The following is a 110996-nucleotide window of genomic DNA, read 5'->3' as shown; positions in this document are numbered from 1 at the left end:
GATACTGACCTATACGCGCTAATGGACACCATGCATCCAGCATTGAAAAAATAAGAAAAAAACACAACACCGGAAAATGTTTGTCTTCCTTGCATGAACAAATTTAGACATCAGTATTAAAGAATTTAGGAATCTGAAACAGTAACACCTCTAACAGACTAAAAGAACAAGACAAGAAACAAGACACGTACCCTTCAGTGTATGTAATATTCAGCACTTCCTGTTTGTTATATATATTATAAGACATTATAATATAACATATAACATTCTAATATCTTTAAAATATAATTAACACTGAACATATAATTCAGATTATGTTATTTATTACAATCAACTAATTAAAAAATCCAACACACATGCAAGCAGGCAAGGTGGGATTCAAAATGAAAAACGATTATTTGTATAAAAACTACATTTACATATCATTTTACTATGCAAATATCTGTGGCGATCCTATGATGTTGTGTGTCAGTGAGGATGTCGTTTGTTCCCCACTCGTGTAATTGTGTGCACACGGGGTGAGCTCATATGGGAGCAATGAAAGGTGAAAGGTCATATGACCCCGGAAAATATCACAAGAGCCCAAAGGACGGATGTCAGGATAATAGAGGAGGGAATGGTTATTGAACAACTCATCATTTTTATTGCTGCCGGAAGTCTTTGGCCACATCAGGTGGGGTTCACACTAGGGATGTCTTCTCGGGAAGATTTTCATATAGTCCATTTTGCTCATAGTCATTTCATTATAAAATATTGTTGTTGTTTTTTTTTTTGTTTTGTTTTTTTTTACAGTACAGCTAATACAACAACAGTACCTTTATTTACTTAGTGACACCGAAAGTAAGATGAACCAAACCAAGAAACGGTCAGAAAAGTACATATTAAACAGGAACAACGTGGCTAGTTATTGCATGAACATCTGTCGGAGTCGGTGTGAATGGCACTTTGCGGCAAAACAGATTGGATCAGGACCGCAGCCGTGACAGATGCAGCGTGAGGCCGGGGGTTACCCATTTGAATTGATACGCCATGTTGGTTGTTGTTGCTGACAAAAGTTGACAAAATACTTAGACACTAATGATTTCTTCAGTAGCCATTATGAGACTGACTCCGTGCTCGTGCTCACCTTAGTGCAGGGGTCTCAAACACACGGCCAAATGTGGCCCGCAGCACTCTAGTTTGAGGCCCCCGCCTTGATATGAAAGTTGAATGTTAGTGCGGCCCGCGCAAGTTTGATATGGATGCTGTATGGTATCATGTACCCAGAAAAAATTATTACGTTTGATTAATGTTCATGTTAAAGGTTAAATAACTGTTAATAGTTATCCTCCCTATCCGTGTGGAAGTGGTAAGTTTTTGGCTATTTAAGTTTAAAGGAAATAACTTGAAGGCTACCGTTTAGGGGGCTAGCTCTCTAGTTTGCGAGTTAGCATGTGTCTCAAGACCCTGCAGTTGCGCAATATGTTGTAAATAAAAAAAGTATAAATGTGACTATAGTCGTGTTTTGTCATGTCTACAGGGCTCTAATAATGCTTTGTTCATTTTAATCTGAAAAAAAAAATGTTCTACCCACCAACTATATGTGTTTTTTTAAGTTTTTATTATTTGCCATTTTATTATTATTATTATATTTATTTATTACTGATTGATTGATTTTCTTTATTCTTGATTTGTTTATTTATTTTTCATCTTATTTTGTGCAGAAAAATAAAAATTAAGATATTTGAGAACAGTGGAATGTTTTATCAGAGCTTTTATTGTAGAAAATCGGAACCAAAGCATTGAAAAAGTTTGTATATTTTTCTGTTTTTAATAAATGCGTTTGTTTTGTTTTTTGGGGGGGGAAACCTGATGCGGCCCAGCCTTGCCCAGACCCTAGCTCCAGTGGCCCCCAGGTAAATTGAGTTTGAGACCCCTGCCTTAGTGCCTTTGAATTGTGCAAATGCGGCAGATTATTTCATTAATGCATATAGTAAGTGTAGGTTTTCTGTTTAATGTTAAACATGTGGCATTGTAAATTCAAAATATCAAAATAGGCAATATATAACAATTGTATTTTCTTATAATTTGACTGCAAGATTGATAGTAAAATCCGACTCATCTGAATTGATTCGAATCTTCTAAGACCCCCTTCACACACATTGGCAGGAAGCCAGGTGGTGTCACGTGATAATGCAATTGTGGACGTTTCCTGTCATACAGTAAATCATGGATAGACTGTAGATTAGATACCAGTAAATTCATCTTGAAAGTATAGACAATTGCTGTGCTATGAGATCATATATTTGATAACATGCTAAATGAATGGGAAAGTAGCCCGGTTGCTTCCTCCTTCCTCCTGCAGCCTATCCTCCATTACCTCATTTTCCTCTCATTTCTCGTCCTGCCTCTCACCTTCTCGTGTCCTTGTCTCCCATGTGCCATGATCCACCCCCTCATTGGCCGCTGTGCCTCCCTTTACCTGCTTTGCTCAGGGAGCCCTGCCCCCACCTATTGTCTTCTCCAGCATGCAGTCCCTCACATTAATGTAGAGATATTGACAAGTGACTGGCCTAGGAGGCATTGATCATCAGTATAGGCAGAGAGGAGAAGACATGCTGCGGGTGCAAGGCATTACACACCGTTAGTCCGCAATTGGAATGACTGTAATCATTCAGGGAAAGTCGTCCCTCCTTCATCAGTTGATTTAGCACCTTTGGATTGTCCTCCATGATTGAGAGAGCAGCAGAGATGAGAGTAAAACAGCGAGGAAAATGACAAACACACATTTAGCAAAAAGTATCACACGAGGCAGTCTCTGTGCCATACTCCATCCAATGTAAAGGATTTAAGGTGATGCTAACAATGTGCAAAGGGCCAGTTGGTCAATACGCCAATTACATAGATGAGGGTATAGAAAGGGCAAATGATAGCCAATCAGTGAAGTGCTTTTACTGTCTTCTAGCAAGCCCTGACCCCCTGACCCTATTTCATGACCCTCAGGCCAAGGGTCAGCGAGGCAGGGGTCAGAGGGCATTGCCATGTGCTGTGCGGGATATGGGGTTGCCATGGTTACAGCACTGGCCGAAAAAACCCATCAAGGTGTATACATCCGTAGAAGAGAGGTCACTGATGCTGCACTACTGAAGTCAACCACTGTTCATTCACAAATCCTTATGGCCATAATAGATTATTTAGATTATATTTTCACTTTTATTTGAATGATTACTAATCATTGATTAGACTAAATGGGATGATAACCTACAATACAGTCCAATTTTTTTTATATCAAGTTTAAGTAATTCCAGTCAATAATTTGTCACATTTATAGTTTAAAGCATTGGCCAAAGCCACTTGACAACAAGAGTTTATTGTTAAAGAGTAGAATAAAGTTCAACTTAACTTACTGTTTTTGCTTTTTTGTTTTATTTTTAGCATATGCCTTATAATACGGTGCCTTACAGTATGTATGGATTATGAAATATTCATTAATTTATTAATTTTCTACCGTTTATTCTCACCATGGTCGCGGGGGTGCTGGAGCCTATCCCAGCTGTCTTTGGGCGAGAGGCGGGGTCCACCCTGGACTGGTGGCCAGCCACTCACAGGGCACATATAGACAAACAACCATTCACACTCACATTCATACCTATGGACAATTTGGAGTCGTCAATTAACCTAGCATGTTTTTGGAATGTGGGAGAAAACCCACGCACGCACGGGGAGAACATGCAAACTCCACACAGAGATGCAACTAGAAAATCGAAAAATAGCTGTGTTGCCACTCATCCGCCATGCAGCCTGGTTATAAAATATAGAAGATAAAATTTTGACCCAGTTTGCATCAGTTGATTTTTGTATGTGCTTCACCATTATTATTTTTTCCCATTTTTTAATTTAATAAGACTTACATTTTTTGCCATACCAAAATATAATTATTATGACATTTTCCCTCATTATTCAATCCTTCACCAAAGCTTTTTTTAATATTCCTTTTCACAGTTTACATTTTGTCTTTGTTTGTCTGAATGACATCACATACTGTAATTGTCTTTATGTGAATTTGCACCACCTTGTGGGGGTTATGCCCATTTTCAATGTCTTTGTGGTTGAAATTAACTATTGAGATGTTCTGTGGGCGGAAAAATGAAAGGAAAATATTAATTCATTCACTTATTTTATTCATATTTCATGGATGAGAAATATGAACAAAAAAATCAGCTGATAATGTCACAATGTAATCAAACTTTTTCAAATCTAATTAGCATAAAAACCGAAACTGATTGAGAAAAAAAAATCATTTTTTTGATACAGCGGTTCAAAATGGTCCTAAATCAATTGAAAAAATTGAGACAACTAGCATAAAAACAGTGTTAATATTTTAATATTTAAATTTAATAATTTTACTAACAAATTTACGTTGAGGGCCGCACGGTGGAAGAGTGGTCACACAGTAAGGCGATCAGGAATACCTGGGGTCGAATCTGCACTTGGACATCTCTGTGTGGAGTTTGCATGCTAGGTTAATTGGCGACTCCAAATTGTCCATAGGTATGAATGCGAGTGTGAATGGTTGTTTGTCTATATGTGCCCTGTGATTGGCTGGCGACATAGCGGCATAGAAAATGGATGGATGGGAATTTACATTGAAATCAGAAGTCAATGTAACAAGCAGAAATTTTAGTCCAAATTGACAGAAGCTTTTTGAGGTGTATTATTTCAAGGCTTTTGCAGATAAAACGGTTTGACAACTGTGATGTAAAGGAATACACTTCCTTCCCATTACTTCCTGTAGCGGAAAACCGATTCCGTACCATGACCATTCCAAACCATCTACCAGCAGAGAGCACTGAAGCACAGATCATATAGAATTTTTGAACATCCTTGTGAGACCTTTGACCTCTTCTTATCGTGGAAGACTTTGATTTTATATTGTCTTGAGAGTTTCAATCATTTACATTTGTGGTATTATGTTCCCTTTAGGTAGTGCACTGTAGTACACTTAATGTCAGTGTGTGAGGCACATATGCAGTGTAAAAATGAGTCTGTAAGCAGACTTTTTTTTGAAGATAATTCTTTTATTTCACAAATTCATCATTTTTGCATCTAAAATGTCAAATGAAAAATGCAGAGATTTCGACGAAATCACTTCTTTTCTGGGTGACTATGGATGCTTTCAAATTCTAATCATTGTTTTGCTGAGTTTAAGTACAATACCGTGTGGTTACATGGCATTCTTGGCTGTATACATCACGTACACCCCGGCACACCACTGCAAGGCGTGGGTCAACTCCACGCCTTACGACTTAAATGGAGTGACGTCTTTCCCAGAGCGGAGCACCGAGGCCGGAACAACTGGCAGCTGTTCTCGGTACCAAGTGCAGGATGCAAACTGGACCGATACGATCAAATTGGGCAATGGCACGGATCCATGTTTGGATGGATGGGTCTTCAGCACTGAGAGATACACCATTGTGTCTGAGGTAAAACCGAATAGATGTATGGGACATCTATACCAACAAAACAATAGTCAAAATGTTTGTCTTCTTTGAGTCATGTCAAACTGCCACGCTACAAATAATCATAACAATGTAAATGTAAGAAAATGGTAATTACTTTTCTTAGACCCAATCATAGAAAGACAATTTCATGGCATCGATGGAAGAGCATAGCACTTACGAGACATTCAATGCAAATGTCATTGCTATGCTGCTCACAGCCTCTAGGGCAGCAGTCTCAAACTCAATTTACTTGGGGGCCACTGGAGCTAGGGTCTGGGCAAGGCTGGGCCTCATCAGGTTTTCCAAAAAAAAAATGCATTTATTAAAAACAGAAAAATATACAAACTTTTTCAGTGCTTTGGTTCTGATTTTCTACAATAAAAGCTCTGATAAAACATTCCACTGTTCTCAAATATCTTAATTTTTATTTTTCTGCACAAAATAAGATGAAAAATAAACAAATCAAGAATAAAAAAAAATCAATCAATCAGTAATAAATAAATATAATAATAATAATAAAACAGCAAATAATAAAAACTTGAGAAACCACATATAGTTGGTGGGTAGACAAATTATTTTTTTCAGATTAAAATTAACAAAGCATTATTAGAGCCCTGTAGACATGACAAAACACGACTATAGTCACGTTTATACTCTTTTTATTTACAACATATTGCGCAACTGCAGGGTCTTGAGACACATGCTAACTCGCAAACTAGAGAGCTAGCAACCTAAACGGTAGCCTTCAAGTTATTTTCTTTAAACATAAAAAAGCCAAAAACTTACCACTTCCACACGGATAGGGAGGATAACTATTAACAGTTATTTAACCTTTAACATGAACATTAATCAAACGTAATAATTTTTTCTGGGTACATGATACCATACAGCATCCATATCAAACTTGCGCGGGCCGCACTAACATTAAACTTTCATATCAAGGCGGGGGCCTCAAACTAGTGTCCTGCGGGCCACATTTGGCCCGCGGGCCGCTTGTTTGAGACACCTGCTCTATAGGGGGAAAATAGGATTCATCTTAAGAGGTGTCTTTTGCCAGTTCTTGAGTTCTCACCTTGTGTGTTACAGTGGGAACTGGTGTGTGAGAATGCATGGAAGATTCCTTTTTCCACTTCCGTGTTCTATGTCGGCGTCCTGTTTGGAACCTTCATCAGTGGTCAGCTCTCAGACAGGCAAGTTTTGTTGTCTTGTCTGGTAACATCTTGTCTGAAACATAACTTAAAGTGACACTAATTGTTCTTTATCTCATGCTCATTCAACGTCCATTGTTAAAAATAAAGCGACGCCACCACTGACTTGCATATAGTGGTTTCAAAGAGCAGATTGTGCTAAAAAAATATTTTCACAATAGCAAATTAAATTGCATGAAAACTGTCGATGTTCATGGCTGTCAGTCAAACAATCTCGGAGAAGCAACCATCAATTTGAAGTTATTCTGCTGTTACAACCGACTTCAGTCGTAGAGGTAGAGGTAGTCGTGGTAGAACCGCCCTTTATTGATCTTGTCACTTATATAGAAGTACAAGAGAAATTGTGCAATCATCCATACAACACACTATGCAGTGAGACTAGGGGTGGACAGGACAGGATGATTGGACGATGAAGGGGGGGGGGGGGGGGGGGGGAACGAGACGAGGAGAACCTTGGGCATACATATGCACAAGTAAACACATTTTTACACAATATGAACACAACTTTATTGATTGGCTATAAATATTGAAATGATTGTAAGAAGTGGGGCGGCATGGTGGTTGAGTGGTTAGCGCGCAGGCCTCACAGCTAGGAGACCATGGTTCGATTCCACCCTCGGCCATCTCTGTGTGGAGTTTGCATGTTCTCCCCGTGCATGCGTGGGTTTTCTCCGGGTACTCCGGTTTCCTCCCACATTCCAAAAACATGCTAGGTTAATTGGCCACTCCAAATTGTCCATAGGTATGAATGAGAGTGTGAATGGTTGTTTGTCTATATGTACCCTGTGATTGGCTGGCCACCAGTCCAGGGTGTACCCCGCCTCACACTTGAAGACAGCTGGGATAGGCTCCAGCACTGAATGAATGCAAGAAGTGGTGTTGCAGATATTGTATTTGCATTTTGTTATTTGTTATATTGTAACGAGTCATATGCATAATCATATGGATTATTTTGTGAAAACACCAAAAGGAACTGGGTCACATCGAGGTTAATCTAGATCAGTGGTGTCCGAAGCGCGGCTCAGGGGTCATATGTGGCCCGTGGCTTATTTTTCTTTAGCCCGTGGCATATTTAAAAAAATAAAATTACACAACAACAAAAAAATATGAAAATGGGAGCAATTCATAGCTAACCAGGCAAATAATATAACTTGATAACATGTTATAAACACCTTCATATGTATTTAAAAGTGAAACGGGATAGACAGTGTTGTATTACTCTTGTATTGTATTACAGAATTCTCAAATATCATCTTTTCATGTTCCCACGCGCTGTCGTGTTCATGTTTGTCCCCACTGTGATTGACACACAGGTTCGGCAGAAAGCTCGTGCTGTATGCCACCGTGGCGTTACACTCCATCACTGCCTTGATCCAGGCCACGTCTGTCAACTGGCTCATGTTCTGTGTTCTAAACTGTGTGAGAGGAACAGGCCAAGTGTCCAGTTACCTTGCATCACTTGTTCTGGGTGAGACGCCGCATCATCCCCCATCCTCATCCCCATTCGGCGACAGTGTGTCGAGTGTCATATATAAATATGTCTATTAGGGTGCATCAAATTTCAAATTCATAATATCAATTTGGTTGGCATTCATTTTTTTTCTAATGAACATAAAATGTCTTTTGCAAAGTTTTGAGGAAATTGAGATTTAGGGGTGCCACCTCAAACATAAACTTTTGTAAAATTTCGGAAAATGTGCAATTTCTAGTCTAATTGCCAAAAAGTTGACCTGGAAATGTTGAGTACAATGAACTTGTATACAGCATCATTTTCTATAGGGTTATCAAAGGGGGCCCAGACCAAAGACCAAGCTGCGACTGCTAGTCTGAAAGGAAAAAGTTGTTGAGGGCAGCGTCTTAGGAGAGCTGGTGGGTTGTGCTGCACAGTGCCTAAAATAATAAATGGACAATAAATACAATAAACAAGTGTATATCAGATTATGTAGGACTACAGTACCACTCTCAATAAATATGAGGCATCAGCAATACTGTCTACTCTATATTACTGTTGTTGATGTTATGCTTGCTCAGCTATTAGCTGTCATTAGCGAACTGTAGTTAGCTAATGTTAGCTACAGTAGAAGCAATGAGCACTAAATACTTATAAATATGACTACAAATCATTCAAATTACAAAGACAAAACCACAAATTTGCTAGTAATATGTAATTACCATGTATAAATACCAACAAAAACATAAAGATCACCTCAGAGTTCTTGAGCTACAGTCTTTGCTGACCTCAAATCTCCATGGCGACCATTGAAAAATATTTTCTATGTGTTGTTTCTACATATATTGGAACACTTTTAGTACCCAGTCATATCAAAATTCAATAATTGTGTTTTTTGATGCACCCTAATGCAGGGGTCTCAAACTCACGGCCCGCGGGCCAAATGCGGCCCGCGAGACGCTAGTTTGAGGCCCCCACCTTGATACCAAAGTTTAATGTTGAAATGACAGCTTAAAGCTGTGTGCACACCGGACACAATTAACATGATTTTGCCCCGCCCATACTGTTACCCTACCCTGTTACCCCACCCTGTTTTGCTTTGGATTAGCAATGAAGCTAAAGGCTTATGACGCTGGGTACAAATAAATGCAGGAAATGATTTGGAATAAAAGGGAAAATACACGTCAAGATAAAGCATCTCATCAAACATGTTGTTAAAGTTACCACGCTGCTCCCAGATGGAACTGAGTACGATGCTAACTTGCTAATTGGGTCAAATTATTAAGTTTCATTAATGTTCATGTTAAAGGTTAAATAACTGTTAATACTGTACATTTGAATCTGAAAAAAATAATTTCTCTACCAACTGTATGTGGTTTCTTACGTTTTTCTTATTTGCTGTTTTATTATTATTTTACTTATTTATTACTGATTGATTGTTTTATTATCTTTATTCTTAATTTGTTTTTTTTATCTTATTTTGTGTATAGAAAAATAAAAATTAAGATATTTGAGAACAGTGGAATGTTTTATCAGATATTTTGGTGTGGAAAACCGGAACCAAAGTACTGAAAAAGTGTAGGGTATAGCAGAAGCAAAAGCATTGAACATAGTTTTTTTTATTGATTTTTTTTCCAGTTTTTAATAAATGCGTTGTGGGTTTTTTTTTTTTGAAAACCTGATGTGGCCCGGCTTCACCCAGAACCTAGCTCCGGTGGCCCCCAGGTAAATTGAGTTTGAGACCCCTGCCCTAATGTCTATGGTTATGTTCAAACTGCAGGTAAATTACCATTTTATTTTAGTCATATATGTGACCTGTATCTGATTTTTTCATGTCAGTGTGAACAACACAATTCTAATTTTCATCCACTCAAGGGTGTAGTCCATCTTTCATCCAAAGCTGGGATAGGCTCCAGCTCCTCGTTACCCTGCACAGGATAAGTAGTAGAAAATGGATGGATGACATGTAAGAGCGATACTATTGCTTTGATACTACTTTTTTTTCAGCTTCACGTGTTGTATATGGTGTGCAGAAAAGTACTACATTGTGTTAAAAGAGCCATTTAATTGATCCTGATAGGCTGAAAGGGGCAATTAATTAAACATCGCCATCAGGGGTTTGCTTCTAGTGTTTAGTTGAGAAAATGTCAAAGGATAAAGATTGTCTGTAATGATTTTTTTTCTTGGTCAGGATCTGAGATGCTCTGTCCGTCAGTCAGGGTGAGCTACACCCTCCTGGGTCACAGTCTCGGTTTTGGCATTGGGTATGCGTTGTTGCCGCTCTTTGCCTACTTCTTACGAGGCTGGAGGTGGCTGCTGGTTGCTAGTGCCATCCCGGGTCTCCTCTGGCTTCTTACTTGGAGGTAAGCATGATTGGTTATTGAAAGGGAAAATAACTGCTTAAGTCACAAGTCACAAACAAGACTTTGGACTTGACTTGGGCTTTGGCATCAATGACTTGGGACTTCACTTTGACTTAAGTCTGTCAACGTGCTAACGAGGAGAATGTTATTTGCATTCGTAAATTACGAGGTAATGGTATTTTATTTGGTAAGGACTCAAGTCTATGACTTCGGACTTGACTTGTCTTGTCTTGACTTGAGACTTGACCTGAACACTGCCTTTAATATCTCTCCCATCTCTGCTCCTTTAGTTAGTGGTCACTCTGGTAGTAAGTTATGACCAGTGTGTCCCAGTTAGATTTTAACAAAAATGATGTGTTCAATGACCTCCAGGGTGATTCCTGAGTCTCCTCGCTGGCTTTTGTTGAGAGGCCAGGTGAAGGAGGCTGAAATGGTTCTAAGACAAGCTGCCAAACTAAACAAAATCCATGCACCTGAGGTTTTATTCCTGCCTGCTGAGGTCTCAGAACTAATGGTGGGTGTATTTTTATTCTCATGCTTTGTGTTTCCCGATTGAAATAAGCAACAAATATTGTCAGAGATACTGCAATGTTGTATATGCAAAGTAACTGTCTTGTTTGATCCAGAAAAAAACAGGTGAAAAAGAGCAGACTTATTCATGCATGGACTTGATGAACACCGCTAACCTGAGGAACATTACAGCCATTGGTCTTTTCATATGGTAATATAAAGCTCCAATTCTTTTTGAATTTATTGGATTTAAACACAGTTTTCTAACATTACCTTGTTGGATAAAACAATATATATTTTTGTAACTAATGCAGAATACACAATCTAATGACATCCTACACAAGAGCTTCAAATAGTTTTATTACCAGCCACAATAACAAAATGCAATAACAAAATATTGTTTAGTTAATTATAACCACAATGCAGGCCATTGTAATGTTTTCCATGCATATTACTTACATTTCCATCCTCTTATATGCTCACTCTGTCTTGCATTTGTGTTTCTGCAGGATTGCAGTTGCCATGGTGTTTAATGGTCTCTCTCTCAATACCAGCAACCTGAATGGAAATATATACCTCACTTGCTTAATGTCAGCAGCCACTGACATCGTGGCCTATGTTTTCTCATGGCTTTTGTTTAACAGAGTTCCACGGCCCACTCTCCTCTTCGTCACACTGATGTTCTGTGGAACAATGTTGCTTGTCATAAAGCTGATTCCTCAGGGTTTGCATTTCTGTACAGTACTATATTACAAATGTGTAATCCTTTTGAGGACTAACGGCATTTTGTTCTTTGTTTTGTAGACATGCACGTCACGTTCCAAGTGTTGGTCCTTTTAGGGAAAATGGGGGTAGCGATTGCCTACTGCTTTACCTATCTGGTTTTTGCCGAATTATTCCCCACTGTGGTGAGGAACACAGGTATGGGTTTTTTGTCCTCATCTGCACGGATCGGCGCCATCATTTGTCCATATGTCATCCACATAGGCAAGTGCGCTTTTGTTAACTTGTACATTATCACACAAAGCTTGTGTATTTACATTTTGCATGATCACTGTGCTTTGCATGTTATTTTTTATTTTAGTCAGTCCAAAAATATATATTTTGCAGGAATTTACAGCAAGATTCTTCCTTATATTATTTTTGGTGCATTCAGCATCGTGGCTGCTCTTTTAAGCTTGTTGCTTCCAGACACAAGAAACAACAAACTTCCTGACCTTATCAGCGAGGCCAAATCCATTCGAAGGTATGTCATATTCTCTCTATGATGATAATAATCTGAATAATGATTAACAGAGATACATACATGTTGCCCCTGGCCTTCACTTGAACTAAGACAATGAAACCTTATAACTGAAAGGGACTTGGCAAAGTCAGACAACTGAATCTAATAACTCTCCTTTTCGTTTCATATTAAAGCTGTTGCACTCCCAAGAAAACACTGGCTGCAGCCCAAAAAGCGACACACAGCCAAGCATGATACAACAGCTCCCTCTGCTGGAAAACAGCATGTGTTTCAAAGTTGTGATCTACCGCCATTGTTTTTAATAAGTCAACACCTCAATAGTTTAAATCAATTGTTTAACTGTTTTTATTACATTTATATTATTTCTATTGACGATTGTTGTTATTTTGTTATATGCTGATCTTTCTTTTATAATAGAATTTAAAGGACTCCCCGAATCTGCCGTTTTACTGTATTTTACGTTATGCTGTGCTGTTGTAATAACAGTGTACATACTCTAGGGGGCAGCATTTAGCTGTTGCATCTCAAGAAGAAGCCTGACCTGCCAGTTGCATGGTCAGTGATGTAAACCTACAAAGACCTAATCGCTATTTGCAATTTTCCTAATATATTTATATATATTCTGTTGTAATTGTTTTTAAATACAATATAGTAATGATGTACTTAAAATGTATCTCTGACACCTGCAGCAATCCAGAAGTTGTCTCACCAATTAATATGAGTAGTCGCTATAGGTGAGCTTTACATTATGAGACATTCATTTCAAACAATCACTCTTGCTGAAATGAATCACAACAATTGAGAAGTGAAGCAGCACGGCCTTAATTGAACACATTCATTATTGTGGAGTCTGAAAGTATAGCATATGGATGAGGACGCACAGGGAGAACATGCAAGCGGAGAGCGTTATCCAAGCAGAGAATTGAACCCAAGTCTTCATGATGTCATGACTGTGTGTCCGACATGCTAACCACTCAGACACTGTGCGGCCCCTTTACCAAGACAAATCTTTTTAAATTAAAAAATACATGTAAAAAACAGATACATTGATGTGACAGCGTTTACCTCTTGCCTGATGTTGCATTTACTGTCAATATTAGTCGATGACAACACAACTGAACACAAAATGTAGTTTTAAAATGCAACTTTTTACTTTTGAGGGAGAAAAAATATCTAAACCTGGCCCTGTGTTAAAAAGTATTATCTGGTTGGACCACCCTTGGCAACAACTGCAATTACGCGTTTGTGCTAGTGAGTCTCTTACAACGCTGTGGAGGAATTTTGGCCCACTCATCTTTGCAGAATTGTTATCATTCAGCCACATTGCAGGGTTTTCCAGCATGAAGTGCCTTTTTAAGGTCATGCCACAGCATCTCGATAGGATTCAGGTCAGGACTTTGACTAGACCACTCCAAAGTCTTCATTTGTTTTTTCTTCATCCATTCAGAGGTGGACTTGCTTGTGCGTTTTTGGATCATTGTCCTGCTGCAGAACCCAAGTTGGTTTCAGCTTGAGGTCAAAAACAAATGGCCGGATGTTCTCCTTCAGGATTTTTTAGTAGACAGCAGAATTTGTGGTTCCATCACAAAAGTCTTCCAGGTCCTAAAGCAGCAAAACAGCCACAGACCATCACACTACCACCACCATATTTTACTGTTTACTGAAAATGTTGCTACGAAAACTCAACAAGTTGCTCGTTTGCTGTCGGCGTTTTTTCCTGAGAACTGGCGCACACAACCGGATATTATAAGTGTCGTTGCTGTACCTATGCTACTATTATTGACAGAAGTAGCGTAAGCTCCTCAGCTGTTGTGTGAAATCAATGTGCAGAGGAAAGAAATTATTAATTATGTATTATAATTAATACAAGTTATCATCACAGTACATGTTCATGCATGATCACAGCATGTATATCAAACGGTAAAACGCTGTTAGAGGGTTTTTTTGAGGGCCTCGTAGTCAAAATAGGTGTCACCCAATGTCGTGCATATTTAGCTAGCTCATATTAACTTGTTTTCTGTCATTATAATGCACAGAAAGGCAAAATAAATATGCGTTCATGTTTCACATAAGGATTGTGAATGATTGGCAAAATTCCCCCAAAAATGCAGCCACCCTTTAAGTAGCATGGGTGTGCAAGTATCTCGCCCGTAGAAGGAGCCCATCTGCTACACACACAGTATCCTGAATTGATGAAGAAATGAGTGTTGAACATTAATAAATTGATTTTTTTTCACCTTGGCGCCCCCCAGAGAATGCTGCCCCGTTCAATTGCCCATACAACCCATTGCTACAACCGCCACTGATTACATATAACAAAGCAACGTAGCATAGCGACGTGAGTACGAATTCTCAACAGTTCCTGTAGAAGTATATAATTCATAATCAACAGAACAATAATAATCAAAAAGAAGGTCCTGCACTGCAACAAAGACACATAATGTTGCCGTGTGCGTGTGGTGGCTATCTGAGCAATGTTGATGGGCAGGGAGAGGAGCGTGGAGGGGTGGGGGGGGGGGCTACTGCAGCAGAAAAACAGCTAAGTCTGCAGTCATTATTATGCAAATATGCAAATGGAAGGGTAATTAAGATTGGGCGTTCGCCAGTGGCTCTTTGATTGTTAATGAATTCCAAACTAGAAGGAGCAGGGGGATGATGAGCTTAAGAACAATATATAACACAAAGAACAGGAGGATGTTGTGCCTTTTTTTTTTCTCCGCTGAACAAACACAACAACAAAATGAGTGGACTTGTGCCTAAAACATTGACTGTAGACCACATATTCAAGTAAATGAAAGACAACTGGGGGTTTGTGCCAAGACAATTAAGCGTGTACACATTGACAATAAAAAGCTGGAAGCGCCGCAGGAAGGTGGAGTTGCTCATTAGGAGCGATGTAGCTGACCCCCGTGGAGAGGGATGCTCAGGTATCATGGCGGGAGGTGTGTAACATTCACAATGACTTCTTTTTATGTTCTTCACACAAACAGAGTACCTAAAGTTCACATGAGCAAGTGAAATATGAGGACGCCTGTATGAAATATAAATATATGAAGGTTGTAATTACCAGCTAGCTGCTTCTGGCACAAGTCTTAAAATATTGACTTGTGCGTGTGAGAAGACGGGGCTGTAGTTTACTTTTTTTTTTTGTTGTTCACAAGAAACAGGAAGCCAGAAGTCATAACAGGATGCCCTAGGTTTTTATACTGTACCTGATGCGTGGGTGGCTGCATGGGGGTAACCCATTTACAAAGTTATAGTGCTTGTGTAAGACGAGGCCATGAAAGCGTGGGTGGGGTTGTGGTGTTAGGAAAATGGAGTTCCACTCTAAATATAGATTTTTGTGTGTGTCTCCCATACCGCACTACAACATGTAATTTGTCCTACTTTCTGAAAGGCAGCAAACCAAGTGTCGTTTGATGTTTCATGTAGAACAGAGATATGATCACCTCCGTGGCAAAGACACGCTCCGTGTTTTTTCCCCAGGTGTACTGCAAGGAGCTGCACGGTGAATGACATGAGATGAGTTTTGTCATATTGAGGTTGATCCACTCACACAAACTGTCTATGGTGAGTATGTTGCTTTCGTTGTCTTTACGCATGAAAATTAAAGGGCGAATACAAAATTCTTTTGTACATGAATTTAGTTCTTAAGAATAACCAGATGACCTCTTTTTAGTACCACAGTTAATGTCATACAGGTGTACATATGCGCAGCGTATGCTGGGTATTTGTGTGTGTGTGTGTGTGTGTGTGCGTGAATGTCTTGAGTTTTCTCGTAAAGGCCAGCGCAGATGTTGAGGTTATTTCGCCGCAAACCAATTGAGGTTTTCTCAAGTCTCAAAACAAATGGTGACATTAACTGCAGCTTTGTTTACCTATCCCCCAAAGGTTCAGCTCATGAAAAGCAGACAGCAAGACATTTTCTGTGGTTCGGATGCTCTCACATAGCTGCCTTTTTGTTTCAAATGCCCTATACTTTTAACCATTTTCACAATAGAGATCTCACAATAGTGTATTGAAAACCTGAAATGTCTGCACTATATAAATACATTTAACATTGAACACATATCATTTTGAGAAAACGCTTTACTTAAGTGACCCCACCAACTAGCCGGAACTGCTGACCACAACTCAGCTCACAGGACAAAGTGGGCAGAAACTATCCCTTTAAGTTTTATTATAAAGAAGTTAACTTCTTTTTACGCTTTTACAGCTGTTATGTTACTTCGTGATGGCAACAGATTGAGCCTGGAACAGATCAATTCAGTTTCTATTCATTTCTGTAGTAAAAGTGATTCCAAACCTGACTCGAGACTTTGTGATCATCCACAGAAGAAACTAACAAAATTTAATTTAAAGCAGGGGTCTCAAACTCAATTTACCTGGGGGCCACTGGAGCTAGGGTCTGGGCAAGGCTGGGCCGCATCAGGTTTTCCAAAACAAAAACAAAAAAAACGTAAAAACAACTTTTTCAGTGCTTTGTTTCCGATTTTCTACAATAAAAGCTCTGATAAAACATTTCACTGTTCTCAAATATCTTCATTTTTATTTTTCTGCACAAAATAAGATGAAAAAAAAAATAAACAAATCAAGAATAAAGAAAATCAATCAGTAATAAATAAATATAATAATAATAATAAAACGGCAAATAATAAAAACTTAAGAAACCACATATAGTTGGTGGGTAGACAAATTATTTTTTTCATATTAAAATTAACAAAGCATTATTAGAGCCCTGTAGACATGACAAAACACGACTATAGTCACATTTATACTTTTTTTATTTACAACATATTGCGCAACTGCAGGGTCTTGAGACACATGCTAACTCGCAAACGAGAGAGCTAGCGACCTAAACGGTAAGCCTTGAAGTTATTTCCTTTAAACTTAAATAGCCAAAAACTTACCACTTCCACACGGATAAGGAGGATAACTATTAACAGTTATTTAACCTTTAACATGAACATTAATCAAACGTAATAATTTTTTCTGGGTACATGATACCATACAGCATCCATATCAAACTTGAGCGGACCGCACTAGCATTAAACTTTCATATCAAGGCGAGGGCCTCAAACTAGTGTCCTGCGGGCCACATTTGGCCCATGGGCCGCGTGTTTGAGACCCCTGATTTAAAGGGACAGTTGGGATTTTTTTTTATTGCCAATGAGGCTGCTATATACACAACATTATTGCAGAGTGATTGTGACGTCTTACTTTTTCGGGGAAAACAGTTTTGTGATACAAACTACTTTTACTCTTTTGAACGCATATTGTTTTGAGAAGCAATAGCGACCCCTGCCAACTAGCCAGAACTACTTACTTCAACACCAAAAACTGAATTGAGTACCCTTGAAAAAATCATATTCATCCTTGTGGTGGTTAATTTAGTTACTATATTGTTCTTTTCCTTGTAAAAGAAAAGATACAATGACTCACTATTTCATTTCATTCCAGATTCCCACAACACTAGACTAAAAATGAAATATTGTTTATGGCAATATGGCATTGCTACTAATATCAATATAGTGTAATAATAAACTGTATAGTGTAAAGCTGGATCCAAAGCAAGGTGAAAACACTGTCTTCTACGGTTGTGTAGTTGCGGTGTATATTACAATGTTTGGAGCTCAGTTACTGCTTGAGCGCTAAATGATAGTGCAGTCAACCTGCAGGCGAAACAACGCTGCTCCGAGGTTGATGTTAAAACATATTTGGACGGTTCAGCTGTCAATCAAATTTGGTCGTATCCAATTGGTCCTCCTCTCTGATATTATCATTCCATTTTATACGCTGGCACACTATGTGAGCTCGTTGCCTCATCCGCCCCTCGACATAGATCCTCGCGAATTGTCTGTCCCAACCTCCCCGTTCGGTGACTCCAGACCAAATCAGACATAACCGGAATTTGTGACTATTTTTTCACTGGTATGCCTCAATCGGAAGAGGTTTTATATCGTCTATCGTTTTTTGTTGAAATTGGACACCGCTGATGTTTCTGGATGCGTCCATGTCCTCCCGTGGGCCGTGACGCGGAGGGATACATTTCTGGAAGCGACAATGTGGAGGCTGTTAAAATGTCTACTTGGAAAATGAAGTCGCTTCAATTTCAGCAATATTAAGAGAAACGGCGCAATGCTTTAGTTATGGTGCGTGTCCTATAGGTCTTTTTAGTTTCGCGAAGAAGACAGCACCGAGGCGGCGGAGTGTTTCAATCTTGGCTTTCCTCATCTTCTTCAAGCCCACAGTCCGGAGGAGCACGGAGGCTGGAAAGGGATCCTGTCCATAACTTTGTTTTTCTCTCACATCGGGTCGTTTATTTCTCATTTTTGGATGCTACAGAGCTAAGCCAAGGTAAATAGTTCTTCTAAGACATACTCCCTACACGTAGTTACCTCTTAAACACCACTTACCTGTCATTGTGTTGTCGAGAGGAATAGTCAAGTTTTAAGTGCATTTTTCAAGTTACATTTTCCGCCGAGGAAAAATGTCCGGTTTTGCTTATTTCGTGCTCCATTAACTTATAGTATTTGTGTTGCCACTGTGTTAAAAGTTGAAAAAGTGGTCTTTGTTTCACTTCAGTGGGCTCTTTGAATGTTTCAGCGTATTAGCATAGTGCCAAAGTGAGTTAGCCCCCCTCCACATAATGATGTCTGTGCTAGTATGTCGCTTTACACCAGTAAAATAGTCCCCGAAAACTCTCAAATGTTGCACCCGTATCTGTTGTAGAATTGTGTTAACGGACGATAGTGTAGTTATATAAATGAATATTTTTTAATATATACATGTTTATCCTGTAATCGCTGTATTTCGACCACGTCGTTGAAACTTTGCTAGCCGGCTCTTTGTGTGCAGTCTCCTCGCTAGTGACTGAGTGGCAGTGGGGCTACAGGCAACAGGTTTGGACTTTTTTTCAAACATGTCGTCGGATGTTCCATGTAAACACACTGGTGTTGCTGGTGTGTCAGTGCAAGGCTTAGAGTTGTGTTTCTTTCACACTTCTTTATGGCTAATCTGTGGAGGTGCTCAAACATAAGAAACTTCCATTTGTTAGGAGGGACTAACTCCCCCATTTTAACCACAGCCCATTATAACAGAAATGTTTGGAATATTTAATGATAACATTTTAACTTTGAGTAATTGCACGATACTTTTACCTCTTTTACCACAGTTTTTATAGTTTTATGTTCAGGATGACTTAATAATGACTTAACCATATGACTTAACAATGTGTAATATGCAGCATATAACACTTTGATATTGATAATAGAATTGAATTGCCCTGTATGCAATCAATAGTGTCCACGAACTATATAGTGAAATACACTTGTCTCAAATTGTAAAGCACATTTTTTCATTGACAACAATGTGGCTAACTTCTGTAACACACACAAGCGTGCAAAACTAAGCTAACCACTGCTAGCTTCCATTTGCGTTCTGTAAGAGGAGATTCAGCCAACCTTCGCCAGCATTTAGCACCATTTCAACTTGTTTATGTCAGGAGGGGATTGTTCGGTGTTTACTGATTTTGTCCCACGACTGAGCAGTCTGCAGAGTAAACACTTCCCTCACAAACGTTCCTTCTCCTCACAATTGCAGCATTTGATTAATCTTATCCGCTGTTGTGCACAGTCTTAAAACATGTATCATTTATTCTGGATGGAATAAGTCCTTTTCTTATCAATGGAAGAATGTATACCAGTATAGAAAAAATATCGCCCAACCCTTCTTTCTAAACATAATTTTTATCCTAACTAGAGCCCAGTAGACATAAAATAGCACCCCGGTAATCACCTTTACACTCCCATTATTCTTCGTTTACACCGCTAAATTTTAATATGCAGGCTATGGGATCACTGCAGGGACACAGGAGGCAGCCATGGCTTTAACCATTAGCAAGCTAACTAGTTAGCCTCCAATTAATTACTGTATTCTAAACTTAAGAAAGGGTTTAATACGGAGTGGGGAAGAAGGACACAGAAGCCAAAATCTTACCACTTCCACCCGGGTATGGGAGAAGTTCTTTTCACCATCAAGTCGGGCATGTCATGGCTGATGGTTTGTCTTGTCTCTATAATGGGGCATGGCTGACGCCTAGTTAGTGGCCACATTCCTACATATACATTTGTCTTTTGCAATATGGTGCGGGATGGCTATAAAGTGTTCAGTGTGTGTATACCATATATGTGGAAATGTTTACTCTTTCAAATTGTCAAACTTGACAAATTCCAAATAAGGATTAAATGGCATAGAAAATGAATTAATCAATTCTCCCAATAGTACAAAATACTTATTTCTAGACTTCTACATTGTTTTATGCCGACATTCATGTGTCACAGTTGTCCCTGTTATGATACTAATATGTTAAATAGTCATGTTTAAACAAGCTACTGGCAGATGTTTTCTTGGCCAGTACTCTAATTACTTGACTTTATTTCCTGGTTTTGTTAAAACACAAGACTCTTGGCAGTGTTGTATACTATTAATTATACCTTTTGACAATCTTTTGTCCACTGTGGTGATAAGCAAGTGCATGTATGCCTGTGAATATTCTCATTCATCCAGGTCGCTGTATTCACATAAAACATAATGTATTCTGTGGGACATCAAGTCAGATTTGATATGACGATCGAGTGACTAGAGCTGTCACATTTTTTTGTCCTGGCTAGTCTGACTGGTGTGGTCTTTGAGCATGAACTGATGAAGCCTGCTCGGATGAGAGGTGAAACATCTTCTAAGACAACCCGAACAGTCCAGTTGCGATTGATTCAATACACTGAGAAGTTCAGCCTGTAGTTTTCATTGTTTTGGAGTCATTATCCACGTTTACATGAGGAGTTTTTCTCTTTCCGAATGACCTTTCCGAAAGCAATGGTATACATGGAAAGGAATATTCCAATCGCGCGTCTACATGCGCCGCTATAATCAACCAGAATAGTCAATGGGGCATGTGCAGTAAAGCGGAAACACCAACATCACGTGATACCGACTTCCTTGAGTTTTTCTTTCACTTGTTGGGATAACTTTGTATTTCCAGTTTTTCATTCGTCCAGTCTTGAAATTTAGTTTGAATCAAAAACAAACTTTCTGCAACAGTCTCGCCTCCATTTCTTTTTTAATCGAAGAACGTCTCGAGCTGCGTGTTACGTCATATCTATTCGCTGAAAGAACGCACCCGGGAACAGGAAAAGATGAAGTTCAATCTTGCTAATATTTTATAATTAACCTTGGCACATGTTTTATATAAATAAGTATGTTCTTTTTTTATAAAACTGGACTTGTGAATGGTGTATAGAAGGGTTTAGATTCTGTTCCACGGATGGCGGTAATGCACATTAAAGCTGCTTGCCAACCGGCAATAAACAACAGAAGAAGAAAAACACCACGAAGAAGAACACAGCCTGACAACTTTCCGATTGAGCGAGTACAAGTTACCTCAATCGGATTGGGGAAAGGAATATTCCTCCCCTGTGAATACGATTTTATTTTCATTCGGATTGGCACTTTTCTTTCAGAATGAGGTGTATACAAAGGTTACATTCTTTCCGTTTGAGCAAATAACCCGAATGGAATTGGAATATTTGGCTCCATGTAAACGTGGCTATTCTTTCATTTTGGTGATTGATGCAGTGCAGTGCAGATGCTCATTAACATACCCACCAGTGTGAAAGTGTCAGCTCCCTTCACAGACACAATTATTGACACAATATCATATTTTACCTTAAAAGTTCATAATTGAGTTTGGTGAGAACACAATGATGGCATGGTTATTTCCCAAACTGATAGAAGAAACTCAATTTGTTGATTTTATAACACACAGAATGCATTTACAAAGTTATTATTTATTTTGCCTAGCTTGTTTTGTGACATACACTAGAATGTATGTGGTGCAGCTACATTCTGGTTAGATGTTTCCCTACTAGATCAATAATCTGATGGTGGGAGGCAAGAATGTGCTCCTTGAATAATAATGATCTCTGATGAGATATTGAACTGTACCATGATTGGAAGGAAGAGCTGTGCCCCCGTAAAGATCAATGAAAAGAAAAATGAGTCACTTGTAGACTGCTTGGATATATTAGAATTATTTTGACATACTTGCAGATATTGTCTTTATTGTAGTATGTCCGCTTTATGCAACATCATTTTGTTGTTGAATGAGACATTTTTACCATGGAAATATTCCTTAAACCGACATGGATGAAGACCGTTGCAACCAGAGGAGCCCTCTGTAAATTTACTGTTTATGTGTCAGTCTCCTGATTAACAATTATTTTGGAACCGATTTGCGCATTAAAATTAAGTATCACTTTAATATATATTGCTATATTATCTATATCACTCACTATAATTGCTTTACACTTACCTTAAATTGTCACAAACATACTCACAAATGGTGACATATCTTGTCCTGCCAATTCTAGTTGCAAATCACTGTCGTCTTTGCATCATGCCTCTTGAAGTGGTGGCACCCTGTCTGGTACTCTTTTCAGAAGACTGACCCATATGTGTTATCATGAAAATGTACAGTAATACAGAGAGACCACTAGAATGGCTAAACTGCAATCTTACATTAAAGATAGGCATTCTGTGTCATTAACATCCAGCTTTAAGTCTTGTTGGGTACACTGGAGAGAATATATTTATGACAGACCTGTACCCCAAATGTTGTTGTGGGAACATTTGGGTGACGATTACTCATGTTTTTCTTGACTGTAGTGGTTTGCTGAGACTGAAAGGGCCAAAGTGAACAGCAGCAGAGAATGACTGCAGTGGGCACAGACAAGGAGCTCAGCGACTTGCTGGATTTTAGCGCGGTAAGAATTCTTAATACAGTATACACATGAGGCCCTGAATAAAATTCTAGGATAGTGACCAATTGTCAGCACCTTCAGGGATTGGTCAATTAAACAGGATTTGAAGGATTGTTCAGTTTACTTGGAATGGCCAGAATAATTGTGTTAAATCGATTTATTAATGACAATTTTATCGTCAAGCAATTGATGCAAAATGAAGCACACTTCCTGGCTGCAACCTAAAGAGGCACTTTTGGTTCCGTCTCAACTAGTTTGCGGTTTAAAAAAGAAAAATATAACTTCAGCTATGGAAAGTGGCACTACATCCACTCTATTGAACAGATATTCAGTGCAACATCATTCTGCCCTATAGAAATAATAAAATCTGTGAATTAATAAATTGTATTAATTGATCAAGGAATCCTAGTCATGCTCATCCTAAATACAATTTGGGTTTTTTGTGGTTAACGGTTGTGGATAAGAGTTGGATTTTTTTTTATTAACACAGGTTATGTTTCATTATTATTTTTGAGTGGTTTACACATTTGAATTCCTCTCATTTCAGATGTTTGAGCTTCCAGTTTCAAGTGGCAAGAATCGGCCAACTACACTTGCCAGCAGTCAGTTTGGTGGTTCAGGTAAGTCCAAAACAAACTTTGTGTTTTTTTTTTAATTTTCTGCCGCCCCTTGGGCTTGAGTGACAATAATTCCTTTACACTTCTGACTGGAATCTCCTTTAACATTTGCAATAAATTGTTTGCTTGATTCTCATTTTAAAACACAAATGCCCACAGTAAATGGCTGTACAGCAGTTCTTATTGGCTTGCAACGTAGTAAAATATCTGTGCTCCCACCCCTTTCCCTAGTTTCCACAGCATGTGAATGGCTTTCAAAATTGCATATTATTTAATAGAACTCCAATGAAAATGACACATAATTTGACATTTATGTAGATCAAGTGTCATCTCCTCTGCCGTTGTTCATCCAAAACTTGCAGGTGTCCCTTCCATCACCTTGTCAGCTGTTGCTATTCAATCACCAAAGACAGAGGCAGTGGGGGTGGATGGGAACAGCCCAATTAATCGTCTCTGCTGACTCTGGGAAAAACATATTACCCCATTCTGCTGTTTTGCAGCTTACTTTTAGGGATTGTTGATGTGAAATTGTCATTGTAGCCATTTGTTTACACAACAAGAGCGTTTTGGAAGTTAAAAACACAAAGATTTATAACTGGTTTTCAAAATGAGTTGCTTTTAAAAATATATCTTTTTCATTGAAATGCTGAAAACGGTTGTCAGTACAACATTTTAGTGTAGGTCACGTGCAAGCATTTAACATCCTAAATCACTGTGCACCGCAGGGCTATGGTTGTATTTGTGTTACTTCATAGTGAATTTGGTAATACTTCTCCAGCAATGTGTAAAAGTAATTTTAAAAACAATTTGAAGAATGGATGGCAAACTGTTGATCCACATTAGCATAGTGTTGCATGGACTCGATATTACAGCATGACTTTTTAAAAAAACACAAAGGGAAATGTACCCCTAGTAACGCCAGTGTCCTTTACTCTTTCTTACATACGGTTGCCATATGTAGAGGTTTAGGGTGTGCGGAGGGTTAGCTTGTGTGGTTGTCTTCAATTTGAATCTCAACTTTAAACTCTTTCTTGTAACCTCTTCGTTCAGTCATTTACAGTACACTTTCATTTTTTGGTCTCTGGAAACTGAGAACGGTGGAAATATTTTTAAACAGATTATGAGACTGAAATGCAGAAGTGTGAAGTATTCTATGATTGCCCCCACCCCCACCCTACTACTTGCCACCCAACCCCCCTGTAGCTCACAGCACATACATCAATTATAATGTCTAAATTCACTTTACAAAGCATATATGAGATGCAGTGCACATTTTGGGAGTTGCGGCATGCCGGGCATTGTGTCCCTGGTGAGTCACAGGTTAAAACAACCAAGTATGTGTTATTGAACATTGTTCAGTATTTCATTAACAGCCATGACTCTCTTGAGGTTTTATATGACTTCATGCTTTGTGTCTGTGTGACTCACCGTACAGCAGGAAGGAAGAAGGTGTGTAGACAGGCTCAATTATATGTGCCGGTGGCAATGTCCTTGTTAAGACTTAAAACATGTCTGCAAGTCTGGTCAATGTATGTGGCAGAGTTGTACTCCATAAGCCAATGACTCAGGCTGGCTGGCTGGTTCCAGTATCTCTTCCTGGGTAATTATAGACTAGCCATGCCTGAAGGGGTGTTGGGTGGAGCCGTGCATTGAGGTACAAAAATTGTCTGATGTTACTCATCATTTTGTCCAATTTTCTTTGCTGTCCTTTTGGTAGTCTGCCGCTCTCTCATAGCACTCTTAATGAATCTTAATGAAATGTCCCTCGTTCCATACAGTATGCCAAACTACATGTATTTGATATGTGACACTGGATGAGTGATTGAAGAACATTTTACACTTTGTATTGAATGTACAAAATTCATATAATTATACTAGGTTAATGATGTTTGCAAACAAATGGGTTCCTATTCACTTGCTGTTTCCAGCAGCTAATTGACAAATACTCCAAATGATCCATCCATCCATTTTCTTTCGAGGTTATCCCTTTCATGGTGAGAGGGGATCTCAACACATAGGAACCCAACGCTCTCTATTGATGAGGATAGAAATGACAAACATGCATGCTAACATTGGCTTACCTTAATGTGCCTGATGTGTGGACTGCATTATAATGCTCAGTCTTAAGTTTTCTGTTGTGGTCTATATTTTTGCTGCCCTCGGTCTCCTTATGAATACAATTAAGGGGTTCTCCTGAGCTACTATTGTCATGTTAAGATTAAATGTGTTGTATAGGCTGGACTACATGCTGACACTTCAACATCCCATGATAGAATATATAGAAAAAATGGGATGATTTGTGGCAAATATGGAAAAATAATTTTCATTATTTTTTAATTTTCATTATATATTTTTTTATAATTTTGCACCCCTCTTCCAGCCGACTTGGATATCACCTCAGCAGTTTGTTGTGATCCTGTTGGCGACAGATGAAAAACAAAGTGACATGGACAACCTTTACATTACATTTAGTTTGCATAAGGCATGTCTTAATACTTGACAACAGTGCATGTATATAGACTTTTATGTAGATTTCTTTTTCTGGACCATTTTTTATGTCAAAACGCCATCTTGTTTTTCACAACAGTGAATTAGTGCCTATCTCTTGTTGACTTACCACAGAAGCGAACGTTCTTATTTTAATGGTGATGACTCACACGTTGACTGACAGTCAGCCATAGAGAGGGGAAAAGACGACATTTCCTTCATTTATTCTGCTGGTGTTGTGTGTGTGTATAGATCACTGTTGTCACGGCAATCTAGCAGCCCTCAGCACTGTGGACCCATCATTCTGTTATACTGCTGATCCTGTCATGAGACTAGCCCGCCTCCACACCCCCCATCATCTTCTCGCTCCGCTTTTTAATTAGACAACAAAACAAAAAATATGAATATTCATAAGCATAAGCTTCATTAATATGCACAATTATGCAAATCAGTCTGCAATTAAGCTTCAGCTTTCCCCCTAGAGATTCTGTGTTGCAGTTTGAGAAGGGATTGAAGGAAATAGGATGGGCAGGAACCAACCCTTAAAAATCAGTCGTTTCAGCCATTCATCTCCCTGACTGTCAGTGTGTTCTGGTCAGGCATAACATGTCACTTTTATAAGATTTAGACCTTATTTCTGTGCTTGAATGAAGGCTGGAGAATAGGTGGACTATAAATGACTTGTGCTGTGAAAACGTAAAGGCGTGGGGTGGGAGAGTGAAGAATGTAGGCAATCATTCTGGGACTCTCATATTGGGTGTTAATTATTCAAACTTCCTACAGCTCTCATCCACGCTATGTGACAACACACCATGCTGTCTGTGGTTCTGTGTGGGCTCTGACATGTGTGCTTCAGTAATCTGTTTTAAAGCAGTTCACTGTCCTGTAAATATGGATTTATTTCTGCAAAGACAGGGTGATTTCAATGTTGTTGTGTTTTTCATAAAATGGTTCATTTCTCACCTATATGTCTGTATTCCAGGGGTTGATGAGAGGAATGGGTCCGGTTCTTGGGGGCCTGGAGAGCAGAACAGCCCATCTTTCAGTCAGGGCAGGGTACGACCAAACGTTTACTACCACTATTTATTCCTGTATTGTAATTTACAGCACAGGTGATGTTATCTTTGGTGATGAGATTGTAGTAGATTACACACTCCTATGAATCATGAATCATTTAACCACAAGGACACCAGCTGGGAAGTTGGGAACTACTTATTATATTCAGTAAGATTGCCATAATGAATAATCATTTATAGTAGTACTGCTTTTCATCCACCTGGATATTGTAATTTCATATATATGAAATGGGGTACATTGTCCGCATCTGCAGCCATTAATTTGTATTCATGAAGTTTGTGCTGTCTTCCCTTCCAGTGTTTTGGTGAAGAGGGCATTTACAGCGCACAAGATGGCATTCCGCCTGGCACGGTGTTTGGCACAGGGGTTGCCGGTAAGTGAGTTTCAAATAAATGTAAGGGCTGAAAAAAACATACATTGCAGCTGTCTTTACATACAAAATTGATATTTAAATTTTATGTTTTTCCACATCCCACTTAAAGGGGGTAACTGCCATTGCAGCAGACATTTTTTAATAAATCAATGCCATGTTTACTTCAGGGCAAACTATATTCATGCTCAGGTGGTGATGGATGGCAGCAGGATAATGAGACAGGATGTGGACGAGCTGTGTGCTCCATTCTGTATGTTCACTGTGAAGGTGGGCGTGTATGAGGGGTCGGATGGGGTGTTGGAGCTATAAAGGGCGCCCATGCACAAACAAGGCTCTCCCTTGGGATTACATTGGCCTACAGCTCTCCCCTGTTTAACTGTCAGGGGAGGGGAGAGGAGATGGGCACAATTGCCCCTGAACCATTTATAATGGGTCCATTTGTTGTTGTTTTGCTGTCCACAGCCATAAATACGGCACGTCATACACAATCACTCAGCAGATGCGAGGCGTTGAGATGGAGACAGGGGAATGGCCAGATTGGGATTTAATATTGACGTTAATGCCTAATTTTCACAATCATGGCCTAATTTCATTGTCTGTTCTACCAACAGGGAAGGCTGAGAGAGGACCATACTCGTCGTTTGCAACGCAGGTACATCAGTTAGACAGACAAAAGCTAGGTTGCTGTAGGAGTAAACACGCCTTCATGAAGCTCTACTTTAACTATCTAGAATTGTTGTGTTCATTTTTTTCCCCCAATTTACATGGTGTGCAGCCGGGCTTTCTGCCCAGTGAGATAGCCATGCCCAGTCCTGATGCCCTTTCACCCTCTGGTTTGAAGCCTGCATCCCAGTTTTATTCCTCCTATGAGGGCAACAATTCTCGCAGACGACCCGCACAAGACCCCATTGGTAAGATTTAAAGGATTGTTTCAACTACAGTGCTTCACATTTCAGTAGCAATGTTTTTTCAGTCCAATTTATCAATGTCAATTTCTCATCACTTTCTCAATTAAAGTGTATGTTTATCATCACTTCTCCATGTTTTTCAAGTATCAGTGACTTTTCACGCCGAGAAAGCAAAAACTCTGCAGGTGTCTTTATATGAATAACCCCATCAGATAAGAATTAGGTAGTTACTAGTAATGTTGTAATGTAGAATGATTTGCATACATAAGGGGCCTGCATTAATAAAGCCATCTATATTTAATTATATTGTGACTGTTTCCTATAGTTCATATATATGCAAGCATGAGCTGTTTGACCCTATATGTGCTTTCTCTTTTTCCCATCAGACTCACAGCCCAAAAAGATCCGGAAGGTGCCCCCTGGCCTGCCTTCCTCTGTAAGTGTTAACATCCAGAACTGCATCTCAGTGAGTTTGTGGGAGCCCACATGGTCAGATCATGTCCCTGTTCATGTTCCATTTGGCATCTCTGGCCTCTCTGTGGCTTGCAAAACTGCCCAATTGCAGCAATGCCGTATATTCAGCTTGCACAGATGTGTATCTGCACCAGTCATTTCAAGAAGGAAAAGTGGAGAAAAGCCACTCATTGAGCCAGTCGCTCATTTGTAGTGTATTTATAGTGTGTCGTACTTGTGGGCTCTTCTATTTTGTGGCCACATTTCCTTCCCTCTGCCAGGCGTATTTGTGTAGCTTGTGGAGGGAAACTCGTACTGGGGTTAGATGCTTCTTACTTACCTCATTCTTTCCCCTCCCAGTCTCGCTCTCTGATCACCAGATTTCCTCCCCTTCTCCGTTTCTTCCTCACCCCCCTCCCCCGCCCCCACTCACCCCCCAACTCCACAGCCCCTCCCACTCACCACTATGAACAACAGCTCTCTCCTTTCTCTCTCCCTCCCCCACCCCTCCATCCCAGCTGCCAGTAGAGCTGGCCGCCATCCAGGATTCGACAGATGGTTCAGTAATTAGGAGTGCATCTCTCCTTCCCTCTTCTCCTCTACCCTCCTTTTTCCTCTCCCTTTCCTTTCTGTTTAATCAAATTACAGAAGAAAACTGCAAGTCCGTTTGGATTTGAGTTTTTTTTCCCCAGACACAGTGTGATTTTCATCTACAATAATTGTAATTAAGAAAGCTATTTGTGACTTGGAAGCCTGGTTCAATCAGTATAACTTGTTCAACTCCATTTCCGGGGTCTCCAAGTTTTGTGTTGAGTATCCAAAACATCCTCAGACTGTTTCTTTTGGACAAGATGATACCTAAGGCCTTTCAGCAATGGCAGTCAAAGCCTGTTAACGTCCCTGATACTACACACTGGCTACATAAACACATGCCTTACTTGGAGTAGTTAAATCAATCATTCAATGTAGGTAATTAATTTTTGGTTTAAGTAATTACTTGAGGCCGTTAATGTGTTTTAGAAGAAATTCATGACTTTCCTCACCTATTGGTAAAATAAATAATTAAACTTAGGGTGCTAGTTGATGTTTTCCACTTATTGAGATTTTTTTGGTCTGTTTGTTTTCTTATGTAGGTCTGTACCTCTTCCTCAAACGATGAATTTAACAGGGACAATGTAGGCTACTCTGCTTCCAAAGCAGGAAGCATTTACCCACCACCCTTCTACATGCAAGGTGAGTTTAGTCAAGATGTGGTGCAACACCATCCACTTGTTTTTTTGTGTGTTTTAACAAAGTATGACGAGTATGACGAAGATACTCACTTTCAATAAAAAACAAATAAATGAAGCTCTGCTTATCCCAACTCCTTTTCAGACATTTTGAATTGTTGAACTGTAAATATGACGTACTCCAATGTAACCTTGTTTGAAATAAACAAAAGTAAAACTCCAGCTAAATATTTAGTGTGTTGACAGCATAGCTTGCTGTAACAACTTTAATGGGGTGACTCAATGTGCTTTGCCATGTGTATGGTGTATCACAGTTGGATGAAGTCATCACACTAATGGGACATGTCTCATATGTGTCTTTTATTGTCTTTTCATCTCCTGTGACTGGTTACCCCCACCCCCTGTCGTTGGATGCCCCCTGACAGAAGGCCTCCACCCACCCTCCGATTCATGGGGTTCTGCTGGGTCGATGGTTCAGCCTGGATACCCTTCCATGCTGGGTAACCCCCCCCATCTGAGCCAGCATGGTCCTTTCACCGCCATCAACCCTCAAGACAGACTGGTAAGCCTTCACCGTCTATTTGGACATTTTGTTTTATGTTTTTGACTCTTTTGTGCTTTGGAGGCATTTGTCTGCATATCCATTGAAATAATGTGGTTTCTTTGCGGCCCAGAAACGTCAGCCACTGCCCCTCTCACCCCAAAACTACCCCCTACATGGCAGTGAAGTGAACGGGGCCCACCCGGCCGGCTTCCACTCTGGCTCCAACAGCTACGGAGTTCCCAGCCACACGCCTCCTATTGCTGGTACAGACAGTATTATGAGTAATAACTTTTATGTTTTAGTGATAACATCATATCACAGCCCCTTTTTTAATCATAAAGTTTTTTCCTTTCCTGTCAAGCCAATCGGGGAGCAGTACCTGGAAGTTCTGGTGATGAGATTGGGAAAGCGCTGGCATCTGTAAGTTGTGCAAAAATGAAGAAAGTAATGTAGTTCATGTTACCTTACACTTTATAATTTATTAATAACCATAATAGTATGATCTAACATCATTACATTTCATCAGACTCAAAGCAGAATTGTTTATGTGCAGATCTATCCTTCAGACCCAAACAGCAATGGATACTGTTCATCCCCATCCACCCCCTCCGGTTCTCCTCAAGCCACATCAGGTCAGTCAGATGCTTCACACTGTGGCATTTTGTCTGCAGTCGTCATCAGAACTGCAGCCTTATCATGACAGCTTTATAACATGTAACTAGGTGTATTATTCAGATAATAGCACCGGAGCGTTCTCTACAAATGTGGCATTAGAGCCCAGACTTTTAAATGCTCTTTCAGCCGTGCTCAGCCTCCAAGTATAACTTATGAGAGGAAGGAAAAGTACAGTAAAAATAAAAAGAGGGAGGGGTCACTTCCCTATTTGTCTTTACAATTGGTCCAGGAGTGACGTCATCACACACATCAAATTACATGGCATGAGATGACAGAGAGATTTAAAAAAAAAAAGAAAAAGAAACGTGACTAGTTTTACTTAATTAAAAGAGCTTTTTTTTAATAAACAATTTGTATTTCTCTTTAGGTTCTGCTTCCCAGTGGACAAGGTCATCTGGACAAGCTACACCTTCACCTAACTTTCATGGAGGACTTCAGACAATGGTGAGGCTTTCAACTTTGTTTTGTTTTGTTCTGTGATACTGTACAGTGATTATGTCATCATACTTGTGGCATCGCCTCCTCTCATTATTTTCCTTCCCCCGTCTTAAGCCTAATAAACTGGAGGACCGCCTGGATGAAGCCATTAATGTTCTTCAGCGCCATGCCGGTGGGCAAGGAGGACTAGCTGAGATGCAGAATCTGCTGGCATCTGGTTTGGGATTACCTCCAGCTTTTAGCAGTGCAGCGCTTGGCCTTGCCAGTCGCCTGCCTGGACTGGTGAGATTTTTCAATAGTGTTGAACGTTTGCGGTGAAACACTGTTAATATTGTTGTGTCTTTTAGCTCTCAGGTCACCATGAAGACTCTGCTGGCCTGCCCTCTAGTGGAGGGCTTGTGCATGGTCACCACGGTTCCACATCTGGCCTGCCAGGCTCTCAGACTGATGGTTTCACCAGTGAGTCTTTGTCTCTTTTTCGACTTGCTGAAAGATTGTGTGACTTACACCTTGGAGCCAATGTTTTGTTAATTGCAGGTGTGGCGAGCAGCCTAAATCGTTCCACTGGTGCTGACATCAAACGAGAGAACAAGCAGGATGATGAAAACTGCTCTGTTACCGACAAGTCAGAGGATGAGAACAAAGAGCTGAAGACCCATCTTCGAACGAGGTGCGTTTTTTTGAGTCTTTGTCTCATTTATCAACGCAGATTTCATAGAAAGTAATATATAACAATTTGCAAGAACTATTTAAAGGGTCCCAGACATAATTTGTAAACATTGCTTAAATATATTATATATTGTTTGTAATTATGTTTTACATTGTTTGGTTTGGTGAAATTCGCTAAACATTAACTTGTGGTTGTTTGCGCCAGCGTTGATCAACTAGTTGTCGCAGCTCAGCCTTATTTCCTGATGTGACGTCATCAGACTAACTGACAAACTAACAGCTACACAAACATTGCGGTGTATGAGACAGAGGATGTTTACAGTGATTATAGTGAAGATTTGAGCGATGTGCCAATAGTTTGCGGAGGAAGAAACATTCGGAGATGAAATGGAGAACTTGCAAAACACGGACTTAAGCATTAAGACACTGGGGTTGCTTATCCTACATGTCATCAATTACTGTTTTAAATCGGCTTCTTAAGGTGCGTAAAGGGTTTTTTTTAATGTTTTAATCTACAAAAGATGTTTATGTAACATGTAGAATGCTTTGACAGGACTTACTCCCTTCTGTGACAACTACTTTCTTGTGTACTTGCAGAAGAGCATCCTTTTTTCTTATTATTTTTCAAAATGTGTTTATACCGTACTTCTAAGCCAAATGCTTTTTATAGTGGTGTTCCTTCAAAGCAGTCATCAGCGAAAACATCACCGCAAAGGACAGAATTTGAGGCAGGCGTCCATTTCTCTCTCATTCCCTGCACTTGCTTCATCCATTGTTGTCTTAAACCTAGTCTTTTGGGAAAAAAAAGAAACATATAGTGTTACTCGGATAATGTCAACATCCAGCAGCAACACATTTTTGGCATGATTACTATTTTGATGAAAAATATACTGAACTGAGTCAATTATCTACCCAAGAAGCGTTTGTTTACGCTGCTTTAGATGAGTGGTATCACCCTCATTATGTCTCATCTGGAAATAAGACTGAGCAACTAGTAGTTCGTCATGGCTGACGCCATGAACTACAGATGTAATTTTTGCAAATGTTTTTTTTGCTTTCAACAAAACAATGTAGAACATAATTACAAACAATATACAATGCATTTAGGCTGCACGGCGGACGAATGGTTGAATGAATGAATATAATGTATTTAAGCAACGGTGATGAATCATGTCAAGGACCCTTTAAAATCGTAAGTCTTTTATTCATGGCGATTTCATTCTCATTCGTTTTTCAATGGCTGATATAGTTTACAAGACAGAATGCACAACATTGACAGTAAATTCTTAGACAAGGCTGATAATTTACAATACAAAAGAACAGGTTCTGTGAGTACAGTAAAACCTCAGTTAGTGTATGATCCCATATTTTTGGTTTATGTTGAAATGTATGCCAATATTTTGCCTTGGTTCACATACATTTTCAGGTGTACATTATGGCACACTTCCTGTCTTGTTATTAATACGTTAGTAAGTCCATCTGTGTTCTTAAAAGGTTTTGGGTTTTTTAATTACAAAAACGTCTTTGTTATTAGCCTTATTAACCTAAATCGCCCCTCATCAGAGGTTGACTGTGTAGTTTGCTAACTAAAATAGTTACAAAAATAGTTAATAGCACGGCAAGACGTGCACCAAAAATAATCAAAAAACACACTAACCGGGGTGTACGCTAACTGAGGTTTCACCATATTTATCTGCATTTTGAATTGTCTTCTCCATGTAATTGTATTATATTATGTTATTATCTTACTATAGAGTTTAACATTTTGGGCAGTCTGGAACTGATTAATTGGATTTATATCATATGTTATGGGAAAGTGTGATTTGGTTAGAGAATGCTTCTAATCAGTTAGGAGTTCTTAGTATAGCGATCCATATGTATATGACCCACTTTTTATAGAAACTTTTTTGTATTGTTAGAAAGCTACATTTAACATTAAATACTGTAACTCACTCAGTCTTCTACATTTTAGAAAAGTATATATTAATGTCAACTGTGCCCACAATGTTGTTTTCTTCCCTCCTCATCTGCTATTGGCTAGTCTGAATGAGGATGACGATGAAGAAGATCTACCAGTGGAGATTAAAGCTGGGCGGGAGAAAGTGCGGAGGATGGCTAACAATGCCCGTGAGCGACTCCGTGTGCGGGACATCAACGAGGCCTTTAAGGAGCTGGGCCGCATGTGTCAGCTCCATCTGAACTATGAGAAACCGCAGACCAAATTGAACGTACTCCAACAGGCGGTTAACGTTATACTCAACCTGGAGCAGCAAGTCAGAGGTCAGTGGGTGTCCAGGGAGGAAGGAGGAGGAGAGGGGAAGGTCCTCTTGACAAACTAAACTCTCATATGACTTCATGCTTGTGCAATCAATAATTTGGCAAATTTTATTTGCTGCACAAATGACATCCGTGAATGAAAGCATTTAAGTAATCTCCAAAGTGAGGACGGATGAGTAAGGAGATGAAGTTGTGTGACTGTTTTTAAAGCACCCCCATTCTCTGGCTCTGATTCTCCTGTGGTAGCACATAGTGGGTGTCTGTCTATTGTGATGCAGTATGTGTCTCTTTGTCTTACATTGCCCCTCGTTTATTATCTCCTCAAGATGCTTCAATGTCTCACTGCCACTATCACCTTCCCAATGAATTAACACATCTATTTGTGCAGACATTTGTTTTTGTTCCTGCTGTTGCGTCATTACGCTTGGTCCTTTTTTGGCTTTAGAAAGACAACTCGCACGCTGACAGCTGATGCACTATTAAGTGTAACAAGCAGCTGGACACGACTTTTGTTGTCATGTCTATTAACCTGCCTTCACCTTGCAGTGTTGCATGCCCTTGCAATATAACCATGCTCATTATTATCACTTTCTCATCCATGCACCGGTCTACCATCATGCTCTTTTTTTTTTTACAGATGGCAACAGTGACCTGTTCTTTCCTGCTTTCTAATAAATACATCAGTTTGTGATGTATTTAAGAGGAAGCCTTCACTCACTGGTTCTCTTTCATGTGCTGTAGTTGGCAGAGAGCATTGCTTCCTCTCTCCTTTTACTCCTTGTGCCCTCCTCATATCTTCTGTCTTCTGGACAGTCATCAGTTACCCTCAACTTCCATCCTGGACCTCAGTGACCCTACAACTCAAAATGGGATATATTTATTGACTGTAGTGTCGCTTATGATATGGTTCTTTATGGCCTCTTAAAACTTACATAAGGTGGAAGAAAAGACACATCCGCCTGTTGCTCTCTGGCCTGGCCCACTCCACTGGGATGTTTCTTCATCTCATTTGCTGGAAGGAGATTTGAGCTGGAACGCTACGTGACATTTAGATCAAAGATATGCTAAATTTCCAGTCAAAGTAATATTCCAATTTTTCTCTAGCAATTACATGTCAGTGTGCATCTTTAATGATGACAGTAGAGCTAGGTACGGCGAAGGTTGTGATCTGGGTTTGTTAACCAGCCCCACCGACCGCTCTCCTCCCGGCTGCAGTGTTGTCACAGTGACCGATGAGAACCTCACTGCCGAGGAGAAGGAGCAGAGGGAGCGCGAGCGACGCCTAGCTAACAATGCAAGGGAGCGGGTGCGTGTGCGAGACATAAACGAAGCCTTCAGAGAGCTGGGCAGGATGTGTCAGGTTCACCTGCAGAGCGACAAGGCCCAGACCAAGCTTGTCATCTTGCAGCAGGCTGTCCAGGTCATACTGGGCCTGGAGAAGCAGGTGCGAGGTAGGTCAGCCAGTCCAGTCTGATATGACAGTCACTGACAGCCAAGCATCTTACTAGAGCTGGGAAAATATCTCCTCTTAAAGGTCATGTTGACCCTCTGTAACACCCACTGTCACTTTTCTTGTCTCTATTAACTGGACCAGTAAAAGGAGAGAATATATGAGGAAGGATCTCTGCTTTTCTGCCCCCAATTCTCATCATCCTTTTTTTTCCTTTTCACCATTCCTTTCCTCTGCTTCCCTTCTTGTTTATAGGCAGAACATTTTGTTTTTGTTCAAGTTGCCCTTACATATATCTGTGTGCCTTTTGCAAAGAGCGGAATCTGAACCCAAAGGCTGCCTGCCTCAAGAGAAGAGAGGAAGAGAAAGGGTCGGGTGTGGACCCCCAGATGCAGCTCGGCGGTGGTCACACGGGTCTCTGACTTGATGGACCCAACCCAAAAAAGCCATATGTATTTCCAAGGTTAGTTCTCACGGTGACCCAACATGTTGATTATTATTTGCACTGTGTTTGAGCGTATTAACCTAATGTTTTTAACCTCCTTTCTCTTGCAGCCCAATTTACAGCCGTTTGAACACGTGGCCTTAATCTATCATTGTCATGCACCTCAGTGTGTTCTTTGGATGGCACACGCCTCAGCAGAGACTACAAAAGGGGCCACAATGACAAACAAAAGAGTAACAAGCACACTTGTATAGAAAGAGACAGAGAAATGTGTATTCGTCTTTACATGTTTGAGTCAAGGACATAAATGTGGAGACATACCTATGATCATGTTTTTGTAAGACGTTCTAAAAAAAAAAAAAAAAAAAAAGAAATAATGCATTATGTGTTGGGAGCAAACCTGTTTGGATCAAAAAGACCTTAATTACAACTTTCAGCAAAACCAGAATTTGTATTCTCTGGTAAATATGTGGCATTCCCAGCTGCAATGGAGGTCCTACATTCTATATAAACAAAGGACACACAGGCTTAGTGGCTGAATGTTTAATGTTCGATAATATCAGCCACCATTGCAGAATGACCTCTAGCCATCTTGGAAGCCTCTTATAGAAAGGGATGAGACTTCTGTCTTGTTTTGTGGTCTTTTTATTCACTCTGGCTGATGAGGTAATACTGGCTTGTGTGGTGTTTTTCTTCTTGTAAACCTTGGATCCTACGGGTCACTGCCATGCAAATGGAATAGAAAGACTGCCGGAGGGAGCGCCACCACTGAGGAAAGACTCATCTCCAACAATAAGTTAGTCCCCATATGTGGGGTTTCCGTAGAAATTCAGCTTCTAGATGTGATTACTCTGTGCACACAGATATGTGTTCATATCGTCACTTGTTAACATCATCCTGGACAGTCCAGTCACAATGGAACTTTTTTTTTCTTCTTCTTGTTTTAGAAACATGCAACTTGTTTCTTTTGATAACCTTTGTCAGACCAGAATCAGATGTTATGTAATACTAATGCACACAAAATACATTTAGTTTTCCCCAAAAAATGTAGTGCAGATGCCATTCTCCAATTGTCCTCTGTAACTGGACCAATCACAAATATTTTCGGGCCTGAGAACCTCCAAATGACAACCTCATTACTCAAAAGATGTATGTGGGAAAAACAAGCGAGTGTGTGGAAAGGGATCATGCATTTTAATCCTATCTTCTGGACTATTAACTCAGTTGCCGTTGATTGACTTGGTTGCTCTGTGGTGACCATTTCTTCTTTTCTCTTCCATTTTGAACAACCACAAAGCCTCTTTGTAATGATTTTCCTTTTGTAGAATTAGTTAACCATTTTTTATATTTTTCTTTTCCCACTTTGTAAGATAGTTGTTAAGAGTTGGGTTTATACATTTGGAATGCTCTTTCTGTTTGTTTACATTGTTCAGATTGAAGACAACCTTTTTTTTTTTAAGACTATGGGAACAAAGTGAGTTGTTTTTGTTGTGCCAGATGCTTGCAAATGTTAGAAATGACAAATTCTGGCGGTAATGTCACATGTTGTGATAACTTTCTTCCCTTTTTGTTCACCAAGAATACACCTTTCTGTGCGAACTTGATATTTGTATTTGAATTTCGTAGTTTGCGGCAGGTATTATTATGAAATGTTTGTTTTGTCTCAATGTCCAGCTCTATATTGACTACATTCATTTGAGGTGGTGGCACAATTCATCTTAATTATAATACAAATGATCATCAATGTGTCAGGGTGGCCTTAGTCATTTTCCTGACCTTAGGAGTTTTGATAATGGTTACTCACCAGTGCCTGAATAATTCAGTTACACGTTGCATATAACAACACACATTGACACATGACTAGTTCACAGACAATACACCAACATCTGAATGAGTGAATTGATGCTGACCAACAACATGGTCTTCAACTGGTCAAAATACTTGTTGGTTTATATTTGAACTAGACATTGCCATGTACATTCATATGTATGTACAGCTATGTGATATATCATTTGAAATCTTGTAAGCTGAAATTTAACCTTTTATCAGGTTACGTCTTCATCTCATTTGCAAAGTATGCCATATGGAATAGCCCCTAACTTTATTTCCATCTGAAAGCAAGTTTCTCCTGTCATAGTGCAAATGACCACAAAGGAGTTGTTTTGTTTATGTAAATGATTTTTTTTAAGTTTGCAAGTATAAAAACACAATTTTCTTTATTAGAGTTTTTGTCATCTACAGCAAATGACTCACAGCTCTTTCTGTCTTCAGAAATATTTGAGGGCAATATCTATGTAGGCTATGTCCTCAAAGTGCCTCCAGTTTCCTATTTTTATATATAAAGTAGATATTGAGAACTGTTGTGTATATAACAGTAATGTAGCAATAAATGTGCCATTTTTAATATCAAAGTGTGTTCATTGTCTTGTGACCTAATACAGTATTTGGGGAGGGGACCTTACAAAGCTTTAAAAAAAAACTTGGATTTTAAATTTTAGCCATTGCTTTGTTGACACACGTCACACCAACTTCCTGATAATTATATATTTAGGAGTTAAAGGAATAACCTCACTTTTCAGAATACCCAACGGTAGGACTACATGTAGTGCCATAGCGCAGTGAATCCACTCGGGGGCAGAAGCGACCTTTTGGTGCGCATCGTTTGCCTCGGTTAGCGCCTGCGCATGAGAGGATCCTGCTGTAACCCTTAAACGGAAGTTACTGCTAGCTACGCGTTGTGAAGGACCTATAAGTTACCCGACGATGTTGAGTAAAGTGATCGGTCAGAAATATGTGGCAATTGCCAAGTCGTGGTAAGGCATATCTTTTATTTTAATTATAAAACAAAAACGATTTGAGAACCTTGTATTCAGCGGACGGAATTTCTTGCTGGTGTCCTCAGCTAGCATTCGCAGTTAGCCAACCTGAGGTCACATTTGTTTTACATGCGAGGGTCACTTGAGTTAAAAAAAATCAACATTGTAACAAATTGTTCATAGTTCCACCGAACGCCCAAATGTTGTAAAACATCCCAAGTTTTCCAGTTATTTAGTCCAATTTAAATCACTCAAGTCCAGTGAGTAACTTGAAATGGTACAAACTTAAGTGGTGAACTGCCACGGGTGAAAAAAACGTAAGGTTACCCACAACTGAAAAATAATGTATATTTCAGAATTGTACAGAAAGGCCTTTTCAGGGATCACAAAATAGGTCAACAATTTAAAGCTGTCCTTCGAAAACTGAGGTAGCTCAAGCAATGTTAAGTTATATTAATTTGAAGTGTTGGGTATATGCTTTTTGCACGCGTTTCATGCTGTTTCTTGCTGTTTAAATGCATTCTTTTTTCCTTAGGGTCCCAACACTTGCTGTCTGGGGAACAGTCGGCGGTGTAGCCATGGTTCACTTTACAGACTGGCGATTGTTTTTGGACTATGTGCCCTACATAAGTGGAAAGTTCAAGAAGGATGAATAGTGGCGATCAGGTTAGTATTTAAAATAGTTATGTCATGAATATTGAATTAAAAGTCGATGAAACAGTAGCAGTATGTCGTTACATTTGACCTGCTGAGATTCATTGTCTATTCCAGGAGGTCCTCTGTTTAGGAACAGGTTCTTCTTCTACAATTTTTAGTGCAGGTCTGAACTTCTACCTTAATTAACACTCAAGTCACTCATGTTGTACACAGAACACATGAAGGACAAATGAAATATAGTAATAAAAATATTAAAGAGATTTTCCCCCTGTGGGTTGGCTTGGAAGGGAGGGAGACATCGGCTTATTGGGAGGATGAAGTAGGAGAGTGATTAGCATGTTGGCCCCCTACATGGTCTCCCCATGCGTGGGTTTTCTCCGGGTACCACATTCCGAAAACATGCATGTTAGGTTAATTGGCGACTCTAAGTTTGGAAAGCAGGAAGTGAACAAATGTAACAGTTACTGATTGTAAAAGTACCAGATGGAGGGGTAGGATTTAATAACCTTTGCTTCTTCCTACTCCTTTTGGACATGTGGAACTGTGAACTGATTAGGTGATGCACTCAATTGTAATCTGATGCATGTTCAAATGAAATAAAATCATTACCATTCCCATAAATTGTAGGTGTGAATGGTTGATTGTCTATATTTCTCCTGCGATTGGCTTCATTTATAAAGTCTGAGCAAAGTTGTCTCTTGCATGGAAACACTGCAATTACTGCAATTACAATTATTTAAAATGGTGTTGAGTGGTTGTTTTCACTGATTTATCAATCCATTTTGTTTTCACGGCAGTTGGAGATTATGAACAAGGACTGCTGCAGCTGCTGTTTTGCACCGCACTCCAGACCAACTGTCATTTTCATCCTGCTGAGGCAACAGCACTGAGATGTTCATTACCACCACCACCATCAATACATTTGGGATTCAGTGTTCCTCAAACTGTGAAATCATGAGCGGAAAGAATATGAAAATACAGACAATGCATGGATTTTTTCATTTTCTTTCCCCATACAGTTTGAGGTTCTTATTTTAATTATTTCACATTTGACGTCAACCAGGTCTGATTGACAAATGTATTTCAAGCCTCAACTGTTTTGGAAGAGTAAAAAGTATGTGTGATATCTTGCGTTGTGTGCCATTATTCCTGTTAGTCTTATACATTTAAATTGTAACAATAAAATACAAGTGTTGGTGTACATCCCTCTTCATGTTCAAGCTGTTTATTGTATACCACTTTATGCTCAATTTGAATAATTATCATTTTATATTTATATGTAAAGTGTGGAACTTTGTTAATATGGAATGTATGGGGTAGTCTTAGCCATATTTTGTTTCTTTATCCTGATGTAAGATAATTTTCTGTCATCACTTCCGCACTAGTTGAAGTGAGTTTAGCGGATGGATTACAATAGAGGGAGGTGACGTGGTGGGCGGAGTGATCTTCAATTGTAAAGGTCTGGACTAAGGAATGGTGATCGATAACAAATCTGACTGGAAATTCGTGACAGCGAAAAGAGCCTGCTGGTTAATGTTTGTTACTTTTTAAGAGCTGGGTTTTGCGCCACGCTTTAACAAGGACATTCGGACCATGGAAAGGAAGAGGTAGGAGTCAGGACTGTTAAGAGTCGCAGCATTTTTTTTTAGCATGAAAGTTTTTTTTCAGCAGGAAATGCTCGCCCGAGAACATGCGCTTTCTAGCTGAAATTGCAACCAATGTGTATGCTTACATTTCGGATTGGATATCACCAAACGCTACATAGAAATAGTTTATAGTTAATTGTATTAATATGTCAAATAACATTACTCAGTGTAACGTCTTAGTTGCGCTCTGCGGCGTGCCATAGCTGCTAGCTTGATTAGCTAGCTAAGTTTCATTGTTTACACACGCTTGACTTGGGCAACATGGGCTCCCTGGAGAACTCGCAAACTCTCATAACATTTTTTAAAGATAGACTAGAATATATAGTTGTATATATCCCTCACGATGTTTGCATGGTTTTCTTATCTCATTGAGTTGCGTGTATCTGTATCTCTGTATTTCTGTGTCCGTCATCCACTTGATTTGCACGTGCCGAGAAAGAAACACTACTTCCACATACACATATATTTTACATATATACGGTGCGTATTTAAAATTGTGTTTTTTGGGCGTTCTTTCATCGTAAGTTCACTCCCGTCAAGATGCTCACATGCACATTAGCACACATTGCGATGCTTTCACTTGATGAACACTGTGTGGGCGGCTACATGTTTGATTGACATCTCAGTTGTCCTGTCATTTTCGTATAGTTATAAGGCGGGACAACCTACACCTACCGATGCAACCGTCGAGCTACTGTAAATACACGTTTTTCTACTTTTACCCCGGCAGAATCCAATATTATACAATACAAAATATATATTAAATACGAATAATTGTATTGATTTGGGTTGGGGAAATATTACTCGGTACAATATCACAATTGATCTATGTTTATCTTGCATCACATTGAGACGTGTTTCTAATATATTGTACACAAATTGTGCCCACTGCACACTGTAAACACAATAGCATAACGTATTATTAAACTAAATTATTAAACGTATTATTAAATCCCTCTTTGACAGTGTCACTAGAAAGTGAGCATCAACTCACACAATGTCTGAACATATGAACATTGTGTCATTCTTGTTTACAGTGTATATATATATATGTAAAATATATGTATCATATGTGTGTGTTTCCTCTCCAGTGTACATGTCAGGCGTGTCCTCAATAAACCACAGACGGTGCGTGGTCCAGCCAACAACTTTCACACAGAAGAGGCCAGCCAGTCTCGATCTGCACATTTACTTCTTAGTAAAGTTCAACGGAATGGGCACAAGCACGCCCATAACAATGTCAGCCATCAAATACGGGTGAGACTAAACTGCCTACATATAGCCCTCTGGGTGCTATTTTCTTCTTTGTAACAATGCTTTTATGATCATTGTAATTTTTATGATTCCCATTGTTTTTTTGCAGGGAATCAGGTTTAAATTAATTATGGATATAAACATACAGGTAGACAACAGTTAATGGCAAATGCATTCACATTTTATTTGAAGAAAGTGCAACCAACACATCAGGTTGAATTAACAATCAATTAATTAACATTCTAACTTTTTAATTTGATACCTCATTCACTACGCTACCCCTTTTTGTTTCCTACGGCTTTTTCCTGATTACTGAATCACCACAGCGGATCTTTTTTGATCCGCATAGTGATTTGAATTCATGATGATGAATATATCCATGGATAATTTTATATCCCAAAGTGGTTATATTTCAGTGTTTGTCACACTGTTCTTTGCTTTCAAAAGGCCAAGCCAGACTTGAACACGACGCTGCCAGTTAGACAGACCGCATCCATCTTCAAGCAGCCAGTGACCAAAGTAACAAATCACCCGAGCAACAAAGTGAAGACAGACCCACAGAGGGCCGTGGACCAACCAAAACAGGTCAGTAACAGAGCTGGTTGCATTTCAGTCACTGATGCTGTAGTGCGACAGTATTTCCCTTGAATTGATTTATTTGTACCACAAACAAATTACAACCACGGCATATACATTTGGTGTTACTTTTTTATTTTTTATTGTCTGCATAGCTTTTAGCTTCAACTTTGTAGAGTAGATGGCATTGCAAGTCTGCTTATTAACACACTTCATACCTGGGGCCTCACTTAGAAAACTGTGTGAATTCCATTCCAAAACATTACGCACTCCCAAACGTCAGAATGCTCTATAGGCAAAACACATTCAAAGCTAAAAGACCGTGCAACGCACATACGCAGTCTTCCCATATAAATCTCACCTGCAGCCAACTGTGTAGAAAAGAGCTCTACCCAAACTAAGGATTAAAGTGCCTCTCAAATGCCTCAGTGCTTCTCAAATAGTGGCGCGGGCCATCTTGGAGGTGTCCAGGGGCCCTGATACTGTATACCACTGTATGTACTATATTGATACTCTGGCATTTACACTCTAACAAGTAAATATACTGTACAATATAGCTACAATTATTCATTCATTCATTTTCTATCGCTTTTTCCTCACGAGGGTCACAGGGGGGCTGGAGCCTATCCCAGCTGTCTTTTGGCGGGAGGCGGGGTACACCCTGGACTGGTCGCCAGCCAATCACAGGGCACATATAGACAAACAACCATTCACACTCACATTCATACCTATGGACAATTTGGAGTGGCCAATTAACCTAGCATGTTTTTGGAATGTGGGAGGAAACCGGAGTATCCGGAGAAAACCCACGCATTCACGGGGGGTGGAATTGAACCCTGGTCTCCTAGCTGTGAGGTCTGTGCGCTAACCACTGGGCTGCCGTGCCGCCCCAGCTACAATTAGAGGAAGCCTAAAATATTTTAACATATATACGTTGCGATGTATATTACAGTTCATTTGTGTTTTTTTTCATGTGAGTCTGACACAATGACTGGAAATAAGCCACAAAGTCAGGAATGTTGCATTAATGCAGTGTTGTATGAAGTACACAAAGATGATGATGATGATGATGAGTGCCACAGTCTACATAATGAATACACTCTCATATACTGTATGTAACTAGTTGAATACAATTGCTTTAAAATGTGTTTTATGTAGATCACAGATGAATCTTTATTTCATTTAAAAACCATTTCTTTGCTATCAATTGTGACATAAATGTAACAACTTTGTGGTTTTATGGGTCCAATTATTTAGTTATTCTGGGAGAGGAAGCTGAGCGGCTTAAGTGCTTTTGACATTGCTGACGAGCTGGTGAAAACCATGGATCTTCCCAAAGGCCTACAAGGTTAAGACAACTAAAGAAACACGCCAATGTGTTTTCAATCTGAGCTTCAACTCATCTTGTCGCTTTGTCCTGCTCAGGTGTAGGGCCTGCCAGTTCTGACAAAACACTGCTGTCGGCCATTGCCAGCGCGCTGCACACCAGCCCCGCTCCTGTCACGGGGCAGCTCACGGCGGCCGTGGAGAAAAATCCGGGAGTGTGGCTCAACACAGCGCAGCCACTCTGCAAGGCCTTTATGGTGACAGATGAAGATATCAGGTGAGTACACACATACACAGTCAGGGAAGATACCTGTTTTGTTAAATACTGACATTTCATGTTTTTATTGTACTGTTTGGGCACTTATATTTTATAAACAACCACAGTTGGGTTGCACGGCGCAACCAAGTTGATAATTTGCATTAAATTAAGGTCCAAATCCAATTTCTAACCAATCATGGGGAAATTAGGACTGATTGTGTGTTGCTAGTCCACCTCTCAAACACAACCATTTATAAGGTATACTTACCTGGTTTTATGGGATGTAGTGCATGCATCTAGGTAACAGAGTATAAATAGAATTTAGTGTATGAGTGAATATAAACCATCTGTAATAAAAAATTACTGTTATAAATACATGTTTTATCAGCCCCACACAGGGAAAATCAAGTGTTATAGCAGAGAAAAGCACCATATGAAAAGGGACATTTGACCAAAGTCCAAATTCAGCCTAGGGGGGCACTTGTGGCCTGTGACACATCATAGAAATACAATTAAACATATTTCTTGGAAGAGCTACTTTTACAAGATGAAAATGGCCATGAGCGTGCTGATTGACCAGCCGAACTGGGGCAGTGCTGAGACTGATGTTCACCCACCACGACCCCTCCTTTTTTTGTCTTTTGTACAAAAGTGGAAGCAACACTACTTTCGATAGTAGACTAACCTTGCACTACAGTGCAATTTCTAATAAAGGTATCAACCACTAATGACTTTATTAAAAGTTAGTTCATTCATCATTTTGCGTGTCTTTCTATGTCTTTCAGAAAACAGGAGGACCTGGTGCAGAGTGTGAGGAGGCGGCTGGAGGAAGCCCTCATGGCAGATATGTTGGCTCATGTCGAAGACACCGCTGCGGATACACCAGCCCGCTTGCAAGAGGAGGAGAACGAAGATGAGGTGGAGGAGGGGCAGAGCGGGTGGAAAAGGAGGAGTCATAGCCAAGGTACACAACGTCGCTGTGATGATTCCAACAGTGCTGACTGATTCTTCTTTCATCGTTTACCACAACTTCAACTCAAGTCATCAATAATCGGGGGGATTTTTCTTTCTGACTCACTTTGTCAAAAAAAAATTTTTTTTTTTAGTTTTTAACTTTTGAGGTATTTGCTAAACAATTATTTCTCTACAACAGAAAACGGTGCTTTAAGTTTGTTTTAGCTTTTACCTCCATCATTGTTTAGCTAATGTGTATGGTGCTATTAATACAGCTGCTAAACATGCTAAAAAAACAAACCTGGCATCACGTGTGTGAACGGTAAATTATGTTTGTATGTGTGTGTGGCTTTGTGTAAAAAAACACTTGTTTTCAATCTATTATATGCTATTATTATCCTATTATATCCTCACTGTCACTGTAAGTGATGTTTTATGCTAAGAAGCATAAAAAAGGTTGCAGAATGTATGCATGGATGCTCTACTTTCTCTTTCAGAAAGACTAGATAGTTGGGGGGTTGGTTTACAAGTATTCCTTTTTTGTTTTTCAATAACTTCTGTTTGAGATCATATTTTGTATTGACAAAAGACTCAACGATACTTAACTACTGTAAATGTTCTAATATTGTTAAATAAATGCATCATTTTGATGTGAATGTCTTATTTTGTTAACTATATATTTATCGCAAGTTTGTATATTTTAGCCATACAATAGTAATGGGAATGATTTTACTTTCCAAAATGCTTATCAAAGTCACATTAACAAATGTCACATGTTAACAGCTGCACATTTCAACAAGCCCAAAAAGGATTAGGAAGAATCAGATCTTATTTAATCCTACGCCTTCACTTTCTTTGTTTAATGTACCAGGTGACCATTTTCTAATAGAAATCATTTGTAGCAGTCAAGTTAAGAGATAGCATTAATGTTATTATAGTACTCAGTAATGACCAGAATAAATAGAGGCATGAAACTGACAATGTATACTGAATACAGAGTATATTAAGAACACATTATAGTGTACAAACTGATGAACAGTAATGAATGCCCAATATTTAACGTGTTATCATGAATGTGCCTGTGACTTCATGGTCACAGAATGTTCAAAAAACAGAGTGATCTTTGTGGAATATGTGTCTCATTACGTGCATTAATTACATTAATTAGCTACCTCCTTTTGGATGTTTTTTATATCGTTACAACACAGAAAAGAGAAAGACGTGTGTTCATGTCTCAGTTTTCTTCTCTCACAGATGCTATCTGATGGTTAACGACCTTCATTTGGGCTGAGGATTGTCCTGTGTCTTGATTGACAGCCCGTTGGATCCTCCAGCTCGGGGCTGGTGAAATTGTTTTGAATCAACCACTTGGCTTTTTTGTTCCATAACCCTCAGGATTTTTAAAGAAGTTTCAAATGTCTTACTGCAATTGCATTAAGATATGCCTTTATTCGTCCCTCAGTGGGGAAATGTGTAATGCATTCGGAGACCTTTTAGTTTGCATGTTCCATCCATGCCCACTGACAGTAATAATAAAAAAAAACAAATTATGCAAGGAACATAAAAACGATAATACATAAAAAATCATATTAGCGTTGATTTATGGTATTACTTTCAATTAAAACAAACAAACAGAGTCCAGTACCGCCTTTCCATGAAACAATAAGGCTGACTTGGTTCAATGGCAGAACCCAATAAGACAACCCACTCAAGGATGGAGGACAAACACGTAAATAAAATAGCGTTTGAGCGTGTGGACTGACACAATGGCAATGGCAGCAACCGTGGCTTTGCGTGGACGCGCTCTCCGTCGCCGCATGTGGCCTTTGAACCCATTGTTGTGTCGCGGGTGACGTCACCGCCGTGTGCTGGAGACGGAGCAGCGTGCGCCTGGCGAGACAAAGGCGGTGGAGCGAGTGGGGTCAGGCAGCAGCAGCAGCAAGGAGCCAAGCAGTATCCCACTTTGTTGGGAGAGTTCATAACAGCTAACCGCCACTCTCGGATTCGAGCCAGCCTTTCCAGGCGACACTCACCACCAAGACCCGCTCAGGAATATGAGACAAGACGGCGTTCTCTTTAACGTTTTTTGAAACGTTTCTCTTTTACGCCCCCCTAGTTTTAGCCTCCTAAGCGGCTAACGCTGTAGCGCTAAAAAGGCTGCTGCTCCTCCTCTTCTTCTTCTTCCCGGTTACTTCTCATCTTTCCCGCAACAACTTGGCGACAAGCGGAGGGAGTCGACAAAGTAAGGATAAAGTAAGTTGACGTAAACGTTGTCTTAAAAAGAAACCCTTTGTGTTTTTAAACGAGTTTCCACCCAGTAAGAGTGGAGCTAAAGCGGCTAGCTTAGCTGCGGTGCTCCCAAACAAAGGGGTCGACAACGTGACTGAGTGCCGACTATATGGAGCTAGCCTGCTAACTTGCTAGCTCAAGCTAACAACAGCACTTGGCTCACTTTTCGTTGCGTTTTTGTTCCGATATAAAAGTGACCGGACGTTGCTGACACGTATAGTCTTGACGTTTGCGTGGGGGGACACTGTTCTTTTGGCGTTTCAAGGCAGCATTCTTTTATCCCGACGAAGCTAAGCCAAGTCTTGATGGGTTTGGAGTTGTCAGACAGCAAGACAAAGCAAAGGCGCCCAAAGCAACATATCATCCATTGTTTTATTTGTGCTTCTTATTCAATTTGATTTAATTTGTTATTATTTCAGAAGTGTGTGAGCTCACTCAACAAGCAGGCATCCGTGATCTGATGTGAGATCCACGGAGAGACTATGCCTAGCCCTTTATTCCACCCCGAGATTATGGACCACGACGTGGTGATCAGCAGCCAGCACAACGGGGTTGGCCTGCCCCGAGAAACAGACCAAGAATCCCGTGATGAGGATCACCAGGAGGTGCTCCGCTTTGCCCTGGACCAACTGTCACTCATGGCCCTGGAGAAGGTGGACTGCGGGGGCGGAGGAGGCGGCGGACTGGTGGACACCATGGACGGGACCCAGGCTCCCAGCTCCGAGGGTTGCAACGGCGGCGGTGGTGGTTATGTGGATCTACAGATGCTCGACCACCCCAGCGGGTCTCGGGACTCGCCGACGTCTTGCTCCCCATCCCCGGAGTACTACGGCTCGGGCGGCTACCACATGTCCGGCTCCCACTCCATGCTCCACGGAGAGCAAAGCTCCGTCCTCTGCAGCAGGAAGAGAAGCGTCAACATGACCGAGTGTGTGCCTGTGCCGAGCTCCGAACATGTGGCTGAGATCGTGGGGAGACAAGGTGAGTTGTTTTTGTTTTGGAGGGCTGCATGGTGCTTCTTTGTTTGGGTGCAACTTTTCCACACGGGGCTTGGACCGCTGTTTTTTAAAAATCCACCGGTCTTGTTTTAAAAAAAAAATTATATTTGCAATATTAATGTGTGCTTTTAACACTATTTAACACATTTCAGACAATAGCTTGACAGACAGAGGTTGAGGAGCAGCACGAAGGGAGGGGGAGGGGTGGGACAGGGTCAGACAAAGCGGCAGATTGTCGGCAGTCTGGACATGTCTTGTAGCCTGCACCAAACAAAGGGAATGGCGCTAAATATGCTTTTTATGCACCATAAACCCAGAAAGTGGGCTTGAATGAAAACCGAGTGTCCGCCATGAGTTGCGTATATGCTTACAACAGCGTGTTATTGTGTGTGAATGTGCTGTAGAAGCTGAAGTGGAGCATCCAGGATGACAAACACAGGGACTGGGCGGTGTTACGCCCTGCACCCAAAGCCCCGTCCGCGGATGCCGACGCTCGCTTCGCCGCTCTTCCTCTTTCAGACTTTATTCTCGTGTCCTTTGTTCCCAGCACACGTTTTTTAAAGCGATTTCTTGCTTTTTTTGCGTCCAGGTGGTATGTCGCGGCCGCGGCGGCGTTTTCCAGTATTGTTCCCTTTGTTTGAAAAAGACATGCTTTCTGCTTCCCAGAATGACATCACACTCCGCGCCTCTCATTGGTCGCCTGAATGACGCGTCATCATTTAAAGGCACAGTGCAAGAACAGCGACGCTACATTTTGTTGTTCAGATTAATTTTCATATCTATATAGATAATAGTCACGTGGCACGTTGCAAAAGTCGTACACATGAGGTTTTATCTGATATCCAATATGGTAACAGAATGATAAACCTTAGTATGGTGACCTGTACACTTATACAACCACAGTGTCAATCAAAACAGCATTATTGTGTTTGGAAATGCACAATTTCTGATACAGCGACTGGAGTGACTGGATTAGATTTAATAATTTTGTCAGTGTTTGCTGATTGAGATGCATATTGTCATGTCATTAGCCTGTTAGCTTTAATTTTTTATGTTTTTAGCATGTGCCTACAGTGATGTGTTGCTTTAAACGGTTTAAATCTAATATCTATGTCGCCATCTTTCTCACCCAGGTTGTAAGATCAAGGCGTTGCGTGCCAAGACAAACACCTACATCAAGACCCCGGTCAGAGGTGAAGATCCAGTGTTCATTGTGACAGGGCGCAGGGAGGATGTGGAGATGGCCAAGCGTGAGATCGTTTCTGCGGCCGAGCATTTCTCCATGATCCGAGCGTCCCGATGCAAAGCTGGGGGACCCGGAGGGGGAGGTGGTTCACTCCCCGGACCGCCACACCTCCCAGGACAAACAACCATTCAGGTACTGGAAGCAGGACTTGTGGTCATTTGTCATGCTTGTGATGCTCAGTCTGACTTATAGACTCGGTTTCTCTTGGTCCAGGTGAGGGTGCCGTACAGAGTGGTGGGCTTAGTTGTGGGACCAAAAGGAGCCACCATCAAGCGCATACAGCAGCAGACGCACACTTACATCGTGACGCCAAGTCGAGAGAAGGACCCCGTGTTTGAGGTGACCGGCATGCCCGAGAATGTGGACCGTGCCCGGGAGGAGATTGAGACCCACATCACGCTGCGAACAGGAACCTTTGTGGACCTCCAGGGGGACAACGACTTCCACACCAACGGCACAGACGTCAGCCTCGAGGGCCTGGGCTCGCTCAGCGCCGGTCTGGGGGCGTCCCTGTGGTCCCGGGCCTCCAACCACCATTCTGCGCCGCCACCCCCTCCGCCCTCTTCACCGCCCACCCTCCCCATGTCCATGAACCACTCCTCCGGCCGCAAGATGTCCTCCTCTGTGGCCTATCACACACACAATGGCGGGATTAGCTCAGACAACTTCAGTGGTGGACGCAAAGCCAATGAGGGCGGAAGCCCCACCAGTCCTTTCAGCACAGGCTCCAGCAGTGCCGGAGGCGGCTTCACCTTTGGGGGAGACTCCACCCCAGGGCTCCCCACTTCCGAAGAACTTGGCTTTGAATTCAGTGCTTCCAACATCTGGGCACCTTTCGTCAATGGTGGCGGCGGGGGTGGCAACAAGTCGGGCGGATCATCGCAGCAGCAACAGCCTCTACGTCGTAACAGCAGCGGCCTTAGTGGCGGTGCCATGACTCCACGATTGTCCCCAACGCTGCCTCAGGACACGGGCCCCCTGGACCACCCATTAGCACGCCGTGCCCAAAGCGACCCCTTGAGCACGCTCTCCTGGCTCCAGTCCGGCAGCACCGCGGGTGGCTCCTTCTCTGGGGGCTCAAGCTCCAGCTCCGGCGGGTCCTCCACCGGCTACTCCTCCTGCTCGGCGTCCTCACTGCCTGGCGGCTCGCCCACTGACTCCGAGGGTGGCGGCAGCGGCGTAGGCCTCAGCTCCGGGATGCTGAGTCGGCTGAAAGGCGGCTCTGGCCCTGGGGTGGCGGGGCTAGTCGGTGTCAACAGGGACTGTTTTGTGTGCTTTGAGAGCGAGGTGACCGCCGCCTTAGTGCCCTGCGGCCATAACCTCTTCTGCATGGAGTGTGCCGGCCAGATCTGCCAGTCTGCTGAGCCTGAGTGCCCCGTGTGCCACACCCCCACCACACAGTGCATCCGCATCTTCTCTTAATGGCGGCAAGAGTGTTGGGAGGGTGAAGCGTTGCTGATGAAGATTGGTCACACTAATAACCTTGAAACACCCAATGGACCATAATAATAATAATAATAATGCATTACTAAAGACAATGATGCCGATGAATAATAATAATGATGCTAAGGATTTCTTTAGAGAGTGGTCTTCAAACTTGTGTCTTATCTCTCTTCAGGCCTTCATTTTGGACCCTCTCATGTCTTCATTCAGGCTTCTTCTCTCTCAGCCTTTTTTTGGGACACTTTTTGTACTTAGCAGATATTTTTCGACAAAGCTGTCAAACGAGGCCTGCACTTTTCTACTTGTCTCTTCATGTGCTGTGCAAACTCCCAATAACCCCCCCCCCCAAACCCCCACCCATGGCGCTGTTCTTTACGACACAAATCTGATTGTTTTGGTTGCGACCACTCTGACTGATGTGACCACGCCCTTTTTAGACGTTCACAGTGAGCACATTGTCTGCTGCATGGAAGCCCGGCTTGCGTTCATTCATCTTCATTCACTGAGGAGAAACACCTCTGAGGTGCGGACACTCGGGCTGATGACAATCCCTTCACATCCCTGTGTGTGTGTGTGTGTGTGCGTGCGTGCATGTGTGTGCGCGCTTGCCGTGCTCTTGCGCACACCATTGTGTGTTCTTACTGCCTGCTCTCCTTCACCTCCCCCACGGCGCTCTTAAAGGAAGGCGGCGGCCTATCCACACGCCCCTCCCTCCTTCCCCAGTGCGCCCACATCCTGTCTGTTACACTCCCATGGGCTCCTTCAGTATTTTCTGACTGCGGCGGCATGTGGCCCCCGGTCGCAAGGTTCAAACACGCTAATGTTTGCTCCAACAAGGTGATCTTGTTCTAAGAACTTCCATACAATAATTGGGGGCAGGGTCAATTGAACTGTTTTTCATACACTGTAGCCCCCATCCCCCCGCCCCCGACCCCCGCCGCCTACCTGAACATGACAAAAAGCAACAACTCTTGTTTTTATTTTGGTCTTCCACCCTGTCACAGCAAAGCTGTGCGGCGTGCCGTGCATCCATGAAGCGCCGCGCCCCCTCGCCATATGTAGTGCACTAATACGGACGCTTGTTTCGTCCTCTTGTTTTCCCTTTGAAACCCAGCGTGAGTTTGCAGTAACTGCCTCCTTTTTTATAGTGTTAATGTCTTTGTATGTGGGTGACGTGGGGCCGCGGGAGCGTGCTGGGAATGTTGCTCATAGAATGAGACAAGCCATGACAAACTCAATTAGAATGACATCCGATTCTTTAAGGGCTTTCTCTCAGTGCACAGATGTTTTTTTTTTTAAATGTCCAAGCTCACACCGTAGGAAGAATTCTCCTTTATGGCAGCTAGTGGCGAGGTCATCCAGGGCTTCCACACACAAACACACACACTTTGTGTTCCAATCCCAGCAAGCTTTGGAATGTTTTGCCTGTTGTTCGTCTTGGAATGAGTTGTCACCTGATGTTGCTCAGGGTGTCACCCGCGACTCACGAAGGCAGAAACCATAGCAAAGCCACACTGATGAAGGCGCCGTCTAGCTGGCGGCGGCTCGCCGTGTGTGTGGAGGAAGTGGACGTCTGTGTGCTTAGGCCACCTTAAAGCCCCTCTTAAATGGAAGTTTGGAACAGTTGTTGTTGTTGTCCAGATGGTCCCGCGTGGACTCTGGCGTGATTTGTGGCCAATGAGAATGTCGGGCTTCATGTACAGTGGTTTCATTCAACAAAAAGGTACAGGCTTTTTTCAGATTGACTGCTGATTTTTATTTTTTTAGCCAAATGTATCCCCATCCCCCATTTCCTTCCTAAAGGTTTGAAAACAGGGTTTCCTGAGGCATGCTAGCCAGTGACCTCTGACCTTTTTCTTTTTTTGTGATTTAGAGGGGGGGTGCAAAGAACCTCGCCAATGATGGGGGGGGAGAGGCAGACTCCACTCAAGCCTCTGCTCCCCCGTTTTTGTTTTTGCTTTAATTCTCTTTGTACGCTGAACCAAAATGTAAACGTCAGCAAAGCAGGTGTGAGGCCTGAGCGCGTGTAAATATCCTCAACAAACAATCATTGGCATCTTGTTTTCACAAGCAAAAGGACTTCATTGAAAATAAGTGTAGTTTGTCATTATTTGTAAGTTAACCATCTGCATGTCTTCAAGCCGCCTGGCGTTAGCTAATTTTTAAGATTTAAAGAGGAGAAAAGAAAAAAAAAACAAAAAACTTTTTACACATTTTTATTTTTTACAATTTATTTGCTTACCTAAATATCCCAGACAATAATGTGACCCTTTTTATTACTTCAAATTTATTTTTTATTTTCCATTTTTTAATTTTCATTATTTCCTGTGTACTACATATAGGCAATTTATAACAAAATGAGAAAATTATTGAAGAAAATTTTAAAATTGAAATATATTTTATTTGAAAGTTTTATGGACCTTTTAACCGGACACCGGGAAAAATTGTATTATATAATTTGAACTGGTTTGACGGTTATGAGAAATGTATCAAGAGTTTTATTTTTTATGCTTTTTTAATAAAGTCTTTGGTTTGGTTTCATTTTTTACTGTAAAATGATAAACATGTTTCTTGTCTTTATTTCTTGACGGCGCAGGTTGTGTATTTGCCTGTTGGTCACGTGGTGGCAGAATTGATAAAGCCTTCATTCAGCAGGGATACAAAGCAATCGATGTACGTGCGATTTCTCTGACTCGGTACCATCGAAACATTTGTAAAATGTTATATATTGAATAAAAGAAATAGTGATTACGTTTTACCTTAGTTGGTTTTAAATTTCTGTAATAAGTTCGAAAGTGGCGTTATGTTCGTTTGGTCACGGATGCAATAGACAATGTCGTCCAGCAGAGGGCGCCAAAGTCAGTACGGCTAAGCTTGACTAAAAATCTCGAGTCACGAGGTCTTACCAGTGTTTTTACCAATGTTGACCACATGATGGCAGTATTGACAAATTCAACAATGTTACTAATAACTCTATTTTTTCCCATTAACAGGTAATCGTATCAGGTAGTCGTCAGGAAGGGCATCCGGAATATAAAGTGCTCAAGCCAAAATCAGTATGCGGATCAAAAGAAAAAAGATCCGCTGTGGCGACTCCGTCATCAGGAAAAAGCTGAAAGAAAAAGAACAGGTAATCCACTAAATCACTGTTTCAGGCGTTGCAACGCTGTGAAACGTAGCCTTTATTATTCAGTTATATGTCAACTATCTGGATGTGCATAGTTGCCATTGCTCACTACTGTTACACGGGAAGCTACAGAGCTCGTCAACAAGAGTTGTGGTTGCTCACGCTCAGGAGAACACTGCCTCCTAGCGTTTTGCTACATAATTGCAAGTCTCGAGCTCAATCTAGCTCGAATCTAAAAAATGTTCAAAATAATTGTACATATTTTAAGGTTTTCAACAAGGTTACGGGTTTACTTTTCTCGTTAACTTAATTTAAAGCGATTAGCAATTAATTATTTCTTAAAGGAATTCCTGCAAATAAGTTGACTTTTTTCGTTTCAATTGTTGATGCAGTTACGGTCGCCCTCCGACAGATGGTGCCATTTGCGCTGTTAGGCAGGAAGCTCACATAAGAACACAGAGTTGACAAAATTGAGTCAGTCGAATATATATTTCTATATTTATTAAAAATAATTATTACACTTTCATTTCAAATGGGGTGGCATGGCGGTCGAGTGGTTAGCGCGCAGACCTCACAGCTCGGAGACCAGGGTTCAATTCCACCCTCGGCCATCTCTGTGTGGAGTTTGCATGTTCTCCCCGTGCATGCGTGGGTTTTCTCCGGGTACTCCGGTTTCCTCCCACATTCCAAAAACATGCTAGGTTAATTGACCACTCCAAATTGTCCATAGGTATGAATGTGAGTGTGAATGGTTGTTTGTCTATATGTGCACTGTGATTGGCTGGCGACCAGTCCAGGGTGTACCCCGCCTCTCGCCCAAAGACAGCTGGGATAGGCTCCAGCTCCCCAACTTAATCCACTTTTGTCCCACCTAAATGTTTTCTAGTCGATCACAAGAAATTCCAAAGCAGTCAAAATGTGACACAAATGTCCTTTTAATAGGAAGCAGATCAGGCAGGCTGCATTCCAGGTCCACTTCCTCTTCTTTTAAAGAACAATCCTTTATGATAGGAAAGAAATTAGAAACATCCTCAGTAGAAAATAATCCTCTCATGCGAATTCTGTGTTCACACTACATTCATATTGGATACAGGTGACAAATACACAAGCCTATCTGGAAAACACAAAACGGGTGATTTAGCGTTGAATAACAATACAGCAACTAAGAATCATTAAAAAAAAATGGACGCAGAAAAAGAGACGCTCGCTGGCACATGAAATCTCCCATCATGCAGCTGTGATTTCTATTCACAAAGGTGGGCGGCGTTCGATGCATTCAATGATGTCTGCGTGCACGCATGCATGTGTGTCATCTGACATGGTGGCCCTTTGTGCTTGAGCGTAGATTGCTGTGTTTGTCCCGTGTTTACATGACATGAAGCAGGTGTGAGTCCCCTGCTGGCAACATTATAGATGACCACACGAGACGACTATGTCACTGCGCGGTGGACGAGTGTGCTCCTCTGGACACTTGCACAAATATAACATTCAGCGTTATAGTATTTGGTAGAACCGAACAGTATCGAGTACATGTACATGTACATACAGTACACGTGACAGTCAATGACATCATTATTCGGACCACAAGATAAGCCGGATGATGTCGGTTTTTGCGGTGAGCATCAAATATGACGTCATAAATGCTTGGCGGTGACTCCGATGGCTTCTCTTTTTTGAAATAAAAAACTCTAATAAGCGCTTATGCTTCGTGCAAATTTGGTCCTTCTCAAGGCAAACGGTCACTTAAGGACATGAAAACCACATGACTTCTTAAAATGACGAACGGGTGCAGACGCAACACAAAACAGCAATTATTAGGAATTGATATCGTTTGATTGACAGCGCGTACGTATTGCTCGCAATCTCTGAACTCTCGCCTTCATCCAAGATGGCCGTGTTTGTATGGCAGAGGGGGAGAGGGGAGATGGGGGCGGGGCGGAGCGGGGGGGTCTTGTAGCCCTTTAAATAGTAAATGTGCACTGGAGTGTCGCATATGTGCTCCACGCTGCGTGTATTGCTCCTCGAGGAAACGCAACACCACAGATCCCAAACAGAGGACGCATCATGCTCACGCCGGGGCAAGGATGGGGAAGAGGTGGGCGGTTGCTATGGTTACAGCAAGTCAATCACAGTGTTGGTAGGAAGGTTTATAACATGCGGGACGTTAATCAGAGCACGGCGATGTGGACCCGTGTCTAAGCGATTGCGTATGAAGCTGATCTCAGGCCTGTGGACAGGAGACGCAGGCGTGGAAGAACGACACACACACACACACACACACACACACACACACTCACAGACAGACAAAATGACATAGAGATGCTCTCCTGGTCACGCAGGGAGGTCAAAGTGCAAAGTGGTCATCCTCCAAGTATTCACAGGGGTCTTGTGGCGTGGAAGCGTGGGCGGTAGAAAAAGGTGCGGCTAGGATGAGTGGCTAAAACCTGAAGCAAAGGTTGTTTTGTTTTTTTTTGTCCAAATGAATGGATAGAAAGATATCCCCCTCTTTTACGTACGCGGGTCTATTTACAACAGAGCAGCTGTGTGCTTTTCGCGTTACCGCCCCTCAGCTCCGCCCCTCCTCGGCCGAGCGCTGGTCCGACTTGAGCTTGACAAACTCTTTGGCCACGTCGTCGTTGTTGCGCTGCGAGAGGATGCGCAGCACCGTCAGCCCCGTCTCGTCCATGTGCACGCGGCGCCCCAGCGGCAGCCAGCACGTGACGCTGCCCTTGTTGGCGATGTCCTTCACCTGCAGCACGGCCACGCCCACCGTGCGGTCCTCCCTGGCGAAGCAGTAGTCCTTCACGCACACCTGCAGCTCGTAACTCTCCGGACCCACCTCCGTGCCCAGTGAGCTGAAAGCACATGGGGGGAGGGGTCAGTTTCAAGAACATTGAAAGATGTCTTCCTGGATGTAGCACGAGATGTACTCCTCTAGTTGGACTTTAACCATCAACACTGAAGCAGTCATCAAACAACAGCTGAAATACACAATAGTTGCTATTTCAGTCATCCAGGAGGATATTAAAATATACTAATACCCTGCTTTTATTCTATTTTTATTTTATTATCATTATTTTACATCTTTAAAAAAATATTAACAATGACTTATTGTATTTTCTCTTTATTTTTAAAATAAGATTCAAATGTAAAAAAAAAAGTCACACATTGTAACATTTTTATTTTGAAAAATAAAAGACCAAATAAAATAAGATTAAATGGAACAAAAGTGAGGAATTATTTTAAATAATCATAAAGATTTAAACATGCATTTCTTTTATTTACTTATTTCATATTCAAAATTTTTATTTCAAATTGAACATCCACATTTAATAATTAATTTAAAGTAATACACTTCTATCTTATTAAAAAAAATTAAATAAAATATTATATCACTTAAAAAAATGTTAGCCCTATTTTTAAGTAAAATAGTTCAAGTAAAGATTAAATTTTAACCCTTAGTTGAGCATTTTTATTCAAATAAAAATGAAAACAATTAATAATAATACATTTTTAACTTCATTATTTTTTTAATAAAACTAAAATAATATAATAGTATCACTTGTTCATAAATTTTCTGCGTATTTTTAAATAAAAACGTTCAAGATAAAAAAATGTTAAACTTTATTTTAACATTTATTCAAATAAAAAATCAATTTAATAAAAGTAATCACATCTTTAATAATGCATCTTTTTTTATAAACAAAAATGTTTTAGAAAAATAAAATAACATTAACATTTAATAAAAGTAGTAGATAGGATGAATACAACACATTTATTTTTTAAAATTAAAATATTAAAGATAAAATAAGATTAAAATGAAAAGTAATCAATGAGCTAATCTTTATGTTAACAGTTTTGTTTCTTCCTTTTTCTTTGGACTGTGTGAAAAAGTGTAAGCAAATGGAAGGTGGGTAAGACAAGAGGATTCCTATACTTCTACTCGGACATGCTGAGTTTTCCAAATGTAATCATGTTCCTTCACGTAACTTTTCCGTTTATAAAGATGTGAAAGAAATAAACAAGCCCATCCCTTATATTGGGGTCAACCACAGCTGACAGATGTTCATCCGTTCCATTCATCTGATATGAGCAGATACTCACTACTGGTAGCTCTCATTGAATTTGGGTGACCAGCTGTTATTCTTGGACTTGGTGGCAAACTTCCTTTTCTTGTCGCTAAGGTGAGGCCCGATGATGTAGACCTCCACGAAGGGCCGGAATCCTTGCGCCCTCCATTTGAGGTCATTAGCAGCCACCACTACAGAAACAACACGACTTAAAGCGGGACCACAACAGAGGAAAGAAACAGGGCCAGATGTTTGCGGGATGTCGCCGCTTACCTTTAATGCTGATCTTGTGCTCGCCGTTAGGTTGAGGTAGAATGTCAACGTGCATGACCACCTCGCCAACGGCGTCGACCCCGGAGGCTGCAAAAAAGACGTCAATTTCAGTGCACTGTGTTTTGAATGATGCAGCTATCGTTCCAAAGTGCTTTCACGTCACTTTTCTTCTTCTTGAAGTGATAATGATGAAATGTACTTGCCTTAATTTGACAAGTAACATGTTTTCTGAATACTGCAGTAGTATTAGCATTAGTAGCATAACAGCTAAGGATGGCATTTAACTACATTTGCTGCATTTCTTCTTTAAGATATTGGCTGCGCTACTAAAATCAGTTTGCTCCTTACTGCTATTACAACATTGGTTCTGTTGTTCTGAGACTGAATCAACAGCAACTCCACTATTGTAGCCACGTAGCCTGCCCGGTGTTGCTTCACCCAACCCACCCATCCACCCACCCATTCACACATCCACCCATCCATCCTCTAGGATGTGATTAATGTGATTAATTGCTCATCCAAAAACGTGCAAGGTTCCCACATACGTTTTTCTGGTGGTGTGTCTTCATTTGGTGTGCAGCGGATTCCTTTGCCTCCGTGGACTGAGGGGACAAAGTGGGAATGGGAGAATGAAAACCATGATGACAAACGTACGTGTTTCTAATAAAAGGCGCCATTTATTAAATATATGATCTTGCCTGAAATGAAATGGATTTAATTGTGGAATGGCTTCACCAAGTAATATTGTGAAAGCAGCAGTGCTTAAAGCAGCGGTCTCAAACACGCGGCCCGCGGGCCAAATGTGGCCCACAGGACACTAGTTTGAGGCCCCCGCCTTGATATGAAAGTTTAATGTTAGTGCACAAGTTTGATATGGATGCTGTATGGTATCATGTACCCAGAAAAAATTATTACATTTGATTAATGTTCATGTTAAAGGTTAAATAACTGTTAATAGTTATCCTCCCTATCCGTGTGGAAGTGGTACGTTTTTGGCTATTTAAGTTTAAAGGAAATAATTTGAAGGATACCGTTTAGGTCGCTAGCTCTCTAGTTTGCGAGTTAGCATGTGTCTCAAGACCCTGCAGTTGCGCAATATGTTGTAAATAAAAAGAGTATAAATGTGACTATAGTCGTGTTTTGTCATGTCTACAGGGCTCTAATAATGCTTTGTTCATTTTAATCTGAAAAAAATAATTTGTCTACCCACCAACTATATGTGGTTTCTTAAGTTTTTATTATTTGCTGTTTTATTATTATTATTATATTTATTTATTACTGATTGATTGATTTTCTTTATTCTTGATTTGTTTATTTATTTTTCATCTTATTTTGTGCAGAAAAATAAAAATTAAGATATTTGAGAACAGTGGAATGTTTTATCAGAGCTTTTCTTGTAGAAAACTGGAACCAAAGCACTGAAAAAGTTTGTATATTTTTCAGTTTTTAATAAATGTGTTTTTTTTTTTGTGTGTTTTTTGGGAAAACCTGATGCGGCCCAGTCTCACCCAGACCCGAGCTCCAGTGGCCCCCAAGTAAATTGAGTTTGAGACCCCTGGCTTAAAGCAATAAAAGAAACATTTCCCTCCGCCACTGCAGGAAAGCACGTCTTTTTAATCCCATAATCCTAATGAATGACATGAACTAACAGCAATGTACCTGTGTGACATATAGATTGTGTAGAGTGTTGTACCCTGAGCGTTCTGTGAGAGGACAAACTTCCTGATGAGTTTGTCGGTGGCCTGCGTGTACAGAGACAAGGCGTATCGCAGAGATGCAAGGTCTGGACTCTTCTCCAAGAAGGTTTTTTTCAGGCCCACGCCGCCGGCATGGAAGTATTGCTATAAAATAACACCACATTATTGAGAGGCCACATTTGCACACTTAATGCATTGGAGTTGTTAGCCGTCCAAAACCCAATACCTTAATGGTGTCTAGTGCTAGCTCTATGACTGCACACTGTTTGGGCGTCAGCGCTTTGGCCTCCTCTCGGCCCATGTGCTCCTGCAAGAGGACAAGTATGAGCGCACCGTTTCCAGCACCTCGATGTTCTGGATGTAACCTTATTACCTTGAGCTTTGACAGTTGGCCTAATTCCTTAGCAGCATTAAAGATCATCTGAGTGCCCTGAGAGACAGACGAGAGACACACACTTGAAAATACAGAGCGTGTTAAGTGTCAGGATGGTGAACATAGCATAGCATAGCATTGGTTTCTGTGACATACTGGGAACAAAGTGCAGCTTGAGTGAAAGTTGAGGTCTATTGACTTGCTCAAGGGTAATACAGAGGGGATTCTGTGTGAAGGAAAAGGTCTGTAATTTGGAAGGAAAGTGTTGGGAATAGGGATCGACCGATATGGTTTTCTTGGGGCCGATGCCGATACCAATTTTTTTCCCATCACCCTTAGCCGATGGCCGATTTTGCTTGGGCCGATATTTGTGGCCGATACTGCTTTTGATCCCTTAATTTACATGAAAAAATGACCATGATAACAAATATTACAGGTCTCATGTTTAAACAAATATTTATTGAAATGTAAACACACATTTAAACGGCATTATCAACTTTAAAAGGAATAAATATTCAACCATGTGCAAAACATTTCTGTCATAGTTTAAATTTATCTAGCATCGATGTGATGACTGCTCCTCCGCAGTGAGACGCACCCCCCCCCCCCCCGCCTCCACACACACAAACACATCACACTGACACAATTTAGTACGATATATTAAACATTTCTCTCATCATTGTGTGTGTGTGTGTGTGCGACACACATTTAAAGTTGCATAGTTGTTCATTCTTGTTCTGCTCAACTAGTGAGAGTGCTTTTATTCGTGTGTTGCGTTGGTATGTGATGTTTTTGGGCTTTCTTGTTGTCACACCATGACTTAAACTGTTATGCCTAGCGATCACCCAATGAAATGTGATGGGCTTAGTAAAGTGTTAAAAGCAAGCTAACTCTATTACTTGTGAAAATGCGCCCTTGTTGTGATTCAACAGTGGGGGCGGGGTACCGCGACTACGTGTGTTGCGGGGTCCGGTGGATGCCTGACTGTAAATCATGCGATGGAAAAATACATCGCGAGCCCACGCGCATATCGGCCGATACCGATACAAGGAAAAAACGCAAATATCGGCCCGATATATCAGCCGGCCAATGTATCGGTCGATCCTTAGTTGGGAATCATTTGAAAATAAGTGCATGATCAGGATTCTAACTGTGTAGTGTGCGGTGCTAAGACGGTCTGTAGAAGTTAGTGATGTTTGTCCATGCGTAGAGACAGATGGTTTACTTACAATAACCTAAGGGAAGAATGATGGTAAGATGGTCAATAAAGAAGGGATTCAATTAAATGTATCAAGTTACTTTGTGGAGAAACTTGGAAAAGAACTAGAGAGAAAGAAAAGAGAGTTAATAGGATCACACACCGTCTGGTCCGTGAGCGTTGGAAGCACAATGGTTTTCTCCATGGTGTTCATCACCAGTTTCCACAGCTCCTTCAGCACTCTCTTCAAAACGGTCTTCTCACAGATTTTTGCAAACAGCGACAGGCTGAAAGAAAGGCACAAAAGAAGTGCCTGTTAGCATTGTGACGCCATGAAAACACACTGTGGCGGCACCTTCTATTTTTAACACCCAGTCCCACTCACTTGCTGTCCAGGAAATCCATGATGGGTTGCAGAACATTGTCTGCTTCCTGAACTACGGTGCCATTGGCCGGCACGGTCTGACCTTTGACCTGTGCAAGGATATCCCCCATCTGTCTGACGTTGTCCTCGATTTGGGGCTGGAAACTGCGGCACCGCAGACAGAAGGATCCTTGTTATTGAACTTTTGCTTCTCAAATAGCGAAGCTCTGGGCAATCGGCCAGATGACCAACCTGACAGCAAAGATACGGCTGAGGTCGTCCATGACGCTGTTGAGTTTGTTCTGGAGCTCTTTCAAGAAGTCACTCGCCTCCACATTGAGCTGGTGAAATATTCATAGGATGAATACAAAGACCATATCATATCATTTCTTACTGAAATTGTCCACGGATGGTACTCACATCTTTGCCTCCCATCGCCTCAAACATTTTCTCCAGCTGAACTCGGAGCTGCTGGATGTTATTGATGATGATGCATGGCTGCAGGGTAAAAGAGGAGAGAAATCATTTCACAGCCTCTTCTTTTCATCCGTGTGTTCCCAGTATTCGGTTGTAAGGGTCCACATTAGTCCTCTTTGCTTCTTTGGCAAAAACAAATGGCGAGGCAAAGCTGGAGTGTTCACTCATTAAATCCTCCTCTGAGGCGCTCTCTGGGAGTGCTGCCCGCACCCCCCCCCCATCCCTAACGTCCACAACATTCAGATAATTACACAGATTTAATTCACTTTGAAACACCGCAACCAGCCATGCCAATGACACTTAAGAAAGGATCATTTGTGCTGAAATGAAGAAGCCCAGCTTACGCCCACAAACTTAACAGTCGCAACATTAGGTACACTTGCATGTGTAAATGTATTGCAATACAAGAGCTGTATGTTCTAATAGTTTGCCCCTCGTATGTAGATGTGTGATGCCAGTAATTAATACAGTCAAACCGTGATATTCCACAGGTGTACCTAATGTTGTGGCAATGCGACTTACCACTTTCTCCTTCTTCACATGATTTGGAAATTCCTTGGCTATGATGTCAGCGTAAGACAACAAGACATTGCCAATGGTCTAAGGAACAGAGAGAATAATACCATGAGCACCGGATCAGGGAGATAAATGATCATGAACTGTTCTGCTGAGAGCGATGAAGGTCACCTTAGCAAATCTCTTCATGTAGTTGCCAACAATGTGAGGGTCGGGACACTCCAGTTTGCGGATGATTTCAAAGCTCTGATTGAGCTGAGAGAACACGTCCACCACAGAGCAGGAGAACAAAGCGTGCTCTGAGGTGACCTGGAACTGCAGAACAAGAAGAAAGAACAAGAGCACTTAATATGAGGAGGTCCAATCCCCAATTAAAGAGACTCTTGAGCTGGCTTGTCTCTTTCTTTCATCCTTCATTCTCCTCATTGTGGCCTCTATCTCAGAGATGATCAGAGGGTCCTGATGGAGGGCAGGGCCCTCATTTAACAATCCAGCTGTTGCCTCAGAAGTGCAGTGTTACAGTATGTGACGGGGTTTGCTGTTTTCGCTGACACGATACAGCAGAAGCTGCCTTAGGCGACAGTAATTGGACCCACAGGGCTCCTGACACATGAGATGGGACGATGTTCAGCTGCTTCACATTGACCTTTTTGTGGTGTGATATGTAGAGCCAACTGGGCCAAGTCGGCATGTGATGAATGTGTGTGTGTTGTATCAAACGTTTGTGTGCGCACATTGATGTGTGTCTCTCTGCAGCAATGTTTTCGTTTTGCATTTGCCTCTGGTAACTGACTCATTATTGATTGCTTTGGGGTCTTCAGCCTGAGCCTCCCAGCCTACAATGTGCTGAATCAGGGGGTCTGTGAACTACCTGAATTTCCATGAGACATGCATGAATACATTAGTGGGGGAGGAGGGGTGATCTGAATAGCTTTCACATTTTATTGCTGACTCAGGGAGTTTAGCAGCGCTTAGTCTTCTGTGAGTGCAAACTTTTCAAACAGTTTGGTTTGGGCTATTTGTAATACAGTTTAAAGTCGGAACTGCTGATGATGATTGAATGGGATTGATTATTATATTATATTATATATATATTATTTCATGTTCTACAAGTTTTTCCATGATTTGCTGGGTGCTGCCTTGACTCCTGACCTATACATTAAACTTCATCCATGCTGATTTGTAAGTTTAACAAGCAATGGAGAAACTTTTTTGTGGTTATTTCATAATTTGAGGCTTCATTGATAAGGTAAAAACAGCTCAGGAAGGGCTTTAATCAACAGAGCGGCTACTTCCTGGAAATTCAACCTGCTACAGGTACGGTATATGTGCACTACATTTGGAGATTATTGGGTAAAAATTGCTTGCCTTTTGGTAAGATCATCAATTTAGATCATGCTATATTATTCTATCTCATCTCTAATATCAGGTGTTTTGTGTCTAGCAATGTTAGGCCATGTGTGGAGATGAGCGCAACAGAAGGATGCTTACCCCATCTTTTTTGTCCCTCTCCAGAGCTCCATGTAGGAAATCCCTTGATACTTCCTCGTTTTCATCGAGCCACATGATGACAAATGGCTCGAACCATCTGCAGTGTAAAGAATAATGGGAGGGAAGCATGAGTCTTTGTGTTTTGCTGCTAAAAGTAGGAGGATTCTATATATAAAAGCACTTACGCTGGATATTCAGGTACATGTTTCTGGAAAGTGGGCAGTTCCTTGCAGTACTCGTTATAAAGCCACTTCACCTTGAAGTGCAAGTTCATATAATCTGCGCTTTTACAAAGGCGGTGCTTCTCATGCTCTAAATACCAAAGGAAAAAAAAAGGACATTTTCCATTTTTAAAACAAGTTTCTCAAGGCACACAAAAAATGTCCCCTCCCAGCCTACTGAAATGTCACTGAAGCGGGGCTGACCTTCCATGGCGTATTTCATGTCTTGAGCAAACATATTCCACATGACCTCAGCACTGATCTTTCCCACATTTAGTTCCTGTGGAAACCTACACAAGGAAACATGTTGCTCAGATACACATGGAGATGCATGGAGGCTTTTTTTGGGACCTCGACTAGTTTGTTAGGTGCGAGACATAGTTTAAGCAAAATTTTTGTAAAAAAACGTGGTGTCCAAAAATATCTGTATCTGTATCTGTATCACGATAACGCCATTCAGTTTTCTTCAAGAGAAACTTACTGGTTAAGGCAGGGAGTGTATGAGTTTTTATCCTCCTCTATAATGGACACAATGAGTGTGATGAGTTTGGACCAGAAGTCCAGGTTCTTGACACTAGGACCCTGCTCATCTGGAGGGACCGCCTTTGACTAGGGACAAGGAGGTCACACGTTCACATTAGCAAACACAAGAACATTACCATCGTTCCCAAATATTAGCTGCTCAACATGCTTGAAGGTGCTGCCTTAATAAAGCTTGTTAAACATGTCCGACTTACAGGATCTGTCTGATATTCTCTATTGTAGAGGTCGTGACAGTTGTTGAAAATGTACTCATAGGTGGAATTGAGACAGGCTTTCACGCAGTCCTTCACAACCTGGCTCGCCCTGGGGGGACTTTGCAGTTCTTGGACCTATACAAACCCAAACAATATAACAGCATATATGTAACTCAAGCCTGTAAGAGAGCCCTGACTGGTCAGTTTATCTGATATGATCAGAATCAGCATGTCTGTGATATTCACCATATTCATCACTTTAGAGGTTTTAGTTTAGGTGTGTTTATTCAGTCTTTTCCTCAATACATGTGATTACTTCAAGAAATGTGACAAGGCAAATTTGACTAACAGTGTGTGTTCCTTTAAAATAAAATAAAAAAAACCAACAACAGACACACAGTTTGTTTTTGTCACTAATAGTTTCCGTTTGGATAGGCTAATGCTAGGTTCCTTCTCAGCAAGGCCTTCAGGCTATTTCACAGAAAGTGCTGGAAAGGAGCATACAATGTCGTGCTGAGTTTTAGCACTAAAATAAAAATAAAAAAAAACTCTTGCCTTCATCCTGAAGAATGTGATGCTAGTCAGCAGGTCCACAGTAGACTTGAGGTCTTGGAGTCTTTCAGGACTGCTCGCAGGAAAATTATTCTGAAAGTAAATTCACAAACAAACAGTGACTATGCTGAAAATGGACAAAGTTGTTATATGTTACATGTATACCTCTATTACGACAGAGATATTGCTATACAAAATTATTAGGAATGGTATTGCCCAACATGAAGTGAACAGAATTCAGTACCCGGTACATGGAGAGGTCAATCCTCAGGGAGTTGTGTAGCTGATCCAGCAACTTGACAAACCTCTCCTTCTAAAAAAACCAAACCAAAAATGACCACAGCTCTAAGAAACACAGCACAGCTGATACATCAGTTGACACCATTTAACTCGTCTACGCCCGATCACATAGAGCTCAGGTGAGTCAATGTTTGCAGAAATGGGCGGGACCACATTTTTTTTTTGTCTTTGAACTCACCTAGATGAAGATTTTATGTGTATTACATGATCAAGCTAACGACATGGGTATTATAGTAGGAACTTAAATAATATATGTTTGAATGAATTTGTACGAATTTTACACATTGTGTCAGGGACTCACGCCAAAGTTTGAAGCAGCAAATCTGTCGGAGGCAGAAACATTGTTGGACGACTGGGTGGTGTGAGCATAGTAAGCGTTGATGTTGGCAAGTAAGGTGCTCATCACAGCAGGCACCCCGGGGCACATGTATTTAGATGACAAGCAGGCAAAGTGGCTGTGGATATGAAGAGGGAAACGACAACATTGAGCATGTAATGTATCTCACGACCGTTGAGCTTAACTTCGATCTATTAGCAGCACTGACGTCATAGCCTGGTATATGGACTCGACTCCGTAGCGCATGGCAAACTCATCCACAATCTCCTGAGCTGTTTCCTCAAAGTACACCTTCCAGGCATCGTCTCCTTTGGCATCAGGGATCTTCACCACACCACCGTTTTGCTCCTCAGTAGTGTATTGGAACAGATGCTAAACAGATAAAAAAATACAGAGATATGCACATATTAATCTTTGGTAACCGTTACAGGCCAGATTTTTGCTGGGTCAACATAAAATGTTCCTTTTAAACTGTGTTACTGCTTACAGACAGACCTGAGGTGCTTTTCAGAACATCCATTTGTAATTCTGTTTTCAATACGGCATAATAATGTCATTAATGTACTTCTTACATATAAAATACACTTCTGGCCACTTATTAACAATGTTTATAAATACAACCTCTTTTAAGGGAAACAATTAATAAGAATTTAAACAAATATAGTATGGATCTCTGGAATAAACCAACTCACGCTTGGTAAATATTTAGTATTTACATCTTCTAAAGTTAAAATGCTAATCTAACATTTCCACCATAATGAGCCTGACCTCATGAAGACAAGTGTACTGGACATGATAAGGAGCCACAGTCTCCTCTCCTTTAATCTCCACGCTGATATGCATGCGGATGGCTCCAGACACAGCAGACTTATCTGTCCTCTTGTCTGTCAGATGCAAGTAAGATACACAACACATGCTTTGTTAGTTGGCTCTTGCATTTAAAAAGAGTTCTGCTATCTCCGTTATAAAGTATACATATCTCCTTTCACTGCCGTTTCATCTACTTTGGAACTCACCCAGGTTGTACCAAACGTCCATCTCCCCGCTCAGCGTACGGACTTCAATGATGGTTTGACCAAGAAAGTCATCGCTCTCGCGTTTGAACCTCTGTTTCACACGAGATTTTATATCGTCGTCCTCATCCCACACTCGTACCTTGATGCGGTCAGATGAGTTATGGCATTCGCTGCATGCGCCAGAGACACAGTTAGAAAACACAAATGTTAACATAACAAATCCTACAATTTTGTAAATTTGTTTTGCACTAACTGAGTACCACTAATGTGCCTTAATTACATCACTTCTGCAAATTCCTCCACAGCACTGTAAGAGACTCACTGCAAGTTATTGCAACTGCTTGATTGCAGTTGTTGCTGCTAATGGTGGCCCAATCAGTTTTTCACACAGTACCATGTAAGTTTGGATTTTTGTCTCCCTTAATAATACAAAGTCAACTAATTAAAACAAACTGTAATAATTTTACTCACAAGTGAAAGTTCTCTTCCCAAACTGGGTTGAGGTTGCCATATATTGTTTTTGTTCTTTTCTTGGTCTTTCCCACCTGGACTGTGACATATGGATCACTCGAACCAGTTTTGTCTTTAGCCTGAAGTCCTTGGGCACACACCACTAAGGAAAATAGCAATACATGTTTACACTACGTGATGAGATATGCTACATTGAAAACCAATCTTATTGCATTTAATCTCACCAGTGATGCTTATTTTTGCAGACCATTTGGAGGTCCCATCAAGCACGCTCTGCTTAATCTGTTTCATGTGGGTTGCATGTGTTGATTTGTCAAGGCCAAACACCTCCTGGATTTGCTCAAAGATTTCAGGTTTGTTCCTTTCTCTGATCTTCATGCGGTCCTTTAGGACCATGATGATGTTTTGGGTTCGGTCCTCTGCTCCATGCTTGGAACTTTTCTCCGCAGCTCCTAATGAGACAGATGGGAGACGGGAGAGGGGGAGGAGTGCATCAATTAAATTACATTAGCGTGGCAATGAGCGCCATCGCCACAATATGTTTCATTGGGCAGAAGAATATAGTATGAGCTAAAATACGAAACATAGGTTCTTGATAGCTTGTGTGTGTATATATATATACATATATATATATATATATATATAGTTGCGTGAACGTGGATTTTGCATTATGAGCAACCAGATGTGAAAGCATCTGTCTTACTCTGTAGACAGTCGGCATTTAGAAGATCCTGGCACTTTTCGTGACATTTGACGCCACACTCTGAGCAGCGCATGCCTTGTCGAGCGATACCCCACAGCAAGCCTTCACATTCATAACAGTAGGTGGGGGTGGTGGCTGTCCACACTTCAAAATTGTGCGGCGTAGTGGAGGAGATGGGGTAGATTAGAGCCTGCAGGGTTTTCTTATAAACATGACTCTTCTGCAAACAACACAGAGAGGAATTTTAAGGAGGGACACAAGTGCTGAACAGATGTAAGAGAAATGAGAGACAAAGAAACCCACCAATTCTTCATTTCCAAGAGTGGTTGAGGCCATGGCGGAGGTAATTCCAGCTTTCCGAGAGTTTTGTACGAGAGACTGATGGAGAAAAAGAGGCTTTATCACAGGTAGACAACGAGAGTGTGGTATTCAAATGTACATTTCATAGACGCAAGTGATAGGGGACTTACCATTGCCTGGTGTTACAAAGCAGTGATCAGATCAAGAGTGAAGGCAAAGAAAGCAAAAATAGTTTAATCATTCCTGACAGTGAGCGCATGTATTTATTTATTTTTATTAATAATTCTGTGATTTTCAATTTATATTATTATATTGTCACCACAGATCCTGTGACGCATCTCAAAAATAAAGGTCTCAAGTAAGTGGTGCACAATTTGTATGACCAGATTTACTATTTTTTACAAACACAATAATAAATGTAACAATTGAAAGAATTAGATGGGCTCATTAACATAATACATGGGGAAAGAAAGAGCATCCTAAGTTTAGTTGTCCTGGAAGGACCTCTGAAGGACCTCTGATTGAGAGCTCAATTCATCTACAAATTAACCCAAGTGTAGACATCTTATTCAGCAAATGACATTCATCCATGCGCGTGTGTGAGAATATCTTACCAAATCCCTGACAAGAGGAATGGCTTTCCTCTTACGGAGGTCTGGCATGCTGTCAATACTGTAAAGTGCACCTCCCATCCTGAATACAAAAGGGGAGACCCATCATCATATTTTCCACAAGTGCAATCAGAAAGTAGAGATATCCCGCAAGGTCATTTACAAAAAAAATAAAAAAATAAAAAAATAAAACCGAACACACATTTTTATGGATTATTGCGCTACTCTTTCATTTGGTTTAATGCAACCAGGTGTTTTTTGTTTTTGCTTTTAGAAAAGCTGCTGACTAATGTCAGGTCTGCCTCATTTACTAATGACTTGTCAGCTAAGTCCCATCAGTCCACTCCAACTTATTAGCTTTTTCGAAAAATACCACAAAACTGATGGAGGTAATAAAAAAAAACCAGAGACTTAATGTACTTCACATACACAAAAGTATATTTTAAAGCTGTCACGCCCGATTTATTTGATGGTGTGTAATTATTCAAGTGGATCCCAATCCCAACAATGGAATCACACAAACACAATGATTGTTTTCTTTTAGGAATACTCACCCTCCTTTACCGAACCAGAGCGAGCTGGAGGTTTCTCCTCGCGCCTGAGGAAGAGAGATGATTCCCATTAATTTGCAATTAGATCAGGCAAAAAAACCACTATGCTATTTTTCTGTTATTCTATCTATATAATTATGTTTACCCGACTAAAACATTAAGCCTTAATTACTAATTGCTAATAATAATGTGAAACAACTATCAAAAGACAAACGATGTGGAATTTAATAATAATAAATATTTGTTTGAACAAAACAGAATTGACTTTCAGTGTCTCTGGACCAGCAGCTTGCACCTACCTGTCAACATGCTCCAATGATGGCCGAGAAAAGTGCATGCGAGCGCCACTATGGTAATGACATGAAACTGGAACGAAAACAAAGTGGGCAGGCACAAAAACAAAGTGTAGAAAGAAACGTGACATACAACATAAACATTGAAGCAAGTGATTAATCCTCTGCACAACTGAATTAAAAAAAAAAAACAATGAACAGCAACAAATATGTGGATAATGCAGGTGCAAAACAATAAAGCAAACTCAATGTGTACAGTTAAATAAAGCAGCTACATCAGGCAGTCAAACATCATTGCTACAAGTTTACTGTCTGTCAAGTCACCAATTGTCATTTTACTAAAATGATGAAAATAGTTGATTTACTGATGAAACACTTTCCACATGCTTTGTGATTTCAAACTACAAACAGCATCCCAATAGAAGCTCATAACTTTCGGTACCGTGTTTTTTAACATAAATAAGTAATGCACTTCACATACATATTTCAAAGACTTGGGAGACAGCTTTAGAGTCTCTGAAACTTATATATTTTTCATTGAACTTGTGGCTCTGTAGATGGGGACGCAGGGGGCTTCAGCACCGGTACTGGGCCAAGCAACCCCCCTGGATAGTTGTACACTTACCTCCCGAAGCTGATCTAAGACTTTGTTGTAGAGTCTTAGCCAGTTCTCTTTGGCTCGAACTGCAGGATCCACTGGCTCTTTGGGCTCCTCCATAATTGGAGGACTGAAAGAGAGCATATTTTTGGATGTGACTCGTGTCTGTGTGTGCTGGTGATTAATATACACTATAGTGCTCTTCTACCTCTCAGGTGTCATCTCTTTTTCCTCTGGGGTTTGTGGTCTGCTTGTTTCAATGTAATCCTTCTCATCCATGCTAAGATTCTCCTCTGGGGGGTCAGGAGACACCCTAGTCTCCTCCTGTATAGTTTCCTCCTCCAACCAAGGCATCTCTTCCATTTGGAGACCCTGGTCCACTGGTGCAGGTGACTGTGCTGTGGCTGAACCATTAGACAGAGACGTTGGCTGAGCAGAATCTGTCGACTGTTGAGAAGAAGGACCCATGACAGCAGAGGGAGGTTGAGTTGCAGCTATAGTGGCAGGGTGAGATGGTGGTAGAGTGTTAGCTGCTGCAGACTGGTGTTGTTCAGAAGCGGCTGAAGCTGGGGGATGAGACTGGGTAGGCTGGGCGGTGGGAACAGAGGACAGGAACGTGGAGGCCAAACCTGTGACTGCAGCAGTTAGAGGTTTGGCCATTGAGAAAAAGGAAGTGGCAGATGGAGCTTGCTGTGCCTGTGTTTGGGGCTGTTTGGGCGTTTGAGAGGTTTGCTGACCAGAAGGAGGTTGTGCTGATGGGCCAACACCTACAGCACTCTGGCTGGACATTTGATTTGAGGGTTGTGCAGGGGGTTGCTGTTGGTGTAACGATGGTTGTTTCTCCAGTGGAGGTCTGGAGTTTTGTACCTCAAGAGCTGGCACGGCAGTTGATGTTGGGGTGGGCGTGAATGGAGGTTCCATATCTTCACTAAGATTTCCATCCAAATTGTATAAATCTTCATCATCATACATCAAGTCTTCATCCTCATAAAGACCCTCCTCTTCTACCTCGTACAATCCTCCATCTTCTTCTTCATACAGAGCTGCTTCCTCACCTCCATCTTTGCTGTAGCCACCTTCATCACTGTATGCCCCCTGGGTCTCATCAGGGTCCCAGTCTGGGGATCCTTTGCTGTAGCTGACTGAGGAGTGGCAGGAGTGGTAGGAGTCATTCTCGTCATACGGGTCCCTTTCTCCATACTCGCCGCCATAGTCTTCCTCGCTCAGCTGACTGCTGCATCGACTCAACTCTGCAGATGATGCATAGCTCCCAGTGGGGCTGGAAAAAAGAAATAGAGGTGAGAATTCACTAGGTATGAAATAGACTGGAACAGAAGTTGGCAGAGGAAAAAGAACATGTATCATGAAACACAGCAAAATAGGGAAAAATGAATTTGCACTAGAAAGAATGGGGCTATTAAAAGGTGAATAAGGGAGGCTGGATGTGGCGAGAAAGAGAGAGAATGATGAGAGGAAAGGATGAGTGAACACTGAGGCAAAGTAGCAGAGAGGAGGAATGAAGAATGTGCCAGGGTGTGCGGAGGTAGCCCCGTCCAATACATTCACACAAGCTGCTAATCTTTCGTGCCGTATTGACCATTAGATTGCATTTTGAATTATTCATAAAGACAGAGGTAGAGGGCTGCACAGTTTCACTCCCAGTCCGTGCAAGATATGTCAATAAGTGGTGAGAAATCTAACAGTGGAGTAAACAACAATGAAAGACAAATCACATTTAGTCTGCTCGGCCCATTGAGGGCTCACAAAGGCACATGTTGTATGGCAGAAATTCATTGACTATTTTCAGCAAAATACTAACAAGAACTCTGGCTGTAATTTCCCAATTGAACTTCTTTATTTGTTGTGTCCATCACTCTTATTTTTAGTGCAGCAGAAATGTATTGACCAATGGTAATAGTTGATAAACAGTGGATGTAATGATAAGGAATCAACAAAGAGGCTGGTTGACCAGTGGCCGATAAAGAAGATAAAACGTAACTAAACTATAAAGTACCACTTGTAAATTAGGCCCATTAATGATATCAATGACAGGTTACCAAACAAAGACAGGCACATACCTAACAGTCCTCTGATGGTTGTAGTCAAGGTCATGATTGTTGGTCGAGCGTGGGTATGAAAGGTTCCTGGAGTTCCTGTGCTGGTGGCTGATGGGATACTGGTGGACGGAAGCATTGGGCTGGGATGTACTGTAGTATGGAGGGGGGATGCTGTTACTGGTTTCACTGCGATAGTCGCTGTCTCGGTCATCCACAGCACTGTCTGGGTCATCATCTATACCAACACATAACACACAATTCAATGATGCAACTGGACTTGTGGCACTTTAACACATACAGTCAATTGACCTTAGGTGAAAATCCTCATTTTCATTTTCCATTTGCCTGAGCATAATCTATTGCTGCTTGGAATGGACCATTAGGGTAGTGATGAGAATCTTTAATAGTGCTGATGTGGTTAGAATTGGGACTACTATCAATTAATCATCTACCCTTATTAATCATTGTCTCGCAAACGTCGAAGAAGGCAGCAGATGCAGCCCTTTCACCATCTTCTTCTGCTGTGACTGAAGAAGCATTTTGGATTAAAGGTGAAACCAACAAGTCCAGTTGCAACCTTTAGCGAATAACCATTTATTTATTTATTTACAATACCCCCAACATAATACATTTATAGACATTTTCAAGTTTGAGCTCAAACTATTGTGTAAAGATGAATTTAGGCACATTCTACCCAATATTACAATAAAAACGTGTGTGCTCCAAATTCTCAATGTCCACTCACTCTGTTGGTCTCCCCATAAACTCCAATTACCTGCAATGAAATAGAATTGTGTAAGAATGATCCATGAATCACAATGATATTCATACATAAGCAGGCATTCTGGCTTTCTCTGAATGAGCGCAAGAGTGGAAAAGTGAGGCGTGAGTGCCAACACTCTCTTCCCACCACCCGCAGACAGTTGGCTCAGCAAACTCAGCAGACTGAGACGACGGTTAAAGCACAGCAGCATCCTGCAGGAGCTTGCCTGTGGACACCTGATCCAGCTATTGATCCGATATAGTGTGGCGACGCTGACTGTTGGCACTTCAACCACACAATAACCCATGTGTGGTTATGCACATAATGTTCACTGAAGCAATCTGTCCACAACCAAATCCATAATCTCTTGTTCAGCACTAACAAATGACAAACAATGAATGGTCACTTACAGCACTGAGTACCTGGAACCCGAAGTGGACGTTCCTGCTCCTCTTGGTATGAGTACTGCAGACAAATTAGATGTAAAACAATTAGAGCACCAATTAATCACGTTGGTTTGTTCTTCAAATGCAAGGACCTGTGAAAATGTTGGGACGGTAAACGCAGTAAAAGCTTACATCTTGGTCCCTCATTGCGTTAAGTTGCTCCAGTTTTTTGGCCCAATACCTCGCCTCATCCTCTGGGATGTCTGAAAAGCAAAGGCGCACTCAGGTGAGACATTTTTGACAGAAAATCACCTACATCATTTATCATATTTTCATATCGGAGTTTTAGTCAATCGTAGAACCTCAGAAGTCAAAAGCGGCCAATTTGGAGAACAACCAAAATTCTCTCTTAAATTGATTTTACTTAATTTAATATGGGAAAATTGTTGAGAATTATCACAACCTTGGAGTCAACAAGCGTCACAAACTGTGACAAATGAATTGTGTTTGATGTTTTGAGGTTCCACTGTATGTTATATTAGCTCATGTGATCGAGACAAAAATAGGCAATTTCCTTGAGCAGAATGAAAGGACATTGCAAGCAGGCCCTTTTTAAGTTGAGGCTCTAGAGCCATGCAACTATAAATAGGGCAGCTCTGCAAATGAAGGAGTCGGGTGTTCAGTATTGCCTGGAGTAAGGGGAAACAGGAGGAAAATAACACCTAATCAATGTTAAAAGGAACACAGGGTGATCGATGAGGTGGAAAGAACACAAACCATCACTGACACACATCCAGCATGCAACACTGCATGAAAAGTAGGTCAGTCAAAGCTTATAGAGCGTATAGACCCTAAAAATCAGACAAAATACTAAATAAGGAGAAAGGGAGGTTGGAGAAGGGACATACAGTGAAGTGAAAAAATATTGGACAATGCTTCACTGTTACCTATGATGACCAACCCTACCCACGAATCACCTTGGATGTTAAAAATGATATAGGAGTGATATTGAAATGCTTGACAGGCCAGATGTGGCCCCGGGGATGTAGTTTGCCCACCCTTGATATAGATATATCGCAAACTACAGAACCAATGCGCTCACCAAGAGGTAGCTCAAACCGTGTGTCGAGCAACACGACGTGGAGCGTGGGATCTTTGGTGCCGCAAATCTCATTATCAGCCATGATGACTTGGGAGTCCAGTGTGAGCCATTGGCCTGGTCCTTCCTGTGTGTACAGTGAAAATGGGTAGAGAGTCACCAAAACATGGGTCATCAACAATATTTTTCCGGTGAGGTGAGTTCGTGGCCCACCTCATTTGACTGCCTGATGCTGTGGAGGGGAATCCACACAGTGCCGACCATGGTATCCCAGATTAAGCCTTTGTTCCACACTTCAACTGTTAGACCCAGGTCTAAGCGGTTGATTTCACTACAATGAAAAAGGGGGGAATAATTGGGAAAGCATGTAACAAATGAACACACAAATACTCACAGGGTTGACATACATGTGTGCAAACCAAAGCAAATTGTGATATAAGGTATTTTATAGGGGCCAGGAGAGAAGAGGATGAGGGTGATGAATGAAGGCAGGACAAACTATGGTGTAGCCAGTGGAGGAGGCGATGCTATCACACGCTTGGAAGGAGGTGGTAGGAACTTTAATTAAGAAATAGGGCTGGTGCCTGTCGAGGGGAGAGTGATTTTAAGTCATTTTGAAGGACAGCGGAGCCTCTCTCTACTACCCAAACATTACATAAGAGACAACACACACTGCAGTACATGACTAAGAGCTTCAGTGATGCAACCCCAGAACAAGGCTCCACGCCTCCGAGCATCATACTAATGCACAGGACTCTGCAGTCAGCCTGCTTGCTGCAGCCTACGTGTTAAATTCTCACCATCTATCACCCATATGCTGCTGCCATGTCGATACCACACTAAATCCTGTGTTGTGTAATGCTTTAGTGATTTCAATTATTCCAATAGTTATTGAGGTACAAGCGAAACAAACTCGTGTAAAAGGATGGTAACAATGCATGGAAGTAGAAAGAGCATATGAAGATCAAAAAGTTGTATTTACAAGAAGCACCCAAGCAAAGAATTATCAGGCCGAGAGCCAAGGCTTAGAAGGAGAATGTGGCATAGAACAATGAGGCAGTTATTGCAGGCAGATGTTGCAGATGTGGAAACCAAAAACCTTGTGCAACAACTCAGGGATGTATGACACTTGGGGTGGCGGAATTAAAAAGGAAGATAAGAAGAAAGATGGCGGTAAGAGGTGGGAAAAAAATAAAATCTGATGTGCTCAAGCAGCTGAAGTGGAGAGTAACATGAGCGAAAGAAAGGAAAAGTATCAGTTGTAGTAAAGCGAGCGTCACAGAGAGGACAGTGAAAGACTCACAACATGAAGTCTTGCTCCCAGCTGGGCAGGTTGCCCCTGACAGCAATGGTTGTGCTCTTCACATTTTGTACCTTAAGAGTCACATAAGTGTTGAACTTTTCTGTCAAAAACAAAAGAGAGAGTAAAAAAATTATTTAATCTGGGGACATGACAAGGCAACAACCACAAAGACTTTTGTATTTTTTAATTGTATTGACTTAGATTGACGCCCTATTCTATCACTGCCATATTGTTTAGCAGCCAATCTATTCATGCATGTGATGTACAGTCATGACTTACCTTGGGGTCCATCCAGCTTGGCTTTCTTCACTGTGGAACCATACAGAGGGACAAAATCACAAACGGGAAGACAATCTGTTTTCATTTCCTCCAAAACATGCAATTCAGGTACGTTACTTCTTGTCACGCATGTTGCCGTTGAGTGGTAAACATAGGCAGCTATCCCCTTACACCTTATCAAAGTGACATCTACTGTAATTACAGGAAAATAAAAGACAAATACTTTATGTACAGTGTTCACAATGGGTTTGTATGACAGTAGAGTGCTGTTGAAATGCTGTGCAAAATGTGCTGAGCCTCTGGCATAAATCAAATGTTTTGATTCAAGTTTTGTTCCCTCTTCATCAAACATAACACATCAGTGGGCTTTTTAGTCTGTAGTGAATGCCCTCACTGCAGCAGCACGGTTTTACCAGCTTCGACGAAGCGCAGGCATACATTTTTAATGTCCCACTAACTGCTGCTTTCCGCCACACACTTGCACTACAAGATCTCAACGACACTCTGCAAGAGTGCACACATCATGCACACAAACATACAAATGGCATCCAAAGTGCCCGTATTATGTAACCGAGCTTTTACTTTTATCACCCACAAGACATGTACTGTAATACCAATATTACCTTCACTCATAGTGGCCGGACAAACCACTACATCACCATAGTAACCAGCACAAAATGAAGCATAAATACAAAATTACTCCTAGTCAGCAAAACACTTTTGTGTTTTGCAAGCTACATCAACAAGCACTTATGTACACACACACACACCTGCAGTTCACTCACCTGTACCTGTAGCACTGATGATAAACAAAATACCATTCCTTTAAACACATTAATATGTTGATGTTTATGTGTGTGGGTACAGGTGAATATATGAACATACTGTATGATACAAATATAAGATGTTACATTCAAATCTAAATCTTTATTAGATTAGATTTAATGTAATTTAACACACACATACACACTATCCCAACATCCTTCTAAGATCACTGTATTTAGTACTACAATCAAAAGAGAACTAAAAATATATCAGCACATGAGAAGAATCAATATGAACCGGAATTGGATTTTCAACTGTGAAAAGCTGAAGCTTAATTATGGTTCAAGATCATAAATCTCTATGACAGGGTGAGTTACCACAGGAAATGTCTATGAGCCTCCATGAACAATACTGTATTTCGCCACACGTACCCAAGCAGAGAGCACAACGGCCAACACACACTGCACTGCACTACATGAACTTGAACCCATAAACATGTGCCTGTGAGGGGCCATAAGGGCCATATGGATAAATTTCTTGGAAGCAGGTCACGGGTGAGTAGGCTAGATCCAGTATTTCACTCTCTTATTTAAAAAAAAAAAGCATAGTGAAAAGAGGCTCACACATTTGTATGCACGAAACCCTGTTTTTACTTGCAGGGCTTTCATTCATGGAATACCTGACACAGCAAACCGGGCTCAACATCAAGCGAGCTCCATGTACTGTTGAAGAATGTAAAACAGGGAGCGGGCATTTGCGATAAGATAAAGCCAACAATAAAACAAAGGCTGACATGAGTCATAGAGAAACAGACTAAAAATATAAACAGATCACAACCAGAAAAAAAATGACTTTACTGAAGAATTGTGTTGATTAGTGTCTGATTTACTGGCTGAAGGAAATCAGCCTCTGCATGTTAATCCAGCACAGATGCACAGTTGAAAATGACACATTTTCTTTAACGCCAACACAGCTTTTGTGAATTAATGTTTTATTACAGATTAGTGAATACACTCATATGAAATCTATTTAAAATTCCATGTTTATAATCCCAAACAATAGCTTGATGAAGATTGATGACCGATGTAAAACATTAAATCAAAGCCTTAATAAGTGGTGCTTCACTAGCTTTGAAGGGGATGACAGACAACACAGAGCTAGGAATTATATTTGGTAATGGTAATGGTTTTATTTCAATTGAACATGCATCAGATTACAATTGAGTGCATCCCATAATCAGTTCACAGTTCCACATGTCCAAAAGGAGTAGGAAGAAGCAAAGCTTATTAAATCCTACCCCTCCATCTGGTACTTTTACAATCAGTAACTGTTACATTTGTTCACTTCCTGCTTTCCTAATATAGTTTAAGTTTAGTTTTTAATTTAGTTTTTTTTTAGTTTAAGTTTCAAGTATAGTTTTTGTTATTTTATTTTATTTTTTAATTTGTTTTATTTTTGTCATGTACCGAAGTACAAGGTGATATGACCATACAGTGACATAATGGGTACCATAGTAAGTGTCAATATAATGATATATATGATATATATAGCACATCATGACTGGTTCAAGACTCTTCATCCTTGTATTTAGCAAACAGCAACTGCTTGTATTGTTTCTTGAATTGGCTCATCGTTGTGCATTGTTTGAGCTCCTTACTCCATCCATTCCATAGTTTGATTCCACATGCTGAAATGCTATGGCTTTTTAACGTAGCCCTAGCATATAAGTGTTTCAAATGTACTTCTTCCCTGAGATCATATTTCTCCTCTCTTGTAGAGAAGTATTGGATGACATTTTTAGGTAATTGGTTATTTTTAGCCTTATGCATCATTTTACCTGTTTGAGGATTAACTATATCAGCAAGTTTAAGTATTTGTGATTTCAGAAATAAGGAGTAAGTATTTAATACTGAATGTTGTCTGAAAAACAAGCCATGTTTTCAAGTAAAATCTTTCTGCTTTGTTGACAGATACTGTGAAGAAACACAACCTCTTCAAAAAGCCCAAGTACTGTGGATGCCAAAAATAGCTCCAGTCAGGTAAGCATGAATGATGTAACAGGAACAGAAGCAAGGCACTCTGCCAAGTCTCGTAGTCTACATCTCTGACAGCCGCCGCAGCGCGCCTTTATGAATGGATAACTCCAAGGGTTTAATGACACCTGGGTCTGACTCTGTGCAGGGACAGTCAATGGGTGGACCATGGCGGGATGAGATGAGGTAGGGTGGCATCTATAATGACGCATATGAGGTGACTTTGAAACCCCTTTTACAGCTCCTTGCCTCCCTACGTTTCCACCATTACACCTACAATAAAGACCAGGAGCTCTGACACACCACAGCTATCATTCACATTTAGAGCCAGGAGACCTGTAGGTGGACAATGAATTTGCTGGATTTGCAGCGAAAGACAGGTGATCCATGTGGCTTTATTTCCATTGCAAGTTACATCAGGACACTTTTTTATTCAAAGCATGTCCAGGACCACATTCTTGATGTATTTATTGTAGGCAAATGGAGATTAGGGATGTAACAGTACATGAAACCGTCTCCTGTTCGGTCCGCCTTGCACAGGACAATCTACCTTATGGACTGGTGGGGTTTTCAATCCATTTTGCAGTGTGCCTGTCCAATCTGGGGAAAAGACTTCTTCGAGACTTAATGTCCCATTTCCTACACTGTACATATTTTAGGTCAACGAAAAGTCAAGGCATTCAGCGATAGCATATAGGACAGAGAGTATTGGCAGCCCCGCCCATTATTCATCCAGGCATCAATTTTATATGCCGATTGTCCTCACTGGATTTGCGGGGGTACGCTGCAGTACGCTCCCAGCTGACTTTGGGCAAAAGGCGGGGTACATTCTGGACTGGCCGCCAGCCAACAACACAACCATTCACACCTATGGATAATTTAAAGTCTCCAGTTATATCCAGTTACATGCATACTTTGGGAATGTGGGAGGAAGTGGGAGTACCCAAAGAAAACGCACACACACAAACACAATGAGCATCAATCAGCCAACTTTTGTCCAATTACTGATTATTCTCCAATGGCTATAATCGGCCGATTAAATCAGACCCTTGTATATACTGCATATATATGCACACACAAAAGGACATCAAATGGGCATGCATACTATATGTAACTAGGAAGAGATGTGCAAATGCATGAACCGCACACACAGTTAAAGCTCCAATGCCTTGTTCAAGGGCACACTGGCAAGGCCTTGGAAACAAACTGGAATTTGTCCAGCAACCGGTCCAGTGCATCTGACCCAAACCCTTCAGGACTGTCATGCCGAGATTCATCAATAGTGTGGTTCCTGTACTTTTTCAAAGCATGCATGCATTTAGAGCTTTAAGCTCCTGACCAGCACAATTTTCTATTTTTGGATCTGCTGCAGCTTTTTTTAAGAAGAGTAATTTATTTCAGTACCAAACAACTTTTGCAAACATGTGTCTGACTAGCGTCAAAGAAGACGGAGGAGGGGGTCACCTGACTTCTTTGTTAATTGTGTGAGAGGAAATATCAGCATCAGGTGTTTTTTTATTTTTTGGTTTATGTTTTTTGGGAAGGGAGGGGAGGGAGGTGGGCCGGGAAGTTGGGTGGGAAGAGATGACGCATCGCTTCAAGGGAGGGGGCGTTGAGAAGTGACGCGCACCTCCAGCAGGCTACGAGTATTCCCTCACGACTACAGCCGGAGTGGCGGAAGGAGGCGGAAACTGCAGCGGCAACGCGGTAGAGGCAGGGGCTTTTCCACGTCTTGTTCGTGTCGGTCAACCCACGCATCAATTAACATAGTGGAAGACACACACGCGCACACACACACACAAGGGAAACAACCGGATGACTAACGTTAGTAGACTGAGCAGGATACGGCAGTCTAAGTATACGTTCGTTCATAACTCGGCAGCTTGTGGTACTTTGACGATACTGAACGGAGTTAACCTATCTCTGTCGCTCTCTGTCCCCCTCGCTCTCATACACACACACACATCTACTTCCGTGGATGAATTACAACAGTGAGACGTAAAAGAATGTGTCACAGGTGTGATTGTCGTTTGTAAATAGACGTGACAGGCTTTGCCAACAATCCATAAGATCACGGAGAAACAAGACTTTTCTTTCAAGCTGATACCCCGTCAGACGGATTGGTGCAGTGCTTAAAAAACACGACCAAGTGTTACACCAAGCAAGCTGACATTCTGCGTCTTACCTCCCACACATAGCAGGGACATCTCTGTAAGTGCCGTGAGGGTTCCCGGTTGTCCTCCGGTGAGCAGCTTGCCTGGCTACTCCGTGATTTGTTGGCTCGCTCCGTCTGACTATTAGCCAGATTTGTAGAAAAGATGGACAAGTCTTGTCACAAAAAAAGCTGCCGGGTCGCTCCGTGAAGGTGTTGCCTTCTTGGCGGTTAATGGCCTCACGGGGATAATACCCTCTCTTCACTTTTCTAGTTGCCCTCAGCTCGCCGCTCCTGTCGCCCGCACAGCCATCTTGTTTGAGCAGCAGCAGCAGCAGCAGCACTGTGCGCGAGGACAGCTCCCCTCGCCGCTGTGACGTCACTGGGGAGAGGAGCAGGAAGAGAGGAGGTTAACAGAGGACGGCATGGCAAACGTGCCCTGACTGTAATACAAATCGGGAGTAATGCAAACCATTCAAACTATACTGTAGGTAGATATTGGCAAAAGTCAACGACATTATGCAGTCGTGTGTGTAGCCTAACAAAATACATGTTTAACTTGAATGCAGAAGTTGGAAAATTTTAAGGTTTCAGTGTTATTAATGTGATGAATGGTGATGACCTAAAGAGACATACACGACAGCGCATCTCATCCGTCTGTAACTGTATTGTCCAACATTGTCCAAAGCCGATTTAGACAAATGTAAACAAGCTAAAACCAATCCAGTTAAATATAAAGTTTTATTTGCTGATAAGACGGACACGTTTTTTGTAGCCTAGCCAGTCCGTGTAGTGGAAAGTAACCTGTCCACAATGAAAGATGCTAGCATAGTATATGTACATGTTGTGCCTATAGCTCACCTCGTTAACTTGTTAACTGGAGTAATTTACGGGGAAATAACTGTTACTTCTCAAACCTCACATGAGGATTCACTGGTTTAACTTTTTAATAGGTAAACAGAGACTATGTCAGAGCTGTAATGTTCCCGAGACAGTTAGCATATCACATCCGGAGGGTGGCGGTATTGCGCTGACATAGTTAGCATCCGCTGTTAAACGACAAAGAAGAAGAAGTGTGTCGTTTACGCCTAAGCTACATGTAAAATGGCTGCTGGAGAAAATACTGGTAGGCCTCCTTGCCTAAACTTTGCCGGCCCGGGTCCACTGGGAAACAGCCAGCCCAGCAACAGCGTCTTCTCAATGCCGACATCCAATGGCGGTGCGGTTGGTTCGGCTGGAGGGTCGCAAGGAGCTACTCGGCGCCCCAACCCGCAACTGGGGCCTGGCGGCGTAGACGGCAACGGCGTTTCGACCAACGGAGCTCCACCGACTGCGCAGGGCTCTATGCAGCCGCCCGCAGCGGCAGGCGCTGCAGGGACAGGAGGCATGGCCACACCGGCGTCCAACATGGCAACTATTGCGGCGTCGAACGCGACCCCGGCGGCAGCACCAACCGCAACACCGGCGGCTGCGTCCGTGTTGGTGTACCGAGAGCCGGTGTACAACTGGCAGGCAACGAAGAGCACAGTGAAGGAGAGATTTGCGTTTCTGTTCAACAACGAAGTGCTCAGCGACGTGCACTTCTTGGTGGGCAAAGGAATGGGGGTTCAGAGGATACCCGCACACAGGTAAGATGGAGATTTACGGCTCCAACAGACACAATAATAACTTGTTCCCAGGCTGATAGATGCTCGTATTTCTAGGTTCGTTCTGGCGGTGGGAAGTGCTGTGTTTGATGCCATGTTCAACGGGGGAATGGCGACGACGTCAACTGAAATAGAGCTTCCTGACGTGGAACCAGCTGCTTTTTTGGCTTTGCTAAAGTAAGAAACTGTGCATGATGTCCTTAGTGTCACAATCAAGTGTTTCTGCTTCCCAGTCAGCTAATTACTGTTGTCACAATTAGAGGTAATATTAGCATTACGACATTATCTGCATTTACTGTCTGAGGCATTATTCTTTATTCCCACCCCCAATTGCCTTCAACACTTTTTATGATTTGACACTATATAAAGTGCAAGTTAAACTTTAGCGTCAATCAAAGTAAACGCACAATGTATTTTTCAACCTCTGCAGGTTTCTGTACTCTGATGAAGTTCAGATCGGGCCAGAGACCGTCATGACTACGTTGTATACTGCCAAAAAGTACGCCGTCCCTGCCCTGGAGGCCCACTGTGTGGAGTTCCTCAAGAAGAACCTGAGAGCAGACAATGCGTTCATGCTCCTCACACAGGTAAACATTTTACACTAGCTCAATATGTTTTGTTCAAGCAGAAAATAATCGTAATGAAGGTGGAGTAACTATGAAAAATACTAACCGTGATCATGGGAGGCATAGCGAACATAACATAACCAACAGACAAGCACACAAATACAAAATACTCCATTATGACAATGTGAAAAAAGGTTTTTTGACATGTTTTGAATTTATTAAAAATAGAAAACAAAAAAATCACATTTACATAAGTATTCACAGCCTTTGCTTAATACTTTGTTGATCCACCTTTGGCAGCAATTACAGCCTCAAGTCTTTTTGAATATGATCCCACAAGTTTAGCACACCTATCTTTAGGCAGTTTTGCCCATTCTTCTTTGCAATAAGTCTCAAGCTCCATCAGGTTGGATGGGAGACGTCTGTGCACAGCCATTTTCAGATCTCTCCAGAGATGTTCGATCAGATTCAAGTCTGGACTCTGGCTGGGCCACTCCAGGACATTCACGGAGTGGTTCTGAAGCCAATCTTTTGAGATCTTGGCTGTGTGCTTCGGGTCGTTGTCCTGCTGAAAAATGAACCTTCGCCCCAGCCTGAGGTCAAGAGCGCTGTGGAGCAGGTTTTCATCCAGGATATCTCTATATATTGCTGCATTCATTTTTCCTTCTATCCTGACTAGTCTGCCAGTTCCTGCTGCTGAAAAACATCCCCACAGCATGATGCTGCCACCACCATGCTTCACTGTAGGGATGGTATTGGCCTGGTGATGAGCAGTGCCTGGTTTCCTCCAAACATGGCGCCTGGCATTCACACCAAAGAGTTCAATCTTTGTCTCATCAGACCAGAGAATTTTGTTTCTCATGGTCTGAGAGTCATTCAGGTGCTTTTTGGCAAATTCCAGACGGGCTGCCATGTTCCTTTTACTAAGGAGTGGCTTTCGTCTGGCCACTCTACCATACAGGCCTGATTGGTGGATTGCTGCAGAGATGGTTGTCCTTCTGGAAGGCTCTCCTCTCTCCACAGAGGAACGCTGGAGCTCTGACAGAGTGACCATCGGGGCCTTGGTCACCTCCCTGACTAAGGCCCTTCTTCCCCGATCGCTCAGTTTAGAAGGCCGGCCAGCTCTAGGAAGAGTCCTGGTGGTTCCAAACGTCTTCCATTTACGAATAATGGAGGCCACTGTGCTCATTGGGACCTTCAAAGCAGCAGAAATGTTTCTGTATCCTTCCCCAGATTTGTGCCTCAAGACAATCCTGTCTCGCAGGTCTACAGACAGTTCTTTTGACTTCATGCTTGGTGTTTGTGCTCTGACATGCACAGTCAACTGTGGGACCTTATATAGACAGGTGTGTGCCTTTCCAAATCATTTCCAATCAACTGAATTTACTGCAGGTGGACTCCAATTAAGCTGTAGAAAGATCTCAAGGATGATCAGTGGAAAAAGGATGCACCAGAGCTCAATTTTGAGCTTCATGGCAAAGGCTGTGAATACTTATGTAAATGTGATTTCTTAGTTTTCTATTTTTAATAAATTCAAAAAAAGTAAAAAAAAAACTTTTTCACATTGTCATAATTGAGTATTTTGTGTAGAATTTTGAGGTAAGAGATTAAATTAATACAGTTTGGAATGAGGCTGTAACATGACAAAATGTGGAAAAAGTGAAGCGCTGTGAATACTTTCCGGATGCACTGTACATAACATTAAACATGTCATATTTACAAAGCAGTCAAGCAAAGCATGCTGGGATCAGGAAGTGCTCCCATCAATGCTAGGTAGTCCCCAACTTAGCAGGTTAGCTGTCCTCAACAACCACAGTTGCTCACCTGGAACAAGCGCCTTCTTCTGCTGTCTACAAGCATGCGGTGAAGTCCTCGATCTCTACATCTGAATGAGTTTCTAATAGTGTGGTTAGCCTCTTTAGCTAAAAGAGTGCATATCTACCCCACAACAATGGCACTATTCCTGGTACTATCATTATTATTTATTGTTCCAGCTGTAGTATTTTATATCATTGGATTGTGTACGTGTAATTTAATGTGTCATCTGTATTCTGTTTCAGGCACGTTTGTTTGATGAGCCTCAACTTGCCAGCCTCTGCCTTGAAAATATTGACAAGAACACAGGAGACGCTCTCGCCGCCGAAGGCTTCACAGACATCGACCTCGGTATTGTTGCCTCACATGACCTTGATGCTGTGACGATGCATTACGGTTGACTGATACTTACCTCTATTTACCCTTTTTAAGATACGCTGGTGGCCGTGTTGGAGAGGGACACCCTAGGCGTGCGGGAGGTGCGTTTGTTTGGCGCTGCTGTGCGTTGGGCTGAGGCGGAGGCTCACAGGCAGCAGCTGCAGCCTACTCCAGAGAACAAGCGCAAAGTGCTGGGCAAGGCCCTAACACTCATCCGCTTCCCTCTCATGACCATTGAAGAGTTTGCTGCAGGTGAAAAAAAAAACTCACATCTGCCTTGCACTTTCCCAAAGAGCACAGACTCATTTAATGTATGGCGTTTATCTTCCATCAGTTCCAGCCCAGTCCAGTATTTTGACTGATCGAGAGGTGGTGAGCCTCTTCCTCCACTTCACAGTGAACCCTAAACCACGAGTAGACTTCATTGATCGGCCTCGTTGCTGCCTTCGTGGGAAGGAGTGCAGCATCACGCGCTTTGGACAAGTGGAGAGTCGCTGGGGCTACAGTGGGACAAGCGACCGTATTCGGTGAAATATTTGACATTTGTACCTTAGCGAATATACCATACATCTCGTGTTAAGCTAATGTACATGTTTTAGGTTCTCAGTAAACAGGAGGATATTTGTGGTTGGGTTCGGGTTGTATGGCTCTATACACGGACCAACAGACTACCAAGTCAACATACAGGTACAATCCAGATCTGGTAGGCCGTGGTGTTTCTTTCTTTGCACACGTATTCTGTAACGTTGCCTCTCGTCACGCAGATTATCCACACAGACAGTAACACCGTACTGGGTCAGAACGAAACAGGCTTCAGCTGTGACGGATCCGCCAACACCTTCAGAGTCATGTTTAAAGAACCAGTGGAGATACTACCCAATGTTAACTACACTGCCTGTGCGACGCTCAAGGTTTGTACACGTTATTTTGTTTCAGGCTGCATGACATGGGAATGTTTTGGAGGGTTTAATGTAGCTAATGGTATAGCTATTTAATGCATAGTTTGGCACCGACTCACCTTTAGCCAATGTTCAAGTGCTTTTCTTTTATACACTGGAGAAACGCTAAGTATTTTAAGACATTTGATTGACATGAACTCTTGCAAAAAGTCAATATTTACAATGGTCAACTTTTTTTTTTTTTTTTTTTTACATATAGCCCCAGAGATTAGATGAGATTAGAGTTTTTATCCTGCAGAACCTTGTGAGGAGAATGGTCTTGTTTTAGCTATGGAGTTATTCCAGCTAATATGGTAGTTAATATTTACACACAGACAGCATGACATGGCTCAGCCAATCAAATCTTACCTTGTTGGTGGTGGGTGAAGTCGGGTTTAAATCTGCCTTTACATTGTGGATAAAGCTATACCCCAGATGTTTAAAGACGTTAAAGGCGTACCATTACTGATTATTGTTGTCTGTATGAGTAATATCACTTAATTAACATTCCATTTGTCATTCCACAATTAAGTAATTAATAAAAATCAGGATTCGCGAATAGTCAAGGCTGCAATATCGGTATAGGATTCAGAAGTTTAAAAAGTTGTATCAGGACACGACCATAATCACTACGATAATTGCTAAATCTGGTTAGTTGCTCATGCTAATTCAGACTGCGACTATAGCCGTCCAATTAACAGACTCCACCCCATCACTATACAGGAGAGTTTGGCCTTGCCGTAATTATTCATCCCTTACTGTCTTGCAGGGCCCAGACTCTCATTACGGCACCAAGGGAATGCGCAAGGTAACGCACGAGTCGTCAACTACGGGCACCAAGACCTGTTTCACGTTCTGCTACGCGGCGGGCAACAACAATGGCACTTCAGTAGAGGACGGACAGATTCCTGAGGTCATCTTCTACACATAGTCACATCTTCTTAGACTTTTGCAGCAATGTTCCATCAAATGTGACTGCCTAGAAACCAGGTCCTGGAGCTGGGTGGGGGAGGGTTTACATCTCGGGGGCTCATTGGTCATAATACTGTCCCCTCCATACGGTGCACTACTGCTAGCCACATTGGAAGACAAATAGCCATGAGGCGATGTAGGTAACATTATTTGTGATTTTAAAAAAAAATGGAACTATACAAAGTGGGGAATCTGCTTAAATTATTCAGAGCATTAATATCTGTTTCCAACAAAATGCTTGACACTGAATGTTGCCCAAGATAATCAGACCAGCATTTCACAACTACAACTCCAATCAGTAGTAACCTGTTACTTCCATTCACCTGCAAATGTAAAAGGCTGGATGGATTCTTGGCATATTTGAACCTTCCGATTAACCCTTAGGATCCTGTATGTTACTACATTACAAACTGTTTTATCTTGTGTCTTTACTTGCTGTCCGCAGTGGAGTTAAAAAAAAAAGGGGGAGAAGGATGTGCTTAAATTATTCACAGCATTAATAACTGCTGTGTGTTGCCAACAAAAACTTGACACTGAATGTTCCCAAGATGATCAGACATCAGCATTTCACAACTACACATCGGCAGTTACCCGTGGCTTTCATCCACCTGCAGATTTAAAAGGCTTTGTGGATTACCGTATTAACCACGAGAGTACTATACATTACTACAGTACAAATGGTCCTATCTTGTGTCTTTACTTGGTAGTTTCCTACAGTATATTCATAAGACCTTGCACTTTCTGGGCCTTGTATATTTTGGTTTTGTGACAAATGCACATTAAACTCATATGATATGTTTTCTTTCAGCTTTCTTGTAAATATACGGACCCTCTCAGTGATGACATTTTATTGTTGTACAAATCCAGATTCCAGAATTCTTTGTGTAATGTCAGTGAAAGGGATAATGTCATCATTTGCAATTCATTTTCATCCCGTATTCAGCAGGCGACAGTATAAAAATAAAATACTATCTTCTTGATACGCGACAAATCCATTCAGAAATTGATCCCATCACACAAGTCACCAACAAGCACTTTGTCTGATGTGCAAACAAAAGAGATACTGTATGATTTCAAGGTTAACTTCTGTAAAGTTGAGATTGACTCATACATTTCTGGATCAACACTGAATTTCTAAGTGCTGTAATTTGTTTAATGCAAGTTGAAAAGTTTGCAAATGATTGCATTGTTTTTTTGTTTGTTTTTGCAATCAAGCTTTGTATATTAAGTGGCATTTACTATCATTACATATATAACTTAAAACTTGAATGAAGAGTGAGGGTTAAAAAATGTCCATCAGTCATAAGCGAGGGACATTCAATGAGGGCACCAGTGCTTTTCTGGGTCATGTAAGAAATTAAGAAAATAAAAGCCACTTCATCTGCAGTTGAATATTTTATTTATTATGAAGTTCAATCAGGAGATTTTTAGCTTGAACATTCTTGCTTGCAATATTATTGCAGCGGTTTCACAGTGCACCATACAGAGCCGTTGTGTCAGATAAAATTGGGGAAAGGGAGTGATGTAAAATAAATTGATATTTCAACAGCTTTACTCCAATATTCCCAGAAGCCTTGGCCTAGGCACTTGGTGTACTGTCGCTGCTAAATGAAATTAAGCATCATTGCCCCTGCTAGCCAACAACACAAGCTTAAGCTTTTTTTATGTTCCTGTCTTTGAATCAAACCATTTGTGCAAATGTTTTAGCCTGTGCAAATATTAAAGTGCCCACATTATTTAGTGCTAAAAAGTTGGACATATGTAAAATCCAGGGTCAAGTTGTTTTTTTTTTTACAATTTGTCCAAGTAGTTGTCCAAAGCGGGGATACCTTCCTTGAGACCTTTACGTTTTCTAATTTCTGCAACAACCACGGAGGGTTTGCTGGTGGGGTCTTTGGGGTCCCCCTGGAGGATTTGCCAGTGGTCAAACACACACTGAGGAAAGGCCTGGCCTCCGGTGTTGCTGCGCAGGTCAGCAGTGAACCCTGTAGAAAATAACCTTTTAGCAACAAACAATAAATACATTTAAAAAAAAAAAGATGAAATGTGTGAACAATTTCCTGACTCAGCATTTTTAACATGCCTTCCATGCTTTTAAATACTGAATACTTTAATTCAATTATGCCCCCCTTTTATTTATTAAGAAGGCGAGTGTTATTTTGCATGTCACGCTATTCAAAGTTTGCAGGGAGGAGACTGTAGAGCAGGGGTCTCAAACTCAATTTACTTGGGGGCCACTGGAGCTAGGGTCTGGGAAAGGCTGGGCCGCATCAGGTTTTCCCAAAAAAACCCAACAAAAAACGCATTTATTAAAAACAGAAAAATGAATAAACTTTGCTTTGGTTCCGATTTTCTACAAGAAAAGCTCCACTGTTCCACATTCCACTGTTCTCAAATATCCTAATTTTTATTTTTGTACACAAAATAAGATGAAAAATAAATAAACAAATCAAGAATATTCATTCATTCATTTTCTACCGCTTTTCCTCACGAGGGTCGCGGGGGGTGCTGGAGCCTATCCCAGCTGTCTTCGGGCGAGAGGCGGGGTACACCCTGGACTGGTGGCCAGCCAATCACAGGGCACATATAGACAAACAACCATTCACACTCACATTCATACCTATGGACAATTTGGAGTCGCCAATTAACCTAGCATGTTTTTGGAATGTGGGAGGAAACCGGAGTACCTGGAGAAAACCCACGCATGCACGGGGAGAACAAACTCCACACAGAGAAATGGCCGAGGTTGGAGTCGAACTCTGGTCCTCCTAGCTGTGAGTTCTGCGCGCTAACTACTCGACCGCCGTGCCGCCCCAAATCAAGAATAAAGAAAATCAATCAGTAATAAATAAATATAATAATAAAACGGCAAATAATAAAAACTTAAGAGACAACATATAGTTGGTGGGTAGACAAATTATTTTTTTCAGATTAAAATTAACAGTATTAAGTTATTTAACCTTTAACATGAACATTAATCAAACTTTTTTTCTGGGTACATGATACCATACAGCATCCATATCAAACTAACATTAAACTTTCATATCAAGGCGGGGGCCTCAAACTAGTGTCCTGCGGGGCACATTTGGCCCACGGGCCGCGTGTTTGAGACCCCTGCTGTAGAGTATGGGGGTGCCTCAACACAGGGTCATTATCCAGATTTCACAGACTACACTCTGAACTGAAACTAGGGAAATGCAACAAAATGCACAGCATACAAAGTGTATACAAACAATGCCTACATGTTGCCCCCCCACCCACCCGCCGCCTTTTACCTCACCCCCACCCTATTATTTGACAAGCACCGCTAGTTTAATGACTTTGAAAAACCACCTACCGAAGGATTCGTTCACAGGCAGGTAGGCTTTCACCACAAACATGGGGGTCCCCATTACTTGAGATTCCTCAAACACATGACCTCGTTTCCTGTTCAGCACACCATAAATCCCACCCACTACGGCTTCGGGACACTAGGTGAAAAAAATACACCACAAGATCAAGCAAATATTTTTCTTTCCCTACAAAATGAATATTATGCTTAATACAGAGCAGTGAAGTCATTTTGTTTGTGTGCAACATGCAACTATTAGACCACATCAGGTATCCTAAAAAAAAAAAAAACACAAAAATGTCATCAAATATGAAGCCTACATACCTGTATCTCCACCAGATACACAGGCTCCATGAGGCGCGGCTGCGCAGTCAGCTGGCAGGCGTACAAAACCCTGCGAGCTGTGGGAATGATCTGTCCACCCCCGCGGTGGATGGCGTCGGCATGCAGTGTCACGTCGTGGATGTCAAAACGAACCGCGCGCATGTTCTCCTCGCACAGCGCACCCTGCACGAGGAGCACGACGACGCAATCTTCCATTTCAAAATCACAGCTCATAATCCACAAATGAATTCAATGTGTACTTTACCTCTTTAGTAGCCCACTGGAAGCCAGCCACCACGCTGTCCTTAATCTCATTCAGGTACTGGACCCCCTTTGTCACGTCGATGAGCAGGTTGGGCCCACTTCCATCTGGACCGAAGCACCAGATCTTCCTGGCCTCACCCACATCCCAATCATACTTCTCAGCCAGGTAACGCGCGCGGGCCTTGAGCTCCTGCCGAGCGGTGACATCACCCTTTTCGATATCCTCAGCCAGGCCTTCTGGGAAAGGACGAGACTTCATGAAGAGGCGGTTATGCTTGTTGGGGGACTTGGAGAGACACATCTGGTCTGATTCCTCCGTCACGGTCTCTCTGTAAGACACAACTGGGTCGGATTTCTGCAAAGAGAGAAAGTATTTTTGTCACCCTTCAACTTTTTGGGGATTAATTTCTTTGGCTTTTGCAACCTTCACAAAGATATATCAATTATTGTGGTTCTGTTTTCATGTGCAGCGGAAACTGTTTTCATTGGATTTATTTTTTTGGGGGAAAATTATTGCTATAAATACGTCTGAATTTCTGTACAACTGTCACATCGCCAAACAGCCCAAACGAAGCTCTGTGAAGAACTGATAGTGGTTCTTTTAGACTTGGGACACTATGTTCAGATTCTGGCTTGAATATGTCTGTGGGTGGTTCATTTGTTCACAGAATGCACACAGGACCATTTCAAACCTTCCTCCCTCTATAATTAGGCACAGTGTGCAGTACGCTAATGGTGTTCAAGAGCACTGCGTATTTCTTAGTGTTAGATGCATCTGCTTCATTTGGTGGTGAGACCAGCCATGTTGTTTGGCCTAGAGACAGTGCCACTGAGGAAAAGACAGGACGAAGAACTGGAGGTAGCAGAGATGGATGTAGTGAAGGAGGACATGAGGGTAGTTTGGTGTAAGAGAGACAGATGGATAAGAGTGGATGGAGGCGATTGATTTGCTGTGGCGACCCCTGAAGGGAAAAGCCCAAAGAGAAAGACGAAGAAGATGCATCTGCTTCATTTAATTAAATACATCTGCAAAAATAGTCGTAACTTCCAGATGTTAGTTAAATGATGGGAAATCCTGCTTAATTCAAGAAAGGTGTCATAGCTAAGTACAAAGGAGCATCTGTTCAAATAGGACTACTTCATTCTTGCTCAGGTGGAGTTTGAGTTGTTTCTCGATTTTTTCATTTTAAAATGACACCAGTTTTAAAGTCGCTACATTGGCTCCCCGTCCGCTTCAGGATCGATTTTAAGATTCTCTTACTGGTTTTTAATGTTTTTATGTTTTTAATGTTTTTAATGTTTAATGTTTTTAAATGTCTTAACGGCCTTGCACCTTCTTATTTATCTGATCTGCTTTTACCATATGAACCCCCTGCGGTCCTCCGGCACTGGCCTTTTAACTATACCAAAACCCAGAACAAAAACCCACAGTGAGGCAGCATTTAGCCACTATGGCCCCCACCTGTGGAACAGCCTGCCGGAGAGCCTCAGGACTGCGGAGACTGTTGATATTTTAAAAAAAAGATTGAAGACACACCTTTTTAATCAGGCTTTTAACTCATATTTTTAAACTTTTCTTATGTTTTTATCTTTTTAGTCCTATTTTATGCTTTTAGTCTTTAGCTTTTAAATCCAGTGTTTCCTAAGGGGGGGTCCTCCACACTGGGGGCTGTGTTGGGTCTGCTGAGGGGGTGCCATCCTTGGGTCGGTTCCTCCCTTTAATGTGGGGGTCCACCCGTCTGTCGGAGTCGGGGGGCCCGGGTGCTGGTCCCCCGATGGCACGGCCTGCGGCTCCTCCCAGTGTGGACGGCCCCAAAGGTGGCGTTTCCTTGATCCTCAGTGCCATGCCATGTCTCCCTACTGTGTGTGATTGTGTGTGTGGGTGTGTGCGTGTGTGTCTAGTATGGAGGGTTGGAGGGAGGGGCTTTCTTTTGTTTCTTTGTTTTTCCTTTTAATTGTGGTAATTGTTTTTAATTCTGTAAATCACTTTGTGTTGCATGTCTTTGTAGGAAAAGTGCTATACAAATAAAGTTGATTTGATTTATGAGTGTGACCTTTATGTGAAAACGGCCATGAGATAACTGTTGTTGTGGCGCAGCCTGATCAGGTATGTTTGGGCAGTGTCAGATTAAACTGAGCATTATTATCTTTCCAAGGTATATTATATTTGTATGGGATTATATTACTATATTACTATAATACTATATTATTATAGTACCTTGAGTGGAATGCAGGCATGGTCCTCCTCCAAGTCCTTTAGGCAGATCTCCAGGTGCAGCTCCCCTGCTCCTGCGATGATGTGCTCTCCAGACTCTTCAATGATGCACTGCACCATGGGGTCAGATTTGGCCAAACGCTTCAGACCCTCCACCAACTTGGGGAGGTCAGCCGGGTTCTTGGCCTCTACAGCGACTCTAACGACAGGACTAACGCTGAACTTCATCACCCTCATGTTGTGGGCCTGCAGACACAATGAGCCCAAATCACTGCTGGGTTTTAACGTCAAAAAATGCACTTTAGGATTTATTAAGAGAATCAAGTACTTGTTCATAAGTGGTGATAGTCCCAGTCTTCACCAGGAACTGGTCAACTCCAACAAGACCTACAATGTTACCACAGGGGACATCTTCAATAGGCTCCACATAGCGGCCCATCATCAGGATGGTCCTGGATGAGTACATAAAGCACACGTTGAGAAAAAGCATCACTTTCATTTCATTTGTAGACAACTGCTCACCTTTGAATGGGTTTAATGTAAAGATCTTCTTTCTTTCCAGGAGTGAAGTTTGGCCCCATGATGCGCACCTTCTGGCCGGTGGACACACAGCCAGAAAACACACGGCCAAAAGCATAAAAACGACCCTTGTCACTTGTCGGGACCATCTTGGAGATATACATCATGAGAGGACCTTTGGGATCACAGTTCTTAATGCCTGGGAAGATTAAGTCTGCTGTCAGTTTCTGTACGTGTACTTTAAGGTGACAAGAAATGCACTACTCACCCATGGCGGCTTCATCATCTCCTGGCCCCTCGTAGAGCAGCTCACAGCGGTACTTCTGAGCGGTGACAGGCGAGGGCAGATGGATGGTGATCATCTGGAGCAGGGCCTCTCCAGCAGGCAGCCAGCGACGCATCACCGCCTTTAGCAGGGGCTTCCCTTCCTTCTCTTTGTCCTCCGAGTCCAGCTTGATATCCAGCTTTTCTATTAGTTTGGCTGTTTCGTCCTTGTTGAAATTCATGATGGCGTCAAACACCTGAGGGAAACGTCGTTTGAATGCCAATGTTTTGCCGCATTATTTGAATGAAGCTTGGAAATGCCTCAAATATTTGCTTTTCACCTTAAAGATGGGGTCCAAAATAAACTGGCAAAAAGAGCGAGGATATTTCTGGCCATCAGGTCCGTTAGATGTCTTGGTGAACTTGCCACTTTTTGGATCAACATATCTGCAATGGGAAAAACAGTAGGGACATTTCAACAGACGATTTCAAATATAGAAGTAAATAATTGTCAATAATCGCTGTTTTTGCCACCCTACCCCCATAATATGCCTCACACACTTTTTATGCCTCACACTCAGTTTTGAGGCCAGATTGCTGCAGCTGATCTACACCCACGTCATGTAATTACATACAGTAGGTTTTATTATCACGTATTTATGAATTATTACAGACCTAGATGATTGATATATAACATATTTTGGGTGGGTTTTCCCACATAGACATAGACATAGACTTTCTTTAATGTCATTGCACAATAACACAGCAGTGAAATTGCCAACGAAATGTTGTTGCCTGGCTCCCGTGTAATAAATAATAAATAATAAATAATAAATAATAAATAATAAATAATAAATAATAAATAATAAATAATAAATAATAAATAATAAATAATAAATAATAAATAATAAATAATAAATAATAAATAATAAATAATAAATAATAAATAATAAATAATAAATAATAAATAAATGAATGTGAGTGTGAATGGTTGTTTGTCTATATGTGCCCTGTGATTGGCTGGCGACCAGTCCAGGGTGTACCCCGCCTCACGCCCGAAGACAGCTGGGATAGGCTCCAGCACCCCCTGCAACCCTCGTGAGGATAAGCAGTAGAAAATGAAATAATAAATAATAAATAATAAATAATAAATAATAAATAATAAATAATAAATAATAAATAATAAATAATAAATAATAAATAATAAATAATAAATAATAAATAATAAATAATAAATAATAAATAATAAATAATAAATAATAAATAATGTGGAGAATAAATAGATTACATCAAATATGAACAATGTACAGCGTAAACAGTAAAAAAAAATTATATATATTGTATATACAGTATATTTGTAATACCTAATAACCGCACTTGTGTATGTGAATTTCACTGTATTTTGTGTGCAATGATCAATTGTTAAGCTAAATGTGACAAAGTCAAACAAAGACGGGTTGTCTTATATACGTTTTCTTATCGTTTGAGGTTTATGCATGTAAACCAAGAGGTGGTGCCAATAAACTTCTCCCCAACCGGTTCTTCGTGTCATTTGAAAGAGACCCAATTGAAAAAACAGAGGAGGAGTTATGATGTTATTTTTATTACCTTTTAGGTATTTATTTATCGAGGGAGTGCTAGCTGTCTGTTTAGATTTTATGCCAATGCTGCAACCTGACGCAACTCTGGCCGGGAATCAAACCCAGTCCTCTGCTATGAAAGGCAAAGGCGTGGAGCATTACACCACTCTGGATACCTGTCTGTCAGGTTAAGGTGGCACAAATACTTGAACCGCCTGCCTTTGGCGCTGGCATGTTACACTACTGTATACTCAAATATCTTTGCATGTTTATTAAAGGAAATTACTTGTGTTTTACCTGTCACCCCACAGTTTCTTCATCATGTCTTCTACTTTCTTACACCTTTCTGCAGGACTCATCTGAGCCTCGCCTTTAGCAGCAAACTTAGCCACATACATCTCCGCAAACTGCTTCAATGTGAAAGCCCAGCCGTGTAGACCAGAACCAAAGCCAACTGTTCCTATAACAGGGTCAATCTGAGGATAAAAATACACATATTAATACAGATAAGCAATTTCTGTAACATAAAGTGAGGTGTGAAAGCCCTACCAAGATGTTGCCCATAGGACCTCCCTCGTCCTCGCCATAAGTCGAAATAATGACATTGACGTTCTCTACGATACGCTGGAAGGTGCGGAAGAGTTCATCCGGCTGCAGCTGTAGTTCAAGCAAGGCCCGATCCATCTTGTTCATCATCAGAACTGGCTTGATACGCTCAGCGATGGCCTGCCGCAGGACAGTCTCAGTCTGCACGCACACCCCTGCAAGACGAAATGATAGCTCAGCTCAGCCTAAAGGAGAACATCCATGTGTGAAGGAGAGAGCGGCATTTTAGAAAGACTACCAGAGACGCAGTCCACCACCACTAAGGCTCCGTCGGTCACCCTGAGGGCTGCCGTGACCTCAGAGGAAAAGTCAACATGACCCGGAGAATCGATGAGGTTGATGAGGAAGCCGTTTCCGTCTTTGCATTGTTTGATGAAGGCCAAGTCTTTCTCGCTGAGTTCATAGTACATGGAGATGGCTCTGCAACAACAGCAATATTGGAACTTGTAACCATTTCAAGCAGAAACAAGTGGATCATTTACATCAGTTACCAGAACCAGTGGCTAAAAATGCATGTTGGAAATCAGGGGTCTCAAACTCAATTTACGTGGGGGCCACCGGAGCTAGGTTCTGGGTGAAGCCGGGCCGCATCAGGTTTTCAAAAAAAACCCAAAACACATTTTTTTAAAAACTGGAAAAAAAATCAATAAAAAAACTATCTTCAATGCTTTTCCTTCTGCTATACCCTACACTTTTTCAGTACTTTGGTTCCGGTTTTCCACACCAAAATATCTGATAAAACATTTTACTGTTCTCAAATATCTTAATTTTTATTTTTCTATACACAAAATAAGATAAAAATAAATAAATAAATTAAGAATAAAGACAATAAATCAATCAGTAATAAATAAGTAAAATAATAATAAAACAGCAAATTAGAAAAACGTAAGAAACCACATACATTCATTCATTCATTTTCTACCGCTTTTCCTCACGAGGGTCGCGGGGGGTGCTGGAGCCTATCTTCGGGCGTAAGGCGGGGTACACCCTGGACTGGTCGCCAGCCAATCACAGGGCACATATAGACAAACAACCATTCACACTCACATTCATACCTATGGACAATTTGGAGTCGCCAATTAACCTAGCATGTTTTTGGAATGTGGGAGGAAACCGGAGTACCCGGAGAAAACCCACGCATGCACGGGGAGAACATGCAAACTCCACACAGAGATGCCCGAGGGTGGGATTGAACCCTGGTCTCCTAGCTGTGAGGTCTGCGCGCTAACCCCTAGACCACCGTGCCACCCACCACATACATGATAGAGAAATTATTTTTTTGAGATTCAAATGTACAGTATTAACAGTTATTTAACCTTTAACATGAACATTAATGAAACTGAAATAATTTGACCCAATTAGCAAGTTAGCATCTGGGAGCAGCGTGGTAACTTTAACAACATGTTTGATGAGATGCTTTATCTTGACGTGTATTTTCCCTTTTATTCCAAATCATTTCCTGCATTTATTTGTACCCAGCGTCATAAGCCTTTAGCTTCATTGCTAATCCAAAGCAAAACAGGGCGGGGTAACAGGGTAGGGTAACAGTATGGGCGGGGCAAAATCATGTTAATTGTGTCCGGTGTGCACACAGCTTTAAGCTGTCATTTCACGGGCCGCAAGTTTGAGACCCCTGTTGAAAATAAACAGGTACTGTAAGAAAGCAGCAGATTCACTTATGAGGGAAACCCAGGGCAGAGGAAGGTGGACATACTTATTGTGACTTAAGGAAGAACATCCAACTGTGCTTATGATGAACGTTACCAGTTCAACCCTAATTTGTCGTACTGTATTGCCTTCACCATGACCTGGAAGAACTTACGTTGATTTGATGGTGATGCAACGCTCCTGCTCATCTTTGCGTGTGTCTGTGAAACGAGTCTCTCCAGCACGGGATGAGGCAATGATGCCTGCCTTGGACACCAGCGAGTCCGTCAGCGTGGACTTGCCGTGATCCACATGGGCGATCACAGACATGTTCCTGATGTTGGACTTCTTGTCCATGATGGTTCGGATCTGATCCACAGTGAAGTTAACCTGGTTGGGTGAAGACATGATTACATTTACTACAAGTAGATGTGATCTCTTAATCCATGTCCACTAGGTCTGCAAACGTTCCAAGTAGAGTTATAAAAAGAAAGTCATTTTGAAATTGAATCTATCAGGCCGGCCAGAGAAGGACTGAGCCAAATATTCTCCATTCACATACTGGCTTCGGGCCACTGCTTCCTCAACAATAATAAGGTAATACTTAAAGCAGAATGGGCTATACCAGGGGTTTTCAAAGTGTGAAGTGGACCCTTGGAGGTGCAGCAGCTTGAGTAAAATAAAGAAAAACTAACTTCAGACTTCAGGATAAGCAGTAGAAAATGAATGAATGTTGATGCATAGCATCCTAATCATGCTCGCTATCTTCATTGCCACCATGGAATACTCCATCCACAACACAGGCACATTTTACTGTATTGATGGCATTCCGAATGCACAGATACTATGAAGAGAGCCTAACCCTTGTGTCATTCAGAATGATAATGCATGGCCCCATGCTGTATGGATCTGTACACAATTCCTGGAAGCTAATAACAGTACTTGTCTGGGATGCTCTGGATCGGTGTATATATTATATAGAGGGAAAATGGTGGTCATACCAACATTAGGGTTGGGCGATCATTTTTATATACTGGTATTAATTCTTCCAATGATCAGCAAATGACTTATATTGGTATAAATGGTTTGGTTTCTTGGAGAAGCCGAGCAACTTAACCATACAGTATATATGAACCTCACGGTCCACTGCATAACCAGCGACTGGACTTTCAGATGGTCCTGTGTCCAGGGAAGTCTTTATTTCCTCAGAAATACATACTGTAGGTAAAAACATCATGACCGAAAGGAGTTTCTCCAGGAATGGGACTTAGATGAGAAGAAACAGAAGTGGATCTAATGTTGTGAAAGCAGCAGGAATAAACTGGCTTACACTGGACACTCGACAGTGCAGGGGTCTCAAACTCAATTTACCTGGGGGCCACCGGAGCTAGGTTCTGAGTGAAGCCGGGCCGCATCAGATTTTCAAAAAAAAACAAAAAACAAACTCATTTATTAAAAACTGGAAAAAAAATCAATAAAAAAACTATGTTCAATGCTTTTGCTTCTGCTATACCCTACACTTTTTCAGTACTTTGGTTCCGGTTTTCCACACCAAAATATCTGATAAAACATTCCACTGTTCTCAAATATCTTAATTTTTATTTTTCTATACACAAAATAAGATTAAAAAAATAAACAAATTAAGAATAAAGACAATAAATCAATCAATCAGTAATAAATAAGTAAAATAATAATAAAACAGCAAATAAGAAAAACGTAAGAAACCACATACAGTTGGTAGAGAAATTATTTTTTTCAGATTCAAATGTACAGTATTAACAGTTATTTAACCTTTAACATGAACATTAATGAAACTTAATAATTTGACCCAATTAGCAAGTTAGCATCGTACTCAGTTCCATCTGGGAGCAGCGTGGTAACTTTAACAACATGTTTGATGAGATGCTTTATCTTGACGTGTATTTTCCCTTTTATTCCAAATCATTTCCTGCATTTATTTGTACCCAGCGTCATAAGCCTTTAGCTTCATTGCTAATCCAAAGCAAAACAGGGTAGGGTAACAGTATGGGCGGGGCAAAATCATGTTAATTGTGTCCGGTGTGCACACAGCTTTAAGCTGTCATTTCAACATTAAACTTTGGTATCAAGGTGGGGGCCTCAAAGTAGCGTCTCGTGGGCCGCATTTGGCCCGCGGGCCGCGAGTTTGAGAGCCCTGTTGAAAATAAACAGGTACTGTAAGAAAGCAGCAGATTCACTTATGGCTTAAGGCTGAATTTAATGGTATTATCATATTGTGAGACGTCTCAAAATATTGTGACAGTGTCAATCAAAACTGAGAATTGCAAAAGCAGGACTTTTGACATGGCTGTCCATTGGAACTCATTAGATTAGCGTGGGTGTAACTAAAGTTATGACCAACTAAGTAGAAAAACATACAATCATTATATGTGTAATGTTATTTCGCCTGACTGCTGTATATATACTGGCTACGAGCAAATTATTCTTCAGTATTAAAACTGAAGATAAATGCGCAGTAGCTGCTACTTCCTGAATTTATAAAATCGTCAATTGTGATCACATGACGCATTTTGTCAAAGTGACGCGATGATTACATCAGGGTGCAGTTTAATAACATGTTTATTAAACACGCCATGACGCTATATACATACAGATATAAAAATGCGTTGCTATGGACGTCAGTGCTGAATGTAGGCCCGGTTTGCAGCCTTCAGCTCTTTTTTTAATCAGCTGTCAAATGCTGGATTACATACACATATCTAAGCACATAACACCACAAAGCATCGGCATCCATGTCACAAACACACATTCACACATTCACACACCCTGACGGTGTCTTTCTTTAGCGGCTTGTTGCGTCTTACACAAGAAAACGTTGGTGTTATTTCCGAGCGGCGACTGACAAGATTCATCAATAACGCGCTAAGACAACAAGACAACTCGACACAGACTCACCATTTTGCCTCCAGGTGGTGTGTTTTCGTGATATTATTGCTGCGAAACGCCGCCGGTGATGACAGGCAGCCAGCCGCTGTGGTGCGTGCAGAGACGCTGCAGCTTTTTTCACCCAGGCTGCCGTACAGCGTTAACTGCGAGATCATGCAGTGCCACGCTAAACCGACAGGGGGTGCTGTTGTGCAGATTAGCGTTTAAATGGGCGTGTCATGTGCGCTGTGAACGGTGGTGACTCACTTGCCATGACATTGGCAATTTCATGACTATTAAGATAGAGTACTTGGACAGAAAGGACGAGAGACCTACATATTTCCTTTGAGGTCTTATGGGAATTACATAACTGCAGTAATAACTACAGTATCTAATCTAATAAATGGCAAAGTTGCATGTGGCAAAGCCAGAAATTTTTTATTGGGGTGGCCAAGGTGGCAATAAGTTCATGCCTAGGTGGCCAGTGGGTTGTCTGGTGAGTGACCAGGGGTGGCCAGGAAGCTCCGCCACATGGTGCCAGTGAAACATTAAACAATCCAGATCATTTCTGCTATATTTGTTGGGAGGTTACCCTTAATTGCACCCCAAAAGTAACTTTTGCTAAGCTCAAAGAATGTGTCTGTTGGTCCACAGTGGATGACACCTTCCTTCCTTCGGAGATGATACCTTTGCCTCCTTTCTGCGTGGAAAGGAAATGAAGCCCTGGTGATTATTTCCAGTAGTGGCAGCAGAGTTCCTAGGGAACCATTAGACGGAGAACTATGAGCAATCTCTTGACATTTTACAAACTACTGGGCACTCCGTGTCACTGAAGATACATTTTCTATATTCCTAACTGGATTTCTTTCCACAGAACTACTAAGCAGTGAGTGATGAGCATGAGGAACAGTTCTATCAGGACATGGCAGTTATAGAGAAACGCTACCATGGTAAATGGAATCCCTCCATCATTACTGTTGAGGCTTGACAAGAGACCAGTATGTGCAGTCAGGGCCAGTAAACACTACCAGAAGCAGTGACCTACATGTACAATTTAAATTGTTGTTTTTAGTATTGTGTTTTTGTATGTTATTGATGGTTTGTATAACCGTGATGTGATCGTCTGTCACGGTTAGATAAAGCAATGAGGGGCCAGGAGCATTCAAACGTACCGCCATCTTCTCGCTCAGCCATGAATGCTGATTGTTTAGCTTCTCTGACATTGAAGGTGTATGTGCGGGCTGCTATAACCTGTGCACGAGTTGTGAGTGAGTGACAGCCATGAATACCATTCCCTCTTTTTGCGACAAACAACAAACCTCATTCATTTTAATTTGCAACTGTGAATACAAAACACTGTTATGAATGACATAAACAGCCCCCTTTTGAGAGACACCAATAAGGTAGATGGGCTTGAAGAAATTAGTCTGAGGTCAGAGGGATTCACAACCCATGAACACAACCCAAAAGAAACTGTACCAGGTCCTCAGTTATGACATACAATCTCAGAGCAGTGTAAATTTCACAACATGTATTATTGGGTTTGTACTTTTCTGAAGTAGCAGACCTTCACCAGCTGAGGGCAGAGCAGGATAAAGCAATGGGGGACTAAGGAGATGATGGTTAAAATCAGGGGTCTCAAACTCAATTTACTTGGGGGCCGCATCAGGTTTTCCAAAAAAAAAAAAGCATTTATTAAAAACAGAAAAATGAATAAACTTTGCTTTGGTTTCGATTTTCTACAATAAAAGCTCTGATAAAATATTCCACTGTTCTCAAATATCTTAATTTTAATTTTTCTGCACAAAATAAGATGAAAAATAAAGAAACAAATCAAGAATAAAGAAAATCAATCAATCAGTAATAAATAAATATAATAATAATAATAATAATAAAAAACGGCAAATAATAAAAACTTAAGAAACCACATATAGTTGGTGGGTAGACAAATTATTTTTTTCAGATTAAAATTAACAAAGCATTATTAGAGCCCTGTAGACATGACAAAACACTTTACTTTTTACTATACACATTTATACTTTTTTTATTTACAACATATTGCGCAACTGCAGGGTCTTGAGACACATGCTAACTCGCAAACTAGAAAGCTAGCGACCTAAACGGTAGCCTTCAAGTTATTTCCTTTAAACTTAAATGGCCAAAAACTTACCACTTCCACACGGATAGGGAGGATAACTATTAACAGTTATTTAACCTTTAACATGAACATTAATCAAACGTAATAATTTTTTCCGGGTACATGATACCATACCGCATCCATATCAAACTTGCGCGGGCCGCGCTAACATTAACCTTTCACATCAAAGCGGGGGCCTCAAACTAGTGTCCCGCGGGCCGCGTGTTTGAGACCACTGGTTAAGTTGATGACCTCTAAAGACCCTGGAAAAGGCCATGAATCACATCTGACAAACAGAATAAACCCCACCTGATGGTGACATTTACAAGCATGTACAGTAAACGGTGTCTGAAAATGCAATATGTATCTGAAAAACATATAGTAGTAAATTTTTGGTACAGCTTTGCTTTATTTTGGGACTGATTATGAACCTTGAATACTCCCTTTATAGGATCATATGCAATATATGATGATGTTGAAGTACCAAACTGTTGGATTAAATGAGGGTTGAAATTCAGGTCCTACACATGGTTTTAGATAACCATAATGTTACCCCCCAAAAATGCTACTGTGTGTTGCTACTGATGCAGATAACGGGGTGTAAAAATATGTATGCCAAAAAAAAAAACAGACTATATTTTCCGGACTATAAATCCAACCAGCAAGTTACTAGTTAGCACATTCACCAAAATCCCACCCCAAGTGTGCATTCTTTGTGTCTCTCGCAGACTGTCAATGGTAATGTTCACTCCTCGGTTTATGACAGTATGATAACAGTAATGTAATCATCCCATGCAGAATCGTCTTACTATAGAAAGAGTGTGACATATATTCTCGAAAATATAGTAAAGATCCTGATGGTTATAATGGTTGAAATGCTCCAAACTGAAACGTTTCTGATCATTAAACTAATTTAAATATTAGTCCATGACAACACAACGGAACAAAAAATGCAGTTTTTTAAACGAAACTTTCTATTATTAAGGGAGAAGAAAAAATCCAAACCTACACCCCTTTGGGCCACTCTAGCAATAAAAACTGCAATCAAGTGTTTGTAGTAACTTGCAATGAGTCTCTTACAGCGCTGTGGAGGAATTTTGGCCAACAATGGATGGTTTTCCAGCAGGTCCTGCCACAGCAGCTCAGTAGGATTCAGGTCAGGACTTTGACTAGTCCACTCATTTTGTTTTTCTTCAGCCATTCAGAGGTGGACTTGTTGCTGTGTTTTGGATTATTGTCCTGCTGCAGAACCCAAGTTGGTTTCAGCTCGAGTTCACAAACAGATAGCCGGATATTTTCTTTTAGGACTTTTTTCTAGACAGCAGAATTTATGGTTCCATTTATCACAGCAAGTCTTTCAGGTCCTGAAGCTGCAAAACAGCAACAGACCATCACACTACCACCACCATATTGTACCGTTACTTTTATGCCAAATATAATGGGACACAGGCCTTCCAAACAGTTCTACTTTTGACTTGTCGGACCACAGAGTAGTTTCCCAAAGGTCTTGGGGGTCACCCTTAATGTTCTTTTTGTTCAGCAGTGGTTTTGGTCTTTAAACTCTGCCATGCAGGCCTTTTTTACACAATGTCTTTTTGTAGTGGAGTCATGAACATTGATCTTAACTGAGGCCTGCAGTTGTTTGGATGTTGTTGTGGGGTCTTTTGTGACCTCTTGGGTGAGTCGTCGCTGTTCTCTTGGGGTCATTTTGGGTGGCCGGTTACTCCTTGGGAAGGTTCACCACTGTTCCATGTTGTCACCATTTGTGGGTGATGGCTCTCACTGTGGTTTGCTGGAGCCCCAAAGTTATATTAGTGGCTTTATCACCTTTTTTCCACACTAATAGATTTGGCCAAGGAGCTCCCTTATCTCATTTATCATCCATCCATTTCTATGCCACTTTGGTTCACGGGTAACCTGGAGTCTATCCCAGCTGACTTTGTGCGAGGGTCGGGGTACACGTTGGACTGCATGGTCTCATTTATTGTCTGAAAGGGAAGTTTGATTAACTGCTGTGCTGCTTGGATAGGGAAATTAATTGAATTTGTTTGATCAGAGCTGCACGGCAGTTGAGTGGTTAGCGTGCAGACCTCACAGCTAGGAGACCAGGGTTCAATTCCACCCTCGGCCATCTCTGTTTGGAGTTTGCATGTTCTCCGGGTACTCCGGTTTCCTCCCACATTCCAAAAACATGCTAGGTTAATTGGTGACTCCAAATTGTCCATAGGTATGAATGTGAGTGTGAATGGTTGTTTGTCTATATGTGACCTGTGATTGGCTGGCGACCAGTCCAGGGTGTACCTGGACTACCTAAGACAGCTGGGATAGGCTCCAGCACCCCCGCGACCCTCGTGAGGAAAAGCGGTAGAAAATGAATGGATGAATGTTTGATCAGAGGCACCGATTTTAGCACTGAAATTATATTTTACTCCAGTGTGTTGATTTACTTTCAGTTCTCTCATCCATGTGTCCCACTTTGCATTTCCACAAGAAGTAATATCATTTTTGGACATTTCTTATCCCTACTCAACAGATAAAAGCAAGCCAACATGCATTTCATTGGTATTGGTAATAACCTTTTACCTTTAATTTAAAGAATCCAATAGAGACAGTACAAAACAAGAAAACGTGACATTCCATAAGTAGTAAAGGAACATTTATCTGTTATTCTTTGTGCTGAAGATGTGCTTGACATGTTAGGTCATATCTAAATGTACTTTGAAACACTCCACTCTGGAGATAAGGCCGTAATAAAGATTATAAAACCCTGCTGCCATGCTATTAGGCTTATTATTGTACTGATAATATGAGGATGCAGATAAAAGTAGGTTTTAATGCACCTTAGTAGGCAAGTACCCAAGAGACTGAAGGATACCAATCACATAGAATTCATACAGTGGCCACTAGTTTTCTTTCATTCAATAGAAATGAATTCCCTTAAAAAAAAAAAAAATCAACCTTACACAGGAGACATTATGAATGTGACCTTTGACCCGCATGGCATATCATATTTTTTCTCCCTTCATTCAGCTTCTGAAGGCAACAACACCCTCAGTAGAAAAGATATCTATATATTATTCAAATGTATCTTTGTCTTCTTGAAGTAACAATATCAAAAAAAAAAATATATATATATATGCCTGAGGGTGGTGTTCAAATAAAGCTGGAGGTCATAATGGAAGAATAGTGCAGATGAATATCTTCTTTTTGTCGAGCGCAGATGATAATACATCTTTGCAAGTGTGCATGTTTCTGTCATCTTACTGAGCATCTTATGTAATTCTTGCCCTAATGGGGTGTATCTTTAATAATAAAACCCGAGACAGATGTCCTTTATTATGGCAGTAAAGATAAGGAAAGATGAGGCACAGTGAGTTCTCGCTTTTTTATAACACTCCAAACAAAACTGATGTTGCCATGCTTGGAGACTATATAGCTACACTGCTGGAATAAATTGGTGAATATATTTTTTTCCACAAGGAGACAAAAAATAATACAATTAAAAAAAAAAACAACTCACTCTCTCCAATTTTCCAAATAATTCCTCATGTGTGTGTTTTTTTTTTTAATTTATAAACTTAGCGGAATCAATATGTTTGGGTAGTACATTTGAACTTGTTTTAGTGACCTGTTTGTGCTTCCTTAGTTAAGCTTCAGATTGACTTAACCACACAATCTGACGCAACATGCGATTAGCAAGGCAGCATGCTTAGATGAGCCACTAAAATAATTATTGTAAAGATCTTCTATAACCTAGGTTATAGGTTATAGGCACAAAGTGCGATACGCGTAATCACAGTGGTACAATTAGCGCCTAATTCTCACAATTACAAATGTTCCTGAACGCCTCACAGAGCAGAGGATGAAGTTTTTCATTGCTTTGGTAGTGGAACTACAGGGTGGCCGTGACCTCCCTTGGTCACTCTCCGGCCACCCCAGTGGCCACCCCCACAATTGGGGGACAATTTTGATGATATAGCATATTTGTGTGGATTTTGCATATACATATGTTAGCAATAGTACCTGTGAATATTGGACTGAGGTCAGACTCCAGCTGTTCCACCTATGGGGCAGACTTACCATAACACAAACACAGAGTCTGGAGTTCTCTAGGGGCCCCATGCGTCTCATTAAAACTGATTATTGATTTTTTTCTTTAATTTAAAGTACATTTTACCGTGTTAGTCTTAATTCACGTGCTTAAAACTACAGCAATATGCATAATCTATCATGATCGATTTGACCGCTCCCCCCTACCTTCTCATATAATGGATTAATCCATGTTACTGCATGTGTGCAGATTGATTTAGGAAGGTGGTAGCAAAACAAACTTGTTGGCACGGTTTGGAAAAAAATGATGTGGCGCCACCACAATGGAGCAGAGAAGAAGAGAAGGTGAGAGGAAAACTGTTTTGATCAAAATCACATACTTTGTCAACCTTTTCCAAAGTCATAACAAATGTTGACACAATGTTCGTATTAATTACATTCATTCATTCATTCATTTTCTACCGCTTATCCTCACGAGGGTCACAGGGGGTGCTGGAGCCTATCCCAGCTGTCTTTGGGCGAGAGGCGGGGTACACCCTGGACTGGTCGCCAGCCAATCACAGGGCACATGTAGACAAACAACCATTCACACTCACATTCATACCTATGGACAATTTGGAGTCGACAATTAACCTAGCATGTTTTTTTGGAAAGTGGGAGGAAACCGGAGTACCCGGAGAAAACCCACGCATGCACGGGGAGAACACGCAAACTCCACACAGAGATGGCCGAGGGTGTAATTGAACCCCGGTCTCCTAGCTGTGAGGTCTGCGCACTAACCACTCATCCGCCGTGCAGCCCCGTATTAATTACAGTAAAAGATTATTCCCAATGATGGTCTTTCACTTGTCTAGCACTTTTCCACCTCCAAGGTACTGATGACGAAGCATCAGGAGTAACTGGGGGTTCAGTATGTTGCCCAAGGACACTTCGGCATGATCATGGGAGAATGAAGAATCGAACCCGCAACTTTCAGGTTAAGAGACAACCACTTCACCACTTGATCAATGTTCAGAAAATATAACTATACCATAGATATAAGCTTGTTAGTAGATGATAAACATTTTTTTTCACCTGGAATAATCTATCTTTCCAATTTGTTGTGATTGGCTCACTGGGCTGTTCACTAAACACTGGATTGGATGCCGATCAGCTGGGATGGGGAATGCACTTGAGTGATATGGCACTTCAACTTTGTCCTCTGAGTCAGACTTCTTCAGACTTCTTGTCACAACGTATACGCTACGCTCAACATATTGATCTGGCGCCGTGTTTTCATATTGTCTGTTCTCTTCATCAGCTTGTTGGATTAATGACGCTGACCACGGACAAAGTGTGGCGCGCTCGCCATCACCTTGAGAGGAGAAATAGCAGGGATTGAACGCAAAGCAACAAACTGGCAACTGAGAACAGTAAGTACAAGTGGATTTAGTTTATCTTCAAAAATGGATCATATTTATTTTAATCACAGTCAAATTGACTAACTGAGCCAGAATTGATAGATTTCAAGCCTCTCTCTTAGGTACCAGGATGAAATGGGATATAGA

At 41.3% G+C, this 110996-nt stretch overlaps 7 protein-coding genes and 1 pseudogene across 11 annotated transcripts; 6 read left to right on the top strand and 2 right to left on the bottom strand.

The window, feature by feature from the left end:
- Positions 1-5090: 5090 nt before the first annotated feature.
- LOC131126330 (solute carrier family 22 member 21-like) lies at positions 5091-12629 on the top strand. The gene is made up of 9 exons (XM_058068749.1): positions 5091-5462; positions 6567-6670; positions 8002-8156; positions 10330-10501; positions 10874-11015; positions 11128-11222; positions 11521-11735; positions 11816-12257; positions 12431-12629. The coding sequence occupies exons 1-9, from the start codon at positions 5091-5093 to the stop codon at positions 12489-12491; spliced, it is 1758 nt and encodes a 585-aa protein (XP_057924732.1). The 3' UTR covers positions 12492-12629.
- Positions 12630-18079: 5450 nt separating this feature from the next.
- On the top strand, positions 18080-39154 carry LOC131126059 (transcription factor E2-alpha-like). Of its 4 annotated transcripts, XM_058068210.1 has the most exons (20): positions 18080-18614; positions 22980-23077; positions 23622-23694; positions 27161-27234; positions 27553-27628; positions 28240-28280; positions 28404-28539; positions 28923-28972; positions 30123-30222; positions 30644-30780; positions 30893-31025; positions 31124-31182; positions 31316-31394; positions 31805-31881; positions 31990-32157; positions 32223-32334; positions 32413-32545; positions 34586-34824; positions 36587-36734; positions 36827-39148. In XM_058068210.1, exons 2-19 carry the CDS (start codon positions 23024-23026, stop codon positions 36691-36693), a joined length of 1848 nt encoding a protein of 615 aa, XP_057924193.1. In that variant the 5' UTR covers positions 18080-18614; positions 22980-23023; the 3' UTR covers positions 36694-36734; positions 36827-39148. The 4 variants fall into 4 exon arrangements, with proteins under 4 accessions (XP_057924193.1, XP_057924194.1, XP_057924192.1 ...); XM_058068211.1 differs by lacking the exon at positions 34586-34824 and having other exon boundaries at positions 36827-39154; XM_058068209.1 differs by having other exon boundaries at positions 32223-32545; positions 36827-39152.
- A 310-nt stretch (positions 39155-39464) lies between these two features.
- On the top strand, positions 39465-41398 carry LOC131126060 (cytochrome b-c1 complex subunit 10). The gene is made up of 3 exons (XM_058068214.1): positions 39465-39529; positions 40068-40198; positions 40987-41398. The coding sequence occupies exons 1-2, from the start codon at positions 39480-39482 to the stop codon at positions 40186-40188; spliced, it is 171 nt and encodes a 56-aa protein (XP_057924197.1). The 5' UTR covers positions 39465-39479; the 3' UTR covers positions 40189-40198; positions 40987-41398.
- Positions 41399-41604: 206 nt separating this feature from the next.
- LOC131125643 (methyl-CpG-binding domain protein 3-like) lies at positions 41605-46854 on the top strand (annotated as a pseudogene).
- A 1207-nt stretch (positions 46855-48061) lies between these two features.
- LOC131126415 (RNA-binding protein MEX3B-like) lies at positions 48062-54913 on the top strand. 2 transcript variants are annotated; one of them, XM_058068922.1, is made up of 4 exons: positions 48062-48446; positions 48913-49474; positions 50625-50869; positions 50951-54913. In XM_058068922.1, the coding sequence occupies exons 2-4, from the start codon at positions 48976-48978 to the stop codon at positions 52157-52159; spliced, it is 1953 nt and encodes a 650-aa protein (XP_057924905.1). In that variant the 5' UTR covers positions 48062-48446; positions 48913-48975; the 3' UTR covers positions 52160-54913. The 2 variants fall into 2 exon arrangements, with proteins under 2 accessions (XP_057924905.1, XP_057924904.1); XM_058068921.1 differs by having other exon boundaries at positions 48062-48457.
- A 990-nt stretch (positions 54914-55903) lies between these two features.
- LOC131125077 (protein unc-13 homolog A-like) lies at positions 55904-83675 on the bottom strand. The gene is made up of 42 exons (XM_058066227.1): positions 83327-83675; positions 78344-78373; positions 78065-78164; positions 76975-77092; positions 76765-76888; positions 75855-75925; positions 75687-75741; positions 75259-75288; positions 74535-74748; positions 72665-73735; positions 72484-72586; positions 71569-71612; positions 71018-71096; positions 70574-70579; positions 70407-70481; positions 70104-70323; positions 69625-69852; positions 69401-69542; positions 68930-69099; positions 68682-68797; positions 68122-68285; positions 67878-68031; positions 67521-67589; positions 67280-67369; positions 66725-66859; positions 66469-66596; positions 66192-66277; positions 65952-66078; positions 65767-65863; positions 64447-64590; positions 64282-64359; positions 63703-63780; positions 63535-63623; positions 63304-63447; positions 63082-63205; positions 61721-61777; positions 61574-61654; positions 61344-61491; positions 60196-60252; positions 59651-59737; positions 59412-59568; positions 55904-58162 (listed from the first exon to the last, which is right to left on the bottom strand). Exons 1-42 carry the CDS (start codon positions 83346-83348, stop codon positions 57874-57876), a joined length of 5601 nt encoding a protein of 1866 aa, XP_057922210.1. The 5' UTR covers positions 83349-83675; the 3' UTR covers positions 55904-57873.
- Positions 83676-84200: 525 nt separating this feature from the next.
- Positions 84201-90865, top strand: LOC131125076 (BTB/POZ domain-containing protein 2-like). The gene is made up of 9 exons (XM_058066225.1): positions 84201-84921; positions 84997-85116; positions 85370-85526; positions 87566-87671; positions 87753-87950; positions 88033-88225; positions 88298-88385; positions 88463-88609; positions 89406-90865. Exons 1-9 carry the CDS (start codon positions 84398-84400, stop codon positions 89565-89567), a joined length of 1695 nt encoding a protein of 564 aa, XP_057922208.1. The 5' UTR covers positions 84201-84397; the 3' UTR covers positions 89568-90865.
- Positions 90280-103435, bottom strand: LOC131125075 (elongation factor 2). The gene is made up of 14 exons (XM_058066224.1): positions 103293-103435; positions 100534-100748; positions 98950-99131; positions 98655-98866; positions 98403-98581; positions 96867-96972; positions 96530-96782; positions 96265-96460; positions 96071-96194; positions 95746-95988; positions 93529-93882; positions 93264-93446; positions 92946-93078; positions 90280-91593 (listed from the first exon to the last, which is right to left on the bottom strand). Exons 1-14 carry the CDS (start codon positions 103293-103295, stop codon positions 91400-91402), a joined length of 2577 nt encoding a protein of 858 aa, XP_057922207.1. The 5' UTR covers positions 103296-103435; the 3' UTR covers positions 90280-91399.
- Positions 103436-110996: the final 7561 nt, after the last annotated feature.

This window comes from Doryrhamphus excisus, chromosome 3, assembly GCF_030265055.1.
Source record: "Doryrhamphus excisus isolate RoL2022-K1 chromosome 3, RoL_Dexc_1.0, whole genome shotgun sequence".
Classification (NCBI taxonomy): Eukaryota; Metazoa; Chordata; class Actinopteri; order Syngnathiformes; family Syngnathidae; genus Doryrhamphus; species Doryrhamphus excisus.
Note: the sequence above shows the minus strand (reverse complement) of the source record. Positions and strands in the feature narration are given on the sequence as shown.

Excerpts from the sequence above, each read along its gene's own strand:
- LOC131125077 (XM_058066227.1), bottom strand. The coding sequence starts at position 83,348 with ATGTCCCTGCTATGTGTGGGAG. Across the intron at positions 63,448-63,534 it reads AGCCGTATCTTTGCTGTCAG|TTTCCAGCCCCAAATCGAGG; the intron begins GTTGGTCATCTG and ends GCGGTGCCGCAG. Across the intron at positions 58,163-59,411 it reads TTCAATGAGAGCTACCAGTA|CTCACTGGGCACGGAGGTGG; the intron begins GTGAGTATCTGC and ends ATGTGCTTTCAG.
- LOC131126060 (XM_058068214.1), top strand. The coding sequence starts at position 39,480 with ATGTTGAGTAAAGTGATCGGTCAGAAATATGTGGCAATTGCCAAGTCG. Across the intron at positions 39,530-40,067 it reads GTGGCAATTGCCAAGTCGTG|GGTCCCAACACTTGCTGTCT; the intron begins GTAAGGCATATC and ends TTTTTTCCTTAG.
- LOC131126330 (XM_058068749.1), top strand. The coding sequence starts at position 5,091 with ATGTCAAATGAAAAATGCAGAGATTTCGACGAAATCACTTCTTTTCTG. Across the intron at positions 11,016-11,127 it reads CTGAGGTCTCAGAACTAATG|AAAAAAACAGGTGAAAAAGA; the intron begins GTGGGTGTATTT and ends TGTTTGATCCAG. Across the intron at positions 12,258-12,430 it reads GAGGCCAAATCCATTCGAAG|CTGTTGCACTCCCAAGAAAA; the intron begins GTATGTCATATT and ends TTCATATTAAAG.
- LOC131125075 (XM_058066224.1), bottom strand. Across the intron at positions 96,973-98,402 it reads AAGAAACTGTGGGGTGACAG|ATATGTTGATCCAAAAAGTG; the intron begins GTAAAACACAAG and ends TTCCCATTGCAG. Across the intron at positions 96,461-96,529 it reads AGATGATGAAGCCGCCATGG|GCATTAAGAACTGTGATCCC; the intron begins GTGAGTAGTGCA and ends TAATCTTCCCAG.
- LOC131126415 (XM_058068922.1), top strand. The coding sequence starts at position 48,976 with ATGCCTAGCCCTTTATTCCACCCCGAGATTATGGACCACGACGTGGTG. Across the intron at positions 49,475-50,624 it reads TGAGATCGTGGGGAGACAAG|GTTGTAAGATCAAGGCGTTG; the intron begins GTGAGTTGTTTT and ends TTTCTCACCCAG. Across the intron at positions 50,870-50,950 it reads CAGGACAAACAACCATTCAG|GTGAGGGTGCCGTACAGAGT; the intron begins GTACTGGAAGCA and ends CTCTTGGTCCAG.
- LOC131126059 (XM_058068213.1), top strand. The coding sequence starts at position 23,024 with ATGACTGCAGTGGGCACAGACAAGGAGCTCAGCGACTTGCTGGATTTT. Across the intron at positions 28,281-28,403 it reads ACTCGTCGTTTGCAACGCAG|CCGGGCTTTCTGCCCAGTGA; the intron begins GTACATCAGTTA and ends CATGGTGTGCAG. Across the intron at positions 32,546-34,585 it reads AAGACCCATCTTCGAACGAG|TCTGAATGAGGATGACGATG; the intron begins GTGCGTTTTTTT and ends GCTATTGGCTAG.
- LOC131125076 (XM_058066225.1), top strand. The coding sequence starts at position 84,398 with ATGGCTGCTGGAGAAAATACTGGTAGGCCTCCTTGCCTAAACTTTGCC. Across the intron at positions 85,117-85,369 it reads GCTTTTTTGGCTTTGCTAAA|GTTTCTGTACTCTGATGAAG; the intron begins GTAAGAAACTGT and ends CAACCTCTGCAG. Across the intron at positions 88,610-89,405 it reads CTGCCTGTGCGACGCTCAAG|GGCCCAGACTCTCATTACGG; the intron begins GTTTGTACACGT and ends ACTGTCTTGCAG.